Consider the following 143,028-nt stretch of genomic DNA (forward strand, 5'->3'; position numbering starts at 1 on the left):
GGCTAATCACTGAAGCATACAGGGAAAGGAGCCATTGCATAAGAGACTCAGACCGGCTGGATTCAGCCTACTCTGAAAAGAGGTTATTTCAGCATTAAGGACCCTGTGGAGAGGGTGGGCTGTGAGTCAGTGGGGTGAGGTTGCCTCCTACAACATGGCACGCTCCTTAAGCCATCAGGCACGGGGAGGGACGCCTAATTGAACATGATAAAGTGTAAAGTTAATTACCCCTCTCGCCTGTCAATGATACCCCCATGAGATAGGGGGCTGGCCTCAGGCACAGCTGCTCGTGTGTCCGTGTGTGTGTGTGTATATGAAAGAGAAGGGGTGACAAGACAAAAGCCAAGGGATCCCATGAGAGTTGTGCAGTGGATGATGGCAACAATCGGCTTTTAAAGATACCTCTGTCCCTCTGGTACAGCACTACTTAACACGTCTGTCCCACTAAGAGTTTGGCATACACATGCACACAGAGAACAGAGCACAGCTGACCTTTTAGACACAGTTGGTAGTGTTAAACCAGTCATATGGCTGATATATTATGTCTCGTGTGGAAAATTCACATATTTTAGTTCAACACGTATCAACACCTGAACTTTGTGTTCCAGTTTTCATTAACTATTTCATGTGTTTTGCAGGTCTGCACATATGCGTTGAACTTTTAAAGACTAGACATCAATATGTGAAATGTGTGTGTCTTATTAGTGATGTGCTCACATCAGTTAATGTTAATATCAGCATGTGGTGTGTTTAGGTGTTGGAGCTGCCAGCATGGCCAAACTCACCTTCATGGTAGGCGGAGTGGTCGAGGAATACAACGCAGCAAAGGAGTTGCTCACCTGCATGGGAGCAAATGTTATTTACTGCGGACAGGTCGGCACTGGACAGGTAATAAGGAATGTCTAAACTTAATGACTGCATAAATACAAACAGCATTTCACACAGGGACATAGATTTGATGCCTCAACCAATACTTCTAAGACACTATGGCCAAAATTATAGGACACCAAGGCAAAAAATTATCAATGGAAAAGTGTGGACATTTGAAAGTCTGGTCTTTTTCCGTATATATGTTTACAATAGCTTTCAAAATTTGAGCAGATAACTATATAGTGAGGTTTGTAAGTTTCTACTCATGTTGTGCTTTTTGCCAGAATATGTAGTTATCAGTACATATAATATTTGCCGGAGTATATTGGAGACTGTTTAGAACCTCCAATTAAAACTCTTTAAATAATAGCTCTTCCAAAAAGTTTTGCAACCCACTGGCTTTGGTTCATTTTTCAGAAGTCAAACACAACTTAAATCAACTTCTAATTTCATGTTTCATAAATCCCAAACAAACCTTACCTGAAAAACTTAACGAGATTCAGATTTCCAATTGTGTTTCACATTTCAGGACCATGGACAGCACACAGTGTTTACTCCAGATTTCTGATGTTGCTTTAAAGGAAAACAAAACAAACAAACAAACAAACAAACAAACAAAAACACCAGCAACAAAACTTCTATCAACTTTATAAACAGAATAAATGTAGGCTAGAATGCACACATAAGAAATCATGATAACTCCTATAATTATAGAAGTATCAGTTGTTTCTGCTGCATGTAGCATCATCTTGCTTACAGTATTGTTACAAATAATCTTTGTAATAATATTGTAACATGCTGGACTATGCAATTTTGAAATACCGTGCTGTAATTCTTTCTTACATATTGATGGGTGGAAAATGCCCTTAAACAATTGTACCTAATTTGACCAGAACCTTTCTCAACACAAATTTCCACTGTTTAGTCAATCTGACCCCATAAATGCTGCAGCATTAATAAAATAGTTTTATAAGAACATGACTTCTTCCATATTATTACAATTCCTCCAGTAATTTATTTTCATAATGATTTATCCAAAGGATCTAATGTATGTATATTCCCTATGTCATCTTAGATGAGTGGACCAGTCCTGATGAAACTCTGCATAAACATTTCCTAAGATGTTGTGTCTATATGGCATATACAAATATTTTATACAAATCCCACAATTATATATATTTGTTCATTTGACAGCTCAATTGAGCACCAAATGGCCACCTTACAACTGTGTTGTTCATGTTTAGTGTCTACATACTAAAGTTTCTTTACTTGCACATTCTACATTCGTTATACTACATATTTTCACAATCAGTGCAATTTTTTTAAATCTTCCTGGTGATGCTAAGCAGCCTCTGATTATGAATATAGTTATCGAAATAAGCCACTATACAAACAATTAGTCAAGAAAAAGTCCTGCAAAGCAATGTGGGCTTAAGAAGATGACTGGGTGAGCATCATCAGGTCATGAGACACTTTATGAAGTGACAGTAATTGTTTATTGACCTAATACCAAAGCAAAGCCCCATGCATATCAATGGGATTTGCATGTTTTACCGAAATGAAGTCTGTGGCTTGGGAAACCCACCAAAATAAAGTCTACTCAAACTTCAAATTAACACTGAATCAGTCTATTATGGAAATACATTTTTTGTTTACATGTTAAAAGGTAATTTGCTATATTGGCTAAATTGGGCTAGAAGTCCAGATTGTTGGGCCTCATTTATAATTGGATAATTCACTTAAAAACTGTTTTGTAGATAGAGGTGGGCTACTTCAGAATTTCTTCATTAGCTACATGTATGGAGATTATTCCAAGTGTGGCGCATCCATTTGGAAGCTGTTGTTGGATCTAGGAGCTGTCATTGCAAGTGAAACAGACCGTCTTTAAACTGCAAATCCTACAGAGAGATGGCAAGAACAATAGAAGTGAGAAACTCAACAGCTTGATGCATTCTGAGGGGAAAAAACAACATGCTAGTAACCTTGGCAGCATAGGAAGCTCTGGACATCCGCTGAGGACAATAGTGCTGGTTTGTGGCAGGATCCTTTCCATGGTTGAGAGGGAAAAAAATCCTTCAGGACCAAATCATTATTATTATTATCCTAGTTATCAACCATAACAAAAGAAATGCCAGATTGGATTTGACCAAAAAAACATCTAAAATGATATAATACGTTGCATTTTCTTAAAAATAAGTCTTAAAATAATTGAAATGATCCCATTACTTCAAAGATGACCATTAAAAATGTAGCATTTAAGCATTAGTGGCCATTGAAGTGTTTCACTCGTCTATTCCAGAGTCAGATTATCTGAGATTTACTGTTGTGTGTTATATTTTGTTTTGCAGACTTCATCATTTACATAATAATTCCTTTATAAAAATCTTTCTTTCACACCCTTATAGGCAGCTAAAATCTGCAACAATATGCTGCTTGCGATTGGGATGATTGGGACCGCGGAGACCATGAACCTTGGTATCAGGTACTGTAAGCAAATGCTCTGCTAAAAGATAAAATAATAAGGAAGTGTATGATCAGTGGATTCATTTACATGGGAATGATTAGTGTAGAGATAGCTGTCTGTGGGTAGCACTAACACAGCTGTACATAGGTGTACAGGGATTTAGTACATCCAGATCCAGATTTCCTTATTGTTGTTGATGAATTTGCAAAAACGAAAGAACAAGTACAGTGAAATTACAAGGACATATTTTGAGGTTACTACCTTTTAGCCACACATTAACGCTGCTATTATTGCTGTTAGATATAGTTGTCACAGTAAGGTCAATTACTACGCCAGCGATGTAGCTGTAACTGTAATTTACTACTACAATACAGGTTTAGAAACGTGTGTGTGTGTGTGTGTGTGTGTGTGTGTGTGTGTGTGTGTGTGTGTGTGTGTGTGTGTGTGTGTGTGTGTGTGTGTGTGTGTGTGTGTGTGTGTGTGTGTGTGTGTGTGTGTGTGTAGTTTATGGGAGTGTGAAGGGGTCAGCCCTGCCCCAAGTCAGAGCCGCCTCTGCTAAAGAGAGATGGATGAGGGGGTGGAGCCACATTGTCTGATTTACATTTGCTGATTGAGCTCTCACCAGAATCCTGCCACACCTCTGCTACTGAACACCACCTAGAAAACCCATCATTCATGATTCCTCCTCGTGACACAAAGCTTCTTTGGCCAGGAAGCTGAGGATGATGGGAGGTGAAGTCCGGTGGATTGCACTGCAATCTTATAGCACTAGAAATCATGTGAGGACTTAAAATGCACCACAGCACCCATACTTTGTTTTGGTCTGTAGAATTTTTAAGTGCGGCTTGCATACAGGAAGCTTATACATCAGTTTTTATAGATTTTATACTCTTCAGATTTTATATTCTGTTCTATTTATGTATTTTCCTTGTCAATAATGGACTGTTTCTTCTGTTTACTCTCTGGCTATAATGCGATTTTACGGCCTTTACAGTGTAAAATGGTATTTGCATCGAGTTTTCTGCACGGGTGTTCATGAGCGTCCATGAATTCCTCTTTGCACAGTGCAGCTGTGTTAGTGCGACTGATTTATCTGTGCTGAGACAGAGGAGGAAAATTGGCATGAGCAGTCGAACATAAATCCCCTCACTAGGCCTCTGAAATATGGAGGCATTAAGGGAGCAACGCAGATTTACACATTGCCACACTGTCTCTGAAGCACACACACACAGACACACAAATTTACATCCAGATATACTGAAGGCAGCAGTTTTCTACCACTACAACTTCTCACAATTCACATCATTATAATGTATTCCTATAACAAAAATAGGAATACTAACTACCGCATCTCTTCACTTTGACTGTGAATTATCTTCATATCTTTTCAAGACTGACCCATATTCAGTCTTGATTCCATTTTGTGTGTGTGTGTCTGTGTGTGTGTCTGTGTGTGTTTCAGTTTCCCCCTCTTCTTGCTAGCCAATCTCTGGGGCTTTATTAGAGGGCTTGACAAAGACTGTCATCGTTTAGAGGGAGCCCACACCCGTAAATCTCCCATGCTGCATTGCGGCCCAGCCTCTTATGCAGAAAGAACGCTCTCTTTGGTGCATGTGTGCAGACACACACACCGACACAATTCAAGACAAAGGAGGCTAAGCACTCACAGGCAATTTGCAGGAAAACGGCAATAACATTTTATCATGTTGGACTTGGGCCTGATAGAGCTGCCCTTTCTTTTGTGTGTGTGTGTGTGTGTGTGTGTGTGTGTGTGTGTGTGTGTGTGTGTGTGTGTGTGTGTGTGTGTGTGTCTGCCTGCATGTACAGGTAAGGAAACACACACACACACACACACACACACACACACACACACACACACACACACACACACACACACACACACACACACACACACACACAGAGAGTTCTGTTCATGGAGCTAATTTGTTGATCTCAGATGGAAGCTTGGGCCGTCTCCAGCAGAGCGTGACGTTCTCTTAGTGCAAGGAATGGCCACGCATGACAATTATCAGCACACGCACACACTCACACACTCAAACACACTCTCCCATGCAGACCGTTTCTTTCTATGTATTTTCAATTCCTTGCTTTTAGCTTTTGCTTCCCATCCATATTTGCTTTACATTCTTTATTTTATTATTTTAATCCATTTTTTTCTTTCTTTTTTTTGGGGGGGGGGGGGCTGCTGTAATATTTGAAAGCAGCCAAGCAGTCAGTAAAAGAAGGATGAAAAGCTGCAGAGAGTATCATAGAGCAGTGGAGAGGAGCAGCAGTGATTTTAATGATACATATGAAGATAAGAGTAGAGACGACTGGCCCATGTGACGCTCATATGACACTTTTACAGTTCACCTTGCAAACCTGTGTGTCTGCGCCCATTCATGCGTACAAATACGCAGTTGCCGATGCCCAAGTAGGAGCATACATATTTGCTCCTTTGTTCTTTTTATGGGGAGGACAACAGGCAAATCAGAGTTTATAACAAGACCCTTTTAGCAGAGAGACAGAAATAGGTTCACCACAACATACATGAGCACAAACACATCGTTCCCTTCCTCTCTCTATAGTTGAGATGAATCGTGAGCATATGTTCAGATGAAGATTAAACTCGCGTGATAAACGCGCTTGTTGCCTCTATAAATGGAATAGTAAGTGCTTGTGTGTGTGTGTGTGTGTGTATGTGCTCGTTAGCTCTTTAATGATATATTAAATGGGGAAGAGGCTGGGCTTCCTCTCTTGTGGCATCTGATGAGATCGAGAAGCTAATCATAATGAAAGAGACGGTTAATATCAGTGCTGCAAATGAACTCCACCTGCTAGAGCTCCCAGGACATAAACACCCTCCCCTCTCGTTTGAATCTTCAGCACCATCTCTCTTACTGTTTTTTTTTTTTCTTAATTTTATTTTATTTTTATCTGCACCAGCATTACACAGCAACACCGTTCATGTCTGATTATCCATGTCAATCTTGTTAAAGCGTGACATGTCCTCTTCTCCACGCAAATTACCGCAGGCGAGGAACAACACCACTGCGTCAGCTAATAACCGCAGCTGAGTATGAGTGTGTGCGAACAGTTTGTCGTGTGTGTCTCTGTGATGGGAGCAAGAGGGGAACTTCATTGATTTATCGTTAACAGAGGACAACAGCTCCCCGTCAGCGTCTATGGCCGCTATAACAAACGATCTGCGCGCTCGGACGCGCTTTATTGTAGCTCAGCCAGTAACCTTTTCAGCTGCTGACCCAGAACACAGGGAGGGGCTGCTTGCTTGTGTGTGTGTGTGTGTGTGTGGGGGGGGGGGAGGCTTGTGCGATGTCAAACATATGTCCCCATGAGTCCTTAGACAGGAAGGTGTCAGCATGGAAGAGGGAGGAAGGGTAGAGGGGAAGCAGGATGGCAAGGGATGCTTACAGACATAAACTAAGAAAGCTATCATGAGCTAGACTACCATTAAAAAAGAAGAAGAAGAAAAAACCCAGCGCGTGCAGAACCACTCATGCCACACTTCCAAAACTGTTTGTTAAAAAATTAGGGAGTCTGAGCGGACACATAAGAGATGAAGGGGAGAGGAAAGGGGGAGGGCGAGACATGGAGAGAGTGTAAATGCAATTCCTTTTCTTAATTAGTTAGTAGACAGCTAATAAAACTGCAGCAGTAATGGCAGAATGAGAGCCAGGTGGAGAGAGGGAAGGAGGGAGGGTGCTGGCCTTAAAGACCTATGATAGTTTAATAGTCATATTGAGAGCAGAATAGAGTTACAGGCCTGTAAGTAACAGTAAACTGAGGCAGCCAGGACTTGATGTGGTCAGCTTTATACTGGCCTTAAAACCATTAATATGGCATGTTGAACGGTCGACACAGACGCCGTCGTTACACCCTCCCTGCTCGGTTTCACTCATTGCTTCTGTCTGTCTACCCTCAGTCTCTTTCTTTGTCTCATGTGCCTTTGGTTACTTCTTATCATAGTCCGGAGGTTTGTCCTCTTGCATATGAAAGTAGGTTGCTGCAAAATGGGGCAGCAGAGCTAAGAATGTGCCTCTGTGTGTGACAGCGAGGTTTATGGCTCCCCTGTGCTGCTTAACCACTTCTCCTCCTCCACTTTCTTGAAAGAGGGATGAAGGATAGATGTAGTGGTAAACATCAATACTGCATTAGCCGGCATTACAAAGCCTTCAGCCATTAACACTGAGGAATGGTCACAGTGAGGCATAAGGTTCATTGGGGGTCACTACAATCACCAGGCACCCCCACACCCACCTTTTGCCACATTTCTTATGTCCCACTGGTCCTCTTCAACCCAACTCTGTCCCATTTCCTCCCTATATTTTGCATAACTCCTCTTTCCTTGTTTGTGCCTACCATTTTTTAAAGTTTTCCTCTCCATGTCATTCTAAGATGCTAAAAGTTTGAAAGTAAAGTAATTTTCTGACTTTTTTTTGTCTGAAACATGTTGTAATAGTAGTATGATATTTTAGGTTTCTTTAAAACCACCATATTTGGTGTTATTTGGGCTATTAAATCAAATCAAATCACTTTTATTGTCACATCACATGTGCAGGTACATTGGTACAGCACATGCGAGTGAAATTCTTGTGTGCGAGCTTCACAAGCAACAGAGTTGTGCAAAATACAATAACATAAACAGGCAAAATATATACGAATGGCTAAATCTGAAACTAATAAATATATGTACAATATATAATAGTATATGCAAAAAAATTTTTAATTATTATTAACAGCTAGAATTGTTAAAACTGTAATTTAGTTGCAATGTAATTTAGTGTTGTACACCTTCAGACAAATAAAACTATTTCACATGTGTCAAAGACAGAACTTATTTAACTCTATTTTCTTCTTTTTGCAGACTGGGTTTGGATCCCAAGCTGTTGGCAAAAATCCTAAATATGTCCTCAGGTCGTTGCTGGTCCAGCGACACGTACAACCCTGTCCCTGGAGTAATGGAGGGAGTTCCCTCTGCCAACAACTACCAGGGCGGCTTTGGAACCACACTAATGGCAAAGGTACTAAGCTTGTGTTCTGGTTGTATTATTTGTGATTCTTAATGTCTGATGTGTTTAATAATCAGTTCATCTTATCAATACATAAACTGATAATGAAAGTGTTCTGAAATCCAAGAATCTGTATAGAGAATTCTTGGGTTTTTGGGTACAGTGGGGACGAAGAATCCCCCTTTTAACAGGAAGAGAATTGTCAAGAATATTTTTTTTAAATCCAGTATGTGCTCATCATCTAATGAGGCAGACATTTCTTCATATCCTACACACTAAAATAAAGATGTTTCTGAAAACCGGTTTTCTTGAGCTGTTCATAGGATCTGTTTGCACCTGTCACTTTTTCTGACTGCTTGTCCCTCTCTTCTCATGTCTGTGCTTAAAGGATCTTGGTTTGGCGCAAAACACTGCCACCAACACCAAGACACCTGTCCCTCTGGGTTCCCTCGCTCACCAGATCTACCGAGTCATGTGCTCTCGCGGCTACGCTAATAAGGATTTCTCATCCGTGTTCCAGTTTCTGCGTGAGGAGGACGGACAATGAATGCAAGGGGAGCACACTGACTCTGCTGTTACAATACACAAACACACATAAACACACACCAGAGCTGCACACACCCCTGTGCCCCTTATCCCAGTATGCTCAGGAGATGCTAAGGCCTTGCAGTCGAGCACAGACCTGCTACCCAGTTTTCATACCATTTCGACCCATGTCCCCTCATTACATTAGCTAAATCATATTTTCACTTTATCCTCCTCTGTCTATATGAAGGAAATCATAAAACTGACTCCGATTAGGCTTACATGTAACAGTGAAAAGTATATGTGGTTTTCAGGGTAATAAGTAATAACTGAATTAATGTAAAAGCATGATTATGTTCTTTTTGGTTTTGTTTTGTGGGGATTTGTGCTGTTTGACTGTTACCCTATTACCCAAGTTACCTCAGCCTGTTTATATTAAACTATAAAGGTAAAAAAAAATGGTATAGATTCACATAATAATTGAAATTTAATTGAAGAGCATGAAGAGGTTACTTCATACTTACAATACCCACATACCAGCACTACGTTTAAGGTTACAAAAATAAGCCACTCTTTTTTGTTCAAAGTTTACTGAGTTTGTTACTTTTTTGTTTTTTTGACATTTTATTTCTCCTTTCATTATTCAGTACTGCATTTAATTCATTTTTGTTTTACCTCATGAGTTCACTAAAGTTGCAGTAAATCTTCTGTGGTACACCATTCAAGTATTTCCTCACTTTATCGACCAGTTTTGCTCTACTATTCTGTGAGATAAATATCTGGTTATTTTTGCACCATGTGCATCGCAGTGCGATGTGCTGGGCTGTTTTGATACAGTCACAGAATCTCTTTAATGTTACTGCTTTTCTCTATCTGCTTATTGAGCCAATGAAGTATTATTTTTTTGACCAGTGCTGTTAAAACGTTTTCTAATCACTGCAAAATGTTCTGTCAAGCACCTTCTTCAGTCCATATTTCTCCTCTCTCTCCCTCTATGCGTGTATGACAATCTGTGTAAAGTCAGAGAGGAATGATTCATCCTGCTCTGTGCATAATTCATATTGTTGTGTAGCACTGAAGAGGAATCTGAATGGACTGCCATTTTTTTGTAGTAAAATTCATTATAAGTCTACAGTTTGTCTTTGCACTGTGAAACAGATCCAGTCACACTGTAGCCTAAAATAAAAGCTGTTCCATGTATTCAGTGTTTGTATTTTCTTGTAACATCATTTTTATTTTTATTTTTGTTTTATTAAACTAGATCAAAGCTCAAATGGCTAGCTTCATTTTGAGATGACTGACATGCACAAACTATGAAAATAGGCATTCCTGTTATTATTTTATTGAATATAGCATTTTTACACTAAGAAAGAAGCTCAGATGTAATATTACCTGATAACCAGAGATACTCTTAAAATTCTTGACTGTCCCACTAACTCTAGTCCATTTACCATGTTAGTTCTTATATTGGGGTTTTCTGCTCTACTAAAGCACTCAAAGCTGAAGACCAGCTTGAAACTCAATATCTGCTCCAGTCTGGAGCAGCCAGGGCTAACTCTTGACTCTAATTCTCAGGCCCCATCTTATCTTAATGACCTTGTAGTACCATATCACCCAATTAGAGCACTTCGCTCTCGCACTGCAGGCTTACTTGTTGTTCCTAGAGTATTTAAAAGTAGAATGGGAAGCAGAGCCTTCAGTTTTCAGGCCCCTCTTCTATGGAACCAGCTTCCAGTTTGAATTCAGGAGACAGACACTATCTCTACTTTTAAGATTAGGCCTAAAATTTTCCTTTTTGCTAAAGTATAGTTAGGGCTGGACCAGGTGACCCTGAATCCTCCCTTAGTTATGCTGCAATAGATGTAGGCTGCCGGGGGATTCCCATGATGCAATGAGTTTTTCCTTTCCAGTCACCTTTCTAACTCACTATGTGTTCATAGACCTCTCTGCATTGAATTGTACCTGTTATTAATCTCTGTCTCTCTTTTCCTTCTCTTACCCCAACCAGTCGTGGCAGATGGCCCTGAGCCTGGTTCTGCCGGAGGTTTCTTCCTGTTAAAAGGGAGATTTTCCTTCCCATTGTCGCCAAAGTGCTTGCTCATAGGGGGTCATATGATTGTTGGGTTTTTCTCTCTATGTATTATTGTAGGGTCTACCTTGCCTTGAGGCAAGTGATTTGGCGCTGTACTGTAGCAGGAACTACCACAGTGGCAGTTTTGAGTACTTTAGAAAGTGTCTACATGTCCGTCAGCACACTATATCACAGGTATGCAGGTATGATGTTGACATAAAAATGAGAGAGTTTGAAGATGGGTGTGGTGTGAGTTGGCTCAACTTGTTGGCTCAGGTCTTCTTATTTATGCTAGTATTCCTTATGACATCATACACAGCCTGTCAGTGTTTCAAGGAAAGGGTTAACTCGGACTTGTTTTTTCTCTCAACCTGTAAATGGGGTCTCTTCTTGGAGGTCATATGTTGTATACATCCTAAAGCCTTCTAGCGCACACTTGCATTCATTTAAAAAAAAAAAAAAAAAAGGAACAAAGATTATGTAACAGAAAAAAACCGTATCATCAACCTTCTGGTTTCATGTCTTAGATCCTGTTTCACTAGTTTTATACCTCTTAATGTTGGAAAATCAGCATATGATCCTGTCATCCTTCTCCTCAGTGGGTTGTTGTTGCATTATTCCTTCAAAATCTCTTCAACAGGCACTCGTATAACGCTTATAGCCAGCCGGGGAGAAATAGCAGCACTAATCTCAGAATGATGCCCTTATTTCCATCATTACAATGAAATGGGAGGAAAAAAACAAGTGTGGTTTTGTTTTATTTCTCCCTCTCTTTTTTTTAGGGTTGATGTTTCTTCAACGTTTTATGGAGCTGCTGTTGTCTAAGTGGCAGCCGCAACTCTAGCAGACTGTGGCGAGCCGTTGGTGGCAGGAGTTGTGTTGTGGGCTTGTGACTCACTCTGTTATTGTTCCTTGGGAAGTTATGCACTTGCTTCGGCTGCGTGCTTTGAAGATTAACTTCATCTGATTGTAATAGAGTTGAGGTGCTCAGAGCTTTAGGTTAAGAATCCCTTGTTATCTCTTCTATTTTTCAGGGTCTTTTCTCCATCAGGATTTTGCACCTTGGCCTCTGCAGACAATAGGATCTGGTCTTCCTGAGGTCTCCCTTAAGCAGAGCTACGCCTCTGGCTTGGCCTGCTGAATTAGGCAGCTTAGCTGATTCATATTTGGGTGTTTTAATTCGCCTGTGTTTTATAGCAGGCTGCTGAGCCGGCGGTTTCCTCATTAAAGGACACATGAAAGCAGGCAGTAAAGGAGCCGTGGTGAGACCGGCCTGTGCTGACGTCTGAAGGGGACGCGAACGACTGAGGGACCGACCAAGTCTCGAGCCAGCCGGTCTGAGCCGGAGGGCCTCACCCTCTCGGCTGGGCAGCCAGTGGTGGGACACTAGACACACCACACAGACTGTCTCAACACCAGCATACAACACTAAAGTGTCAGCAAGAGTTCAGCGTTTGATGCATAGGTTTTGACTGTACAAATATGTCAGTCTTACAACACCAAAGTGATTTATTTTGGAGGGGTTATTCTACAAGGAAACCTAAATCAACCTGAGCTAAACTAATTTAGAAATTAAAGTTGTGCATATTATACACAGATAATTAATTTTTGCCTCGCTCTATCACTCTAGTATCTGCTTCTGGTTAATTTCCCACCTGGTTAATCCCCCCCCCCCCCCTCTGCCATTTGGAGATTAAAACAGCCTCGGCACTGAGAGTTGCGGCTGTGATAAATACCTGAGGCAACAGCGTTCATTATTTCCCCATTATAACGGCGGGTGGATCCTCTCTGCTGTTTAACGACTTGCTCTTTAAGGAAGTAAGAGTGGTGGGGTCATGGGGCAGGGAAGGAGGGGCGAGGCTAAGCACCCCGTGATTCATATCAAACGCACGTTAAGTGGCATGCGGCTAAATTAGTGGCTGAAATCTAGCAGGTATTACAGCTCGCCCAGTGGTGTGTAACAAGCCAGCCACTGTCTCGCTGCGTAGTAATGTGGTCTTGATATCTTTTACATGAACCCACCAATAATATTCAGGCCATTTAGCCCTGGTTCATATCCACACCCACAGCGTCTGCACATCAACTCGACACCCACACGTCTTCTTCCTGTTTTGTAGACATCATTCCCCCATTTTGAGTCACTGACTCCGTTTAGGTTCATTAGTGAAGATAATTCCATTTCAGACAGCGGGTCAGCACATTACATGTCTTGTCGACAGCAAGGCGCATAACAACAACTAATTATAACTGTGAAGTCCTCATTAGAATATTTATGGGGGTGTAATGGCTTGGAGTGAAACATGGACCCACTACCTGGTTAAAAGGTTGGATCGCAGCAACGTGAGTAAATACCTAAAGGCAAGCAGGCCATTTAAAATATGGCCCTGCTTACCTTGTGAACTTGTTCTCTACTGTTCCCTCCCACTACTTCTGCCATTGCAGTTCATATCTTCTAATTAATCTAATCAGTTTCCCCAAATTTTTTAACAACACCCCTGGCTTTCTTTAGCATGATAGATTCATACTCATATAGATTCATAAAGCCAAACATACCTGGCTTTCTTTTTCTACCTTTTCCTCCTCTTACACTGTATACTTCCTTTCTCACATTACCTCCCACACACCCTCTGTCACCTGTGAATAACGACAACATACACGCGCTATTCATCACATCCTACTGCACATGCTCAGTAGCTCTTCATTATATTAATTACTCTCATTGGAAGAGTGATCATCAACCCCGTCAGAATCCATCACGCCGGTTCCCACAGAGGCCCGGGCCCGGTAAATAATCACTAGTGTCGGTAAAAGGGCTCTGGCCCTGCCAGTCCCGTCGGACCCACCACGGTGGGCCCCCAAAACCCAGGGGGGGTGCAGCTCCCACCGAGCTCCATTCATCTCTGCCACCAACTAGGGGAGAAAGTACCAACAACACCTGATCCAGAAGTGCTGCTTCAGACTCGTTATTGGATAAGAGTTGCTGAGAGTGGTGTAAAGGCACTCTTATCCAGACTTAGCAATCAGAGAGGGAAAATAAGGGTAATAAGGGTCTGAAAGACTAAGAAAATATGGAATCCCACCAAATTTATTAACTTTAAAAAATGAACCATGGACCGTTAAACAGACAGCACATTCACACCAGACATGCACAGTGTAGTTCATCAAGCTGTGCAATAAAAACTTTCTGATTTCCATTTTCAGTTTCATCAATACTAAGTATTCCACAGTCAGCTGTTAGTGCAAGGTTCATAAAGACACGGATGAGTGAGTTTGGTGTGGAAGAACTTGACTGGCCTGCACAAAGTCCTGGCCTCAACCTTTGGAATAAAACTGTGAGCCACTAAATATTCCTCAGGCAACTGTTAGTCGTATTATAACAAAGTGGAAGGAATTGGGAATAACAACAACTCAGCAATGAAGTAGTAATCCACATAAAATCCCTGAGCAGATGCTGAGGTGCATAGCTCTCAGAGGTTTTCAACTTTTTGCAGAGTCAATCACTACAGACCTCCAGACTTCATGTGGCCTTCAGATTAGCTCAAGAGCAGTGCACAGAGAACTTCATGGAATGGGTTTCCATGGCTGAGCAGCTGCATCCAATCCTTACATCACCAAGCGCACTGCAACGCATCAGATACAGTGATGTAAAGCATGGCTCCACAGGGCTCTAGAACAGTAGAGACGTGTTCTCTGGAGTGATGAATCATGCTTCTCCGTCTGTAGAAATCGGCAGGATCAGTGTGTGTAACCCTAGATGGCCTTTATTTTGAAAAGACTACAGGAATTATATGAAGTTATGGCCTGAAGTGCCCCTGACTGGGTTGTGTTTTAGGGGTTAGTTTGATGCATAATTCATAAAAAATAATAACTGTTTAGGAGCCATGAGTAAGTAACGTTTTTCTTTGTGCTATTTAAATTTGAAGGAATAGATCTGTAATTTTTTTCTTTTGTTTTATTTCCCACTAACCCCACTGACTGCATGTGGTTAGACTGCGGGACAATGCCAGAGTACCCGGAGAGAACCCACCCAAACACGGGAAGAACATGCAAAGGCCACACAGAAAAGCAACATTGGTAACCAGCAGGGTTAGGTTAAATGGCGATTCCAAATTGCCAATAGATGTGAGTGAGAGTGTGAATGGTTGTCTTTCTCTCTGTGCTCACCCTGTAACAGATTGGCAACCTGTCCAGGGTTTACACTGCCTCATACCCTATGGTAGCTGGGATAGGGTCCAGCCTTTTTTACTGGTCACTGGGGTCCAGGTGCAACACCTTAAATAATAATAAGAGAAAAAAATTCTGGCCCTCAATAATTTCTAGTTCTGGTCATGTGTGGCACTACAGACAATCACAGTTTATAGCAGTATGCTAATCTGATTTTGTCAATGTCACTGCAGTGCAGCGATGCAAAATAGGCAATAAACTTTACATGTGTGTAGCTGAGGTCAAAATGACTGCTGAGTATGAACCTAGGTATGATGGAACCCCACTTTATATCCACTGTAACACTTTTTGTTGTTGTTGTTTTTAACTTATGAAGTAGCTATATTTTTGAAGGTGGATGTACACTGGGAACTCACTGGTTGGTGTGATCCCTCCATGACAATGTCTTTAGTTAAAATCTGTGTGGAGCTTGTATTTATGCAGTGTACTCCCAAATCAATGAAACACAAAATGCAACACAACAAAACATTTGCACTGGGACTCAGGCATAAATTGGCAACAGCTGCAGGACCTGAAATGCTGGCCAAAAGTGTTTGGAACATACTCTAAATATACCATAACCAGTCTTGTAAGATTTACACTTATTGTCCTGAGCATAGCAACTTTCTGATGGCCTCATCTTGCTCCGTTTAAAGCTCTCTTCATGGCCAATTGGCCAGAAACCTCATTCTCATCTCTTGCTAATTGAATGGAGAAAGAATGAGAGAGAGAGAGAGAGGCAGAGAAGGGGGGGGGGGGGGGGGATAGAGGAAGGACTGATGTGATAAGGGACGAGGAAGAGGAGAGAAAACAAGTAGTGGTGTAGCATGCAAGGCCTCATTGATTAGGTGGTGAGCGGTGCAATGTTTCTCTCCTGACACTTACACGCATTAAAGCTACATAAACACCCATAATTGGTTCGTTTAGAGCAGAGTGGAGGGAAACAGTCCACACATACACACGAGCACAGCCATCTACTGTCTGTATGTGTGTGAGGAATACAGAGAGAAAGGAGGAGCAAAATTAAATGCTTATGAAAAAAAAAAACTTGCCGTGTGGTTTGTATGGTTAAAAGATGCCTGAAAATATTTCTGCGTGTCTCATAAGTCCCAGTGCTGCGCAAAGTAGGAATGATAAAACCATCCTTAGAGATTTGGGATGACAATAACACTCACTTCAGGGAGATGAAGAAATGGGAGGGACGCTGCTGACTGTGACAAATTAGCTCTCAAATATTGAGGTAGCCGATTGGCTGTGCCCGTCAGGAGGGAGAGATACGGTTGGCTGGCTGAGTTGATGGATAGTTATTATGTCATTCTAATAAAAGAAGATGCAACTTAGGGGCTTTTCAGTTCAATGATAGTTGTGGTAGGCTGTTCGGCCCTGTCATACGGGATCCTGGGAGTATCGGTGCTCATCTATGCTCATCATCTCATCTTGTGCAGCTCTAAAATGAGAAAGCAAAAGAAAACTGCAGAAAAGTGAGGGGACAACAAGAAATTAGATGCAAAAAGCAAGTGCATGTGTGCATTCTGCCGCGCTGCGGTATGTGAGCTTATGAGTTCTTGATAACAGTGTGTGTGTGAGAGAGGCAATATTCAGGGTGTTCTCTGAGTCCCGTAGCACCACATCCATCAGGTCATAAGACCCCCTGACAGAGTGTAACTAGCACCCTCCTATTCCCACCCCAGAGGGCCATGTCAGTGACTGAATGGAGTGCTCCCTGGATGTGGAATGATGGGATTCCTCAGTCTTGCCTGTCATCTCTAATCCACCACTCTCACCCACACAGCTGAATCTTCTCCCTCGTTCTTTCGCTTGCTCATGTTGTGCGCTTGCTCAAATGTTCGCTGAACCCTCGTTCTCCATCTCCACGCAAGGTAGGGCCACAAATAAATTTGCATTCACTGCCAATTCAGATGCTGCATCAACATCGCTGAATCTACATAGCGTTGACACATCCAGGTGCTAAGTCACCATTATGTCTCCCTCCAAGGCGCGGACACACTCGTGCAGGCAGGTCACAGTGGCCCCAGAGCACTGGACTGTGCTAAGCAGGTAAATATAGCGAGGACAAGCTTTATTAGAATAGAAAAGGCTCTCTTACTGTCAGGGGGAACACGGCCAATTGGAACGTATCTTTACCTCAATGTCCACCATCAACAGCCAACCTCATCTGTTCTAAAATAATTTCTACATCTGGGTTTCGCCTTTTCTTTACTGCACCTGAAAGAAGAACTTTATCATTATATAATTCCGTTTGGGTGTTTTAAATTCTGTCTCCCGTGCATCCTCTATGATTGACTGCAATCTCTGTTCATTAAAAAAAAGCATGTGTGACATGTCTCTCTAATGTAACGGCCCAGCAGATTACCACATTACCTCCAAATCAATAACCTCAAAGGCGAAAAATAAGGCTGATTTCATGTCACCTCTACATGAACACACAAACATACACTCTATGCATTTGCACATTCAGGTTCATTTTGCTGTTAGAATTTATTGATAGAGGTAGAAAAAGTAGAAATAGAAAGGTGATGACAGTAAGGTGGAGACTGTGTACAATTGCCTGGCCCTGTCACTGCTAACAGAGCGTGCAAACAAAGATCCATCCATTCTGGATCCTCCAAAGCTCATTGATCCCACCAGCGTCAAGACGGAGTAAGGACTCCTCTCCCTTTCGCATCACTCCGTACTCAGTCTGTTACTGGGATCAATATTGATTATCATCCATAAACTGCCTGTTTTTGATCATGTGCTTCCATGTAGAGCTGCTCCAGTTTAGCCAAAAGAGTTTGTGAATGTTTGAGGAAACAAACAAGAAGAGAAAATGTCCAGAGTGACTTTTTATTTTTTTATTTTTTTAATATTTGTGACCTAAAGGAGAAGTGGGAAATACAGGATATGAAAGGAAATGAAAGAATAGAAGGAAGATAGTAAGATGTGGAGGATGTGATGCAAGGTTAGACTTTTTGAATGCAAAATCAGGCTCTAATCACATGTATATTTTCTCTCCACATAGATCTGAACTGGTCATTAGCTGGCTGCCACACATTTGCCACTAAAGACAGGTACATACAAGCATCGGGATCAAGAGTCCATCTCCTTTCTGCCCTCTTTTATCCCACACTCCCACCTCACATCTTTGGCTTCATCCCGTCAATCATACCTCTCAGATAGCCCCATGATTACAATCGACACTCAAATGATGGAAGTGAATAAAACTCATTACTGACAGTCAGCGTGAGTCATGGGCGGCCATTAAAAGTTGCGTCTGGCCTGCAGCCGTCCATTCCTCAGCTTTGCTTTATGATAGGAGACCTGGTTGGGTTCCCGTCGCCTTTCTGCGCCAATCTCCATCAATCCGCAGCACCTCTGCAGAAACCCCTCTTTCTTCATATTTAATGCACCTTGCGTTGCCAGGCATCGACTCTTTTTCGTCCCAGTGGGAGAGCTTTAGCTGTGGGGTTTTGCGAGAGATGTCACAGGGATTGGTGTCTGGGTTTCCAAATGTGGTTTTGCTATAATAAAACAAATGAGCTACTAGGTCTACTTTTTTATGTACAATTAAAGTCCCATTGCCAACCTCTGGAAAGCGAGACCAATTATTTCCTGCGCTACAGAAATAATGGCTGGACAAGAGAAACCCCTGGACCTTTACATACTTCTCAGCTGTTAAGCCATTAGACTGCTGCTGTCCATACTGTCCAGCTGACGATGCTAACCACTACCTAAACAAGTCTTTACCTAATGTAAGCTAAGCCAGAGCTGTGAGCCATCCACTGGAGACCTCCTCCAAACCAGTTGTGTCCTCATAAACGAAGTGCAGTGAGAGAGCGAGAGTAGTGTTTACAGAAACAAAGGAGCGGCTCACCTCTGATCTGCCCTGCAATAGGGGGTGGGGGAAAAAAAGAGAGAGAATGAGAGACAAGGATGCAGAGAGAGAAACAGAAGAATGGAGACGCCAGGGGTTACATGATTGCAGAACAAACTCATAAAAGTTCCATTAACCCGTGAGGAGTTAAAGAGGCCCTGTTTTCATTCAGCAGACAGCCGTCACAAACAGAGCATCACCATAAACCTTCCTTCCTTACCTCCATCTTTTTCTTGATCTTCAGAGCCTGTACTCACACTTTGTCTCATTCCCCTCCTTTCTTCCCCTCCTTTCCCACATATTTGTTCCTCTTTTTACAAATATTTTACCCATCTGTCCTTTCGCCTTCACAGTGAATAACAGACAAAAACAAAAAAAGACGAAATCTTTACAATGAGGAATCCCAGTCTATTTCCATCTCCCTTCCTCCCACACAGATGACCAAAACAAGATTCCCTTGTTAAGTCCGTTCCCTGCTTAATCTGGGTTCCTGGTCTGTGAGTCACAACCTGAGGACGCCACAGGTCTATCTGTCAGCGTCAGTCTGTCTGTCTTATTAAACCACTTTGCCATTCATTCACTAACAGTTTTCATTTTGATCTGACCGCTTCAAAGAGGCGCTCACATCCAAATATGCCAGACGGGAGATCAACCGTGCACGCTGTTTAGTTATTAGAAAAATCTGAACACAGAACACATTTTGATAAATTAAGTTGTGATCTGTGTTGCCATCTTCGCTAATGAGTTGAGATCTTCCAAAGGGATTACTGTAAAGATGGCGCTGCCTTTTTGGTGTTTCCAGTGCTAAATAAAGAACACATTTTTAATTCTAACCAACCCAAACATAGACCTCTGTATGCTCAGGTTCCCCTGGTCAGACTTCCTTTTCTGAACAGTGTAGCCATTGTAAAGATTTAACTGAAAAGGAGAGGAGCTGATTCATCAGGAATCCACTGTGTTTTATCACTATATATGGAAAGAGTAATGACTGTAAGATGATCACTCTAGCAACAGCGCATCAGTTTAAGTGAAGTAATTCTAACAATAAGTCTTTGTTTTTGTAATTGCATGATAGATTGTAGATTGTAGATTTATGTGTAGATTCAATTGCATTGAATCTACACATAAATGTTAGAGTATTTTGGGAAACATTTTTTCCATGATTTTTTTTTAAACTTTAAATATAATAATATGTGGAACCAATCAAGATGATATTTGCCCAATTTTGCAAACATGCAGTGTTAAAGCCATTGCACGGGCCTGTTTTAATCCCAATGCCCAACAATTTAAAACACCGAATGCTCAAACAGCTAACCCCACCTCTACATTGTCAGTCACCAAAGTTTAATAGTTTTAGGGAGGCCTGCTCCCAGCCAAACAGTGTGAGTGTTCTTTGAAATGCTCCATTAAGGCACTAAGCACAGGCTCTTAGCTCCTCTTCTGATACCCTCACTATCTGGTACCACCATCTCCCCTGCTCTCTTTCCCATGGTGTAACCTTACCTCCCAAACTGATCTTGCTCTAATGGACACACACTTGCATACAGCCTGCTTCTCCAGCTTCTTTAGTAGGCTATGACTAGTTTTATCTATCTATCTATCTATCTATCTATCTATCTATCTATCTATCTATCTATCTATCTATCTATCTATCTATCTATCTATCTATCTATCTATCTATCTATCTATCTATCTATCTATCTATCTATCTATCTATCTATCTATCTATCTATCTATCTATCTATCTATCTATCTATCTATCTATCTATCTAATATAGGTTTTCACAGTCAGTGGCAATTTTGTGGACAGCTACACTCTATGGACAAAAAGCATGGACCACCTACAGGAGAAACTCAGCCATAGAAGCCTATCCAATGAAGCTACAGACTCACAGTTTTTATGCTGATGTTAATGCTTGAGGAGGTTTATAACTCAGCAGTGTTGGAGTCTCAGCACTCAGCAACCCCACTCTGAGTTGCTGTGGTTCTTAAATGCTTCCACTTTGCAATAATGTCACTTACAGGTGATTATGAAGGGAAGAAATTTCACAAACTGGCTTGTTGCAGTTGTGGCATCCTGCATGGCTAGGTGCTTGATTTTATACACATGAGGCAAACAGACCGAAAACACCTGAATTCATTGATTAAGAGGAGTCACAAAGTATTTTTGTCCATACGGTGTAGCTAAATAGCAAACCTAATGTTAGTGTAAAAAGCTGGTTGGTTGGTCTGTCTTCAGATTAAGTTTTGATTTTGCGCTGTCTCATTTTACAACAAATATAAAAAAGAAATCTTATAATAATGTCTCCTAAATATCCATTTGATGGCTGTATGTTAAAAGAGTGAAGTCTGCCCAGTAATTTTATCATTATTTTGATGTCATTACACTTGAGTCTATAGCCTGCAGCACTTTCAGAAGCGAACCTTTTTAAGTTGAGTTGACATCAGCAAACCACAGGTCAGCAGCAGCAGTGAGAGGACAGCACGACTCAGCACTTCACAGTCAGTGTAGGTTTGGGGTTTTCGTGTGTTGAGTCAGAAGGTCAGAGGATTGGGAGATGGCGACGTGGACAGAAGGGGAAGCCCAGATTTCCCAATCACCCCCCCCCCCCCCCCCCCCCCCCACCCATGAGAGACCCAGTAGACTGGGTGTGACGGTCATGGGACAGGGGCATAATGAGGATACATCACTGCAGCAATGAGATACTCTATCACAGGCACACACACCAAGTGACAGGCACTCACAAGCAGGCACACTGTGTACCTACTGCGCAACAGCATCCATGGAGGCCAACATCACACTGATATATATTGTTCTTATTATGCACAAAACATCAAATGATCCTCAGCTGCACAACATTCCCACTGTAAGAGACTAAGTTAACCATTTTGAGTGATCCAAGCCCAGTGCGACTGTGGGAACACTCTTTCCCTTTATCCCTGTCACTGGAGTTGGTTCGTTTCTCTGGGAAAGAGGGGGAACAACTTTTCCTGTCGCCTTTAGTCACCGCCACTGCCGAGCAGTAAAGCAGCCAGCGTGCAGTAAAATAATGCGAGGTGCGGAGAGAGTTGGACTGATGTGCAAAGCTATTGGCTGCCGAGAGGCTCGTAAAATAATAACACTCCATCGTAAAACAAAGTGCTTATTAAATCATTTTAAACAATATCGCACAATGCGGTGCACTCTGTGAGCGGCTCCACAAAACACAAAGATCTCATGGGGAAAGAAGCCGAACAATCAAAAGAAATTTAATAAGCTGATAATCATCGTCACAGTGGGGCTCCTGGGAGACCCTAGTGCTTCTACCAGCACCATCAATAAAATTACACTTGGCCATTATGTGGCTATTACTTGGACTTGAAGAGAGAATTGTAATCTGCATCAGAGGAGTTGTGGAGTAGGTCTTCAGTATTTTCTGCATTTCTAACTAGGCCTGTGGTGTAAAGAAAGACAAACACACAAACACACAAAAACACTCCAGGTCATGAGTGTGTGTACAACAAGTTTATTATTATTATTACCTGTTTATGAACAGGTCGTATATTCGATTTTTATGTCTGAAGAAAATACACCTTTCTCTGCACAGTTGGCCCATAAACACGTAGACAAATACAGCAATTTTTTTCCACCATCAGTGCATAGGAAGTGTTATTAAAAAAGTAAGGAGTCATGATTTCTGTCAGCAAAAAAAAGGATTTTCTTATGGATCAGTGCAGGAGGACACTAGACTACACATGACAGGATGTAAACTGGGTGCAGCCTGGGAAAACAAACCGTGCTGAGTACACTTATCAAGATGGGACGGCACCTTTGTAACAGAATTATTTCAAGGCAGAGTGCTTTTCCTGGCTTTTCCTTCCTTTTTTATCATTGCACAACTCTATCAAACATTTATTGTGCCCTCCAAAGGCAAAAACTTTTGATTTGATAAAAATCTCTCATATTACGTTAGTATAAAGTACACAAATGCCTCAGTTTATATGGCTGCCAGCAATTCTGTAAAGAGAGCAGATTCAGTCTTTTCCATTAAGTATCCAAATCACTACAAGACAGGAATAAGAGCAGATGATCTACTGGTTACGTCAGTAGTTCAGATTTCCCTACGGGGCTGAATTCTAAAATGAATCAATCACCGCTGATAGAAAGTAAAACCAAATAAAGTTGGATATTTGGATGATTTTGGATGATGTTGTGCTGCTGCTGCCTTCATTACAGCTACTGAATGTAAAACAGTATTTTTTGTGGGCTTTATTTATTTAAATTTCCTGCTCTCGTGCATGCTCTCTCTGTCCTCATATTTACTGTTTGTGCTCTGGTCAGCATTGAAATTCAGACATCTTCTTTTTCCCACTTTTCTCTTATAAAGACTTTTCTGTTCCTCTATCAAAACACTAACCATGTCCACTCATGTCTACAATCAAGGGTAAATCTGTTTTCCTTGTGAAATTTATTGCAGCAGTAACATCAGTCTCTGCTGCTTTGTCTCAATTGATGCAGAGTAAAGAAAGAGAAAGCACAATTCATTTTTGTGCCTGGATCGGACTGGACTGCCTGTGGAGTGAATTATAAATATCGCCAGGTTGTGTTCTGAAGAAACAAACATAAAGGGTGGAAAAACAATTCACTTAGCTAACACAACCAAACCACTGAGCGTATCGTACAACACCTGCATACTCTTTGTTACTGTACCTTGTACATTGTATATATACAAAACAGTTTTCTTATATAGACTGCAATACTTCATGTTTTTTGTCCAAACAGTTCTGCCACATGTAATCAACTCTAGCTTCTCCACATCTTGAAAAATGTAATAGCCTGAATCCTGCAGATAATTTTTCTTTTCATTGAGATTAAATGCAAAACTACTGAATGGGTGCAGCTTATGTGAACGGCAACAAGCCAAAATTCAAACCTTTTGACAATCTGCATTTTAAGTAAGTAAAATCTAGTCCTATAGCACATTTAAAACCAAAGTCCTTTACACAAAAGTAAAATGGAACAGGTTCTTTAAAGAAATAATGACGCTGCACACATTCACAGTTTTAATTTGAAATAACCCAACTGTAGCCAGCCCTCCAATCACAGTTCTCGAAAACAACAGTTTCCAACAGTTTGACTGGAGAGGTAAGTCCTCAGCTTAGGTTTGGAAACAGTCACACTTGATCCTTGTCTGAGGTCATTTGGGAGGTTATTCCAGAGCTTTAGTGCAACAACAGCAAAGGCGCAAACTTTTTTTGAAATAAGCGGAGTGATTGAGAAGCAGACCTTAATGATCTTCAGAGGGTATGGATGGAGCATATCTACCACATATGCAGATGCAAAACCCCTTTAAGACTAAACACAAACAGTGTCACTTTAACCAGATCCTCTAATCCAAATCCACAGGGAGGCAGTGAAAAACTGCTAACGCTAGAGTAATGTGGGCTTTCTTTTTTTGTCCTGGTCAGTAATCTGGCTGCAGCATTTTGGACTAATTTGAAATAGGCAGGAGATGACTAGCCAACTGTGGTATACAGCACGTTCCAAAAGTATTTAGATATATCAGAGGCATGCATAACCCTTTCCAGAACCTTAATTTTTATTTATTTATTGTTTTTCATCTGGAGATTGTTCTGAGCTGGAAGTCACTGCTGTTAACCACTTAATCTATTTGTCTATGAAATTTCAAATTTGTGTCAAAGATTATCCCACTGTTCTTAACTTGTGTTTTAATTAAAGGAGTTAAAAAGTCCATGTTATCCTTTAACCTTTAGTGGAAGGCCAAACAACATGACCTCTGGTTTGGACTCATTTAACTGTAAGAAACTGCAGGAAGTCCAGTTTTTATGACCAAAATGCACTCATTGAGCCTTCTTATGGAACAGTGATTTCCACGATTCAAGGGTATATACAGTTGTAAATCAGCTGTAGTGACGTTTTTTAAATGGACAGTCAAAGGCATCCTTGTATCTTCCATCCCAGTCTGAAACCCTTCCAGAACCAGAAGCTCTAATGATGATAAAAATGAAACATGGATCCCAATATTGTTACCTCTAAGAGACTGAGTTCACCACAACAGCTGTTTAATAGAAGATGACAAACCTGTACCCACTCTAAACCTTTTTTATACTCTATGCAGTGGATAATGAAACCTTTCAGCAACATATTTACAATTTACCTCACCAATCGTTGTCATCAGGCTTGTCTTCCCAGTACTTCTGCCTCAGGGATAGATTGCTGCACTCAAAACTTACAGTAGACTTCTTACTGTAGTTTTGCTTCTTATTTTCACCATATGCCTGTTCAGTACCTCGTGGACACTATTCATCCAATCATGTGCAATGTAATGTCATAATCAGTGACTATCCCTTAGACACTCAGAGCTGTAGATCAGATGGAGAAAAAGATGATGGCTCAGTTATTTTGTTTTAGTCCTTAAATTTAGCATTTGTTTGTGTGTGTGTTTTGCAAGAGGGCATATTTTATGTACAGAATTGGTTAGAAGACACACGTTTGTTGTCACCATCTTTAACATGCTGCATGGGTCAGCATTGTTATATCATTATGTTTCTTGTCATTGCACACAGAAGATTACAGGCTAGCAGGATCCGTGCTTTTCTTGAAGAGTTGGGCTTTTCGGTGGGTTTTCCCAGTGCATACAACTATAACATCCTCGTTTCACTAACATTACACACTTAGGCTGACACCTCTTTGGACAGCATATTTAAAATGACAGTGAAAAGCTATAAGTAAATATAAAGTAAACGCTTTGACTCAACTTCATATAGTATGTCTGAACGAAAAAGTAGAAGAGAGGTCACGTGACCATAAAACTGCTTGTCAATCAATTGTCCAATTGTTTTTAAACCTCTGAAAATGCGAGGCTGTGCATAAAAATTGCTGTAATTTCTAAACGGTTATGCCAGATTTTCTGTTTTGTTAAAAAAACAAAACCTTTGAGTCTTGACTTAAGACTGGAAGTTTGCGCTTCAATCACATTTTGGTTGTGTGATTTTAAATCCACTGCTAAAACAAATTGCATCTTTATCGACCACAATGGACCTAAGTGTAAGTTTTGGTAACTCTTGAGTATTTAACACAACATGCCTTTGTTTAAATTTCGCCATATAGATGAAACCCTGGAAGGTTAACAAATAATGTTTGATATGTGCTGCAAAGTTTGGTGTCAGTAATTTAAAACACTGTTTGTTCTGTGCTGAATCCGAATATAATCCCTTTTCTGTTTGGATGACGTGTAACAGTAGGTCATTTTCAGATGCAGCCTATGTATATTTTTTATTCCTTTTGCACTGAATATAGCCTAAACCTGTTGTGTAGAAGCCTCTGATAACATTTAGCAACTATAATTGCCGTTATATTTTGTCTCCCCTGTGGTAGATGGGTCTGCTGGTTGGTACTTTTCAGTTACAAAGTTGATCCGGCTTGCAACACAATAAGAAGCCTGCAAAAGATTTTCCTTGTTGTTTGAATTAATTGAACCGGTTTCCAAGATCTGCTTAGTACTCGCGATGTTTTGGGCCCAAACGAAAGACTTTCAGTTATCATATATTTAAGGAAGTAGACATTTACAAGGGATAATAAGAGTTTTTGTTATCTCTTGAGTCGTTAAGGCTGTAAACTTGTGTTGAGTTGTGCTCTGAGCCACAATTCTTTCCAAATTATGACATTGAGCTCTGTATTGCTTCAAAGAACCACTCTTCAAAACCAACCCAGTTTATCTGGATTGCTCAGGGGACAGATTCTATCTTGGGTTTGCGCAGACGCCCTGAGAAACGATGTAGCCGCCACTTAATTTGAACAGCTAACGATAAAGATTTAAGTGCATCTTTTGATAGCCTGGATGCGTCATGCTCTGTCTTGCTTGCTCTTCTTTGTCACATAAACACGCAACAGCCGTCACATTTTCTTGCTGCACATAGCTGTCTCCGGTGCACCGTAAATAATGTTGATAAAGACGCCTCCGAAAATGACTTTCACGCGTCCCCCGATTGATTTAACGTGACCTCCGTTTTCCAAATGATATTGGAAGCCTATTTAAACAGATGAAGGCTCAAATTGTCTTGCTTGTATGCGCATTAATCTCTCATTCATCATCATTACTTGGTGATTGGTCCTTCTACGCCTCCGCCAGCCTCTTGCGTTACGACAGGGGTCTGTAAATTAGGATGTAATCCAATTTAAACAGCGGTAACAGCAGCCACAGCTCCTTTTTTTTTTTTTTTTTTTAATTTGCTGTCGGTGGACAGCTGCACTACACCGCCCCTATCAAAATGCTTTGTGTTGGTTGTGGGAGCTGGGGAGACCTGTGCCAATTCGCACTAATAGGATCTTATAAGGCTGATGTAATTGCTGTTATGTGCGCAATCTACGAGCCCATCATATCTTGAAGCTCAGTCACACGAAATATTCCAGCGATTAAATGGCATGTTGATGCCGGATTAGGCCACTGAGGATTCAGCCGTATAGTTTCCCCGGCAAAGAGATGGGAGCCCATATGTGTGGCTGGGTAAATGTGGTTGTAATTTGCCTCACTTTAATGCGTCGTTTTGGCACAGTGTGACTCGAGGTTTAGATGGCCGTGTAGTGCTGCTGCTCCTGTTGAAAGTCAGCTCCAAATTTCCCAGACTGTTAAAAAAAGAGAAAAGAACCCACCATGAAACCATTTCCCCTTTCCTTTTAAAGAGACTACACCTTCTGAATATTCCGTTAGTCCGCCCCGTTCATCTTTATTTTTATGGTGCGATTTTATTATGCACAAACTAAAGCAATTTTCTTGCGTGACCCGCGTCCCCATCAGGCTTAAAGACACCGGCTGATAGTTTACATAAATCTGCCTTGTGGTTTCGCCTCGACCCGGGAGGCTTAAACGGTGTATTATTCCAAACATATGCATTTTAATCAGCTCGGTCACACTTACAAGAACTCCAGTTAATAAGGCCATCAATCAAACGCGTGAGGGAGCAGGGTGGGTTGGGGGGGCGGGGTTGGACTCAAGGGTGCCGTTTTTGTGGGTGCAGTAGAGTTTGATTAGAACGAGTCTAATAAAAACAAAAACAAAAAACACTGTACCTAAAATCATATTTGGTAACTAAATTGTTCTTCTTGGTGTCTGGCTTCACTGGCAGGAATCTTCATATTTCATATATTTCAAATTCCAAAATCTTCATATTTCGGAATAATCAGAATAAAGGCTCGAGGAATGTCACCTAAATTTGAAGCATTTTTAAAAAAATAAAATAAAGAAAATCTTCATGTTCGATTATGTAAGCACGCAATTGGCCAGTTTTTCGTTTGTTGTTGTTGTTGTTTGTTTTTTTTACTTCGAGGCCCAATTGAAATACCACACACTTTCTCGCCCATCACTGCAATGACTTCTAATCCACGACCTAAAACTCCCTTTAAAGGGTGATTTGTGTGTCTCTCCGCGGGCCGCAGCACTTAGCCAATCCTATTACGCTCCAAAAACTCTTTTAATTTGCTCGGGCCCGGTCAAATGCGGCCAATTAAGATCCCGCTGATTGTTGGCGCTCCTCTCCGAATGATCGATCTCTTTGCATTTCCAATATCTGCAGACACCTAATTCTGTCGCGTCTATTAAGTGGTCGCAGAAAAAAATATGAGTGGCGTTAACGGAGCCCGGGGACCACTTAACTGTCACGGTCAATCTAACGGTCCCATCAGGAAATAGGAGGGGGCGCACTCTGGTGTTTTGACAGCTACCACTTGAGAACAAAATTAGTGTTATTATTGAGGCGGTAGGACTGGCGGACCTGAACCAATTGTGAATGGAGAAGATCCTCAATACGCTTGAAGCTGAACGAAACCAAACCAAAGAAGATGACCGGGAGAAAAGCAAAAACAACAACAACAACAAAAATTTTCTTGAATCAGTTTTATTCTATTGCCGTGAGTTTAAAGTGACATATTGGTTATTGGCTATTTAAATGGATCCGAAATACGCGTATAGATCACTCCGCACGCCTTCGATGCTTTGACAGTATTTATTTGCAAATTAAACGATAAGGACAACCCAGTCATAACACAAAAAAACAAAAACAAACAAACAAAAAAAATAGCGAACCAAAAATAAAGTTTTATAATAAAATAATAATAATAGTAAAACAACGAAGAAAAAAAATCAGTCACACATTATTCCGTATTCCCACACAAATGCTAAACTGGTGTAACAGTGCAAAGCGAAAAACGGTTTTAAAGAAGGCCCGTGGGCATTATTTAATCACACTGTCTCTTTTACGGTCATGGGAGAAAACAGAGAAAGAAAGAGTGTTGGGTGGCCTTAAAAATGCTCATTTCTTTTTTTTTCTTTTTTGATTGTCCTCTCTCCATCCTCTTTCTGATCTTTCTCTCCCCTCCCCTCTTCAGATCGTGCCGGCTGTGGTAATCCGTTCCCTCGGCGCCTTGTTACCTTTTGCCTGAAACCTTCCTGGCATTATCATTAATTCAACACTCAAAATTCACCCGGTCTTACATATACATCACTTAATAATTTTACTAGCATCTGCACATTTCGGCCCGGGCCGTCGAGAGGGCCCCGGTGTGGAGAGCTAGCTATAATGAGACGGCCGCAGTCTTTTAACAAATCCCCTTGTTAAAAAAGAGAGATGGAAAGCATCATTCTCGCGTAACTAACAATACGTGTAGGCTGATTTTTGGACGCATAAAATAATGATCAAGACCTTAACGTCATCAATCACGGAGATTTAAACGTTTCTCTGGACCACCCCGCTTATCTCTCCCCGTCTCTCTCTCTCATAGCAGTCACAATAATCTTGTAGAAATCAAATCTGAATTTCTGTCTACGCAGTCTTATTTCAGCCCAATGTCCCCGGATCTTCGATGGGATTATTATATTTCAATAACAGCAGGTCTTTTGCGCGTCTTATAGCTGGAGAGCTTTCTCTTCTCCCCAAGTATAAACTGGCTTTCACTGTTTATATACTGGCTACCCCACCCCTCATGCTGTTTCAGTCCTGATCATATAATACGTTAGGGTTAAAAAGCTTGTGGTTAAAGGCTTATGTGGAGCAAGAGTTATTTTTTATCTGGTCAGAGGCACTTCTTCCCTCTGGTCCAGTGTCACAGATGAGGATTTGCTGAGCACTGAAGGCGTGAAAGTGACAAACGCGTCAGTCCTGCTTGTTGGGGAGCAAGCGAAGTCCGAGCCGGAAGGCCTGGTTGAGATGGCGTTGGACTGACTGGAGTGACACGCCAAGCAGGAGCACGGAGTTCCTCCGGGACCTAGGCCGTGAGTGGGACCTGAGTACAAGGAAGGGTGTCTGAAGGCGCACAGGAGCTCGGGCCTCTGGTAGGGATGAGACAGCATCCGGAAACTATCGAGAGAGCGCAGGGGGGTTGAGAAAGGGGCGGCTGCAGGAGCTGAGCCAGCCCCGACGCCCAGGTGAGAGTAGTAGGGCAGCGGCAGGTGCGATGGAAAGGGGTAGGGCAGGTTCCCCGTGGCAGCCGCATGGCTCATCATGTAGGTGTAGAAGGCCGGATCGGCGGGGTGAGGCCAAGTCATGGCCAGACGCTGCCGTTTGTCTTTCATCCTGCGGTTCTGAAACCACACCTGTGAAGGAGACACAGCGGATCAAATATTAACCACAATCCCCCCCGTGACCTGAAACAACACAAGCACATGCGTAGATAATGTTTGGCTTTTTTACTCATGACAATATTTGGATTTGGGTTGGAGAAACTTGTTACTGTAATTTATTTATTTATTTATTGTGGACTGCGTGACATTTGACTAGCATCCAATCAAAAAATACCAACCCAAGTAAATAAATAAATATGACCTGTGGCTACATAACGCGGTGCCTGCTTCTTAATCTTTTTTTTTTTTTTTTTGCTTTGTTTCCTGTATGGACTAATTTGATTTTACTCTATGAGATTATTTTCCATGAGATTATTTCTATCCATACACAAATAAACCACTGGCAGTCATTTACGTAAGCCTGACCATTTTGCACTCGACGTGGATTTGATATACATCAACACAAGCTCACAGAGTACGTATTGATGGTCAAGAGGCCTAATTCAGTCCCACTTCCCTGAGATGAAATCTTACTTTGATGGTGGTTTCGGGTAGATTTAAAGCGGCCGCAAGTTCGCATCTCCGCGGCCTGGACACATAGTTTTCCCGGTAAAACTCCTTCTCCAGGCGTGCTATCTGCTCTCGCGTGAATGCTGTTCGGTACCGGCGAATCTGATCTGCTGCGTAAGACAGAGAGCCCTGACCTGGGACATTCTTACTCGGCTCAGTACCGCACTCGTTCGGGTGGCTTGGAGAATCCCCATTTCGACCTGAACCAAAAACAGAGAATAAGCATATTTTAATTACAATCAGGTGTAAAACGCACACATTTACAATTTAAACAGGACCCAAAACAAATCGAAACGCTTTATTTATTTCATTCGCTGCCATTTGAAGACTAGCAGGCTAACTCCATTATTTGTTTGACTTTTAGAAAAATAAGAGACATCCTGACTGCTCGCTTAGCTTCTCATTTGGTGTAGTTTTTAAATTAAGATGCAATTTCCACTACTATTATTTTTTTCTAAAGGTATTTTCCACGATATATTGATTTGATATGAACAATAATTTCCCTTGGTTGAAAATAATCAATACTTAAACTGTATTGTTTTCATTCGTTTGTTACTTTACCATTCGTTTAGTCTACTACTCCAAATGTTTCATGTATGAATGTTTATTCATAAAGATTTCACACAGAATGATATTCACAATAAACTGAGCAGTGGGTGCTTGCACCTTCACAGCTGCCAAAACCAATTGACATAATTTTTTCTTGAATCTCCAATTTTTTCCTGGTGAAGTAGCCCATAAGCACATTTGCAGTACGAGTAACTCGTTGTCAAAGTCAGTGAGAGAAATGTCAGGTTACACTGTGGGTGTCACCTCAGCGTTTGCAGCCACACCGATCAGCTGACAGAATAGCTGTATAGCACCGACTGCAGCTGCAGTGTTTGAACCTGAAGCAGACCCTGGATCTGTTTCATTGAGCATAAATATTCGATTTTCTGTTCCACCCTACAGTGCCAATATGTTTATTGCAATAGCATACAATCCAACATGCACCCACACAGCTTACCTTTAGCTGTTGGGTAGTCCATGCTTTCAGGCGTGCAGCTGACATCAATTTCCTCATAGAAGTCCGACTCTGTGTCTGAGCTGCTGCCGTCTTTGTGATGTTGGTCAGCCTGGTGCCTCTCTCCGGAGGTAGACGTGCCAACCAGCCTTGCGTCGGCGCTCATATTTCTCCGTGCGCTATCCTCCGCCGCTAGATCGCTCCTGTCGCGGGAATAGGGTGCAGCTCCTGGACTCAGACAACCTCTGTGGCCCGGCTTGCCTGGTGGTTCTCGCACGGGGCTCCCGATGGCTTCCGACAAATTAGAGCCGCTCTTGCCAAGCTGACCTCCCTCTGCCAGCATCACCATCTCCTCTCTGCTTTCCATCACAAGCACGACTTAAAAGAAAAAACAAAACAAGCAAACCTCGTCTTCGAGGCGAACCGTCAAAACCAAGGAGATGAATCTCAGGTTGGAGGGGTGTGCGCGTGTGTGCGTGCAGCGGGGATGGCGGTGGGTGGGAGATTGCGTCCTAAAAGAGAAGGAGAGGCTTCTGGAAAAAAAAAAGAGGGGATGCAATCCGGTCTGAACCTGAGAGAAGACCGCTTCAGAGTGCCGAGTGGGAGCTCTGGGAGGGATCACCATTTACCCTCTCTCTCCCTCCCTCTCTCTCTTTCTTCAGAGCTGTCATTCTTAATGACCCAGTCTTCACGATGGTCCCCCCTGATGACGACACTCATTGACTGAATCTGTGGGTAAACAGAAGGAGCAACGGCAACGGCGAGATGGGGGTGGGGGATGTCAGAGGGCACAACAAGAGGCAGCAGAAACAAGAAACAGCATATTTAGGATTTACATGGTGATGTATCTGTGGTGTTGGAATATTGAAATATGCATTAAGTCATTATTATTATTATTATTATTATTATTATTATTATTATTATTATTATTATTATTATTAGTAGTAGTAGTAGTAAAATAATGTTTGCTTAAGACTTAGCTTTTTATTGTATTTTATTGTATTACAGTATATTTAAATTACTAATGAGCCATTTTAACGCCAGTTAATATGCTCAAATATTTTGGGTTTTTTTTCTACTTATTAAATAAAGTTCAGCTTTGCTTTTGCTCAAATATAACTAATTAACACAGAGTCATTTCGTAAAACTCATATCAGTCATTTAAGTTACATTATGTATTTACATTTTATTCACCCCTCCCTCCCCCGTCACTTTCCCCTCTCTCTTGTGATTGTTATCATCATCTTAAGTGGAGTCAAGTAAAGTCTCCAAAGGTCAGGTCTTGCGGTCAGGGTTTAGATAAAGGCCGATTAGAGATGAAAAAAGGAAACGTTGAACCGAAACCATTCTCTTTATTCTTTATGCCCAAACAAGTTATGAAATGTGGTACCGTGATTTGCATTGCTAATTTGTATGATCATGTGTGCAAAGCATTTGCTGTTCCAAATGAAAGAAATCCAAACAAAAGCATGACACTGTCATGGGGTTCTTTGGATTCTTATATCGGCAGTGGCCGTTTTTCCAGTTCTCCAGACGTGCAGTGTTTCAGCAAAAAGTCAATGAATGGTGATAATGGGAGCGCAAACCTGCTGCACACAGGGCTTGTAGCTGCTGTTTAGAAGTGGTCACATTTGAACTCTGCCTCTGAGGCGTAAAGACATCTTCACTGCACCAACGTGGCCAAAACATTTATTTAACACAGTTGCAGCAAATAAAGTTTTATTAAAAGCTGGTGTGACTGTTTCTAAACTCCCAGCTATCAAAAATATCAGGCATTCGTGCTATAACTTAAAAACAATTACAGCTTGGGGACAACATTCAAACATCAACGTACCTTCAAGTGCAACATTTTAAAGAGCTGAGGTTGATGACTTCCTTAATCACATTGCTCTTTGAGCACACTGAGCTACTTTATCCAGGTGGTTATAACAGAGGTGCCTCCACACGTGCGATTTTCGAACTGCGAGGCTGAGTATGGCTGCATGTATGTGGATGCATATCGTGTGTCACAGATAGGCGGTGTCATGTGGTCTCACAGAGAGGAGAGGGACATACTGTGGGTTTCCAGCACCCTCCGCTGTCCTTGTGCGCCCTCGCCTGTCCGAAAGTGAGAAAAGGCCCCGAGCAGCAGCCACCCCTCCCCCCGCGACGGATGAGAAGTGAGGGAAATTCCTTTGGCTTTCGCGTCCGACTCTTTCATCTCTTTGGAAAAAAACCCCTCACCTCTCTTCTTTCTTTTTGTTGCTCTATCTATCTATCTATCTATCTATCTATCTATCTATCTATCTATCTATCTATCTATCTATCTATCTATCTATCTATCTATCTATCTATCTATCTATCTATCTATCTATCTATCTATCTATCTATCTATCTATCTATCTATCTATCTATCTAAGATAAGATAAGATAAGATAACCTTTATTAGTCCCACACGTGGGAAATTTGTTTTGTCACAGCAGGAAGTGGACAGTGCAAAAGTTATGACGCAAAAATTAGAATACAATAAGAATAAATACAGTACACAGCTGTACAGAATAGAATAAAATAATATACTATATACAGTAGAATAAAATAGAATAAAAATATACAATAAGATAAAAATAGAATACGAATGCTATATACAACTGAGTAAAAATACAACGATGCCAGAAAAGATTATTGCACTTAGTGTTATTGCACATGTGTGGATGTGTGTGTTTGTTCAGTTAAAGTCTTTGTTGTGGAGTCTGACAGCAGTGGGGAGGAAAGACCTGCGAAATCTCTCCGTCCCACACCGTGGGTGCCGCAGTCTCCCACTGAAGGAGCTGCTCAGTGCTGTCACAGTCTGCTGCATGGGGTGGGAGACGTTGTCCAACAGGGATGACAGCTTAGCCGCCATTCTCCTGTCACTCACCACCTCCACTGGGTCCAGAGGGCATCCTAGAACAGAGCTGGAGGGCATCCTAGAACAGAGCTATCTATCTATCTATCTATCTATCTATCTATCTATCTATCTATCTATCTATCTATCTATCTATCTATCTATCTATCTATCTATCTATCTATCTATCTATCTATCTATCTATCTATCTATCTATCTATCTATCTATCTATCTATCAAAATGACATAATTACGTCCAAGAAATGAAAGAACTTGTTACTTTTGTTTTGAAAAATCATAAACACTGGTCATCGCGCAGTGTTTGTTGGTCAAGCGCCAAGATCCTCGCTCGTTACGTAATGGGTCGCAGATAAAATCTTGTGATCACCCTGAGATAACGCTTCGAAAATGCTTTTGCGCAATGGGTGACCTTGTGCATTTACAGTACATATTGTCTGTGGCTTAGATAGTAAAGGAGAGCGGATTGGTTTGGAGAGCTTGCTGGGTGTGGAACGCGGTTTACTTATTTACATAAAGCAATTTCCATAGCGTGGAACGCAGTTATTATTATTTTTTATTCAATGCACATTTGATCCACATTCTTGTGGCACAAGTGCAGAAAACTGGACTGCAGTGTAGGCGCATCTCCAGTGTCTACTTCTTCAGGGGAAGATCAAAGAGTGGGGAGCGCCCCCCATGGCAGACACTGCAGAATGCGCCCCTTAGTTTTACTAGCCAGCCCAACTTGAACTTGACCATGGAGCCTGCGCAGTCTGCGTGTAATCCAATCCTTGGCCCCGGCGGTGCAGATCTGTCACAATGTTTGCTTTTAGCACAAAATGTGCTTCAGTGCGCGATGAAATTGCGCACGAATTAGTTTGGTGGTTGTTGAGCCAGCCGCTGGCTGAGGCGCACTGCGTTTCACACACAAGGAACCTGGAAGAAAATAACAATTTAGACTCTCCTCACTAAGGTGGCCCCTCCCGTCTCCGTTGCTTCAACTTGGCCTTGAAACAGGATGACGCAGCTACCAGAGAGTTAACTCGTTGACCTTGGAGCGAAACGAGTCCTGATGACTATACAGCTGGAAATCTCTGCTGTAAGAACTTCTTTTATCGCACTTCCCTGCTCCATCCCGCACACCCTACGCTATTACACGAAGGGCTTAGCAAGCCACTGAGATCAGACCTGTATTACCCAATTAAAAGGGGAAACATCACGGGGTATGGCTTACCATTAGTTCAGCAGCAGCAGGGCAACCCACCAGGTGCAAAGCCCCGATATTTCACAAGAGTGCATGCAATTCTTTAGTCTGGTATGTGGGTCCCTGGCATCTTTGAGAAAGGTGATATTTACAAGTCTGCCTGGTTGCAAATGTTTTTTCTTTTTTTCTTTTTTTTTTTTTTTTGCCACAGTGCCGCTGTCATCAGTCCCCACTGCATGCTCATGTGCCTCTGTTTTCTCGCTGCTCTCCACTAATTTTAGCCTCTAATAATGAGCTATTGAGTTATACTGCCGGCAAGATCATCCTATTCACATTTCTGCCCTCAGTTTTCAGGGTTTTTTTTTTTTTAAATTTTTTTTTTAAATTTTTCCCACAACCGCCGTTCAAATAATGATGTGTGGATACAAACGGGCATCCCGTTGATTTGCATGTAATTGAAGGCGTGAGACACATAGGTCCCACAGTGAATAAGCCCAATGTTTTAGGAGTTTTGTAGTTTTACAAATCTCAGTATAAGTTAAGTTGCTGCCTTTACCACACCTGGTTGACTAGAAAAATACCTGCACGGAGACAGCGGGCCTTACGTCAACTCAACTACGTCTGCAATGTTTTTTTGAGTTGTTTGTCTTTAAATTGTCCATCCCGTGGAGTTTTGTTTTGTTTTGTTTTTTAATTAAACTATCCAAGTCTTCATTTTTTCATTAAATTCCAGGTCGTGAACGCCAAACTGTGCAGGCCTTTCCCCTGCAAATGCCTTAAAACCAATGCTACTTTGATAATAATGGTTTTTAAACTATTTTGCAAGTTTCAAAACTCAATAGAAAATTATTAGGAAGATAGGAAAACAGTCCATGCAGAGGTATTTGATTTCTGAAGTAACTAAATGCAACCATTCTATTTCAATCTCCACATTCCGACAACATTTTAAAACGGGCGAGCCATTTCAGTCTCTATCTTTATAACCAGACAAACAAACAAGGAAAAATCACCTTGAGGTTAAGAAAAAGAAAACCCAATCAGTCGTTTTGTCGCGTTTTATTGACAGAGCTGCAGTTTTAATGACATTTACAATTTCGTCTTTGCTTTAGGAGTGCAGAAAGAGCAAAACCTCTGTAACGCAGCTTAACAGGTGCACATATTTAACCTCACTCCATTGCTCAAAATGTATATTTACAGTTAAAAAAATGGTTACGCTACAATTTAGAATGCAGTGTTGCATATTTGGGAGGAATTTTAGCGCTCACAATGCTATTATTGAAAAAGAAAACAAATGCACTGAAAAACCTACTTCGCTAAAAAATATTTTATTTAAATTTTGCAAAAATAATAATAAAAAAATCCCCAAAACACAACAACAATAATAATAATGTGTGGATCAAATTAAAAATGTAACGATGATGCTAGATAAGGAGAAAATGACTTATTGTCGGCCTGATGGCATTTAAAAGCAAATAATACTCGCTGCAATCGGACGGTGGCTTCGGATCAGAAATACAACAGATGTGGAACCGACTGAACATGCAGTGAGAGGCAGCGCAGATCTGTATATTTACGGAGGTTCTCGCATGCCAATAAAGTGATTTCACATGCAGCTTACAGGCTATAGTTTAGCAGGCTGTTAACGCAACGTTTGAGCCCACGGCGAGAGAAACTGAAGCACAGCGAAAAGTTGCAGCAAATGTGTCAGTCAAGAGGGAACATTATTGGGAACACCGTGGGAGTAAGGATTTCCTAGAGAACTGTAGACCTTTAGTTTAGACTGCATGTGTGTCCCCCCCCCCCCCCCCCCCCCCAAAAAAAAAGAAAAAAGAATGAAGTGGGCCAGCTTTCCTTGTTACTTTTATGCAGTCCGTCATAATCACAGTGCAGGCAGTCGTCCAGAAAATATGGAAAAGACAAGTGTGTGACCGCCTTGTGGTTCCCTGCTTTAACCACAAAAACATACTGGCTCTTATGTTTTGACAGCTTTTTTTGACAAAAGCACGTGCGATCAACACCGACATAACATAAATTGGGACATAAAACATGTTTTATGTCCCAATTTATGTTATTAAGGATATAAATTTATAGCTGGGCATAACTTTATATAGACTGCTTTACCAAGGCTTCATGGGCTCAGGCCGCGGATCAAATGCGCTCTTTCTTTCTCTGACTGCATAACTTCAGTGCCAGTATCAGAGCCTTGATAATGACCTCAGAGAAAAGCCTCCAGGCTCTGCTGCCAAATCCCAAAGCGCAGTCTTAGAAACTTTGCAGGATGCTTGAAATAGATCAAGGGGTGCACGTCAAATTTATGCCATTTAAATTCACTTTGATTTAGTGGAACTTACAGATATAAGATTAATCACCGTTTAGTCTTTCATTTTTTATCCCGCTTACGTTTGTGTGTAAATCAGAGAATACAATGCAAATCCGACAAGAATTCAATAGTGAATTGTCTAAGCGTTTAAAAGGTGTTTCTAACGAAGGTTCCTGCCACACGATTTAAGCACAAGCCAGTGGTGAATTGTGCGTCTCCTCGGCGGGCACTGGCCCCCTCCTGTTGTGTGTTCATTGTACTTTGGGATGTCTCGTGTCTGGACTGACCACATGGACGCGCAGACAGCCCCCATGGCTGGTCTTCTTACCAGAGGAGAGTAACATGAACAATTAAAGGACAGAACGGAGATTAAAAACACGATTCCTGATTTTTTTTCAAGAGTCTCTCTGAGACAAGAAACTTAAAAAAAATGGATAGAATACTTTTATTAAATGCAGCTTGATTTAACATGAACAAAGTCCATATGCCACAGTGTGGTTTAACGCAACCGTGTTTTTTGTTGTTGTTTTGATTTTGTTTGTTTTTTGTTTTTTTTTAAAAAAAAGCTTTTCCCGTATCGACGAGAACGCCACGAGGCAGTGTAATCAACAGGCCGGGCCTTGTAGCGAGACTCATAAATATTGTTGCATATTGCTGATGAATGATTTCATTACTTGAGCTTTCTTGTACGATGACTTCAGAACCAACCCCGACCAGCTCGTGTTGAATCCTCTTTACTTCAGCCTTACAATTATTCAAATCCACCGAATGCAATAACTTTTCCATTTGACTACTAAATAAATGTTGCATGTGACGCGGTTTATGGGTCTAAACGGAGATGTATTTGAAAAGGTAGAGCCTATGCAATCCAAATCCATGGAAGGAACAGATTTCCCTTTGATCTAAAAAAAAAAATAGACAGCAGCCTAGTTCTGAATGTCATAATCTTTCACTTTAATAATAAGCGTTACAAACCCACGTTTAATGGCTCATTTGAAAAAACAAAACAAAGAAAAAACTTGGTAACGATAATCTGCTATTTATTTTACATTTTTAGTTACACTCAAAACATTAAGATTAAATCTCTTTGGGTGTTCTCTCTTTTGGATAAATGTGGAACTCATTAAAAAGAAGAGAAAAAAATATCCATCCCAAATACTCTCTCTCCATCTGCATCATATGCCTCTTAAATCAAGCACCTCCCCCCAAAAAGATAAAACATCAAGCACACTTTTTATTTATTTCTATTTTTTTTTAACACAAACTGCTGTCTTAAGCTTCCTTTTGTTTAACAACCTCAGTCCATCCCTTTTTTGTCGCCCGGTGCCAGCAAGTCTACGGTTCACAATATAAAACCAAACTGCCTAAATCCGTGTTTACTGTTTATTAATATCTAGTTTCACTTGATATATTATCGAAGTTAACGATGTGTTGGAATTTACTGTACAGTTGTTCATATTTTAGATAACAAATGTGACGGAACAATTTTTAAAAATTACTGTTCTCATATGAAGTATTTGGCTTGAAGCTAAACAGCTCCATCCATGAGTAGCAGCTTCTCTTTGGGTGTTTAGTTCCCCAGTCTCATAGCAGAAACAGTACACACGGGGACATGTAGGTGACAATTTATGGTGGATTTGGAAAATCTGGTAACAACCACGAGGGAAAATCCACCAGGTCCTACTGCAGTGAATAGACGGAGAGCCACTGGTCATAAACACTAACCAGCAGACCAGACACACACACACACACACACACACACACACACACACACACACACACACACACACACACACACGTTTTCTTTTTCACACATGTCTACCAAAAGAAGAAGAAAAAAAGAGAGAAAGAAACACCCCGAAAAGAATAATAAAACAAAACCCCAGCCCTATCCTTTTTACATTTCCAACGCTGGGATTCAAAGGTATAGGCCTACGTGCCACCCAGAAGAAGAAGTAGAAGAAGGAGCGGGTTCGAACTAGTTCGCAAGAGTAAACAGGGGAGATAACAAAATGACAGTAAAAGTTAATGTCCTCCAATAGCGTTCATTGGGACAGGAATTCTCACCCCCCTTCCGCTCTTTTCAAGAGCTCAGACGGTCTCTTCAAAGCCTGAATAGGCCGAGGGACTGGATGGCTAGACAGCAACATTCAACTTGACCTTGGCCTCCAACCGCGTTTACGTCCTATGCAAAAACACGCACGCACACCATGTCGAGAGCTTTTCTGATTTCTGATTTTGCATACTGTAAACATGTCTGAAGTCAAGTGTATAAAATAATCCCCCACAACACGAGATTATCTCTCATGTCCTCTTTTCTCTTTTTTTAAACTGCTATCGAAATACACAAGTGAACCCTGTCTCCTTTTCAGAACTACACGCATGCGCCTCATTATACGTGTTTATATATATTATATATGTGTTATTTCAATACCTCCAAGTTACTAGGATCAAACTTTTTTTTTTTCATCTTACACGTCCTATCGGATAAAGCGCAAACAGAGGCGTATCAGCGGGAGACAGAAGTACCCTGTTTAATTCCGTGTATAGCGGTGCAATGCACAGATATATCAGACTTTATTTTTACACTAAGAAGGTTCTGTTGTAAAGAGTGTTATAATATTAGAATTTGTACAGCGAGGCAAACAAAGGCAGGTCAGTATGCATGCGTAAAGGCTAAAAGCGTTGCATATGAGTCATATGTAACTGCCTGGGTCACAACGGTTTTCTTTCTTTTTTTAAAAAAAATTGTTGAATACCTTTAAATAATCGACTCTTGTTTGCATATGTGAAAATAAGCATTTCTCCTCTCAAAATGACGAAATTCTATCATTTGGATGCATGAAACCTAAATGAGCGTAAGCACAGATTCATGTAAATTGTACCTTACGTTCTGTTTTGAAATTAATGCACATCATCCATGCTGGTTAAATCAAATATGACAAAAGTCAAACCCCTCGATAGGTGCAGTCACCTTCCCTTCGCCGCATTTTTCTCCATTTAATTATCTGCTGATGTTTACCGTCCTCTTTGCATAGCCCGGTCACGTGACCACATCTGGACCAATAACAGCGCCACATCTGCGCTCTTGTGCGCGTCAGAGTGGCTTTACTCTCCGGGAAGCAGTATCTCCCTTTTTTCAGTCTGAGGGCTTTTTAAAAAAGAGCCATAAGCTTCAATGTTGGATGCCGTGCTATGACAACGTCACTGCTCCTCCGTCCTCGCTGGGTCGACCCGTCGGTGATGTTCCTCTACGACAACGGCGGCGGTTCCGATGAAGTGAGCAAGAACATGGAGGGTTTTGCTGGTGGCAACTTTGCTGCGAACCAGTGCAGGAATCTGATGGCGCACCCCGCATCCCTGGCACCAAGCACGGCGTACTCGTCCAGCGACGTGCATACCTCCGGGATGGGCGAGCCTGTGAAACAGTGCAGCCCCTGCTCTGCAGCTCAGAATTCGTCCAGCGCGTCCCTGCCGTACGGGTACTTCGGTTACCCGTGCAGAATGTCGCATCACAGCAGCATAAAGTCGTGTGGAGCGCAGCCCCCCTCCGCGTATGGGGAGAAATACATGGACACGTCCGCCTCAGGCGACGATTTCGCCTCCCGGGCAAAGGAATTTGCTTTTTATCCAACGTATCCCTCTGGCCCGTACCAACCTGTCCCCAGTTACCTGGACGTCCCAGTAGTGCCAACTATCAGCGCGTCTTCAGAGGCCAGACACGAGTCTCTTCTGCCTATGGAGAGCTACCAACCGTGGACTCTCGCTTCCAACGGCTGGAACAGCCAGGTCTACTGCGCCAAGGAGCAGCCTCAGCCCGGACACATGTGGAAATCCTCCATACCAGGTAGGCATGTGCCTTACACAGAATCCATCCTTTACAGGAAGCAGCTTTTTGACAATTTAAGTCCGATAGTACACACAGCAAATCCAGTATGTATGGTGCAGTAGTACATGGCGTGTTGATAAAATCTCCCTCACTGTGGGAAGAACATCTCAAATGTATGACAAAACAAATGTAAGCGACAATACAGCAAAGGGCGTTAAAACGACTAGATTAATATGAGGACGCTTTAAAATGCGCTAAGTTGCGTTTTCCTTTGAGAAAATTACACAAATACATTTTTCTATTGTTTTATCAATCACTTATCATTAAAGAGTCAAGCCTGTCCAGTTGGTTTGAGGATTTCTCATTTTCATCAATAACCTCAAACATCATGAAATATTTTATTTTATTTAAAAAAAAGGTTGAAAGTGTGTCACTCAACTATTTACATTTTCTTTTTTTCTTTTTTTTTCGTGGGAGGGAAATTTTATTCTGAGAGTAAGTTTAGAGGCAGATTATCACATGTTCTTTTGTCTCTCTCTCTCTGTATTTTTTTTCCTTCTCAGACGCAGTGTCTCACGCCGGGGGAGACTCCGGGTCTTATCGACGTGGAAGAAAGAAGCGCGTGCCATACACCAAGGTGCAACTGAAGGAACTCGAGCGCGAGTACGCCGCCAATAAATTTATCACAAAGGACAAAAGGAGGAGGATATCCGCTCAGACCAACCTGTCCGAGCGACAGGTCACGATATGGTTTCAAAACAGACGCGTAAAGGAGAAGAAAATCGTCAACAAGCTGAAAACTATCAGCTAGTTTCTTTTTCTTTTTTCTCTTTTTCTCTTTTTTCTTTTTACACATTTTTTGATTTTTAGATGACGGACAAAATCTATGGGAAATTAAAACACACACACACACACACACACACACACACACACACACACACACACACACACACACACACACACACACACACACACACACACACACACACACACACACACGGATTAGGGCAAGCAGCTCCTTCATGACCGATTATGATTCATATGTATGTAGGCAAATGTTTTCCCGGAGCTCCCCAGACAAACTTTCCGGACCCACCTCTTCCTGCTACTTGTTGTTAAATATTGTTCAGAGACTCAAGTGGGAGAAAAGAGAAAATGTATAGCTGCAGTAGGCGTGACTTCTTCTTCTTCTTGTTAATATTATTATTATTTTCTTTTGGCATGCTCACTCTCAAAGTGACCTCAGGTGTGTGCGCCACCGAGCTACACCTTTATCTAGACTACAACTTTTTAACGAGAGTGATAAATGGAAGATTCACAGGAAGTGACGGTGTGACAAATTTGGACCTTGTGGGATGTTAAATATTAATCAATCCCGGCTTCTTCTTCTTCTTGTTTTTTTTTTTTTTAAAAACCTACCCACATGTTTAACTTGTATGAAGTATAGTTTTATCATATGAATCCGTGCTCTCATGCATATTCAGTCCATGGTGCAATTCTTATTATCATGCTTAGATAATCGTCATATGATATGACTGATGTGTGTTCATGTCAATCATAGCTTTTATAATGTGTGTGCGTATTCTTGTGTTTGTAAATAAGTGTAAAAGTAAATTCCGGCGTGATATCCAGGTTGTGTGTGAGTCCCAATATGTCGGCGTTAAAGTCCGTCCCAATAAAATATGGACTTGGTTGAATTTTATCTAAGTTTGTATCCTTTGAGTTTATTTGAGTGATTATAGCTCAATTTAATATAAACATTATTTTTCCTTTAAACGTATTTACCTTACGTAAGAACAAAAAAAGGCGAATTTTCCTTTTTTACGAAATAGGAATTTAAAATACGATGAAGGCCCGCAGATTTGCTGTAGAGACGCACAGCCAGCTTTTACAGTTATACTATCTCGTAGTGGCTTTGCTGGGTTTGAGGTGAACTTTATCCAGAAATGCTATATACAAATTATATTTAGAAAGTCAAATATTTGAACTGTGCTGTAGACTCCCGTTTGGCTGTGGGATTAGAGGAAATAAATCAGTTGAGGCTGGTCTGTGCTGAAATATAAGCTTACATCGCCATCTAGTGACGACTGTGGAAAATACTGTAGTGGTCAGGACATCCCATTCAAAGCTTAGAGGCCTGAATAATAATAATAATAATAATAATAATAATAATAATAATAATAATAATAATAATAATAATAATAATAATAATAATAATAATAATAATAATAATAATAATGAACTTAGTCAGTAGCCCTAGTGTTTTAGCCTTGACTTTGACCACGCGGGAGAATAAACATACGCAGGAGGAACAAGTGGAACCACAATTTACTTTTTATTGAAGACATATTAAACTTTGCGATATGTCCGAAGTGCTCACACGGACTCACTGCACACTGGAAGCTATTGATTTAATATTTAATATTGATTTAATATTAAAGTTTTTTTCTGTGTGTTAAAGTCAAAGTTAAGCGTTTGTGAAAGAGCGCCGAGATTGTGTGTTTTTTTAAACTAAAATCAAAGCAAACAAAAATGTATATTAATATTTATATAATTTGCAAAAAGCCCAAATATTTTCCGGATTGATGAATCAGAAAGTTTCTTTTGGCAAAGTATTCACCTTCGTTGGTCTTTGTTGAAAATGTGAGAGAACAAAAAAACAGTGAACACTTATGAGAATCCCCGTATCTGTTTGATTATGCTTTGTTGTTTTAAGTAGGCTTACATTGAAACTCCCTTTAAAAGGTCTAAGAGAATGCCTTAGAAATTTCGACCTATACCCAACGACTGGATTGCAGAGTTTATTCAGAGGGTTACGTGTTTGGTGTCTTCCCGACAGCACTGTTTCGCACGGAACTGTTTCATTTCAAAACAATGAAAAATAAAAACATGGAAATAAATAACATATTTAATGTGTGCTTAGATTTATTTTCCTAAATAAAATGTGAATTAAAAAGGTCAGAATTTCTAGGTATGGTGTAAATGTTATCGTGTACATTGTGTCTGTCTGTTAAATTGTTATCCTTAAATACTTTCTTGAGAGACTACGTAGAGTTGCGTACTAATCGCATTACCAGATAGTTGCCAGTCGTGAAATCGCAGACATCGCTATAGCCACTGGGTTAACCTTAAGGTTTAATAAAAAATAATAAATTAAATATTTAAATGTTGTTATATATATATATATATATATATATATATATATATATATATATATATATATATATATATATATATATATAGAGAGAGAGAGAGAGAGAGAGAGAGATAGATATAGATATATAGATATATAGATATATAGATAGATAGATAGTTAGATAGATAATTATTATTAATTTAAACATCTTATTTCATCTTATCATGTTTTTATCACCTAATGACGAGGACAGTGTTGTTAATTTATTATTATTATTATTATTACTTACTTACTTACTTACTTACTTACTTACTTACTTACTTACTTACTTACTTATTTACTTACTATATAGTTTATTCATTAGCATAATCAATATCCTCTTTGTTGTTTGGTTATAGCCAAAACCCCAGTCGCTTAGTCTGACTAAAAATTTCAGCCTTATTTGTGTAGGTCTAATATCTACTTTATGTTCCTTTTTTGTTTGCTGTTCTTAGGCTTTGAACAGATTTTGATCAGCGAGTTTAATTTACCATTCATACGGTATTTACTTTCGTTTGCGCGTTAAAAACCCACCTTAGTAGGATGAAAACAAACATTTGCTATGGGTTGCATAAAGTAAGTCAACAGTGGGCCGGACTATGAACCGTTTTTAAATGCTCTGTAGTGCCATATCTTGTGCTCCTATCACGCACATGCCCAGCTGGCTGATCAGGACAAACACCAGAGCCATGTGAGACAGCAGTCAGAGAGCAGGAAATGTGATGTTACGTCTCTGCCACGTTTTCTGACGTCGGCGCGGCGGGGCGCGCACGTGTTAAACAAGCACATAGATGTGGAGAAAAGTTTGATGTCTGACTCCAGAACGCGCCTCTGCTCCCGAAAAACACGCACAGGAAAGCGTTGAAGAGGCGGAAGCTGCGGAGCGGAAGTTACTTGTGGCATTACCTAAGTGTAAGTTTATTGGCTACGAGGAAGTAGAGCGTGTTGCTATTGGCTTAGTGAAAACCAAAACAAACACGAAAGTCCCGCCTGCAGCTTGAGAAACAACGTGAGAGTCCAAAGCTCAAAGCACAATGCTCCGCCTACCCCTCTCTCCTCGCGAGAGCTATCTTTGATTGGACCGTGGCTAGAAAACTCTGGAGGCTGGACCGCACTGTGTTCAAAAATTGAATTCTGCTGCCACACTAAGGATAAAGAGTGTATTACAGCTTGTTTTAGAGAATAAAAAGGTTTCAATTAGCATGTTGTAGAATGTCAAATAAACTAGAGAATGAGTTTTGAAAGCGCAGAAATTTCAACGCGTTTCTATTTTACTATCAGCTTTTAATTTACACAGTGGAAGGTAATGATAAAACAAAAACAAAACAAGCAATGGACAAAAGTCACTGTTAGTGTTTTCTTTAAATAAAAAATGCGTCCTATGAAATAACACTGGACAATTTGACATGCTTAGATTGTAGAAACTGTGTTGTACACGATGCACAACATCACTCCACGCGCTGTCAGCCGTGAATGAGCTCTGCATTCAGGGCCGGCTCTTTGCGTTGCTCTTTACATTGACCTTCGCTGTCTCTGAGCATAATGGAGGACAGGCCTGCAACCTTCACTTAGCCTGCAGTGCAGCTTTCAAGCTTGATAGCGTGATTTTGGAAGATAATCTTGTAATACAGCACAAAGACCCCAAGCGGACATAAGCTTACCCAAGACCGTGACAGCGGGCCAATAGAAGCACTTGACCGAGATTATATGAAAGCCTCCTCCATGCCCCAGTCGGCGCCTCAGTCTTTATAGACAGAGCGGGTTTCCTGTCCGGATATCAGATCATCTCATTTGGTTTCATGTATAAATGCCCCAAAATGTACTGTCTTCATTCACGAAGGGTATACAGACTAGATTTAAGAAGGATGTACCGGCAAGGATGCGTCAGTCAAAGCTAGCCACTCGTTTGTAGGTTTGCGAACACCCCCAGCACAAAATTGTTCATTTTAAATGGTGGTCAACAATAACAAAGATCATTATACATAATATGTCGAATCAATTGTGTGATCAGTTGATCTGTGATAACTTGAATTCTTATTATGTGGGCAAGTCGAAAAGACTCCACGGAAACGAAAGAAATACATCTGTTGTTGTTTTTTAGAACCTGCTGTCCTTCTCATATATAAATAGCAAATTCACTGAATCATCTTACCTGATTTAGAAGATTCATTTATAATAAGTGAAGCAAATTGTGGGAGTTTCACATTTGTTTGTGAATCCACGTAAAGAAAAAAAAAACAATTAAAATCCACTTGACAGTTTAAAGTATAATCCGTTATTTCACGATGATTTGGTAACCATGAGGGCCATTTATATTTGTGAACGAAAGTAGAATTTTTGAAGTCGCCCATTATTATTTGAGCTTAGATTCAGCAATTAAACAAAAGAAAAAAGAAAGAAAAGAAAAGAAAAAAAAGAAAAAAGAAAAAAGAAAAAAGAAAAAAGAAAAAAAGCAAGAAACTCGGCGTTGCGTCCGCAAGATGTCAACATCTTGAGAAGATCATTTCAGCGCCGAGCAAGCTGAAAAAATATACAACAGAAAAGGAAAATACTGAAGGTTAATGTGGTGTAAAAATGTGACTTTTTAGTAAGAAAGAAAGAAAGAAACGCAGGTCGGGATTTGCGTTATTTGACGCACACTGCGCCTGTTTTAAGACCCCAAACAGATTTTTTCTCTCTCCTCGTTTAAGTAAAACTAAACGTCGCATGGTCGTGTAATTTTATCAAATGTCCTTTCAAAGCGATCGTTTTTTTCATGTTGTGGGAGATCGCAACTAAACACTGGAACTCAACCAAAGATCTGGCGCATGTAGGCTTCTAGTTTTATTTATTAGAGGACTGAAATCCAACTGGTTACCTATAAGAAATAAAATAACTAAGATCTTCTAAGAATACTCACAATTTCTGGGTTTATTTGCCGAACGCTTTTTATGTAAAAAAAAATGAATTTTCTATTTCATTATTCTATTTTGTACTTTGTGAGGAGTTTTATTTTTATTAATGAAGATGAAATCCTTTAATTTCGCTTTACTCGCGTCTTGGTTCTTTCTCGTATTCCTTGTTATTCTTTCAAATGACCTCTTTGTAAATATTCTTTTATTCACCACACCACTTTATGTCCTTTTGTCCAGTCCCGCTCCTCCTGGCGCCTTGTTTCTCATGACACCCTCTGCAGGCTAATCCAGCCTTGTGATTCTCCCCTGACTAGCCGGAGGCGCTCCCGTTGACCGTGGAGTTGGTCAGTTTCGCCTTGGAGCCCTTGTGTGGTCCACCAGGCCTCTCTGTCATCGCCCTCGTTTCTGTCACCTGTGGATAAATCAACAGATGTTCGCTTAATCGGGTTCACGTTTGCTGATATATTCCAGCTCGTTCGTTTGTACGCAACCAAGTGCGAGCTCTGATTGTTTCATGTTTCAGTCTGATGGTTTTATAATCCCCCAGTAAGATGGTGGCGGCTGAGCAAGCCCATGTACAATTCAAGTTCAAAAACACTTTATATATTAATGTAGTGCGATTTTTTAGGACACACAAGCAGACGAATTTGCAGTTTGAAGAACTGCTTTGGCGAAACAGAAATAAAGGAAGCCATGATTAGTCTACTCTAGGCTAATCTGTTGGCTATTTTGGTAGTGCAGTTCCCGGCTGGTTTATGCGCAATAAAGCAAAGTGTTTAGTAAAATTGTGTTTTATTGAAAATATAGGAACACGCTCATTAAAAGGCACAATCAAACACCTGTGTTCTTTTTGTGTTGGTCGACTGTTTGTGTATTTGTTTAGACTAAGGAAGATTTTGAGATGAAGAATCTAGTCAATAGATCCTCTGAGGTGCAGGTGTGGTGGCCTATTTCTCAGCCACAGAATGAAAACAAAAAACAGCCTGTAGTAAAGCTCTGAGCTTTTTCTTTTCCTTGAAGACTGAAACTACAGGAGGTTTCACTGCAGGAGATTGAATACTCCTATTTAGCCCCCTTTACGGCCTACAGGGCCTACCTGACAGGGCGTTAAACTGTACTTTCAGATCCTCCCCACACTTGATTGTTTACTTGTTGTCTGACAAGGTTTTATGACACAAGGATTGGGCAATCTACACGTCGCATTCTCGTCCTGACTACAAAAAAAAGAAAAAAACGGAAAAACAATGCCAAACTATGCCACTATGCCAAACCAAGGACTCTTATTTTGAAGTGTTGCTATTTTATGCACAATTTTCTTTAATTGCGTGTTTGTTCTAAAAAAGCAAATCCAATGTGTGTTTATGCGTGCTGTGTGCGTTAAAGAAAACACAACAAGGAAACTTTAAGGTCATAAAAACGAGTGCCCTTGAGTAAAGTCACTTATTTGTCTGTCTTGGTGTCAAATCTATTGAATAGTCTCGCGTGGTTATGTCTTATACCCCAACCCCCTTTATTATTACTATTATTGTTATTATTATTATCATAAAACTTATCAGCTAGATGCTGACTGTGGATACTAGGCACAAGACAAAGCTGAACTCTAAGGGGTCGCTTTGAGCACGAAGTCACACAAGGAGTGTGTTGTTTTCTCTTCTATTGATAATTTGGATAAAAACCACAGCAGACGGTTAGGGCCCACAACTCTAATAACAGACATACTATTAGCTGCTTGCAATTATAAATTCACGTTATCAGGCAATCTTGCGACTCAAGGCATGAGTGGATGCAAAGGCAATTAAATGGAACTCCATCCGGGGCAAATGGAGCCCTTTGCTCTTTGTGAAGGACCCCCTCTCTCCCCGAACTTGAAGTCGACCGAAGAGACAAAGCTTTGGCTTTGAGAGCTTTTACGCAGCGCCAGACGGCAGTTTTTTTTCTGACCAAAAACAACACACGAAAGGCGGACTGAGGATCCACAGAACGACTTCCTTTAACGAAAGCACATTTGACATAAATCTGGCTCTCAGCTCACTTGTATCAACTGTTTTATGATCACTGTCTTTGTTAAAATTAACAAAAATTGTAATATTTCTAGACATTTCTTAGAGAAATACCGATTTATTCAAAGGAGAACTCTTACCTTAGCTGTGTACAGACACATGTTTCTATGTTGCTGAAATTCCCCAGCTGCTGACTTTGAGTCAGTGTAGGTGGTGACTTCCTATCACGCTTGACCGATTTTGTGGTGTCTGTCTGGCTTGAGGGGAAAGGCGCACAAGAATACTATAGCAGCTATAAAAACCCAGGTCTGTGCAGTGCTGGCTTTGGTTTTCCTGGGCATCCTGTCCTCAATTACAGCTTAAAAGCTTCGGCACAACTCTTAGAATTTGTCTGGATTGACCGAGAGGCGGAGCGTGTGACCGCAAAGACACTCGAGTTGTTTGTGTCCCTGAAATTTATCCACATTAAACTGCCTGTAAGGGTCTGGAACGATTCATATCAGGTTTTTTCCGTTTTTCTTTTTGACACAATCGCTGGGTTCTAGTATTAGTTGGTTCTCGCACAGTATTATTAGTATGTATGATATTTCAAGGTCATGTTTCACATGTGCCATCAAGAGCCCCTCGAATCCCTTATATGCACATTGGGCAGTGGGGGCAGACCAGCCGCGGCGGTCTTAATCCGAGCTCAGGTCTCTCATTCACAGCACATTAGAGTCAAGTTGCAGCCTCTCCAAAACAAGCTCCACGGTGGCCTCAGAGCAGGGAGCCGGGGAATGTGCACTGTGGCGTGTTTCCCCAATTCAAATAGCAGAAATTTATTTCACAGGATTCAACACATTTCTTATCTTGTTTTACTTTAGTTTCTGTGAGGAATAGACTCCATATGACCATATGACAATCTTAACCATTTGGATTATCTACATCCAATACTTAAAAATATTCATAGAGTACATTAGTTGCTAACATGTTCCGAGCTATAATTGTAAAAATACTGACAGCGCTGTTATTTTAAAATAATCCATTAATATGTGTTTAGAAACTATTTTACACGGTGGTGAGATTTACGTAAATGTTTTTCGTTGTTCATCTGAGTAAAAATATCACGGAACTGGTGGAAGTTATTATTTGTCAGTACATAATGATATCTAAATGTCATGTAAATTTCTGGACGCCGTCTTCTTGCTTAACAGTGAACATTTGGATACATATTTGGACCAAAATGCTGCGAGATCGCCATGCGTAAAAGTGGAGCAAGCTTGACTGTTGCAACTTTAAAAGCTGCCAGCAGATGCATAAAATTGTTAACTTGAAGCAAAGCAGAAGAGCGAGGCGAAACCCGTTAAAAATGGAACAATGTTGTTATTCAGCAACAAGCTAATTAAATATGGACATTGAAGCATTCTATATTTAGGCAACAGACTGTACCTTTCAGCTGATGAGTATTTTTCGCAACAATTGATCGCTGTTGCTTGCGGAATAGCTGTCAGTTTCTTCTAATGTTGAGGGTACGTATTAACTATCACAATAATTTCAAGTAAACGTCTTAATATTATTATTTGATAATCCATTAATGGCACAAGGTTTTGTACACACACTGTGTGTTTTATGTCTTGAAGTTAGAAACTGTTCCTCGAGCTACCTATTTTAAAGACGTTTTGAATTTATCCTGTCAAAATTCCAGTTTGGTCTTATAATGGTTCTAAGACAAGGCTGTGGCCAGCTGAAACATTAGCCGCTACTTTGAACATGACCCTGATAACCAAATGCCCACTCAGCCAAATGCTGTGCCATAAAAGCCACCTAATGATGACCACTCAGACATTTCTAAAAGCGGACTTTACAAATAAGCTGTTTTCTTCCTCTGATAATGTGTTGTTCGAGTTATATAGTTCATATTAGATAGTTTGGACAATGTAGTGTTCATGATCCTTCTTTTTTTTTCATTTTGCTATTAAACAAGTCTTCATGCACATTTCCCCCCGAAAGACTGAAAAGTGATTTCAGCATCTGAGGTGTAAATAGACTGCATAAAACTTTGACTGCAACAGGCAGCATCCATTTATGGTTCATCATTCTCCTGACACGGTTGCATGTTAAGGAATTTATTTTTAAGCAAACATGGCGATAAAAGCACCAATGTCAAGCTTTAGGACACACAGCAGTCATGTCTCTTACACTCCTACACGCACACACTCTTTCCTGCAAGCGCACGCGCGACGTGGCGCGCGCTCACACACTATACGCGCACACACTGCACGCACACACAAGTGGGGCCTGAAAATCTGTCAATTTCTGCCGTGTGGTCGGTCACGTGACCTCCTCCTCCGTGGAGTGGATGGAGATGACTCTCCACGTCAGCCTACGTCTCCCAATTTCTGCTTAGCGAACCTGCTTCAAAGAGGCAAGAGGCACGGCGCTTCAGAGCCATGTTCAGGGCGGTTATAGAGGAATCGTAGCCCAGCAGAGAGTTGTAGAAGTGGGTGAATACGATGATGGATTTTGACGAAAGGGTCCCCGTCGGATCGAACATGTATCTGCCCAGCTGCACGTATTATGTGTCGGCGGGCGCTGATTTCTCCGGTCTTCCATCGTTTTTGTCCCAGACCCCGTCCACCCGCCCCATGACATACTCCTACTCCTCTAACCTCCCGCAGGTTCAACCCGTCAGAGAAGTGACATTCAGGGACTATGCAGCCATTGATGCATCCGGTAAATGGCCGCACCGGGGGAACTTGCCTCAGTGCTACCCCAGCGCGGAGGACATGGTACACCGGGACTGCCTGTCAGCTCAATCCGCCGTCGTAGGGGACATGTTCGGTAAAAGCAGCCCAGCAGCCGCCGCTGCCGCATACCACCACCACCACCACCACCACCACCACGCGAGTGCTGGCTCCGCTGCTACCAATTTCTATGGGAATGTGGGCAGAAATGGAGTGCTGCCGCAAGCTTTCGACCAGTTTTACGAGACGGCGTACGGGAACGCGTCGGAGAGCTCCTCCGCGAATGGCTACTCAGGGGACAAAACGGCGACCAAGCCTCCCGGCTCCGTGCAGGAGGAAGCGCCATCGTGCCCGGACAGCGAGTCGAAGGAGCAGCGGGATGAAACGAGCAGCCCGGAGTTGTCTTCCGGCAACAATGAGGAGAAAACCGGCGGCAGTAGTACGTATTAAAGTCAGCGCCTCGGTTATGAGAGAAAGTTTGCAATCTTGCGCGCCGCTGTTAAAAATTTTATATGCTGTTTTATAAGCATATAAGGTTTATAGAGGGCCTGCAGACCCCCCACCCCCTTCCCACCCCCCAACAAAACTTTGTTATAAACTGCAGGATCACGTGTTTGGAGTTGAAATTGGCCGTGAAAGACACCAAGGCGGATATTTTTCTGTAAAACTCCCCGATGTTTACCAATATATATAATATATATATAATATATATAATATATTACCAATATATATATATATATACCCAGTAATGCCCAGCAATGAGTTGCTATACAGATCCGCGTTGATTATATCCACTTATTATGACCGTGCTTGTTTCACGGGTTCTTAGCGTTAAAAAGACCCCTTGCATGTAATTGAGGGTGGTGCCTTTGGTTTAAGGTTTAGCACACACGAGGTCTTATGTTAAAGCTAGCATGGAGCTGCTGTTCCTACTTGTACATTTCCCCTTTATTTGCTCTGTAAAAAACAAAAAACAAACAAACCAAAAAAGCTTTCACGTAAAACTCAATGCAGCAGAGTCTCATTTACCTGCGTCTACCAGAGGCGTCTACTTTAAAGTGAACTTGTTGTTTTCACTTGCTAGTAAAGGTCAAAGCCCAAGTGTATTGTCTAGCGAGCCAGCAGCGAATGGCTTGGTAATCTTTCCAGTGTAATATAATATCAGTATATATGACACTTGAAAGGTTGAAATGGGAAATATGTTATTAATGCTTCATGTTCAGGAAATCCTCTCATGCGTAATCTGGGCGACATCCCACCCGTATAAATCTCTTTCTGTAAAATAGTCACGGCTAATTTGAAGTGTTTAGATTTTCTGTGACGCCTGTATTTCTTCTTCTCCCTCTTCTATTTTTGTGGCTTTCAGGTGGACAGAGGACCCGGAAGAAAAGATGCCCTTATTCCAAATATCAAATCAGAGAACTTGAAAGAGAATTCTTTTTCAGTGTGTACATAAACAAGGAGAAGCGGCTGCAACTGTCTCGGATGCTCAACCTGACCGACCGACAAGTAAAGATCTGGTTTCAGAACCGTCGCATGAAGGAGAAGAAACTAAACAGAGACAGATTACAATATTATACGTCCAATCCTCTGCTTTAGGGGGGTCGGGGAGAAGACGGCCACAGCTCCATTAGTCCTCTGCTTGTGGGACTGGTTACGTTTACAGACTGACTGACTCGCCTGGCTGTGTCTCTCCCCGTGTACATTGTGTACCACATTGGCCGCAGCAGCAGCAGCAGCACTGCTCGATGGTTAATTTCAAGTTCGAGGACAACAGTATCTTGTGATCTGCAATACTCAAACAAAGAGGGAGTACGAACAGAGGGGGTCCGCGGACTTTGATTTCGCTCCTCATTGTCTCACTTTTGAAAATGTAGATTTTTTGACATCGCCAAGACTGTGTTTGCGAAGGCCTTGTTCATAATGTGACCTAAGACGCTTCATTTTCCTTTCGCGCGAGAAAAAAAAAGAAAAGAAAAAAAGACGTAATGAATTGACTGATCTAGTGTATTTTGTATTCAAAAGATCTGATTTTTTTTCTCCTGTTTTTCAAATCAGAAAACTTGTGGATTTAGGCTGATGGTGAATATCTTGCCAACCGAATCTATATTGGTGTGACCAAATAATGAATCCGACGGATGACAATGATGTGGGTTTTTTCTTGTTTTGTGTGCTTATTTATTTTGTAGCCTCTCGTTTACCATCTTACTTTGATGCCACGGCTATCCAAGCTAAAATCGGTTAATACACGCTGACTACTGGGATCCCATGTTGTAGTCTGAGCTGACCTCAAAACGAGCTTTTGTCGTATTTTCTGTGCCCTGCAAACCAAGGATTAGCATACTAATTTTGTATTTTGCGTATCTTTCAATTTCCAAATCAATTCTAAGATGTCTCTTTTGATTTTATCAATCCAGTATTAATAATCCAGGTCGATGGGTCCGTGTGGATTTGCACTGAGGTACACGCCCCGAGATGTTCACAACAGGTAACCTTACGCGGTGGGCCCCTTCGTTTTAAACAAGATTTTCAGTTCACGATTCTTGAATCTTGACAATTGTCGTTTAAATAAAACAGAAAAAAAGAAGAGAAAAAGAAAAATGAAGATTAAAAAGATTAATTTTTAATCTTAATTTTTACCGTCAGGGCGAGGCTGGCCAGGATGATCACACTGAATTTAACTGCTTGGTCTGCCCGAAATATTGTATCATTATATTTCCAAATAATAAAAAGTGGAATATTACCGAAAATCAACTTGACTTGTATTTTGTCAGTGACTTTGCTTTTTCAATGTGTGTGTGTATGTATATATGTATATATATATATATATGTATGTATATATGTATATATCTCACACTTACAGCGCAATCACAGTGAGCTACCTACAGGTATGAAACAAAACAACGGAAACAATGACTTTCAGTGAATTTAAAGGCTGAAATACGAAATATTAACCAAACAGTCGCACTCTCTACCACACTACTGCAGATTAAACTCCTCCTGTGTGAATGAAGCAAAATCAATAAATCATTAAATAAATACCCAACAATTCAGAGTCTTTGCCAGCTGTGTGCTTAGATAGGTAACACAAATATACAAATATAAAAACAATAATAAACCTGAATCGATACTTAAATTATGTTTGTGCTGCTGTGCTCTCCAAACATTTTTCAGTCTCCCTTGCTGTATTTTGAGTTATATAACATATTTTGCAATTCTTGCATTCCATCTAAAGGAAATCATTGTTACTGAATCTTTGCAGATAGCTTATAGGTCACCTTTTATCTGTCACAGTCATATTTATTGTTGCCAGCATATTGCACCATACTTTATTCTCGAATCTTTTCTCTCTGCTTGTGTCTGTCCGTGTGCGCAAACTGTCATTTTGCTGATTGGCTTTGGGAACCCTCTCCAACTGGAGTCTCCTTTGGCGAGGGTCGCCATATTTGCTGTTGTTATCGCTGTGTTTATGGGAGCTAGCCGCAGCGCATTGGCGTTCATATATGACAGTCAAAAGGGCCATAAACTCAGGGAGAGAGGCTGAAGTTTATGGTTGCCTCTCGCTGCCATAGTCCGGCCTTGCCTTGCGCATCCTTTACTGCGCGCTGGAATTCCGTCCCTAATTACGGGACATCCTCCCCGTTGCCGCATCAACGCGGCCATAAAAGCTGTCTGAGAGTCTGGAGCATTTGTACAATTGGAGTGCAGTGCAATAAACCGTCTGAGACCCAAGGTTATTAACTGTGTTACCAAGGAGGCGACAGCAACGACAGGCAGAGGACGGATAGGAAAAGCTTCTGCTCGCTCGCTGCACCGGCTTCATTTGAGAGGCTTTTCCCTGTAGCGTGGTTTATCCACTTCAAATCATTCCTGAGGAAAAGGCTGCACTTGGGATTGGACTCTCCTACCACCGGGCGGCGCTATTGGGACCAATGTCACGGCCCTGGATCTTTTGATCTCCAAACTCACCTTAAAAGCAAACAGGTAAAAGTCGCCCGGGAAGCCTGGACCTTGAATAGTTTTGCTCTGCACTAAAAAAAACCCAATTGTTCATTGCTTGAATTCTTGCCTTGCATGCAAGCCCTGTTAGTCCGAGATAAGAGCCTCTTTTTTTTTTAGTTTAGTTTCCACATTTTTCCTCTGGTGCCCAAAGGCTTACGCGCTAGAGAAAGTCTTCCTGGGGGCCCTAATAAGGCAGCACATCTGTGCCAAGGCTTCATGCTGCATGTGCTATTCATTTTGCTGGGCTAGAGCTTTTTAATGGTTGGAGTGTAGCATAGCCGCCTTGTACCTGGAGAGATCTGCAACCCCTCCCAAGTCTAACCACAAATGTTTTGTATTTCGGGAAACTCTGCCTTAATTATTAGACAAAGGTGGACACAGCTCGTACGTTAATGACACAAACTAGGCAGTGGGTGCTGGAAGGAAAACAAACGGTTTTATTTTTCACATACTAATGCAGCTCATCTTAAATCACAGTAGTCGCCTCTGTGATCATTCTTCTCCGTGCTCTTCCTCTTAAAGGAATCCATTAAAATCATTTGACGTCGTTCCAAAACACACAATTCCCTGTCTACGTGCCAAAGCTGTGATTAAAAAGGTCGATTTGATTGCGATAGGGCAGCAATCGCGTCTCCTTTTCCTTCCTGTAACAGACACTATAGGGCTGAGGTTTGAGGCTATTCTGTATCAGTCCAAGTGGCGAGTGGCTATTCTAAACCCTAATGCGTGTGGACCCAGTCTCTTTCTCTCTCTCTCTCTCTCTCTCTCTCTCTCCTTTGTCTCTCGTGAAAAATAAATGCTTCCGCTTGGACGTAATAAAACGCCGCGTTATTGTTCATAACTGCACTCGGGACGAACATGATACGATTCAAACGGCCTCTTCGGCCACGATTATATGGGCCTGATCAAAGCCAGTGGTCAGACTAAACTGTGTTCAGGATATAATAGCCGGGCAGCTGTGAAAATGAAGATTTAATAGCTACAATTAATAACTGCAACACAACGGTATCGATAGGCCCCCATGCCACTACAACATCATGAAGTGTGCGGGCCAAAACACTTTAATACCAGGCACACATAATTAATTGAGGTATTTGGTTTCCCTGTTGGCTCATGTGTCCCACGTGCAACAGGCCACTGTGGGGACAAGCGCACATGATTTTAAACCTATTGTTGTTCGTTTAGCTGTGTCACTGGGCTAACAGTGTTGTGGTTCATTTTATGTTTTGGGGGAAATTTTACAAACGGACACAAACGCTCCGGCCGCTCACGGCCTTTATTCTGAAATCTCAAAACGCCTTTTAAAAAAATACAATTCCATAATAGATCATTTTCTTCTCAAATTGGCCATTGCATTATATTCTCATGCGCATAAATAACCCGCATCCAGCCTCAGTCATTTAAGTAATTTGAAGTATGCTCGCACTGAGCAGCAGCGATTGACAAACGTCCGCCGTGACTCGGTAAAACTCCAAGTCAGTGTACATATAAATGACAGAAAACCTAAATGGGCTCAATTTATGAATAACTCCCGAATTTCCTCTTTTTTTTTCTTTCTTTCTTTCTTTCTCTCTGTTTTTTTATTTTTTTGCAAAACAAACTGGGGGGGTGTAAGGGCCACCTGGGCCTGGTAATGGCAAAGCTGGCCAAGATTAACTTCAACCTGGAGACAGAGCAATGGAGTGCACATGGCCAAGGACACGACAAGATGGAAGGAGAGTTTTATTGTGGACCTTATTGCCCCAAATTGGACAAACTGGATGGCTTGTGAATGTGGAAGCTTTATGTCGGCTTTACTGTGGCGCAAAGGGACTTTTCCCTCACAACAACGTGATCAATATTTTGGCAGATTAACGAATGTAAATTTGCGTATTGAAGTCCGCTTTGAGGTTTTTTTTTTGAATGTTTGTAAGAAAGGAATCCAAACAGCGTAGTGCTGCATGGTGATATCATTTGTAGCGTTTGAGCAAAAGCACACGCAGGCTTGACCTTTTTACATGTTGCCCGTAATGATTGCTTGGATACAATTAAATACATTCTATATTTTGCGTTTTTGGAAAAAAAAAAACAGACAAAGAGCATAGTTATTGCGTTGTCTAATTTGAAATTGATAGATTGAAAAAACATGTGTTCATGTTCTTAGTGTAAAATTTAAAATTATATGGACACAGGATTTATATAAAATTAAGTGCCTTCAGAGGCTTTGTTGGATGGAAAGTAGAATGACAGGGAATTTTAGAAATTTGGTTTTTAAATGATTTAATTATTTTAATTATTTTTCTATGTATTTGTGCATTCTTCAGTTGCGTTCAGACCCATCGACAATGTGTTTTCTTTGTCACGCAGCACTGCTTTGTTAATCTTCGCGAATTTTCCAAGAATTTAATATTTGCCCAAACTCTCAAGTGAAAAGTGATTTTGCTACAAACATGTACAAAGTGACTTAGAACAGTACAACTAAACGATCCGGACTAAAATGAAAATATGAACTTTTCAGAGGCATTATCTTCCGCATGTTTGATAGCAATCACTATATCTGTAGGCAACAATATTCCAAACACTTCTGTTTTTATTGCAGAGGAGCTCAGACTTGCTTTGGGCTGCAGGATGGACAACATAAAACAAGACATTTTGCCAAAGGCGCATTCTCCCTACAGTCAAAAAGACTTTATTACCGTTAAGCTTTGTCTTGTGTCTTTGTTGATGGGTTTCAGAAGGCTCACACGTTTTAAATTGATCTGACACCTTAAAGCCACACCGGCTTAAAGCGAAATTGTATAATAAATTGTATTATTTGCTTATATTTTCCCACTTACATCACTTTTATCGTTCAGGGGCTTGGCAGGTTATACATATAGTACGTCCTACTGTCCTGTATAGCTAAGCGTTGTGCTAACATTTGATTTGCATTGCATTTGTTGGAAAGTGGAAGTCAGTGCTTCAGGCCTTTGTGTACTTGTGCAATGGAAATAATGCTTCCAAAGCTTTTCTAAAGAACACATGCACGAATTACACAATTCAAAGACAGATGTTTTAAAACTTCTGAATCGTGTTGCACCTCGTCACTTCAAGGTAGCGCATAAGGAGAGGTGAGGCACTGATTGCTGTGCTGTCTTCTTTCTCTGCCTCAGCTCCAAGATGGATATCGTTACGTAGCCCCAGAGTGGGAGGGACTGCCCATCTTCCAGCTTTTCCATTGGTTTCACAGTCTGCTCGGCGGAGAGGGGGTGCCTCTAATCATATCCAGCATGTTTTGCACAAGAAATGTCAGCCAGAAAGGGCTACCTTCTCTCTTCGCCAAAATACACCACAATAATGTCATGTTCGGACAGCCCGTCAGGAAATGCGTTTCTAGTGGATTCTCTGATCAGTGGCCGCAATGAGAGCGGCGGAGGTCACTACACCGGGAGCGCACTGTGCGTGCCTCACAGCACTGCCACAGAAGTGCCTTACGGACTACACAACTATGGATACTTCCCAGGTATGGGTAAGCGGAGCGAGGTGGGTCCACAAAACGTGGTTTCCGCCTCGGGCGCTTACATGTCCACCATGGAAATGTGGATGGACGCACAGAGGTCATGTCGGATGGACCAAGATCACCCGGTAGGTCCTCAGGTCGCGCCCTGCTCGTTCCCGCAAAATATAAAGGAAGAGAGCACCTACTGCCTGTACGAGCAGGCGAAGTGTCCTAAAGCCTCCACCGCAGAAGATCTCACATATTCAAGGTTAACTGGAGCCGGCCAAGGGTCGAGTTCTTGTACAGTTACCGATGGCGGCGGCGGGGGCTCAGTGCCTGTGCCGGGCTACTTCCGCTTGTCTCAGACGCACGCACATTCTCATAAACTTTACAACTCCAGCGGCCCCCAGTCGAACCCTTCCCATTCCCATTTTGGCCTACACCCCACTGCTCCAGCTCGCTTCCACACACCTCCAACCTCGACTTCTGCTCCAGCCACGGCACAGGAGGGGAGGAACACCGAGGGGCCCGTGTCCTCGGGAAACGCAGACCTGCAGCCTCACGCTGCGACTGGGACCGAGGAGGCACGCGACTCCTCGGATGGAGACGCCTCGTCAGCTGAAGAAACAGAGGAGAACCACAAAGAGAGAGCAGTACAGTCTAATAAAGGTAATGTCACGGTTCGTCTGCGCACTTTTGTTTTGTTAGCGTTCAGTTAGAGTGGGGCTTTTTAATGACACCTGTCAAGTTTTATTTTACTGGTCAGGGTGAGGTGACAGTGAAGACACAGGTCTGTAAACACTGCTTTTGCATATCTCGTTGTTTCTTATGCTATAAAGACAAGATTCTGCGGGAGGAACGCCCTTAAATAAGCGTGCATTTTTTCATGAATAGACAGAAATTGTACTGCGTAAAATTAAAAGAGAGAAGCAGTGATTATGAAGGCAAATTTAATTTTGCCTGATTATACAAACCTACAGAGTGACATGAAACTCTTTATTGTCGTTAAACAAGCACAACAAATTTAATAATACAAACCTACAGAGTAATATGAAATGAAGTACTTATTATACGATGCACGTTAAATACCTGCAGCTTTATCCAGTGTTGTTTTTTTGTTGTTGGCTGCTGCATAAAAAAGGGCCTAAATTTATTATTTAGGCTTTTATGTTTTTCCAGTGCTATAACGTTTCTGTAATTTGCATCCATCTATGATAGCAGCATAATGTTTGTGTCCCTGTTTACGATTGGCGGAAAATTTTGCATATGTTGCTATAACGTCAACTGCAAGTCTGATGAATCTAACAAAGAAACTATACTTTCCGCATCAAACACACACACACACACACACACACACACACACACACACACACACACACACACACACACACACACACACACACACACACACACACACACACACACACACACACACACACACACAGAGTAATCCTTTCATTTCGTACTTATAATCAGAAACATTTATGACTTGGTTTATAACACTCTTATACTCTGTTAATATGCAGCTAATGTTAAGTCTGTTTTACTCTCCACGTGTTTTATTATAAGGTCACTCATTATCTATTTAGATAATGTCAAGTTTTCAAATGCAGTTCATCAGTAAACTCTTACATCCACATTTTAACACGTCATAAAACATTTATTAAATGCACTGCTTACCAAATATAGGGAATTTAAGGTAAAGTGTTGCCTGTTGTTTTAATATGAGCGCAATGCAAACATATAGATTTAAAAAAAAACTATGCTCTTTGTCTGCCTTTCTCTCTTACACACAGTGGAGTTTCTCATGTTTACAGTGCGTAAACCCGTTTATTTACCATTTTCTTTAGGAGACACAAAAAGTGAAAGCACGGCCAACTGGCTGACAGCAAAAAGCGGCCGTAAGAAACGTTGTCCATACACCAAGCACCAGACACTAGAGCTGGAGAAGGAATTCCTCTTCAACATGTACCTGACCCGAGAGCGCCGCCTAGAGATCAGTAAAAGCGTCCACCTGACGGACAGACAGGTCAAAATCTGGTTCCAGAACCGCAGGATGAAGCTGAAGAAAATGACGAGGGAAAACAGGATCCGGGAACTCACCTCCAACTATGGATTTTCGTGATGAACGAGAGAATCACGATGACACAGGAGAAGTAAAATAAAATGTAAAAACAAGATATATACACAGCAAAATCTCCAGTGTTAAATTAACACTGGAGAGTGTCTATATGGGTCCACACCTCTGAGTGTTAAATACAACACTGTTGAGTGTTAAATTAACACTTTTGACAGTGTTATATGTTTAAAAGTAACCTAGTCAGTTTTGAAGATTAACAATGGCTAACACTGAGCAGTGCTGATTTTCTAACACTGGAATATTTCTAACATTTTGAGTTATTTTCCAAACATATAACACTGTCAAAAGTGTTAATTTAACACTCAACGGTGTTGTATTTAACACTCAGAGGTGTGGACCCATATAGACACTCTCCAGTGTTAATTTAACACTGGAGATTTTGCTGTGTAGGTGAAATAAATTACATTCACCACCCCACACCTCCTTGTCCACACAAAGACTCGTTTTACCGTGGGGTGCAGCGTCCTTTAATTTCCAAACACGCTTAATGTCAACGAAACGTCCTCTGTGAGCTACTGAGAAAAAGGAAAAAAGGATCATCTGAATGTTTTTGACTCTGTTTTTACCCCTGATTGTGTTTTTCTTTTTTATATTTTCTTTTTATATTGTTGATCCGACACCTCCGTCGTATGTTTGGGTAGTGTCCTCAGTGCAGTTAAATCAGTGCAGTGAACACCCCCCCCCCCCCCCCCCCCCCACACACACACACACGCACGCATACATGCACACACACATGGACCTGCGCCCTGGAAAGTGACGGGGCAAATCATCTTATTCATCTAAATTTTTAGAAATAATTTTGAAAAAATATTTAATTTTCAAACTGCATGATAAGAAGTTTTTATTTTATATATTTTTATTTTTTCGAAGCAAATTTAAACCAATCTGGAATATAATGCCCTTATATAACCAGGGAGAAATGACAAAGAAAATCCTTCACCCTGTGACCATTAAATGTAGTACTATAAGTCTAAACTATGTATGAGCTGAATGTATAAATTGGAACTCCGTTCGCGTTGAGGGCGTTTACACGAAAACAGTTTGCAAAGTGAAGGAGGAATGTTCCTTTTTGTATATTTCTGTGTACATATGACAATGTGTTTTTTGTGTAATGCTTAATAAATTATCAGCTCGCACTGAACCGAAGCCGTTTGAATTTTTTCTGTGTTCGTGTATGTTTTTCTATAGAAGGAGACAGGGACAGAGAGAGGCTGGAGGGGGAAATAAGCCTTTAAAATGTAAAGTTCAAAAATAACAGAGGCTCCTACACTTGATATTCCTTCTTTATTAATTTTTTTCGAGTGTGTGTGTGTGTTTGTAGCAGCTGAGCAACAAACTGTTTCTAAGCACTACTGCACTGGCCATCGGAAATAATTAAGATATTAGGCTATAAGCCGTCTAGCTGCATACCCAGCCGGCTATTGTAGAGTTTTATGACTGGCTGGTATATGAGCTTTCTCCCTCTCCTCTAAGAGCTGCTTCAGTCGTGAGAGAGTCTTTCGGACGGAGAGGAGGCCCGGCTCACAGCTAGAAAACTGAACTATGCAAACACACTGTGGATAAAACACGATTTCTGCTCAAGTCTGGGAATAACTGGGATTAACGCGAGGATCGCGGTAAGTTCATTCATTGCTGTAAATTTGTCCATTTTGCGCCTTGTTGCAGCGGGTTCACTGGAGTGCATACAGCCCATCAAACACTGTTGTGGCTTTCTCAGTACATTTTTTTGAACACATGATGACCGAAACGACGACCACGGTGCATTATGAACTGGCTGGCTGTGCTTTCTCTCGAGGCCCGGATCGACTGTCGAGTGGTTTAGGTAGTTTCATGTTGTTGGGGTCCATTTCTAACTCTGCAACATGAAACTGTCTTAATTGCCCCAGTTACATACATCGAAACCGAAAGTGAAGCAAATCTGGGTGATAAAGAGGGTGAGATTTTCTTTTTTTAAAAGTGGGGAGCGGTGTGTTGGTGACACGTTACAAACCTTCCTATGTGGAAATCAGGGAGGGGTGGCTGGCTGTTGTGTACAAGCTCAACCTGTCTTCCGTAGTGCTTTCTTTGGAGTCCTCCACTTGCTTTGCTTTCCTTCTTCTTTCTTTCTCTTGCTAGAATACGTCTGAATGGGAACGTGTGCTGAATATCAACGTGATCAAAGCTGAGTTGCATTATACATTGTGGACTTGGGATTAAGGGTAAAGCCGTGAGTGTTTTTCGTGAGTAGTAGTGACGCAGACACGCCAGACAAGGCCTCGGTTACGACCACTGCAGTGGAGGGGAAGGGGAAGGTGAATGGGGCAACAGCGACCTCCGTGGGCAATGAGACCGGATGCTTCCACTGCGCAATAGTGGCTCAGACAAAAGGAGGGGAAGGGCTTTATGGTGATATTTAGATCCGCCAGACAGGCTGTTATCTGCAGAGGCAAAAGAAGTGAATAGCCCCTGCGGTAAACTGAGTGAAAAAACACCCTGATTTAGGTTTACAGCCTTAGAGCCATTGGCATAGTGCCGTCTTTTCCTGCTCTGAAGGTGTTTGTCTATTCGAACTTTTAGTGCACAAATAGGCGCACAGCCGCTCCTTTCCCCCTTCGGCTTGTTTGATGTCTAGCCAAATATTGTGCAAGTACCAGCGAAGTGATAGCCCGCATCTAGAAAGCAAATTATGGACACCTTGTGCATTCTTTTGTGTTCCTCTTTTAGATGCATCAGCAGAGAGCAGATAATTTCTACGTGTTGAATTGCCTGTGGCCTTGTGGGGGAGTTGGCCAAGCTCTCACTTTATTTGCGGGTAATAAAAAAAAAAAAACGGGCATGCAGTATGTGAAAACTCAAGGTTGCTACTTTGAAACCTGCAGTAGTTAAATTCGCAGATTTAGGATTTACTGGACACGACAAGCTTAGGCTTACAGCACCATGTTTTTAAAAACACAAATAAATTCTGTGTTAAGCTCTATATGGGAAAAAACCTGAAAATACAGCATATTAAATGTATCCTGGTGCAGGACATTCCCCGCGCCATTTCTTTTTAAAAGGGGGAAACCACAAACACCACATTGCATTTATTCTTAGCTGCATATAAGAGTAAAGTTACACCGACGCCCTGGCACCTAGCTGGTATTACAGATAATTTGTTGATGGTAGTGATGATACAGGCGTATACTAAGTGATAACGGCGGTGTAAATAATAAACGGGTTAGAATGGGGCTCTGGTATTTTTTAAAATAATAATTACATATATTATTTATTAGTTAACCACTTCTATAATTTCTAAAGTTTTGGCCAGCGTGTTTGAATCCAGCGGATTATTTCAAATTAGCAAAAAAATATGCATTTAATTTATTTTTATTTTCGCTGTTCTTCTTAAAAACCAAACACACACACACACACACACACACACACACACACACACACACACACACACACACACACACACACACACACACACACACACACACACACACACACACACACTGCTTCACGGCACGATATGTTTATATTTGTCAAGAAACAAATATATATATTATTTATATATTATTAAATTAATATATTATTAAATTCTATTACAGCGTAACTGATAAATCCACTAAAAATGCTCAAATAAGAAACCCTGTTATTATTCTTTTAAAAAAATGTAATTTACAAAAAAAAAAATTGAAAAACAAAACATTCTTTCAATTCTCCAGAAATAACGACACGTTTATTGATGTAGTTTTACATAGTTAATTTAACACTATAGCTTTGTTGAGAAAAAATACTCAAACTCCTGCAGAAGCGTTCATTTCATGGAAACTTCGTGTATTGTAATGAGGTTAATTAGGCGCCAGAGACTTAGTTCCAGCGTGTACAGTGACCTGACGTAGGCAGGAAGCTTGATTGTGGTAGAAAAATAACCCTACACGAGAATTCTCCATGTAGCCTGCGCTTAAGGTTTAACTCACATAGGAATACAACGTTTACAGTTTTTTCTGATTGCTTAAGCACATTTTTTGTAACTATTGGCTAATTTTGCAAAACTCTTCACACAAATAAGAAAACCTGTCACCCAATCATCAAAACATTGTAGTTCTCTTGCAAAAGCAAACACAGCTAGATTAACTCTTCACACCTTCGTAAAAATGGTGTTTCCGTATCAAACAGTACACACAAGCCATCATCTACTAAGCACACAATGCGCCAACTGCACACTGATGGTATGAATACAAAACACATCTGGCTTTTGCTTTCTCTGCGCACAAGGTAGGCTATGTCAGTTTGAGCTCATACTTCTGTCATAGATCCATAAGCATAGAGGGATCCAAACTTCAAGTACTGGTGTTTATTCAAACACATCAAAACAAACACAAGTGTTTATTTCCAAGTATAGGATTATTTGCAATCGCCATAATGACTATATGGGTTACTTGGTCTGCAGTGAACATGCTTCCTCTGCCCCAGCATCTGGTCATCTAGCAATTCTGTAAAGTAACAATTTCAGTATTTTTACATCAATGGTATTGGTGTATTTCTCATTGGCATATGGCAGTGCTACAAATCTTTGTGCGAAGTGACTGTACTAACCGATTCTCATTTCAAGATGTCCTTATGGTACTTGCTACAGTGTAGCGGCTTGAGTTAGGCTGGACCCGTTGGCCAGCTACCCTCAGGGTCATTCCACGGTTGATGACATGGTCCACTATTGTAACTCTGATGTCATCAGCAATTCTATTTCTTACTCTTCCTACCCTTCCTCTCCCCCTTCCTCGTCTTCCTCTTGCTCCTCCTTGTCCTTGTCGTCCTCTTCATCCTACTTCTTCACCTCCACGTCCTCTTCCTCGGCCTCCTCTACTTCTCACTCTTTCTGCTCCCTCCATTGTACTCCGCACACACAGCTTACCTGTATTATAGTGCTTAGGCTGATTGCAAAGTGAACTAATTATCTAAAAAAGTTTTCACATGTGAAAGTGTGCCAGACAGTTGGCAAATTAGTGTTAATGATAGCCATACATGTGTATACTTTTGCTAGGAGTGTGTTGGAAATTTGGTAATTGAGTGTTGTGCAGTGAATTGTGCCTACAGTTTTGCAAAGTGTGTGTTACAAAATTGCAAACTGAGTGCAAAGCAGTTTTTGTGCTTTTAGTTTTGCAAACTCAGTGAGTGGTTTTGCTATAAGTCTGAATAGTTTTAGAGATTGTGCTACAGGAATCACAGTTAGGGTTTAAGCATTCAGAAAAAACTGTAACTGAAAACTACTCAGCCTCATAATAGACTTAAGTATGTTTCATTATTGGCTAGCTTTTTGCGCCTATGATATGTATTTAATGCTTTAAGCTGTAGCAAAGAAAAACCTGCAGAGGAAAGCGTATGGCCTGTGAGGGGAGAAAAACTGTTATAAAGTGTTATAAAAAACGATTCATAATTCACTAGATAGTCTTATTCAGATCATTGAGCTGCAAAGTTTCTGTGATGTGGTGCTGTTTAAAATGCGTTTTGGTGAGCAGCGATCGTAGGGTGCTTACGTGTCCTATAAAATGTCTCGTAAAAGAAGGCTTCCAAATACATTTTGTATCGTTTTGGATAACCGAGAGGGGATTGGAACGGCAGCAAGTGCCAATAAGAAGGAGCCCGGTGTCATTTATTTTATTCATTCATATTTTTCATCTCGCATAGTGGTTCCTGCTCAAATCTTGATAATTCTTAAAAAGTCGAAGTTGTTATAGGAGAGAGGGTGAGTATTTAATGACCGTAGGGATTGATTTATCCTTTATTGTTCAGCCTTATGATCACGTGTGTCTGCTACCCAATGGCATGGCAGCCTGTCTCCCCATTACTTTCCCACTGTAGTTCTCCGTGGAGCGAAGTTGCTACTTGATTTCTCCACATTGTTATTTTGTGAGGCTGGGTTTACTGCGTGTGTATGTGTGTGTGTGTGGTGTGTGTGCGCGTCTCGCTTTTGCATGCATCCGCTGTATGACTGTGTACATGTGAAAGTGTAATTTTTCTGCCATGTCGACATCTGGAACGCTCACTAGTTACTACGTCGATTCCCTCATTCTCCCCGAGAGCGAGGAGCTCTCTGTGCCGAGGTACACCTCCGGTCCTGGGCTCCAGCACGCCAGGCAGCATGCCTCCATCAGCGACCACAGCGAGGTCGGGACTTGCACCTTCCCATCCAAGCCCCAGGTATTCGGGCCGTCTTGGAGCCACGTCCCGGCTCAGTTTCCAGCCACCGTCTCCTCTGTGTATCATCCCCACTACGGGCATCCCCAAGGCCCAGTAGGTGGAGATACAGATGGCCGGTATCAATCCTGGCTTCTGGAGCCCATGTCCGGTTCCCTGCCGTTGACCGGATTACCGACGACCCATCACTACGGGATCAAACCGGAGGGACTGGGGGCGCGGGCTGAAGGAGGGCTGCCCGGATCCCACACGGCTCTGCTGCTCTCTGAATACGCCAATGGCACCGTGGCGTCAGCATCACCCGTGGAAAAGGACGAACTCTCCGTCCAGGCAGGGGATTTGAGCGGAGAGGGGGAAGAGAAACCGGGCCTGGATCCAAGTAAGTCAAAGCAGAGTCTTTTATGTCATTTGCACAACATGAAGCTGTGAGGATTGGGGTGCCTTATGGGGGTGCGCGTCCTAACAGATGCCATTCTGAACGTGCCATTTCCTTATGGGGGGCTGTTAATAGCCCAGCTCACATTGCTGTATTAGATAACCTCTTGCAGCCTTTAAAGTGAGCGTGAGCAGCGAGGGAGGCAGAAGGGACAAAACATGGACGGGGAGCTGTAGAGCTGTGGATATAGCAGAATTTAGAGGCGCACATCCGCTTTTACGCTTTTACTTTATTTGTATTTTATATATATATATATATATATATATATATATATATATATATATATATATATATATATATATATATATATATATATATATATATATATTTGGTTAGTCAGAAGTTCAGGACCTCACACCAGTGTCGCACCCCACTCTTTTCAGATAACCCAGTGTCCAACTGGCTCCACGCGAGTGCCACAAGAAAAAAGCGCTGTCCGTACACCAAGCACCAGATCCTGGAGCTGGAGAAAGAGTTCCTCTTTAACACCTACCTGACCAGAGACCGTAGGTACGAGGTGGCGAGGCTGCTAAACCTCACCGAAAGACAGGTTAAAATTTGGTTTCAGAACCGCAGGATGAAGATGAAGAAGTTCAATAAAGACGGCGCACCGAAAGACGAGTGACTGAACCTTAGACAAAAGCAGCATTAGACTGATAGCGAGCTTGATGTGTAAGAGCTCTTAACTCTGCTGGACCCTGTTTTTAAACAACATTGTCATATTGTTCTTAATAACAGCTATAGGGTTATTTGTCTTGTAAAAAACAAACAAACAAACAAACAAAAAAACAGCATGTTGGGCTTTAGTTTTTTGCAACTACCATTATATTGCACAGTTTTAACAGTGCACCCTCGTTTTTTTTTTAACTTGTTCTTTTCTCGTGCTGCTTTGAATTAATACCTCGTTAAAGTGTATTAGTTGGCCTTGCCCCTGTGCTTGTTTGTGTACGACTGTTTCTAGCTCTCTGTGTTCCGGATTGTAGCTATATTTGTTGTCTGTCTCAGAGCCAACTGAGCGTATAGTTTGTAAAAAAAAAAAGTATTTTATTGTTGTTTCTCTCTTACTATTAGGATAAGCCTTTGACTGAATTTGAATCTAACGTTAGAAACTGTAGGGAAAAACAGAGTAAAATAGGCGCATAAATACAAGGAACCTCCTGAGAACTCTTACGAAATTTCAGTATATATATGATAGGCTAGAAGTTGTATTACATAACATGATTGACTACCTATGTCTTTCAACTACCTACATACCTACATTGACCTTTGTTTTGCAGTGGTGGATTGTAATAGATTTGTTTGCATTACTGGATTCGTGTGACTGAATTTCAGGGAGTCATTTTCAAAGAGCGTAATATTTGTTAGTGAGTGCAAATGGAAGAAAACACTGTAGGCTAGCTACTCATTTTTAATACCTCGCGGTCGTGCTGACCGTCTGACTTTTGGTTCACAAATGTAATTTGTACTTTATTTATTGAATAAAACAAATTATATCTGCGACTACAAGTATCTTACATTCATATCTCACTGCACCCCCACGCCAGTCTGCATTTCATGCTTTCATAATATTTGAAATTCTGAATTCTTGGTACGCAAAAACAAACAAACAAAAAAGCCTGAGCTGGCGCTGGTTTGCGCTGCCAAAAGTTATGACACGTGAAAATACAGAAACAAAAAATAGAGTAATGATAATCAGTTATATTTGGATGATTGCATACTTAGTGAAAATGAGCTTTTTGTTTGCTTAAATATTTTTAATTTGTAAAAAGCAAAAAAACAAAAAACAATCCCCCCCCACCCAAAAAAAAAGAGTGTGTACCCACACACACACCAGTGAAACCTAACACACCTAGAACACTGTGTGTGTGTGTGTGTGTGTGTGTGTGTGTGTGTTGGGGACATAGCTGCATCTTGGCAGAGGATGTTGTTAGCTGTATACAGCCATAAAAGACAATTACCGCTATAACCTTTTATGGGGTGCAAAGCGCTGCGAGGCGAGAGGACACAAAACAAAAAAGACACCGTGGGCTTCGACTGCTGAAGCCCAAAATAATACAGCCGATGTGTTTCTCCTCAGCTCAGATTTGACAAGGGCGCTTAGGCTAATCTGTCATGAGCCATCACAATTTACAAGAAGAGGAAAAACCCCGCATCTTTTTAAATGTATTTTGGAAATTTAGGAATTTGTTTAAACACACACACACACACACACACACACACACACACACACACACACACACACACACACACACACACACACACACACACACACACACACACACACACACACACACACACATTTTGAGGTCAAACTGTCCAACTGGCTTTGGAGTAATGGTGTAGGTCTAGTTTAAAATATGGCCCCTTCATTTTAGTGTTAAGACTGGTTCAAGTCTCTGCATGCTGGAGAAAATATTTGACACAAAGAGACCAGCAAATCCGATCTGAGCTACAGTTGCATGGTGTCCTGATCGATCAAAGACAGGAGGAGCAGGTAATTCAGCTTTCATTAAGGGGCTGTACAGAAACTATCGATTATGCTGCTTGGAGGCTAAGTCGTCCTTTAGTCCACAACTGGAGTGCTGTTGTGACGCGTTGGGGGGGGGGGGGGGACGACGACGCAGATGGACCCAAACTTCAAAGACTCGGCCAGAGACAGTGCAATAAAACGCCTGGTCTGCTATACTGTCTGGCATTCCAGTTTTAATGGCTTTATGGCCGTCCAGACACAATTAGGCCGCTTCCAGAATGGCACCCATTTGTTTTTTTCTTCTCTTTCTGTGAGACTGCGGTCTGGACAAAAGGCCCGAGCGGAAATGATCAGTTTTATTGGATTCTCCTCGACGGGGACGCGCAGGACTCACGGTCATTTGGAGGGATCCTTTGTTTCTACCTGGGAACCTTCCGCCCCTTGCTCCTTTGCCGGGCCTTCCTAAAGGAAAAGGTAGCAATAAAGTGAACAGCAGACACAGCAGTGAGACTTGTGTCTATAAACACGAGTATGTTGCAACACCGGAGCATTTCTCTAAATCATACCCAACATAAACGAAACGTCACCTCCGTGACATCCTCCTTTCCTTAATCTGCTGCATTCTATCGGATTCAGCATTAAAATAACAACGCCTGCGCAGTGCTGCCTCCCCAACGCTGCAATCCCCACGAATCACCAGAGGGTGGCGACACTGTTCTACATCACCCCTCTGCTTTTTGTAACACCCCCTCCCTAATGAGCCTGCACTGGGAACAAACTGTAGCAACATTTTAAGAGTCCAGAGGAATAATTTCACACCTTTTTACAGTCTCAGTGTAGAAGCTGCTTCATGAACCTGCAGCTCTGCGGGGAGGAATGAAAAAGCCTGTGGCTGCTGGATTACTGCTTGCACACCCAAGTAGTCGCTGTGTTCACTCTTGTCGTCCTGTTGTCGTATTTAAAGGTAAACGCCTTAAATTAAATAATTAGTTTAACAGCAAGACTTTGCTAAAATCTGCATCCTCCCGCTCAATTGTTCATTAATTATTTCAAAAATGCATATGTTTAAAATAAGATATAATATGTGATTTTTTCCACACGGAATAATTAAGTTTACAATCCGTATTATTATTATTATTATTATTATTATTATTATTATTATTATTACTTAAAATATTACTAAAAATAACAAAACTATTACCTTAAAACAATATTAGTTAATAATTACATTATGATATTAGTAAAGTTAAATAATTAAAAACGTAATATTACTAATACTACTACTGATCATTATTATAGACGGTAATCGTAATTATTTAAGGTAAAGTAGTGAAATCTAAATATTTTCAATTTAGTATTATTAATATTTTTTCAAGCATGATTTGTGGTAATTTATTGCCCATTTATGGTAACAATATAATCTAATTTTACCAACAATAACAAAACAACAGCAACAACAACGATAATAATAATAATAACCGGTTATATTGCACGGATAGACAAATATAATGAAAACTAACTTGTGAAAATATGTTTTAATGGCACGAGCCATTTTGTAAGATCAAAAGAAAATATACAGATGTTTTTATGTGGTAGATAATCAAAAACTATTTCTATAAGTATACTATACTTTTAGAAATATTTCTTTAAGTACTACTAGATAGATAGATAGATAGATAGATAGATAGATAGATAGATAGATAGATAGATAGATAGATAGATTCACTGAGGTACTTGAAATAGGAAGCAGAAAGCTTATAAAATGATGATTAGTGATGATATGGCGAAACAAACCCATGAGAATTAAATTCAGCCAGTTACCCTCGGCTTATCGGGACCGTGTGAATTTCTTGCATGTGTGTTTATATCTGTGTGCGTGTTTATGTGTCTGAAGTGTTAATCCTACTCCGCAGTCCTGTGCCATAATAAAACCACGTCTCTGCTGATTGGACGAGAGCGACCAGGCCGGGGTCACATGGGTGAGTTCTTTGGTCAGAGTAAAAATGGGGTTTGGTGTAAATCTAGGGTGTATTGCTGTCATCTATCACACTACCTCGTAAAAACGACACTGAGGATTCTGGGCCAACAAATCAGAGAGAAAAAAATATGAGTTCTTATTATGTGGATGGTCTTCTTAGCAAATCTACGACGGGCAGTTCCCTGTTCCCAAACGTGGAACGAGCTTCTTGCGGCATCGGACCCCGTGGGGACGACCATAGCTCTACTCGGACTGCTGCGGCCATTGCATTTGCGCCATCCCTCTCTGGAGTTTACAGCGTTAATAATACAGTGTACCAGAGCCATACTGTGTTTACCTGCGGCTATGGCCAGGGGCAGGACGCACACTCGTCAAACTGCAGCCCGTTTGACCAGAGCCGCCTGTTCAGCGACAGCTGCTGTCACCCTGGGACTGAACCCCTAACCTCGTCGCCGGACAAACAACACCGGATGTACCCCTGGATGCGAGTATCAGGTATGTGCTGTTTCAAAGCCCCCGGGTCAGTGCGCTTACAAAACATTGTGATACTTAGACTAGTGGTTCAATTAATTTCGTGAAGCCATTGGTGTTGCATGGAAAGAATCGTAAAACTTTTATTGCGCAACTAATGAGTTCTGCAGCCATAAATTCATTTGGCCAGCGCTTGTGTGTGTTCAGTACGCAGAGACCTTGCCGCTGGGGGTTTTCTCTGCACTCCTATTACTCTTACAGCCTCTTCTCCCCTTTGTGGTTGTAAAAAAAAGACCGGCCTGTTGTGTAAATCAGCTCTCCTGCACTCTGCAGCCCCTTTCTAATTGGTTCTGCATTGCAGAGGCTCTGGTATTTTCAGAAACCTGGATCAATATGCGCCACTACTGGCCGCTACACGGGGAAGTCAGATGAAAATGAAACATAGTAATATTTTTTGAAGTGGGAGCTGTAAGTAGTTTCTTCGGTGTGTAGAGCCTGGCTGGCTTTTAATTGGAAAGGCATGCAGAGTATCAAAGGAGGCATGAACCAAACACCCCAGCAGGGCCACTTTAAATTGTTGCAAAGATGCTTTAAAAAAAAAGTTGTGTTAGCGAATGCGTGTGTGCAGGTGGTAATTGAGTAATTACAGGCTGCAATTAAATATGCACTTACAAATGAATTATAGACATTTAAATCTGCTGGTTTTTATTGTAAGATCCAATTTTAAGTACACTTTAATTAAAAAAATACAAATACAGTCCCACATTACAATAACGTTATTTCTGTTCACGCATCTCATCTTCCACAGATCCAAATCGAAAGCGAGGACGGCAGACCTACTCCCGACACCAGACGCTGGAGCTGGAGAAGGAGTTCCACTTTAACCGCTACCTGACCCGCAGACGCAGGATCGAGATAGCCCATGCCCTCTGCCTCTCAGAGAGACAGATCAAAATCTGGTTTCAGAACCGCAGGATGAAGTGGAAGAAGGACCACAAGGACGAGCCGAGCAACGAGGAACAGCACCGTGATAGTCAGGCACCGTCGGAAGGCAGGGAACCCAAAAGTGAAGAGACCCAAAGCGGCCGTGTTGACTCAGGAACAACTGAAAAGTAACAGAAGAGACGGACAGAAAATCAAACTAAAGAAATATAATGTGTTAAATATTGTGTTGGTATGCATCGAATATAACTTCTGACATAACATTTAGGCACTAAGTCTTATTAATCTTTTGACAGTAATCCACATTAAAACATTACACTGCTCTTCTGGATTTCATATTTAAACCAGCACTAAAAATGCTTCACGTGACAAATACTAACTACCTACCCTAACTAGCCTGTATTTTTATATCCTCCGCATATATCCCATAGGAGTACTACAAATATGGCACATTTTGGACTACAGAAAACTACTACTGAGTTAACATTCCTTCAGCAAAAAACGACCTAGTATTTACCTTATAATTTTCAAAAACTGACACGGAAATGTAAACACGAACTGAGCTGGTGATTTAATTGATGGTTTCCTGTTTTCTACCATACAATTGATGTGCCTTATTTTGAACCGGTAAAGGCAAATGTTTTATTTGACTGATTTTGATAAAAGAATTCCTGAGTTTCTTCTTCTCCCTCCCCCCTTTTAATTAACATGGATTTTAATCCGCCTGCTAGGGGTGAGGATTTAACTATCGACGCAAATATTTGTTTAGTTTTGCATGTAACCTACCTCAGATTCCTCACCCGCTCACTATACCGTCAGCGATTGTGCCGTAGGCTACTGTGGATATCTAGCTTTACAGATTAGTCTTTTAAATACATGTACCGTTATCCAGCTGGCAATATCCATCATTTTATAATCAGAGAAATATTCCAGTACAGTGAGCAAATGCTGCTGGCTTTCAATCAAAGTCTGCTAGGCTTGTAGTCTGTCCTGTAAATGAAGTGAACGCGCAATCATTTAATAAAAATGATTTTACCCTCTCTATTTGGTTTCATTCCATATTTACCGTGTTATTAAAAATATCCATCCAAGAAAAGGATTGTAATCGCGCCCTGGGTCGAGTAATATTGTGTTCACAGTTACCATTATGTGACCTTCAGTGTGACCAGTATTGGGTTGCATGTAATGAGACATGTTACAGTCCATAATGGGGGTTAGGTAAACAGTGAAGTTGGGGAATGTGAGCTATGAGGATGCGAGATGGGACAGGCTGCAGATGAAGGGAAATTACTGTTGAACTCTGCTTTCCCTCCTCGCTGGGTAAGATGGCGCCTGACGCTGACCTGCCCTCCTCCCTCCCTCCTTTTTCTGTCTCTTTCTCTCCCCTCGTCCCTCTCCCTCCAGCTCTGGGCCATAAATCCGTTGTTGTTTATGAAAATTTACAACATAGCCATACAAGTTTACGACGCGGCCCGGGTTCCTATTGGCCGCAGCTTGTCACGTGGCGGGGGGGCATGAACATGAACTTTTTTTTTCGCCCCGTTTTTTTTATATTTAATTTTCAATTGCGGGATAGAGGAGCCTTTCATTTAACGGTCTCGGACTTCCACGGGAACCTTTTCACAGTCGACCTTCGACATTTTACCATCTCTCACATCTGCTTTTGGGGATTTTTTTAAGGGGTCGGGGGTGAGATGTTAGGCAGAACCTCGACGAGCAAGGAGCTTATAGTAAGACATGCCTGGATCATTTGGGTGCCTAGGTAACGGAAAAATGAGACGAAGGAACCGACCCCCATGGAGAAACAAGTAAGGGGTCTCAGCCGGGAGACTTTTCTCTGTCACTGCACCTGCCCACTCCCTCCAGTCACCCCCCCTGTGTTTACATGCAGAGACCTTCTCAAGGTAAGGCAGCTTACGCTCGTCAGCCAGTGCATGTGGTTGACAATGTACTTATTTGCATCTTCTTAAAGCAAGCAACTTACTTTATGGTTTCTCCTGCTTTGATTTTGGTTAGAGACTGAAATCTTGGAAAGAAATGGTTTCGTGTTACACTTGATCTTCATCAGGATTCCCATCACTGATGCTTCGTGTTAAATCTGATTTATCAGATTTACAAGCTCTTATTTGATGATGATAATTATTATCGTTACTAATATTTTAACATGGTTATTCATTTTTGCAGTGATCTTAGTGTTGTTGTAGGCTGTCTGGATTGTATTTGTTGTTGGATTTAAATGGGGGTGTGCTTTCGGGTGGGTGGATGATGGGCAAAGTAAGCGCTCTTTGACGCCCTCCTGTGGAGGCAGTGGGGCTATCGCGCTTGCAGCTCGTCGTGGTTTGTTTTGTTTTTTTTGCTGCAAATGAGAAAGGTCGACATCTGTGCATCCACGTGTTTTATTCTATTGCCTTGTATGTGTGCATGTAGGCCTCAGCGTGATGTGCATGGAATTAATGAACAGGATGACAACCACTAAACGTTATTAAACTTAAAAATGCTTTTTTAAATGATCAGATATTTTAATTGCAAAATGTTTCTTTGCATAGATGCTCTTGTTAGCGGTATTCCCGAAAGTAAAATCAGAGAGTCATGTATGTTGCTAGACTGCAATTAATATTTAATAAAATGCATCGATGCAAAAAAAGCATGCAATGTATCCCCCAATCAGTTCTAACAGGGTGATTTAAATGCATCAAATGCAGTGATAAATCTCCCTGTTGTAAGTCATTTCTGCATAAAGAGTATGATTTTACTTTCCTTTCGATTTTTTTTTTTTTTGCTTGAACTACCGTAATTTCTTGGGGTAACACGTGGATTATAGGCCACGAAAAAGAAAGTGATTTTAAATGTTTTCTCAAAAGCTACTACGAGTGCGTGTGTGTGTCTGCAAAGTCGGATAGCACCGCCCCCTCCCTTCACCAGTGACCATCGTACCCCCTTCACCCCTCTCTCAACCCGACAAGTCAGACACCAGCGCGCACTCACTCCGTTGCTCTCCTTTCTTTTCGATGCCTGTGTTTTAGTTCCTGGGTGTGTCCCTGGCTCAACTCAGAGAAGTAATTTTCGTGGGAACTTTGTTGCCATTGGCCAACCATAAATCAGCTGTTGTTGCTCGACTGTTTAACCAACACAAACTCCGCGCATAGCGCTCCTCTCCTTGTGGGCCCACACTGGGTGTGTAGGAGCCCGGTATTCACCCTTCCTAAAGTCGTGCCTTCTGGGTGTGTGTGTTAACGCACTCTCTCTCCCACACACATACCTGGGACTGAATAAATCCATCTCACTGTTCCTGTCAATCCTAACACAGGAATGGGCTTGTGCTGGTCAAACGCTCTGCTCCGGGGAAACGGCATGTGGAGGAAACCTTAGGACAAGTCACTGCCTTTGAGAGGCGAAGGTGCCATAAAAATTCCACAGGGAGTAAAACAAACGGGAAGCGCCTGACTGCGCCATGCCTGCTACGCTTCTTTTAAAATTTGTGATTTCCTTCGTGAATTAATTTGAAAGAAAGTCCAAAGCTGACGAACCGTTTTCAAATGGTGAATCGGCTGGGGTTTATTAAGCAATGATACATAACTGCTGGAGGGAATAGCTTCTAACATATCTAAAAATAACATTATTGTTTATTATCAATAATATTTTTGACGGTTTAACTGATCGATTGCAGAGTTGTGTTGAGAAATTGTTTTGGGAATTTTTTTAATGATCACAGTGGCACAAATGACGAGAAAATCTCAAGATCGCCTTTTCTCTGTCATCGTAAATACGTATGTGCTTTTTGTATTAACCCCTAAAAATATAAATATGCAGTTCAGCTTTCACCACACTCGCAAAATAATGTTAAAGTTTGATTGAGTATTCTACATTTCGAGGACTTAAAAAGCATCAAATTCACTCCTAAGCAGCAAATCCTTTCACCGTGTCATTTTTGCAATAAAGTCTATTTTTTCCACCCCTCCACTAATTTCATTAAATTCAAAAGTCATACTTAGCAAAGCCCCGGGCTTTGTAGTTTCTCATGTTATAAAAAAAGAAGAAATAATCTATCTTTAGCTTATATGTAAACAAATAAAAACACGAGAAACTGCAGCTTGGCATGATTGACTGTTTAAAGGTCAATATAGCAGAGGAGTCGCCGTTAAATAAGAGCAAAATAACATCGGGTTTGGCGCAAAAGGATTGTAATAGCTATCATCTGAGCATCTGTTCCATGGAGGCCCATAGTTATATATTTTAACCTGCTTATAAACGACATTCGTGTGTTCATATAAAGCCCATATTTATAGTTATTAATTTTTCAAAGTGGCGTAAAAATCAGGCCTCGGATAGCACATTCTGTGGCTTTATTCGATAAAGTGATGTTTAGCTTTTATTCTTCCCCCAAACATTTATTCATTAGTCTTTTTTTTTGCTCTTGAAGTCGTTCAAATATTTCACGATAGGGCTATATCATATGAGAGAAAACGCAGCTCTGTTGCGAATGGGCTTTTATTCTATTAAGTGCGCAGACTGTTTACACTCATAGCCCATCATAACATGCATAACGGATTCTGATCGAATTATTTCTGTACACTATCACCGCCGAGATTGCACTCTCAGCATGTCACTTGTTGTATTGTTCAGGAGCTTTTTTTTTTTTTTTTTTTTTTTGCCGCAATGGTCGTTAACCTCCGAATGACCCCGTGTGCAGCCCACGCCTCGGAAAGCGCCGCAGACACGCAGTGCAACTGTTGAACCAGAGGATGGCGCACCACGACAATCCAAAACACCCAAAGCCCCGGCTCAGAGTTTGCCCTAGCCACGAGCGCAGGGAAAGCGCGCACCCTTTATATCCCACCCAGTATTTCCTGCGTGCACGAGTTTACCTCTGGAGGTCACCGAGCAGGATTTACGACTGGTCAACAAAAGCACGTGATTCTTCGCCATACCCCATATTTGGGTGCCTACGTAAGAGAGAATCAAGTCCATGTCCCACTCATTTCCATAATTCATCATAAATTGTGCAAGGGTGCTATAGGACGCGCTAAAGCATAAGAGCCACAAATCAAGAACACAGGTTATGCTATTTTACCTCTAAAAATAACCATAAAAAACAAGAGCAATACCTACAACAAGCAAACGGTGGAACTGTCAACAAATGAGCTCCTATTTTGTGAACTCATTCTGCGGTCGCTATCCCAATGGCGCGGACTTCCAGTTACATAATTATGGAGACCACAGTACGGCAAACGAGCAATATAGAGACTCAACAGCCATGCATTCCAGCAGGTATGGCTACGGCTACAACGGGATGGACCTAACAGTCGGCCGGACCAGTACCGGACACTTTGTGGGAAGCGAGCGGACACCGGGCTACTCCCCGAGTCACTCAGCGGCGACAACACCCGCGGTGGAGCCTGTCAGGTACAACCAGTCCGCAAACAGCACCGGGAACTCGTCTCTATCGCCTCCACCTGACTCTCTACCGTGCTCCTCGGTCGCCAGCTCGTCCCCAGTGACCGAGACACAGTCTCAGCACAGAGCTGTGAAAAACTCCATAACGACCCCGTGCTCAACCCCGTGCTCAAACTCGAATGGAGCCACGCTGCTGCTCAGCCGGGACTGTGTGTCCAAAGCTTCCCCTCTGGAGGAAGAGAAGCCCGCGGGAAGTGCACCGACAACTCCTCAAAATGTAACCGACTCAACACAGCCTCAGATATACCCGTGGATGAGAAAACTACACATAAGTCACGGTAAACTGCTTTGTTTAATGACTTCGTACTGATTTTGATCTTTTGCAAAAAACAAAAAGCTGTTGTCTGACTGTTTGTTTAAAAGAAAGACAGAAAGAAAGAAAGAAAAGGGACGTGGTATCATCTTATTTAGGACATTTTATGAGCACAAGCCAAATTTTGGCCATTCTGGCGTTAAAGTGATAGAAAGAGCACAAATAAACGTAGTTTTGGAAAAGGGGCATGTGGCGCTATGTGCACCTCTCACCTGTTTGGTTTATATTTGGTTAGCTAGACTATCAGGTACGGGATAGTGTAGCAACAGATGCGAGGTTAGACTAGTTAAATGTATCTGACCCTTTTCTACACTTGATATTTACTAAATGTGCGTTTTAAAATGGCTTTAAATAAAAAGAGGATACTTCAAATATTTTTTGCTATTAACCCTCTTTCTATGGACTCAGTAGTAAAAGTGTGTGGTACCTTGTTACTTGTAAGTTTTAACCATTCAAGCTCTACAAGGTGCCAGTCGTGTGGCAGCGATTAAGACATTCATACCTATAATATTACCAAACACAGTATTGTAAAATTGAAAGAAACGTGTTCAGGAAAGTTGGCGCAAAAGTAAAATTATTATTTAATTCTTCTGCGTCTGATCTGTTTTCTCTTTTTGTGTGTGTGTACAAGATTTGTCTGGGCCAGAGGGGAAGCGGGCCAGAACTGCATACACTCGGTACCAGACCCTCGAGCTGGAGAAGGAGTTCCACTTCAACCGGTACCTGACCCGCAGGCGGAGGATCGAGATAGCCCATGCCCTCTGCCTCTCAGAGAGACAGATCAAAATCTGGTTTCAGAACCGAAGGATGAAGTGGAAGAAGGACAACAAACTGAAAAGCATGAGCATGGCGGCTGCAGGCGGAGGAGCCTATAGGCCCTGATTTTTACACCTTTTAATCCTGAAAAAAAGAGCACTTCAAAAAACAAACAAAAAAACAAAACAAAGATTGTCATATCAACTTCTCCTCCTATTCCAAAAAAGCGCAGAGACTTAGCGGGCTGTGTGAGAGAAGGGACAGAGGAGTGGGTCACCCTATCTATAAACCTTCTTTATGTCCAACAATATAATTTCATTTTTATCCCTACCGTGGTTATGCTTATGTGAGTAAAATGCATTATGTACAGTTCTGTCTAGATTTAGAAAATGAAAAAAAGAGACATGAAAATAAATGTTTGCTTAAATTATTTCTTGTTCAGACGGAAAAAAAAGTTAAATAAATAAAAGCTTCCCGCCTAGCGCAAATAAATCCATATTTTCTGTGTGATGCACTCAACAATAACAGCTTAATAAGTAGAAGGTTCAGGTTGAGCTACATTTGTGTTTGACCTTTCTTTTCTCTGTATGTACTGTATATGTATGTATTTATTTGTTTGGTGTATTGTACCGAGTTGTCAGATAACTTGCTTCCAAAAGTAGAACCAGCAGTAAAAGCCTTGTGTGGTTATTGTATGTGTTGTGAACACACGTGGACAAAGGTGCCGACTCACCCTTGTATGTACATTAGCTGTGCCTTGTATCTTACTTTTCTTTTCTTTTCTTTTCTTTTCTTTTCTTTTCTTTTCTTTTCTTTTCTTTTCTTTTCTTTTCTTTTCTTTTCTTTTCTTTTCTTTTCTTTTCTTTTCTTTTCTTTTCTTTTTTTTTTGCAGGAGCTGCTTTTATTCTCCTTCTTTCCTTATTATTTTATTATTATATTTTTTTTCTTTTTGCGTTCTTCATCTGGGCGCAATATCCGAGTAAAAGCGTGTTTTAGCTGTTTTTAGGGTCCCACCGTAAATCTTATCGCAATGTGTATTATCTCCATCGTGATAAGCTTTTTTTTTTTTGTAAATGTTTTTCAAAAGACTGGAAGTCAAACTATAGTATGATAATAATAATGATGTTCATGATGACGACGATGATGGCCAGAATAATAAACTTTGTACTGGAATGGCAACACCTCACTGAGTGTACGTTTTTGTCAAATCTTTCAGATTCAGGGCTGCTGTTTTATGGCGGAGAAGATTTGGGGAGTTTTGCTGGTTGATCTAAAAATCTTAAAGCCACTTGTATGAGCTCTCAGGAAAAAACCAAGCTGGCAAAGTTTCCTCAAATCTCTTTGAATTCAACAGGTCCTCTCGTATTAAAGCATCCAGTTTTACTCACCTTGCTCAGGCGCTGGGGTCCTTAACTGACTTCAGGGGCCGTGGGTCCCCTCTTTGCGCACAGACTCCCGAGCTATTCCCAGAGAATTAGCTCGACTTTTCTTGCTGTAAACTTTATTAGGGCCGTTTCTGGTTCTCTGACATTTGGGTGCTAAATGAATGGGGGGTTTGTCTATGAATTCGATCGTAAAAATCATCCGGAGAGCGGCCAGATAGGCTCACTGGCCATAAACGGTCACGTGGTAGCCATTAAAGTAAGTTTTATGGTTTTGGGGAGTTGACAGTATATTGCACATAACATATAATCGCACTGACGGCGAGGCTTCGTCTGACTCTCTCTTTGCAGGCTGTAAGTGTTACTTGACCGGTACAGACCAGCTCTATTGCTCAGTCTTGCCTCAGTATGGACCGGACGTTCTCCAGGATGGGGACCGCGTCTGTGGGTAAGTTTCACCAGACTAGACGGTAGCTTGAGAACAGCCAGTCTGTGTTAAACAGCCTTATTATTGTATTCGCTCCCTCTATTCGTCCCTATTAGTCCATTACACTAATTTGTCAGTTGTGGAGTGCTGAATACTGGTCTCGGCAGATGTTGCGCAGGGTTGGGTCCAGCTCATGGCTATTTAATTGCTTCCTTCCCTGTGTAACTTGTTTCCCTCCATCTGTGGTGTAACTCATAATCCATTTTTACATCTTGGATAATTATCTGTGTCCATTTCCACCCCCACAAACTTCAACTTGTTGTCGTTTTATTACATTGGAGAAGTCACAGAGCGTGCGCCAGAAAGTTTCCAGGGGGCTCGTGGAGCGTGTAGATTTCCTTGATAAAGTTAAGGGTTAATGCAGGCCTACAGATTTACAGCTCGCTTGATTGGATTCTGTATGTGCTGATGACTTCTGAAACTTGTGGGTCCATCGCTAAAACAAAAGTTGCAGTTGTTATGCTGAGCGCTGCATGCGCGCCACATGTTGGCACGGTATTTGGCTTTAGGGCAGGCTGTAAACTGTCAAGTAAACACAACAAGGGAAGAAACAACAGCAGGGACACGTTTAAAAGGAATTCCGTTTTGTGTCAACCAAGTTGGTTGAAAAGTTCAGATGACCTCTTAAAAGTCACTCTCGCTTTGTGGTGATCTTTTGTCCGAGCAGAGTCGGGGCCAAACGGGTCACTAGTGGACACAGATTCACAGAAACATGATCTGAAAATGAAAGTGTAAACTGTATATTGTTGTTTTTTTTTTCATTTAATTCATTTTTTTCCTATCCCGCACTACAGGATGTGTTACTGCGCCTTCTCTTCGTTGAAACTTCCGGTGCAAATACGCACGAAATCGAATAAAACTGAAAATATTTTGATTTTATAAGTCTTATCATGTTTTGCCAGCCAAAAAACTTGCTGAATGTCTGAATGAACTTTGGTGAATTTGTTGATTCAGCGGGTTTTCAAAGGTCATGCTGTCCGCCAGTCTGAATAATTTAAATATCAAAGTTTCTCTGTTTTTGTGCAGATGCCTTCATCATGTTTTTTATTCATCGGTGAGTTCTGAACCTTATGACACGAAAACAAATATTTATATCGTCAAATGACTTCAAATCGTTTATACTTTAGTATATGTTCACCAATGCTGGTAGGTATTTAAAATCTTGGCACCTTTAAAAAGTGTCTTGAATTGCTTAAATCGTTTTGATTTCTTCTCATCATTATCATCAAGAAATCCAAAAATTCGGCATTTGCATTTTGTTCTCCCAATCCTTGAAGCAGTGCTTTGCGAGTTTTTTGCACGCGTGTGTAAAGTAAACGCCAGCCTAACAGAAACACAAATTTATACTTTTTCCAGTTTGATTTGAGACATATTGAAAATAAAGCAGGACGGGGTGGAGGAAGGCTGTTTGGAAATTAAAATCCTTGCCAATATTTCAAAAGGAGATACTTCGACAGGGCCCCATGTGCGGCATACTGCCAGGCAGAGAAAGAGAGAGAGAGAGAGAAAGAGGGGAGCGCAGCAGGTTCATCTGGAGGTCAGCCACAGCACCAAGATAAATCTGCATCCTCTCTGAGCCACCAGCAGAGCTCGCTTTAGGCCAAGTTCACTGTCACCCTGCTGCATAGAGAGAGAGGAAAAAAACCCACAGTGGCACATCCGCGGTAGCGCGCACACGCACACACTCACGTTAATGACACGTTTGCTTGGCGTTGCCTATAAGCATAATGCGTAAAAATGAAATTACCAAAGGATGGAGAGCCTGTGGTAATATCCTGCACGAGAGGAAAAGACTGCGCAAGAATAGTGGGAGGAAAACTTGCAGTGTTGCCTTCAACAAAGACTTTTGGCTGCTGTGGTTGCTCTAACACTAATGAGTGATTTGCATATTTTACGGCCCTATTAGTCTTGAGTGGGAGCCCGCCGGATTTATCTTACGTCTTTGGGAACATCACAAAGCTACAATTGCATTTTAGATCTTGTGATGGCATCTTTGCTGCTTATAAATTTTTTTGACAATGATCATTGTGATGGCATGAAATGTAGACATTGTTAAAATCAGCTTTTTCGTTTCAAACGGTATGGAGTGATGCGCGGGGGCGGGGGCGGGGGGGTATCTCACTGGGCTGGGGCTGATGAGAGCGAGATAGCTGCAGAAGAGGAGGAAAAATTGGGGTCAAAAGTTTACGCGCTGAACAACTCTCCGTCATCTGTTCACTCGGAGCCTGATGCCAGCCTTATAATAGCGATCTTGACTCTCCACACAAAAGACAGAATAGCTTTGCATTACATATGTTGCATGGTGCACTCCAGGTGAACCCTGGATGCGCAGTGACCTCGCGTTTGAAACCGGGGGAGGAGACCCCCCACCCGTCCCCAGCAACAAGATTGAGTGGTTGGCGTTTTATTAGGGCGGCTGATTGGTGAATTTCCTTTGAATAAATTGCATTTGATATGTTTGGGGACGAGGGCAAAATTAGCATTTTGAGGATTGATACTCTCGACCCGGTCACAGGGTAATGCGAAGGCCCTCGGCCCCCAACATGAGCCCCCGGATCCCTTAAAAAACATTTAGCTCCACTCTTCCTGATCAACTGAATAGAAGCCTTTAAAAAAACTGAAATGGCACAGATGTTGCGCCTCATAAATAGACCGGCTTATATAGATATATAGTATCAATATATTGTAGTTTTGAGTGGTTTTTTTCATAAGGTCTACTTAGTGGCATTCAATGAAATAACGCTATTTTAAGCAAGTTCAAATAGTGAACGGTTTGTGAAAGTTGTAAGGGCACAATGGGAACGCGACAATTGACAAGAATAATAACATATAACAATAAATGTCGATTTTTTAATTTAAAAAATACATTAAGGTCTTGCTTCTTCCTTTAATCTTAATACTGATTATACACAGTCAGCAATAATTGCAGAGAAAAAGGTTAAATAAATAAATAAATCAATTACATGAGCATAAAATCAGTGTAAAAAACAATTCTTCTTAAAAGAACTAACAAAATCTGAATGTATCACCATTTTCGTTTTCTCTGGAACCTCTTTTTAACACGTTAAAAAGAGGGGGAAAAGAAGATAAACATTTGAAGGCACAAATATTTAAAAATGAATTAAAATTCATCAGTGGAAAATCTACACAATTGCAGGCCTGCGTATTCTGACTGGTAGAAAATCAACACATTACGCTTATGTGTCGCTTATCTACTTAAAAAAAAATCTGCGCCTTGCAAAGGATAGGAGCGTTTAAATGTCCAAAAACAATTGGATGAGCTCCGTTCCACATTTCTTTGATTCAAAGTCTTTTTTTAATAATTTCATTGAAAACTAAAAAGTCATTAATGACGGACAGACAGCGAATTCGTTCGCATTAAAAACACAAACAACATATGCTGATTGTACACACGTTTTATTCTCATAAATGACAACATGCACTGAACTTTAAAAAAAAATGTCTTCAGTTTGTTTTATGCAAATATCTACACTCAGTGTTAGACATTGGTTATCTGTATATTCCTTGCTGCTGTGGCTCTCCTTGAAATGCATGTCTAATAAATTAACCTTTAAAAATGTAATTGCTTGAACATTTTTTGCTGCAGTGAGTCCGTGGATTATATTTCTTGGCTTTCAGGTTCTGAAATTCTACTCCCAACTGCAAACCCCCCTTCACGCAGAGGAATAAGGAATATGTAGTTGCTCGTTTAGCCATTAATCCTCCAATAGTTTAAGCTCTGATTAAGTCTAATCAAAATTAGCAACGGTAGACAGAGGTTAGTGACTGTTCCTTGCATTTTGGAAAACCAATTCTTTCTTTTTTGGACGCTATGCACACGGCACACTGTGCTTAAGGATATATTTTATTATGAGCGTTTACCCATATCCAAATGTTTCCATAAAGGCAAAAATGTGTTTTTTTGCCCGAATCTGTATCCCATCGTGCACGTAGAAATGATTTTTTTACTCCATCGTCATTTAGAGCTCCATATAGACAAGAAACCTTGTGAGAGCCATCTGCAATCTGTCACCATTGTCACGGCACTTCTCTGATAATCTAAATTTACAGTAAACTGTCAGCAAAGATGTCTATTGGTCAAATAGGCCTTCAGTTCCGTGAATATGCTCTGAAAGCATCCTGCCCTTGTACAAAGCTTATTTTGTCCGAGAATAAAATTAAGGAAAGATTTCTGAAACAGAATGGAGTTTAAATGCAAAATTATGTGTACAATGTAAGTCAGTATCACGTAATCCAAATACTGTCCATTAGTCTACTGTCCACTGAATACTTTGACACTATACAGTAGCAGGACCTTACAATATATGTATGTATGTATGTATGTATGCATGCATGTATGTATGCATGCATGCATGTATGTATGCATGCATGTATGTATGTATGTATGCATGCATGTATGTATGTATGTATGTATGTATGTATGTATGTATGTATGTGTATATATATATATATATATATATATATATATATATATATATATATATATATATATATATATATATATAAGCTCTCAAAACTTTGATTCACTTTAATATGCAAAAAGGCTTTCATAGAGTAATATAAAAATACATATAGCAACAAGTAGAATGAACTGTCCATCAGAAGTCGTTTTTCACACAAGAATAACTTACAGTAAGTGGATAATAGCCGATCTGACCTGGCCCATATTTATACAAGGTATATATATATATATATATATATATATATGTATATAATAGAATGGTAGTGGACTGTAAATTTAGATATCATGTGAAGTCGTCTTACCCGTTGACATTATGTTGACATATTGCCTCTCAGGTGGTCTCTTGGCCATAAGGATACAGTGGATCTTTGGCGTAAAGTACAGCAGCTGCCATTTACAATGAGTTAGGTGCAGGAGAGCCTGTGAGATTCATAAAGTAGCAGCTTTGCCTTGCAGCAACAGTGTGCTAACAAGAAAAGAATGGCAATTTGTTTCGAGAGAGAAAAAAGGCCTTCGAGTTTTCAGTCCTCGGCAAGAGCATATCCAAAATCTAGAAGTTTAGTTATTGAGAAAAGCTGAGAAAAAAAGTCCTAAAAGAAAGTAAAACATATACTACTTCAGTCGATCTGCAGTTGATCTCTTTAGTTTTGAGGTCCCTCTTTTAAATGCAAACTTCTATCTTCTGATCTATGTCATGCAATGCAGTAGTAGTTGGACGTGTGAGCTTCTTAAATAGCTCTAGGTAATTTTACACATTTAAAACTCTTTTGGGGGACCATCCTGGGCGCTGACCCGCGCTAAGTGCTCCCCCCACCCCAACTACCCAAAGCTGAACAGAGCCCGCAAAACTGAAGTCCAAGTCCGGGGTGAACCCCGGGTCACTGCGTCTAACAGATATGAAAATGTCGCCTCTTTGGAAAAAGGGCACGCCTTGTTGTTTAACAAAGACTGTCAATGGGCAAGATTAATCAGAAACAAAATGGAAACGGTGTCACTATGGGGTCAGGCAGAAGTTATCTCTGTTTAGGGGAGCGAATAGAATAGAGGGGGGACGAGAGAGAGAGAGAGAGAGAGAGAGAAAGAAGAACATAAAGAAAATGGGGGAGAAAAGAAAGCTTAAAATATTTCCGAAAATTTGGCCTCTGGTTTCTCCATGCAGAGGCCTTGTTGATGTGGACAGCGTGGATCAGCTTTATGAAGAGCTGCTGCATCTTCAAGAAACACAGATAAAGTGTGGAAGTCACCTCGGACGTGGAGAGGAAACTGGGCCTGGACGTGATGGCTGCCGGCGAGATGAACGGTCAGAGACTTTTATATCATCTAACATGCAGTCAGGAAAAAAACAAGAAATTATACTTTACGTTCTATGATTCCAGATCGTGTGGTTGTTGTTATTATTATTATTATTATTATTATTATTATTATTATTATTATTATTATTATTATTATTATAGCTTTCTTAGTAATACTGGGCACACTGGACTTTTCTTTACCTGTTACTGTTACAACGCGGGACTGCACTGAAATCTGTGCAAACTGCTCCTTATAACGGTTTTAAATACTTCCAAATTTATTCAGAATTAGAGAAAAATGCTCAGATATAAGTCATTTTTGTTGTGCAGACTAGTTGGAGCTGGCAGGTCTTACTGTACGTGGAGGTTTAAAATCACAATGTTTTATTTTGGCATCTGGCTGTAATGCAAGACAGGTGCCTTCACGTGTTTGTCCGCTGTTTGGACGAGCTTTTCCCTGACATGTAACGCGCAGAGGCTGTTAAGCCACAGAATGCGTGCAATTAACACTTACCAAGTTTGCAACGTGATATTATCAAACAAACAGACCAGGAATAGCTTCAGATCATTGCCATGTGCTGGCAAATAAGGGGAAAGGTGCAATTTCGAGTTTTTAATGCAACAGCACTTGCCAAAGGAGGTGTCGTGCATTTATACACATTTGTGCAACTTGAGCAGCCCGTGCTTTTTTTTTTTTTTTTTAATTTGCAGCTTATGTGTGATCTTCTAGGTTTTTATAGACAAGCAAGCTTTATGCGCAGGCTTTGATGCTCGCATAGAAGCGGCTCGTCAGTGCTGGGTGTAAAGCTTCTGCATTCACCGTGCCTTTGTCAGTAATTTGAAGGCTGTTATATTACACAACACTACAGTTTGCATTGCTGTGCTGGCCTTCTTTTCTTTTCTTTTTTTTAACCCCCACTGCAGTTTCTCTTTATTAGGATGCAACAGATTAAAACTCCAACAACCTCTTTCCCTGTTTGTTGGAAATGGCGTTTTGTTTACGAAAAAAACCTTAAGGGTTTGAATTTCATATCCACTTTCTGTTTCAGGGGAGGCGGATTGTTTTAAACGCAGGAAGCCTCGCCCGCATAAGTTTGGTCCCGTGCAGTAAACAAGTTAGTTGATTGGTTTTGCTTTATATACCGTGATTTAATAAGGAAAACACTAACGTAAGCCAGTCCAAGCAGTGTTAGTGGTACCAGTGCCATGCTTTCCATTGGTTCCTGTTTACATGATGCCCACAGGACACGCCGTGATTGGTGGCTCTTCACACGTGACCAGGCAACTTTGTACATTTGACAGGGAGTAGGAGGGTTTTGTGGAGATCAGAAAAACGACAGCGCGATAAAAATTAGTATTGTTGCACTTCACAAATTAATGACCATGAGTTCCTACTTGATAAACTCCAACTATATCGAGCCTTCCTTTCCTCCATGCGACGAATATCAGCAGAGCGGATACATCCCTAACCCCGGTGATTATTACGAGCGGCCAAAAGATACGGGTTTCCCCCATCACGAAGAGCCATCCTATCCGAGGTCAAACTACACAGAATCGGGATACGATTACGGTAACGTCCCCGCCACCGGACTCGACGATTTCAACGATGGGCATCACGCGCAACCGCAACCGGTTCCACAGACCCACGGTCCTCGCCTCACGGCGGCCCCAGACGGTGGCGCAAACGCCAGCAAAGACTGCAGCCTCGCCACTGAAGTCTATCCCGGCGTAGCGAAGGGCAAGGAGCCGGTGGTCTATCCTTGGATGAAAAAGGTCCACGTTAGCAGCGGTGAGTTATCATCACGGTTAAATAACTGAACCACTGAGAAACAACCACTGGAACACACGCAAGCCTATTGAGGCAACACTAGTAGCAGCCCTTACAACAGCAATTTACGACTATCGAGCAGCAGGGTCGGTAATTAAGGACCCTCGTAAATTTTATTGCCTGTGTTCGTCTGTCGGGGCCATGTGCCTTTGTTGCTTTTTAACCCAAACTACCTCCACCACTGGAGCCGAGCCAAAGTAATATTCAGCCCCGCTGTTTTTGTTAATCATTTCCTAAGCTTGATCTGTCCCTGGATGCGAGTACTTGTGCACTCGGCATCTCCACATTAAGGTCATGTCCGTAAACTGAAACAAGACAGAGTGTAGAACAAGCGACTGCAAATTTCCACCAAACCCACAAATTCTTGCACGATTTTCGAAGCTAGAATGTGTCCAGTGGCGGATTTAAGGGTTTTGGAGTAAACGCAATCAACCTGCATGTAACACCTGCTTGCCTCCCTGTCTATGGCTTCCCCCCCCCCCCCTCCCAGTCAATGCCAGTTACAATGGAGGAGTGCCCAAGAGGTCCCGCACTGCCTACACCCGCCAGCAGGCTTTGGAGCTGGAGAAGGAGTTCCACTTCAACCGGTACCTGACCCGGCGCAGGCGGGTGGAGATTGCTCACACCATGTGCCTGTCCGAGCGCCAGGTCAAGATCTGGTTCCAGAACCGGAGGATGAAATGGAAAAAGGAGCACAAGCTTCCCAACACTAAGATTCGATCCTCAAGCTCGGCCTCAGCTTCAGCCTCGGGGGCCCAGCAGCAGCAGCAGCAGATCAAAACAGGCCAGCAGCTTGTCCCCACGCCGTGCACCGCAGGTCTATAGTGCATGAACGAACCCCCCATCCCTGAAAACCCCAATCCAGACTGAGATGGCAAATAACACAAGTGGAATTTGATGGACCGATTCTCAGTATTTTACACACACACATGGTGTTATCTCTTTCACCTTGCCTCTGCTATTGGGCCCCTGTCACGTCCTTTGTGCCCTTACCCCTCTCTCCGGTCGTCCTCGCCCTCATCATATAAGCTTGAAATTCACCTTTAATTGCCACGGTGGCAACTGAAGTGTTTATATATTTGTTTATTATTATGAAAGAAGGATAATGCACATCAAACTTGGATGAAATGTATAATTGCAGTTAAAAGTGAGTGAGGTAAAAAAGTAAGTTTGACCTCATTTTTTCTTTTCAATGTTCTCTTTGATATTTCCTTTTCTTTTCTTTATTGTTGCTCATGGAAAAGTTTTAATATACTTGAAAGATATTTAGCGAGACTCTATAGATGCCAGTTAGAAAACCACACGGCATTTTATTTCTCAATTTTTTAATTTTTAATTTTTTTTGAGGCATGGCATCAGTCAGAGTATAGCAGTGTAGTATGTGTGTGTTCGAGTGGGTTGGTTTACTGTTGAATGTAGTCCAGGTGACTTTCACATCTAATGTACATAGACAAATCACAATGATGGCACAATAAGAAAAGCGTTTCGTCAAAGTAAGTTTATGTTTGTTGGTGTCATATGGTCTAGTTTTATTTGTGCTATAGTGCGTCCATGTTGTGCTGTGTTCTAAACTGTGAATATTTGTATATGTTGTCTCAGTAATGGCCGTTGTGATGTAGGCTAGTTTAGAATAAATCTGTCCTTGTGAAATAAATGTGTGCTTCACTTATAAGGCTGACATGGCTTCGGATGTTTTGTCACCGCAAATACGGATTTCACTTTCACGACATTCAAGGTGCCATTTTTTAAAAAACTGATTCTCATTTGTTCATTTATATTTTTGTTTATATTTTTTTTGCAGAAATTAAAACTTTGAACTCACATTGTTTATTTTGGTTTACATTGAATTTCTATTCGGTGTGTGGACTATTGCGCTCTGAAGCTTTTGGTAAGAAATCCAGCCATTTGAGATGCGTACTTAAAGTGGTCACATTGTGTTGCAGTCCCGAACAATTTGCCTTGCAACATGTTGGCAACATTGTGGCTGCGTTTTCTTGCACTTTTTAACACTTTGCCAGAGTAGAAAGAAAATATTTGCGATAAATGTTTTTTACAGAAATGTTTCATTTGATAGTATCGCGCACCTCCGTTTTAATACATTCACGGTTGATCCGAAAAGATATTTTCACATTACCAATGCGCAAAATCGCTTTAGAGTGAAACCTAAGAAATGCAATGCCATGCACAAACTTTGACAAAGTGAAGGCATGTCTTATGTCTTTTTGTTACTCCTGAGTGTTCTGAACGCCGTGCGCGTTTTCGTGGATTAGGCTGAGCTGTGACAGAGTATATCAGGCAGGTATCAGCTGATAGCTCCAAAGCTTTATAGGCTGTACTGACACGGGAATCAGACCAAACCCAAACTGTTAAATGTATCCGGCAACACATATTGTTCTTACTTGCCATTACGCGCTGTGCACCAGAGTGTGAGTGTTGGTCACTACCTGCTACATCCAAACAATAGAGAGTTCAGCTGGGGGACACGGCCGGCACTGGCCAATCACCGGCTTAGAGCACTTCTTCTGACCCTTGACCTTTCGACACACACAATGTTAAGACCATATATCAGCACCGAGAACTCCAAGAGCTTTTTCTTCTCATTTACGGGATACCCAAAGAGGGCGCGGAAACAAAAACTGTGATTGTAAGTGTGAATCGGAGGCATGAGACAGCTCTCCTGCAAATAATAACTGAAACGTGCCTGTCAGTGGACGAAGAAAGGGAGCAGATATGAGCAGAAACGGATAGATGTTATTTAGTATGCTGGCACTGATGGTTTTAGCCCACTGATTATGCCACTAACTGCACACAGGATGGGTCTGCAATGAAATAAATGCAAAATTGATTGGAGTGTTTTTCTTTTTTAATCCTCAGAGTGAGAAATAGATAGTTGTACATTTTCGTGTATGCATTGCTTATTGAATGTTACCACAATTAAAAAAAAAATGTGTTGTATGTTGCCGCAGACATCCTGAAGCTCCCCATTACTGTGCAGCAGTTGCTTCAGATATGGAAACTGTGCAGGAGATGACGCTGAGGCTGATTGGCACCAATTTTGCGCAGACTCCAAGAAGTCCAATTCTGCATAAATTACAGATTTCAAGTCATTTGAGTCGCGAATAGAGGTCACTTCCAATGTACTGAAATTTTAATTCGCCCGTTCACGTGACTCGCTGAATAATGAATGCCCCGGGGTCAGAAATAGATGTGAAATTCTGACTTATTTTCATTTGAAGTGATCCGCAGGGTGCGAGTCAGATCTCTTCTCCTCTGACAAAACTCTGTCCGCTGGACACAGACCGGCATGACTTGTGAGTAGACATGGTTGCTTCTTATTTTATTTTATTTATTTATTTTTTAGCTTTGCAGTGATATCACAATTTTGCATACAATATCCCGGAAGTGCAGTTTGCGCCATGATCTTTTTGTGCATGTCACTGCATATTCCAATGCAAACAAACCTTTCCTGTTAATATCGCGTTTTGCTCTCTATGGTCCTCAAATCAATTCTAAAATCGGATCCATATAAATTTGTATTGTTTGGAAAATATACATATATACGCCTTTGGCATACAGGGTTGCCATAGCTCAGGTATTCGAGCAGACGGGCTACTAATCGTAGTGTTAGAAGTTCGATCTCCCGACCCCTCCACACGTGCCGAGGTGTCCTTAGGCAAGACACCTAATCCCAAACTGCTTCCAGTTGAAGGCTAGCACCGTGCATTGGAGCTTAGGTGCCAAATTGCAAAGACAATGAAAAGCGCTTAGTTTACCAAGTGCTACGTAAGTGTAGACTATTTAGCCTGCTTACTGGACCTCCTATGGACAACAAGAACAAGAGCATTACGATGGTCACATTCAGTCTAAACTTTGCTTTTAAATACTGAACACAAATCTGTTTTAAAATAAGTAATACACATATAAGTGCAGAGGTAAAATCTACTGCGTGTGTTTCTGTGTCTCTCTGTGTGTGTGGCAACTGAGACGCTTCTATGCAATACGATTTTAATGAACCAAAATAAACAGTCAGTATTTATGTTGGCAACGTTCAGCTCCAAATAACTGCATGCACTAAACCACGCATCCCAATAAAAATAAATAAAAGTAAAATAATATTAATAGCAATCTGGAATGATGATAGCAATTATTAAACAGCGTTATGATTATATTGCTTTAAACCCTTAAGTGTAAGAAATAAATGGACAGTTCAGTGAGAGTGAACACAATAGTATTATTATTATTATTATTATTATTATTATTATTATTATTATTGTTGTTGTGGACATAAGGCTATTTCCAAAATTTACTTGCAACTAAAGCTTGCTGGGTCATTTCCAATAAAAAAAAAAGCCAGGAGTCTGTTCAACATGTAAATTAAAATATCTTTATTACAACAATCTCATGCAAAAACATGTCAGTCGTCCTAATCCGCCACAGTGTTGGTGTGGGCTCATCAGAGGTGGCTCCCCTCAGCTTCAGGCGTTGAATTTTGCTTTAGCCTTGATGTTGGGCTGTGTAAACCTCGCAGAAAGAGTTATCTTGGTCTGAGAGTGTCGGTAACCCAAGCCTGGCTGTTAAGAGCTCCCAGTGTCAACATTGTGGGAAGATATGGACCGCCGTCTGGCTAATATCCAGAGGTCTCTGCCTCTAACTCCTCTTCGCTGACAGTGATAAGGAGCCTTGATTTGTGTAAATACCTCTGATACAGTTGTTTAATGCGAAAACAGCCCGAGATTTAAAACATAATCAATCAGCTACTTTTGGCTCAAGGAGAAAGTTTTAACTGCTTTATTATGCTTTGTTTTCTTCTGCTGCTTCTTCTTCTCCGGAACTAAATGCAAATCTGGAAAGTAGTAGGTTAGGGGAAAAAAAGTGAAATCAGTAGGCTACCAGCTGAGGACTTTTGATTTCCAACTTCTCCTTGTTTTTGAACTCCAAATAACTTTCCACTCAAGACTCCATGCCTCTGTCCTGGGTCAGGGAAAAGTTCAGGTGCGATGGCAAAAGCTGGCGTAGGGGTTGTCTTCCAGAGCAGGGCCGTGTCAAGCCATAAATCCGCTGACAGCTTCAAATCTACAGAAGACATTAAACAAAATTAGCATTTGCTTTAACAAAGGAAAGAGAGCCCATCTCTTCACATTCATGCTTCCAAAGCCTAAAGTGCAAATTTAGCCTTCTTTCTCTTAACTCTTATCCTTATTTTTCTTTTAAAAAATAAATGTTAAATGTGAGGAAGGTGAGCTAATAAGAGGGGCTCTTCCTCTGCTCCTGCCTTTTAAAAGTTTACCGCTCAAGTTGTAGTTTGAGAGGACAAAAGCTGATGTGGGAGTGGGGATGCTTTCTATGTCCGCCCCAAATGATTAATAGTTGTAGTGGAATTTTTTCCACGCCCGCTGCTGCTTCAGTGTTGACGGAAAACAAGCGCCAAACGGTGCCGTGAAGTACAAAAGCTCTTCCAGGCTGGGATTTTTGGCAGTACCTGGAATGTTTGAAGGCGGATGTATTTCACGGTGGTACACTATTTATATAGAAACTGCTTCATATCAAGGCAGACATGGTGGAATGATAATTTTAAAAAATCCCCCCACAACCCTTAACCTTTGCGCCAGCTTGTAATTTCAACCATCACTCAGCTGTTCATAGGAAACGCGTAAGTGCATGTAGGTCTAATGGGGGTCCATGTACTGATCAGCGGGGTCGAGCAGCCGCGCTTTGGTCACCTCAGCTCCGCTTTCCGCTCTCTGCTGACTGACAGGCAGCCCTCACATCCACCAAGACGCTCAGCCTCCTTCATGTAGGACAGGTAAACGTGTAACGTGTTTGTATTTGTGCAGACTTTGCTGATGGAGGACCAGAGGCTGACTAAGTGGTGCCAAAGCACGAGTCTGACAATTAGGACTTGGGGGGCGATATTGAGTTGAGTTTTCTGCAAGGCTCCTCTCAAACCTGACTGTGTTGTTACAGAGAAGGAAAAAAAGCACATTCACTGCCAGCGAGGAGTAATTATTATTCCACTCTTAAATTATTTTTAGTAAGGTGTGTGTGTTAGAAGTGGGGGTGCCATCCCCATACATAACGCGAATTATTACTCCGCAAAACACTCTCGTTACAGTGTGGCTCGGGGCTGCTGTGCACTCGAAGCTCAGCATAATACGGCAGGATTAGCTCTTTCAGCTGCTAACAGGCACCAAATATATGGCACTTTAAAACTGACAGAACAGTCTTTACCCCTGAATGGGCGACACGTGGAAAAAAAAAGAAGCTGCTTGCCCTGCGAGAGGCTTGCTCCTCTGCCAGATACATTGCAGTGTCACATACCCCTCTTTTTTCTCCCTCCAAACTGATCCGTTTCTCCTCGGGGGCAATGACTGCCTCCATTAATGATTCACGGGCTCAAATAAAAGGGATTTAAGTTGACGTTGCGTCACGTGAGCGCGGCGCATAATACTGCGCGGTGTTATGGCACTGGGAAGAAAACCGGAGCCCCGGTCTGGCCATATGATGCAGATTATATGCGGGTTACCCCCACTTTCCGCGAGGGGAGTCCTGGCTTTGTAGTTTGTTTATCCAGGGAGGAAAAAAGAAAGTAGAGGCAGTCTGAGAGAAAGAGGATTCCGGGTTTGTGGATGTATTCTGCTGTCACGGACGGATATGTTTTTCCACGCGGACGGAGTCAGAGCTCGAGCTTTGGGAGGATGGATTTTATTTTGAGGTATTTCCGCTGATTGTTCATTACTGTCGTGAGTTATTGCTGCGCGAGGCAGAGGTCAGTAACAAAGGGTCCAGGGCTTCTTCTTTTTTTTATTTGCAGGGAGATCAAATTGACACATATCAAGAAGCTTCATTTATGTATTAATATCTCAGTTATCACAGCTAACAGAGCGAAGCAAATACCTTAGACCAGAGCGATTTATACAGATTGTATGCATAACCATTTAAGGATTTGTCTGGGTCATTAAGGTTGAGACATTGTTCCAGTTTATGCTTGTTTGCCCAACGCTGTGATAAATGCAGCTTAAATTTCAGTCCAAAACTTTAAACAGAAGCGCGAAAAAAAAAGGGGGGGGGGGGGGGGGGAGATTTCAGTATTAATTGCTGCTTTAACAGCGTGAGCTATACCATTTGGATTAAGAGGCCTGTGTTAATAAAGCAGCCATTTAAATATCGGCTTCCAAGCAAAAGCTAAATAAATAAATAATAATAGTCAAAGCGCTCGGCACCTCTGTAAAACAAAACATCTCGTTGCTTTACGTTTTTGTGCGTAAATCATACATCAAAATGAGATCCGTGAAAGAAAGAAAAAAGTATAGGAAAGCGGTGGGGTTGTGTCGCTCCGCCAGGGAAACGAGGATATAATGGAAGACGGAGTGCCATCCAGGACCGGGCGGCCGCTCTGAGGTCACGGCGCTCCTGCTTGATTTATGGGCGCGGGGACTTGGGGAAGATGGTGCGCCAGAGCTAATGACTATTCGATCCATTTGTGGAGAAATTGCTTGCCGGCCAGCAGGGAAACAACAAATGCGTTATTTGCATATAGGCCAATTTTTATGTTATTATGATTTTGTGCTGATAACCAGCCGTTTGTGGCTGTAACGCTGTTTGTCCACGAAGAATATCAGAATTTGGCCTTTTACTTTCTGTTTTCTATTTTGTGTATTTGTTTTTCATAGACTGACGTTGTCTGTGTGTAAGTCTGTGTTTTTATGTTAAAATGAATTAAAATTGACTGCTTCCTTTAAACTGTAAAGATATCTTTACTTGACTAAAAATAGTTTGTTTAAAAAAAACCAAAAAAAAAACCGTCTCATTGGATCTTGCAGTTTAATCAAATAATCCCAAATAAAAGATGACTTAATTTCATTTGTTCTTTTTTATTTATTTATTTTTAAAGATTTATGTTTGACTTTAATTTTTTAAGTCATGACGCGCGGGCCTAAACAACGCACGCATAACAACAATTGCCTTATTATTTATAATTACATTCGATCTTAACAGTATATTGGAGCCCTGGATTTAAAATAAAACCCACACTAATTTAATTTACAAAATCGTTGAAATGTTGGATCATTCTCCGAGAAAATGTTAATATTTGTTCTACTCCTCGTTGCAGAATTCCAGCTTAGTAAATTCTGGCCAACGCACGGTCTCCCAGACACCTTGAACTGCCTTCGGTAAGTCCATATATCTTTATTGATTTGTGTTATGAATGCTTGATGGTGATATCCTTATTCAATTTCTAATAAGCACCACACACGCCCACCGAAGCACTCGCAGGGATAGAGAAGCAGCCTATGGCTTGTACATTTCCTTGTAGCAGCAATATGACCAGCCCGAGAGCAATAATTCCTTCTCTTCCACTTGTCTTTGTGGTGCAATTTGTCACTATAAAAGTGACGAGAGGAATCGCAGCTCTTGGAGCGGTGCCTTACTCATTTCAAAAACCACTTTCTGTGAAAGCCATCTGCTTCTAGCTGCCACAGTTTACAGAACTGAAGTTTTTGAAAATATTTTTTTCTTTTATCAAAATTCCTTTCTTTCTTTTTCCTCTTTTCTTTTTCCTTCCCACATTTTGCGCCTTATTATGTCCGGCAGTATACGAGCCCCGCTGACTTTTAACCCTCTCCTCAGGGCCACATTAAAGAGAAAGTCGAATCAGCATTTTAGCACAACACAAAGAAGTAAATAATTATACAGACTGGCTACTTTTGGTTGGGGGGGCAAAAAAAGCGCAGTTAGCTTAAAAAACCCTCACATGTGAATTTTTGGGTCCCACTCAACCTCCCACGCCGTCCGTGTGTTCTACAGTTTCTAATTGTGTCACTGAATTTTGTCCCAGAGCCTGAAACCAGCAGAGAAGCTGCAGCTCTGGACGTGTTTACAGCCCGGGGAAGCTGAGAGGACATAAATCTACTTTTCTCAGGCTTTCTTTTTGGCTGCAAAAGACAGCATTAATATGCTGAGGGATTCCCCCTGCTGCCGCTCTCTTCTCCCCTGGTCCTCGCTGCATGTCCTCCACTTTGCCTTTTGGTGATGAAACTTGTGCCCATTTTTCACACCATGCTACTGGAGGGGGTTGATATAAATCGAATACAGCTTTGATCAGCCATGCTTTCATAAATCTCAGCTATTTGAAAGCACAACTATATGTACAGATATTTGTGTGTGCGTGTGTGAGAGCGTCTCGGCGTGTGCGCAGTATTTCGGTGTATTTCGGTATTTATTTTATTCTCGTGTTAAAAAGCCATAAAGGGCGTACCTGGCGCAGAAAATGAAAACGCACTGTTGTCTCCTTTTTTTCGCCAAAATGTGCAGAAATGCGGGTTAATGATTAAGCCGTGGATAGAAGCCCTTTATGTCCCATGGAAATGGAAATGCAGCATGGTCGGGGCCTGATTATTCCTTTGTATTCCAGCTCTCTCTCTCTCTCCCCCCCCATCTCATTCACTGGGTTCATAATTCCACTGCAGGCCACGGAGTACATAATAACAGAAAAGATTTAAAACACTTTAGGGAAGGACTGTGCTATTTTTGTAGCGATATAAATATATATATATGTATATATTTTTTCTTCTAGACGCACTACCTCATTTGGTTGGGGGAGGAGGAGAGGCAACCACTTGATTTGAACAGGCTTTCCAAGGCGCTACTTCATTTGCATAATTTTTCTTGTCTATGGTGACGCTCTGGTTCGGGGCAGTTCACTGGTGACTGCATGGTACTAGTGAAGGATCACATACACCAGCATAGCCTTGGCCGACTTTAATATTGCTATGAAGCCCTGGTCATAGCTCTATAGCAGGACGATACATTCAATCTTGGGGCCAGATAAGTCTTATCTCGTTGACCCGACAGCTCACGCCTGCTTTCGTAATCTCGGTTTACCCGTCCACGTCGAGTAGGAAAAAAGGAAAAGAGGAAAAAAAGGGGGCTTCTCTTGGCTCTTCCTTTTTTTTTTTTTTTTTTTGTTGTTGTGGCTGCTAATGCTCGGTGTATGGCAGGGCGCAGTCTGCTACCGCTGCTTCACCCAGTCAGCCCTGTCTTTAAACTTTTCTCTGGATTACTGCTTTGATCGATTTCGTCGCTGAATGAGAAAATATTGCTTGGTGCTCTGCATTCGTCGTAAGAGGATAAGGTAAGCAGGCCAGGAATAGGCTCCCTCGGTTGTAAATGGCTGAGTTTGTATGTCGCGCGGTGATTTATCACCGTATGACTTAGATCTCGGTTCAGGAAGAGTTCACACACACACACACAGTCAGGCGGCCGGATTTCTCCAGCGTGGAGCGGAGGGGCTGCGCAGAGAGCTCAAGTCTGTCTTTTGTCTCTCTTTTCTCTGCCGTTTATGACTATCGCAATGGTTCGCCTGGAGATACACACCACAGAGCTTCGTGGTATCTTTTCCCGGTCATCACGAGTGCAGACACGGTGAAGACACGTCCTTTCAGTCTGCGGTTTAACAGCGCTGAGGGCATTTTGAAACTGATTTGCTTTTTGTTATTGTATGCAGAACGGCACAGGCCAGAATTGCTCGACATTTACATTTTCCGTGTGCTCATTTTATGATGATGCATCGCATAGTTATGTGTCTGCTTCGGGGCTATGGATTATGAAACATGCAAGAGGGCTTCCTTTTTGTTTTAAACCCTGTTTTTAAATCATCTTTATTGCCCGGGTAACTTTTGCTATCAGACATAAAACAACCCGACTCATCAGTTAAAATCTCAACTGTGTTAAATGCAATATATATATATATATATATATATATATATATATATATATATATATATATATATATATATATATATATATATATATATATATATATATATATATATATATATAATTTAATGTATTTATTTGCTTTATTCAAACGATGTATAATGGCTAAATCTATAGAATCTACAGAGTAGACAGCAAATGCGAAAATGAATGGGAATATTTTATTTCTACTGAAAATCATTAGCTTTATAATAATAATAATAATAATAATAATAATAATAATAATAATAATAATAATAGCTGTTCAATCCACTGTCTCATTGTTAATGTCCCATTAATGTCCCATTATAAAAAGATTTCCCCCAAAAGAGCAGTGATGTTTGTCTATCATAGTTTATAGTCTCTCCCCGAGGTTACCTACATGAATTATGGTGCTCCAGCAGCAGCCTCTAGCTGTACCATCCCCGGGTTTCTGTCTGCTTAATACTTGCTTTGTTAGGGCTTGGCTGCTCACCGGGCCGCTCATTCCGAGCGGGCAGTCCCGGCTCACTGACCCCCCCGCCCTCATATATCACCGCGACCGGCCGCCGCTCAGACAGCGACAGCAGCCATTATTATGGGCCTACTATGGAACAAAGTTCAAACCATGGGCATGGAGATGCACGGACGCCGGCCGGTTTTTCAGGTTTCCTCTGGGCCTTTACAGTTTTTCTACTATTATGAGGAAACGTAGAAAAAAAAAAAAAAAGGGGGGGGGGGGGATAAAAAAAAGAGACAGACTATGTGGCAAGCTCAGGGATATTTTATTCTCTTAAAAATTATGAATTTTTTCTAAAAGTAAAAAATAAAAGGTTGAAGGTTTGTGGATCCGACGGTATGTTTTTCACTCGCTATACAGGAAATTAGATACACCGTTGACAGCCCTGTTGGTAGAATAACAGTGTAAAAGAAATATTATTTTCCTGTGTGGTAACCCTCTAACAAGCTATTTCCACAGCGCATTTCTCCATAAGGCCTACTCTAACTATATTCTGCTTCACTGTTAGTTAGAATCAAATATTTTAAAACGCCACCCGTCGTCTTTTCGCGTTTCTAAATGATTTGACAGTCTGAAATGCTTTTAAAATGGTTTTATGTTCGCCACAGATGGTAATACAAGGTTAGTGCGTGCCTCTGTGCCCCGTGTAAGCCATAAGGTAAACGGTAATAGTCCACAGAATTGTTGGCCCTATCTTGCCTCCATAGTCTCCTGTGTCAGGGCTGCATTGAAAAGTAAGATGGATCGCCACCATTTCTTCTCCTCACAGTGCTTCTTGTAACCCTAGGTTCACCCAAGGAGGCCATTGGCGGAGAGGCGTCACGTGACCACGGGGTGCCAATGTTATTCTACAAGGGTGTCAAGACCCTGTCAGTTTCTGAAATAAATATTGGGAAACGGCGAGATGCAAAAGGCAACCTACTACGACAGCTCCGCAATTTACAGTGGCTACCCATATCAAAGCGCAAATGGCTTCAGTTATGATGCCAATCAGGTCCAATATCCCCGGGCCTCTCATGTGGAAAGTGAGTACCATCGACCTGCCTGCTCCCTGCAGTCTCCTGACGGCTCCGTGGCTTTGCAAAAGCCCGGGGAGATGGCGGAGAGCTGCGACAGGACCACAGCCATTCAGGCGGCGCAGTCCAAGGTTCATCCCGAAAGCAATCAACCGCAGGTGCCGGTATCAGGCCCACCCCCTCCCTCACAGTCCCCCGGTGCTATCAGCCAAAACACAAGCAACGGATCCAACCAACCAGTCAGTGCCAAGAACGACTCCCCGACCTCTACCGCTCGCAGCAAGCAGATCTTCCCCTGGATGAAGGAATCCCGTCAGAACACCAAGCAGAAACCCACCAGTAGCTCCAGTTCAGGTACTCACTGCATTAACATGACTGCTCCTCTAATATCCACACTCTTTGTTGGTCTGCAACCAGAAAGTTGCTCAAGTTTGGTTTAGAGAGGATGCAATGCACAAGGGGGTGAGCAGGTAAGGGCTTACGAGGAAAGGGGGGTGGGCCCACAACAGAACAATACTTCCCCTGGGAAGGTCACAATGGTGTGTTTTCTGCATCGGGGACAGGAAGTTGTTAAATGTTTTAAATCATTAATAATCAGTGTGTCATTGAATTACATTGCTATTGCTGTAATGTATAATTACCATAATCCCACACATACCCTTTACTATTACATTTATTTATTCTACACTGCAGTTGTAGTGAAGTGCAGTGTAAACTGACAGACTGGCTACACTGCATCCTGGTCAAAATCTGTAAGGATTGTTACAAATTATTTGCGCAATATGACGTTTTAGACTGCGGAAAAACTGTATGCCACATTAACAGTAGATATCACCATTTGTTGTCTCTTTTGCCCTGCAGCTGACCTGTCCCTACTGTAAACACACCTCTCCTCTGATCTCATAATGGTCCTGGACAGACAACAAATACACACAACAGTTGTTTCAGTTTGTCCTGCTGTTTTGATTAGCGAAAAACTCTGTGGGTCAGTGTGCATGTGTGGGAGATGGTCCGTATTTACTTAGAGGAAAGCTAAACATTTCGAAATGCACATCTTCCCACGAACTTCTTATTTTGTAAATTCAGTGGCTATATGCTTTAATTTCGGTGTGCAGGTTATAGTGCACTAATAGAAGCAAAGGCGCGTGGCTCATGAGTATCAGGAGAGGTGTTTTTTTTGTGTGTTTTTTAACAAGTCCCAACCCTTTACGCACGTTCATGCACGCAAGGTAGAACCTGCTGTTTTGGCGCCAGGGAAATTCGGGGTCAGGGGTTCTGAGTTTAGCTCTGGGTAGTCAACTCTTCTTCCTTTCTGTAAAAATAAATGGGTAATAATCTAATGACATTCCAGGATCTTACCAAGTGCAATCGCTGAACTGCAAGGCAGTGTGGCGCTTTTCATTAAGTTTAGTTATTTCAAGTGCACCAAAGGTTTTTTTTAATTTGTTTTCAGCATCACATAGCCGATTTATGGAAACCCTTGATGCACGTTCAAGGTTTATAAGAACGGCAAATCTTATTATTGAGATCTCATTGTCAAGATGAAGACACTGTAGTGGTTTGAAGAGTCTTATTTTTACTTCCATAACGAAGAGTTAATTTCAGAATTGCTTTCAAAGACCTTTTGCGAGCTGGAGGATTTTCTTAATAAATTAAGCAGCAGTCTTCAGTTAATGCGTAATGTTCATAACATGAAGACTTCTTAACAGCGTAGTTAAGAAGTCTTCATGACGTATACAACATATAAAAGCCCAGGCTTTATGAACAACTTTGGAAAGTCCTTTACATTTTACGCATATACTAATTCCAGAAACTTCTTTGTTCACTGGACAACTCAGGCCGGATCGGGTGGATCAGGGCTCTGTTTTTTTTATTTTTTAGTTAAAATGCAAAGCAGACTGGTTTCAGCCTGAATTGTGCTTGGTAGGGTGCGTTAATGAGTTCGAAGAACGCCCAGTATTTATCATGAAAATTATTCATACGCACCTGTTACTCACGTAGGAAAGATGCATAGTGCTTGACACATACGTTACAGTTAGGATCTTGCATGACCTAAACTAAGTGGCCTTTTGACAATCAAGTCGTCAAAAAAGTAAAACTAAACCGATCCGGTAATAATCGTGTGATTCTAAGGCATTACGTCAAATCCACGTGATCACTTATTTCTCATCCATAACATAACACAATGGACCAGATTATGTCATCCTGCATTGCTATTACTTTAGATTTGGGCGAAAGTCAGTGATAGTTATTAAATGTTGGCCGCCTGCCATAACAGTAAGTAGACTAGCACCTTGCAATTCTGCAGCCAAGATCCAGCCTCTTAAGCTTATCAGTGAGGGCAAGGCGAACTGTTTTATATACACCCTGAGGAATACATAATGCTTGTGTTTGCATTATGTGTGAGCTACCCTGCAACTGTGGGGGGAAATTAGGGTCAAGATGTTTTAGTAGTAAACCTGAGGTTACCTGATTCCATATCAGATACTGAGCCATTATTGTCCAGTTGCACTTTTATTTTTGGAAGTCTGTGAAGCTGTGCATGTAACTAGCTGGCTCATGGAGCCTTGATGATAACTCCTGTGATTTGCCATAGGGGAATGGGTTTATTAGAAATATTGAGATGTTTGGAACATACGCACATACGCACGTTATTAGTGTTAGTGATCATTATGATACATATTTAAGTGGGCAAACTTATTTAGTAAACTCCCCAGTCAACACCACCGCCCCCTTCTGATCGCAGAGTTTGCTAACAGCTATGTGTTGTCACATGATGTCGCCTTCACTCTCCTGTCTTTGCCTCTGTACCTCTCTCTGTATAACGAATTACTGACTGACATCCTCTCCTTCATCCTGACAGTGGAGAGTTGCCCCGGAGACAAAAGCCCTCCGGGGTCAGCAGCATCAAAGAGGGCCCGGACAGCTTACACTAGCGCTCAGCTTGTGGAATTGGAGAAGGAGTTCCACTTTAACCGGTACCTCTGCAGACCCCGGAGGGTAGAGATGGCGAACCTGCTCAACCTCACAGAGAGACAGATCAAAATCTGGTTCCAGAACCGCAGGATGAAATACAAGAAGGATCAGAAAGGCGTCGGAATGATGCCTTCTCCCGGTGGACAGTCCCCGCGCAGTCCCGTGGGCCCAGCTTCTGGTGCTGGCGGTGTGGGAGGCGGATACCTCAACTCTATGCATTCTCTCGTAAACAGTGTTCCATATGAATCCCAGTCGCCGAATTCTTACAGTAAACCTCATCAAAACGCATACGGTATGCCTACGTCATACCCCCCTCCTTTAAACAACTCCCTCAACAACTGCCCGCCCTCCCAGAAGAGGTATCCCGGGAACGACTCTGCCACGCCCGAGTATGACGCGCATCCCCTCCAAGGCAATGGCAGTTACGGGACGCACATGCAAGGCAGCCCTGTTTATGTCGGCGGAGGTTACATCGACTCAATGCCTAGTTCTGGGGCCTCTGTTTTCGGTCTGGCCCACCTTACGCACCCACCGTCCGCAAACATGGAGTATAATGGAGCAATCACAATGGGTAACAGTCAGCATCACGGAGTGTGTGATCCAACACCGACGTACACAGACCTAACGCCGCACTACTCTCAGGGAAGAATCCAGGAAGCGCCCAAACTGACGCATCTGTAGCAGTGGCGCTGCCTGGATCACTCCGCCCATTGTCTTATCCACCTCCAGACATATTACTGCTTTGTTTATGCGCCTCCTCACGGCTCCCACAATCTCTCTACTTTTGTTTATGTTCCCTATAGTTTTTTCCCCTTTTTAATTTTTTTGGTGTGTGAAGTAGCGTAGGAAAAATAATCACGACTTGCTTGAATTTGCTCGTGTCATTGTCTCACAGAGACCTTTATCTGGGCTGTACGCGGGAGGGGAGGGAGGGGGGCGCAGTATATGCATAGACTTATTTAATCTTTTTTAAATGTTTTCTAATCAAAAACTCAAACAGGGTATTATGAACACATGTTATCAATTTTCAATGTGAATTTGTCCGTCCTCTTATTTATCCGCAATTGAAGAATTATGTTTCTCTCTCTCTCTCTCTCTCTTTTTTTTTTTTGTTGCATTTTGCATTTTGTTGCACTTATGTGTAAGCGTCCTTCAAGAGCCACGAGTTGGAATTAAGAGGGAAAATACGTTTTCAAAAGCAAGGGTCATAAGCTTACAGGCAACCCCTCCCCCTTGCTTGTGTTTTGTTCCATTTTTTGGACTTTCTAATGTTATTTATTTTGTTTGGTGTGAAAGATGAAAGAGTCCTTTAGTATTATTTGACACCCCCTCCATCTTTGTGTGGGTAGAAGGTTGGTGGAAAATTTGCGTCTCGGCCCTTTTTCAGCCCATACATGTTAGTCTGTATTAGCTCCTCAGCAGCAGAAAACCCATGTTCCTGTTAGAGGCTATGTTTCCATTTTTTTCTTCTTCGAAGGAGGTGTTTTATTTTTCTCAGCGAATGTAAAAGTCAATCAGTCATGCAATAAGGGTGGAAAAGAAGGACATATTACGTTAGCTGTTTCTTTATTGAAGTAATAAGAAACAAACTTTTTTTTCGATGTCATACATTCCATGCTGCTCCAGTTAGAACAAATAAATAAAAGAATTGAAATATACCGAAAGCATAGCCTTCGATTTTAATTTAGACTTGGCAGAAGCATTGCACACAATCACAAATCACGAAGTGGACTAAAAAGTATAAATACACATCTTTAGGTTTCTCTGCAATAAAATGGAGGTGAAAATAAATCTAATCAGTTTCCAAATATATAGTCAGGCAAATAGACGTAAAAGAAAAGAAACAAAAATGTTTTAACAATAATAAATCATAGAGTAGCCTATCACACATATAAAGTGGCAATATATTTCTATTTTTTCATACAACATAACGTGGAATATTGGCCATAAATATTATCCAATAACATGCAGGCAAATATTGGCAGATATAGTAAAAATGCGTAATAAACGATGCATTCTTTTTTGTTTTATTTTATTTTATTTTATTTTATTTTCCTCCCCTTCACTTGATTCGAGGTGAAGAAAACTCCAGGGTGGCCCTCTCCCCTCCTCTCATCTGCGTGGGCACATCCATAATAATAAAAATGTCACCGGGGCCCTTCTGGAGAATCTGCAAGAAGACAACAAGCTAAATGAGAAATCGTTTAAAAAATAATCCGCTGATATTTTCAGTCAGTCAAATGCGGTCAGAGAGGATATAGTCTGAACTAGAATCATAACGCGGCTTATTGGTCTCATTATTCTACAGATTTGCAGATGCCAGAGTGGTAAAGCCAGCTCGGTACGAAGCAGCTCCGTTGTGAAGATGGCTACAACAAAAGGAATTATCAATTTAAAAGGTTTTTTTTTTCAAAGACAGGACATTATATTCTTTTTTTTTACTTTTATAAAATTAAAAAGGTGCTACAAGAATTATTGTTAGTATTATCATTTTAATATCGGTCCTAGAATTTTTGCAGGCATTTTCAGTATTTATAAATTTCCAGTATACAACAGAGACACAGCTGGAGCTAAAAGACTACACTTTGGGTGTGCAATTAACTAAATGTGGACAGTGTATACATCATTATGTTTAACATGCTCCTTTTATTTCGAAACAAATGTTTACAAGCCTACTTTTTTCTACACTTGCTACATTATTTGCTCTCTTTAATTTTGCACTAAATAATAATAATAATAATTATTATTATTATAATTTCAGGCCAAACTGATTGATTTAAGTGGGCATGAACATTACTGGCCCTGACATATGGCTAGCAGGCAAAACTAGAACAATTGAACCATGGTGTGTCACTGCAAAAAAAAAAAAAGCTGATGGATTGAGTATTTCTGCATCCAACACAGCCACACACACAGAGACATCCACGCACACGCGTGCACGCGCTTTAACAACAAGGCAAAGATTTAACCCATAGGTAGCACGCTGATATAGTTTTAAGTGAAAGAGAAGACTTGGGCATCTTACATCCGTGGGAAAGTGGTTCTAAATCAGTCCTGCTATAAAGATAAGTGTGTAGGACAGGCTGGGGTCCACTAAAATGCAGCCACCCACTCCTTTTCTTTCACACAAAGCCTGTGCGTAATTCCCCCGAAAAAAGTCATCCGTCTTTGCTCCTAGCAACTCCGTCCGTCACCCCGCTTTCTCAGATGCTACTTAAACGAAAAGTGAATGTAGTTTAAAACGCATTGAGAATTCAAAGATAAAAGCCAGGTGAACACGCTGCTTCGCCCTACTCACCGCTGGCGCGTTACCGCCTCCTCATAAAAAAGGAAATGGTGGCATCTCGTGTAGCTGGATTCGTATTTATCTTTAAAAATATCCCTCCAGCGACAGCTAGACTATGTCTGTGAACAGAAACTGGTTCTAATCTGAGGGGCCAGTGTTTCTCACCGGCTTCCTGCCTGCATTTGATCCGGCAGAGAGTTAGAAGCCTTAAATGTGTTGTGAGGGCACCGAGCTGTCAGACCTTTTGGCGAGTAAGATTGATCGCGCGCAGGCTTCCAGGACTCTTTGTTTGGTATATAAGCAACAAACTGAGAGAAGCCTACCACTTCTCTTCTTCCATCTCCTACTCACCGAGCCACTTTTTTAAAAATGAAAATACGGTATGTGCTGCCTAACGAAAAAAATATCTCAAACATGGTTTTCACAGATTATTCTGGAAGAGGCATGAAACCAAACACGGCGGGGAAGGGCAATTCAATAACATTTCCATCCGCATAATAACGCTGCAAATGGATTCGTTGTAAGTGGTCGATTGTAACTGTGTTTGCTTCATTGCAATTTCAGGTAGAAATGATAATGGGAATACAATGAGAGGCTTTCTCAGCACTGTAACCAGTGCCCTTCCAGTAAATCCAGGCTTAGCCTGTGGAGTGGCTTCCTGCTTAATATGAAAAAGGAACCGTTTCAAAGATGTGCAAAGGCAGTAATTATGGTAGATTTTAGTTATCGAAAATTGTGACCAACACCAACAATGATAATAAAAGAAAAAGCTCCTGTGGGTTTACTATAATATTTGTTAGTAGCTGCACGTACACGGGCGTTCATGACCTCGTTATAATACCTTTTTGTGGAATAAACGAAACTGCCATGTGCCTTAATATCATATCTGTCAAGTCAGCATAAAAAGCCTATAATAGTAATAATAATAATCATAATAATAACAAAAATAACACTGTTTGCGAGCGCATATGCATAACACATGCCTGTGTGTCCCTGCGCAAATTTCTGCACAATAGCTGTAAATGTTCAACCACTGTTATGGGTTGGTGAAATGGTCTGAACGTGCCATGTCTGTCAGTATTAACTTTATGGATGGGCCTTTTTATTGCAGCACATGCCAGCGGATGCACTGCATATGTCATTATTATGAAACCTTTAAAGAATCACATTCATCCTGGTGTCCAAACTCACCTCACAGTGAACAGACTTCATTGTTGTGGTTTGTTTCTGTCGAGAAATCTCAAAATCAGTTTTGAGCGTTTCATTTTTTTTTCCACCTCTGAAGGCTGACTCTTGATTGTATGAATAGCTGGGCTACTGGCGTGAAGTGTGTGTGTGTGTGTGTGTGTGTGTGTGTGTGTGTGTGTGTGTGTGTGTGTGTGTGTGTGTGTGCGGTGTGTGGTGGGGGCGTTCTCCACTGACATCCTCAAACAATACGAGAAAGACGAGAAAGAGGAGTGCACGAATCCGCGCACGCAGGCTGTGCTCTTTCCCTGTAATAGTGAGCGCGTCAGCCATTCTTAAAAAACACATTTTGTAGCTTAGTGGAGTGGACTGCAGGGCGAGAGGAGGATAAACTCAGCAGACAAAGATGTAAATATAAACAGTCGTCCCCCCCAGCTGAGCGAGGCGTTCTTCACCAGAGTTTTGGATCAATCAGGCAGACAGTGGCTTCTTTTGATTAAACCCCAAATTGTCATTGGGCAGAGGTAATCATGTGACAGGCAATTCGGTCCAATTTCAACCTTGTCTCCATGAATTCAATAGTTTAATAGCAGCTCGGTCCCCATACGGCCGTAATCAGTGAAATAGAAAAAAAACACCACAAGGAGATTTTTTTGATGATTTTTTTAATTTTTCGTCATCACTGAGCTGCAATATTTTTTAAGAAATACGCGTGCAAACTTTCCTCGGCTCTCAGGGAGAGGAGATGAATTACGAATTCGAGCGAGAGAGCGGTTTTATCAATAGTCAGCCGTCGCTTGCTGAGTGCCTGACATCTTTCCCCCCTGTCGCTGATTCATTTCAAAGTTCATCAATCAAGAGCTCGACGCTTTCACGCCCGACACTGATTCCTCCTCCCTTTGAGCAGACCATTCCCAGCCTCAACCCGGGCAGCCATCCGCGGCATGGCCGGCCTAGACACAGCCCCGACGGATGTAGCCCGCTGCCTACCGCCTCCTTACCCCCGGAGTACCCATGGATGCGGGAGAAGAAAGCCTCCAAGAGGAACCACCTGCCGACTTCCACTGCTACTACCATCTCCAACGGACCCGTGTGCTTCTCTCCGAAAGGTGGGTTATTTCAAAGCAGAAAGAGCTGCTGTGATCTATCTTCACTCTCTGGTGCTAAATTGAAGACCTGCAAAGGCCCTTCCTCAAAACAACAAATAGGCTTTAAGTCGGTTCATTGTGGCAGATTTATGGTTGTTGCTTTGCAGTTATTGTGTGTGAAGCAATAAAAGGAAGCGAAAAAAAGTTTGGGTAAAGTTTGGTGATGTAAGATGATTTATTCCCCTAGCCGAGGCAGAGTTTTGATGTGTGACAGTAATGAAGAGTGATGGAGTGCCTTTGCCGAGGAGGGCAGCTGGAGCATTCATTAGTATCCCACACCAGCCTGGACCTCACTGCTTCTAAAGTGCACTGAGTTTAGTTCACGCTCACGCTGAGCCTTATTTTATCTATAAAACAATCTGATGAAGATCTTTACAGAGCGACGATTTTTTTAGGGGGGTGGTGAACGCTGTATAAGTTTGGTTCAGTATAGCTCCAGCGGCCATTTTGCTGCAGCGTGCTGTGAGCCACTCTCTGGTGGACTGTGATAGCCATAACGTTAGATTTATGAGCAGCAGGGTTATGTAACTGCTGGGTCCTGCGTTTTTAATCCCATGCTACTGTGCCGCTTATTTTCTAGGCTCGCCTGAGATCGTGGAGAGCGGTGGGGGAGGAGGGGGCTCCCGTCGGCTGAGAACAGCGTACACTAACACACAGCTTCTGGAGCTGGAGAAGGAGTTCCACTTCAACAAGTATCTGTGCCGGCCCAGGAGGGTGGAAATAGCGGCCCTGCTGGACCTGACCGAGAGGCAGGTTAAAGTCTGGTTCCAAAACCGACGCATGAAGCACAAGCGGCAGACCCAGAGCAAGGAGAACCACAACGGGGACGGCAAGGGGCTGAGCGCCGAGGACGGCATTCACAGCGAGGAAGAGGACGAGGCCCCCCAGTACGAGCAGAGCGGGGCCCTACTGGAAAGAGATACCTGCTCCTTTCAAAACAACACACAGCAGCTCCACAATGGAGAGTCGATGAGCTTTGCTGCTGCGCCGCTGAACAGCAATGACAAAAATCTGAAACATTTTCCCAACCCGTCACCCACTGTTCCGGGCTGCATGTCAACAATGGGCCCCGGCTCGGCATCTGGCCCGGACAATGGCGACAGTCCCCCGGCCCTGGATGTTTCTTTACACGATTTTCAACCTTTCTCCTCGGATTCCTGCCTGCAGCTCTCCGATGCAGCCTCGCCGAGCTTGTCAGAGTCTCTGGACAGCCCCGTGGACATTTCTACGGACAGTTTCTATTTTTTCTCGGAGTCTCTAACTACAATCGACTTGCAGCATCTGAACTATTAACTAGAATCAATCAAATAACCCTTTTCCCTTCTTTCTTTCGGGACAATAAATATCAGGCTACAACAACATTAACCCCGATGTTATTTGTATATTCGGCACATTTATTCTGTTGATATTTGACTTGACGATTAATACAAGGTAAGGATGAGATTAAATCACTGAAGCAGCTTAAACGTGGCTTGTAATTACCATAACAACTTGTTCTCTTGGAATGGAAATTATGAGTGTTTGTGAATAATTATACAATATTAGGCCTATGGAACCTGGTCCTTTTTATTTTTGTATAGCTTCCAATGTCTTGGATATTTTTGTTAGAATACAATTAACTTGCTACAATCTTCTTTTTTCTGGTGTTTGAGTGATTTATTATCCATTTTCCAGACTTTCCTTTTTTTCTTTTTCTTTTTGCTTGAATTATTCATGTAGAAAAATATACAAAATAAAAATAATTTTTAAGAAGTAGGACATGGAGAGATAGAGACGTTATGCAAATTTAACAACAGGTTGGCAATGAATATAAATAGGCTAGACTTCGAAGTGTCGTTGAAGGCACACACGGTGTAATTTTTTTCCCCTAGGACTAAAATTTCTTTGAAAAGTTTGCCGAACCATAAAAAAATTAAATCAGTTTCCTGAAATCTTAAAACTTTGGAGGTTACACTTTTTATTAAGTCAAATGACGTATAATTGTACACAAACTGAAAAGAAAAACACTGAAAAATTGCAGCATTTCTTTAAATCTTTTGGATAATTCGCATTTACACTTAAACATAAAAAGATGGTTTTACACTGTTTGATTAAGCACCAACACGGATTTTTTTTATTTTCTCCTTCAAACTATTTTGCAGAGAGAGAGAGTGGGAGAGGGGGGAAAAGCAGCAAATATGGCAACACGAATCTAGGCATGACAGAGCTCTTAACATTGTATGCATGTTGCAGGCAAATACGCGAGCCATGTTTGCCTTCAGGAGCTCATAAATCACTCCGTGGCATGAATGAGACGGACATTAAGGAGACCAATTGTGGCGTAATGTGCACAAATAAAACCCCACTTACATTTTCATATGGGACTCCCCAATTCCTGGGCTAAAAGGGGCTGATTCTCTGCATGCGTTTGGTAATAATTCATTTTTATAGCTTGTTTAAACACGGCTCTGGCTCGGCGACAGCAGCAGCGGTAGCAGCCTGCTCAGGTTATGAGTCGCACACTTTCCCTCGTGTGTTAAAAGTAGACTAAACTCAAAACAGACTACTCGTGGACTAAATGCGATTCATCAGATAAATAATTACCAGTAAGAGCCTGCTTGCTGCATTGAACAGAGTCGGCCATCACGGCATACTTTATTAAGAAAGTATCTGTACTTTGGGGGGGATTTTACAATCACTTTTGCACTTGTTTTAAAGGGCTTATAAAGTGTCTTGTTGTGCTGTATTGCACCTGATTTCACTTTGGGAAACACTTATGAGCTCAACTAAAAAAAAAGTTATAGTCCACTTAAACAGGTTTATCTGCAACATGCTTAAAAAGAAAGAAGGAAAGAAGGGAAAGCCGCATAGGCAGCCTGCCTGCACGGATCGATCCAGAAACTCATCTACACGCGCGACATTCAGAGGCTCCAACGTTTATCGAATAATCTGGAAGCCATAAGCAGCTCATTGACTGGCTGGACATTAGTCTTACTGAGCAAGTGGTCTGTGTTTGAGTTTAAGGAGGAGGAGAGGAGGGGATGTATGGGTAAAAGCGGGGGCAGATCTTGCACTCCTGCACTCTGACTAACCACAGGGCCAGTTTAACCAAATCATTCCAAGAGAGCGCGCCTTGTCTGCGCACATGCGTTCACACACAAAGAGCCAAGAAAGCTCCGAGGCCTGGCGAAGTTTCCATAATCAGGCAAGGCAAGATCCACTGCGCCCACTCACTACTTTTTCACAGGCAGCTGGGAAGACGGAGGAAAGGGAGGGGAGTGATGGGTGGAGGGTATTGACCCTACTCCCCCCTCCCTCCAACTGGTGGGAAGTTTGCACCTCTTATCTTTTAAACACTTTGAAGTATCATCGTTATGCGATTACCGGTATGCATTTCTATTTCATTTGCCATACTAGTGGTAGAAGCATCCGCATCATTTACTTGTGTTAAAATTCACAATATCAGACTACAGTCAAATTCTTAACTAGAACAACTTCAGTGAATGAACACCTCCAAAAAAGTAATTATGTGGTATTGCTGCATAACATCTCACATTATTGCACGATCCTTATTATTAACAACGAGTAAGCATCATCTGAATGATGTGCTTGTCCACGTGGGGCGCCTTTACACACTGTTGTATTATTTAATTAAAAGTGAGGCGTAAACAGTGGGCTCTAGTAGTCCCCTCTGACATGTAGTGGAGTCAAAGCAGCGCAAAGAATTGTAAATAATTGATACAGTGACAAAAACACCAGCTGTCTTTGATCCATAACCACCGCTGCGTAAAGTGTTCCCTGGAATGTATAGCGATGAAATATCTCCAAGAATACGATCATATATTTTCTCCAGAGGTTAAAAACATTTGGAGATTTCGAGTGCATGACCACATGCGACCTTTGGGGGCGCTCATCCCTCCGTGTGAGCCTCTCTCACTCGCTCCCTCCCTCCCTTCTTCCCGCTTCATTCCTTTTGCTTCCTCAGTGAGAGGTTGGGCATCTGCTGCCGCTGCCGCCAGTCTCCCACGCACAAGCTCTACCCCTTCTCAACGCCGCTTGTCGTGGGCATTAATTTCGCCAACAGCTTTATTTGATGAACTTAACAGGATAATCAGCCTACACTTGCACCTCGGGCTATGTGGATGCATTAGCTCCACGACTGGCCTGGCGTTATGAGATCATTTGATCACTATACATGCATAATGAATACATGTGGGAGTGAAATCAGGGTGGATAGCAGACCCTATGACCGGAGCAGAGGGTGGAAAGAAATTAATACCACATCATCTTAATGTTCTATGTGTTGTCTTGTCGCTTCATCACCTGTGACCTCCCGGCAAAGCGAGCAGTCATATACGTCTAATGCGACCTTGATGGGGAAACAAAGTTGTGCAAAATAAAAAGGCGGTCTGTGACGGGAGATACGTTTTCTGTCTTTTGCTTCCCTTCACCGTCACTCTGTAACAATATTTTTCTCAATGTTCACGCATGAAGTGAAACATTTCGCAAGGGAATGTGACATTAATAGCCCACAGATAGCCCGTGGCAGTGACACGCACCCATCCATCCACCCATCCATCCAACTAGAAGATAATGACACCGTTATACACATGAAATCGTAACTGTTATGCGCACGTGTCACCACACACACACACACACACACACACACACACACACACACACACACACACACACACACACACACACACACACCTATTCTCGTCTCTGTTCCAAAAATACCTACCTGAGGTCAGAGTGCTAGGTCGTCCTCATGGCGAGGGTGCAGAGGGACAAACGTTAATCTCCCTCTGTGGTCGTGGAAGAGCGCACAGTGGAGCTTAGAAGAAACAGTTTTAACAGTGGCCCCGCTCTTCATGCGACCCCGAAGCTGTCCACCGCTGTCTGCCTCGCAGCTCATTGTTTGCTCGGCCAATACATTAGTGGCGACGCGCGTCACCTTGATCGACGAGTGCTTGGAATTTAAATAGCCCCTCAAACACCAATCTGTCACCAGCTAAAGGGATAAGGACAAGTACCTCACTGGCTGACCCGGGCCCACGTGACAGAACCCGTTCATTGATATCGGCCCGTGCGACCCCCTCCCTTCTCTGATAAGACCTAGTATAGGTAAAGATTGGCACGGTCACTCGGGGTAAGAGGGGAGAAAGGAAGACATCAGGGGGTTGTCTGTGCAGAGGACGGTCCCTCGTTCCGGTTAGAAAAAATGCTACAATGAGCAGTTTCTTAGACTACACGGTGATGAGCGGGGAAGGTGGCTCATGCACTGTTAGGGCTTTTCACTCGGACCACGGGATTACAACTTTCCAGTCGTGCGGGGCCACTGTTAACAACTGTGGGGTGGATGACCATTTCATGGTGAGCAGAGCTTCTCCTGACTGCGTCTCTCACCAGACGGGGTCGTACCAATCTAATGCCAGCTCTCTAAGTCTCCCCTATGGGGCCCACCCGGCCTGCAGCTCTAACTATGGACCCCAAAGTTTCTGCACTACATATAACCACCATGCCCTCGCCCAGGAAGTAGACACCGCAGCTGCGTTCCCTCAGTGCGGCCCACTGATGTACTCTGGTAACATTTCCTCCTCCATGGTTTCTCAGCATCGCCATGGTTACAGTGCCGCCCCCCTGGGTCAACTGCAGTATAGCCACACTGCCTACAGCGGCGGGCACGAGCAAGCGCCCCCTTATCCAGGGTGTTCAAATCCGCTGTCACCTCTGCATGCAGCTCATCTGGAGGCTTGCTGTTCACCTCTGTCTGAGGGCGCATCGTCTGCACAGACTTTTGACTGGATGAAAGTTAAGAGGAATCCACCAAAAACAGGTTGGTGCCAAGTAGCCTATAGTGGGTGAAAGTGCGGATGCACAAAAATGCTGTCTTATAAATGATCCAAAATCTTTAAACTGGGAAGTTTTTCAAAAAATAAAATAAGCACACGAAACACTAATATATGAACTTAACTTTTAATGTAGTACTTTAGATCCTTTCACTTTAACGTAATCCACCTGTGTGATAACACATGTGTTGTATAATATTTGAATCTCTTCTAAGGCCCTTGTTGGATGTTTTTTCGAGTAGCTAATGCTATTTGGCTCGTACCTAAAAGTTGAGCCTTGTTGCACAGACACAGTATAGTCTCAAGGCATATGTGTACTCTGATCAGAGAAGAAAAAAACCCTCTTCTTCAGAGTTACAGTGATTTGTTTTCCTCTTTGCAGGGAGGTCTGGTGAGTATGGCTATGCTGGTCAGCCGAATACGGTCCGGACCAACTTCACAACCAAACAGCTGACGGAACTAGAGAAGGAATTCCACTTCAACAAGTACCTGACCCGGGCGCGCCGTGTAGAAATTGCAGCCGCGCTGCAACTCAATGAGACTCAGGTGAAAATTTGGTTCCAGAACCGGAGGATGAAGCAAAAAAAGCGAGAGAAAGAAGGGCTGCTGCCAGCCAAACTTACATCCTCGGACAGCAGTCAGGAGAAAATGGACGATGCAGCATCCGAGAAATCTATCTCAGCTCCATCTACTCCTTCTCCCACATCCTCCACTGTGTCTTCCACGGGGCCTGATCCTTTCGCCTCCAACTGAGGGTCAAGTGACCCCTTTACTTCTATGGGTCAAGGCGGCCTGTGTATACCAAATTCCATACAAGTGTATCAAAGGCAAAAATTTGTTAATGGATGACAGTTGTGCCCATACATGATGTGAACAATGCACTATTGGGGAACTCACGGACCACTTCTGGACCATATTCGTTTTATATTGTGTGTTGTGTTTGCAAGATCTATAGCCTTGCCGCCCTGTGCATTGGTTAAATTCTGTCCATTCGCTTTTGAAATTGCAATTCGCCAAAATTATGCTGTGCAAGGGACACTCAGCGCCGTCTTTAAGTCTGCCTCTGAAGAGGCAAGTGTCACAAATCTGCACTCACAAATACCTCAGATTTGCCAAACTTGTGCACCTCAGCCAGTCTGATTGCACCGGATGCCATCAATTAGGCATCACACAATCAACGAGATAACCTCGGTTATCAAATCGTTAATGAGTACACTGTTCCAGTAGCCACTTAAACACTGTCTCTTCTGTGTTTCAGGTCTGTGTGTGTCAACTGTTTGTCTGTTGCGTGAGGTTTGCATGATGCGTAATGCTTTCATGTATTATTGAGGAGCTGAGTTTTATCAGTTGCAGAATCAGTCATTTTATGGCTTTGTACGTTTGAAGCTTTAACCTGCTAGCTGTTAAATCGAGTGAAGCACACAACTGTTTGGTCCAGAGAGACGTTTACGGGTCAATCATGTGTATTAAAGTGCGTTTACCTCTAAAGTTTTTTTCCTATGTGTCATTTCTAAGGGGGAGAGTGTGCTGCAGACTTTCGATTCGTTGTCATATCAAATGCTAGGGTTAAAATTTTCCTAAACCCAGCAGACAGAAAAGCAAACCTATGTTCATTTCCAACCCCTGAGAAGCTGCACGCGTCTGCTTGACTCAACCCCAAAGTCTCTAAATGTATGCAGCCATGCGCGCCACTGTCCCCGGGGTAAAGATTTACTGGCATAAGAAAGGCATGTTTATCCAGGGCAAAGATGAGAGCGAGGACGTCAGCGTCATCTGTGATGACAACCTTATCGAGCACTTGGCGTATTGAAGGGACAAAAAGAAACTATTGATTAAAACATCGAGGTTAGGGTATTGACAAGCATGGTGCCCCCGCTGGTCCTGTCACCCCCCCCCCCCCCCCCCCCCCCCCCCACCACCACCACCACAAGTTACACGGCGGTGTCATCATCCCCACCTGATGACAAGCCGAACTGTGACAACTTGCAGCATCGCATGTCATAATTGTGTGTGCACAACACTGCTTTGACCAGAGTATTTATATTTCAAGCTTATGTCAGCTGTCAGAGGAAGAGAGAGACAGGCTCATCTTATTTAAAAATATGCTATTTGGTCATTTGAGTTTTAATCTGATATCGATTATGTTGCTTTGGAAAATAAACTCACGCTATGAGTGCAATAAACGACCCGTGCAATGATGCATTTTAAGTGGGAGCAAAACTGGATGCATTTTTTTTTAAACTGCTCTATTCAAGCTAACCTATATCCCCATTTTCAAACTAAAAGAGGGTTCTTTTGGTTCTTTTGTTGTTTTAATTCCTGGTGTGCACGATGCGAGGCCATCGTACCATAAAAGGGCAAAGAAGCGCCAAAAGAGCCATGATTAATGAGCAACATTCTCCTTTACCTTCGGATCCACCTGCGGGAGCTGCTATATTTGAGCTGCGAGGACCTGCTGAGGCAGCAGCGCAGACTACTCTGTCCAATTCAGCCCTAACAAACACGGAGAAGGAGCGTAAGTTATGTGGACAATCTGTCTTTTATTCGTCTATTTATTGTCGGCAGGCGGTGCGTCGCGTTTTCCTACAGAGGACAAAGGATGTTTTGTGTAAAACCTAACAAGGTTATTTTGGTAACTACAGGTACCCTCATTTTGCTTTTCGAGAAGTTGTTTCGGTATAAATAATCCGTACACAGACTTGTTGCTCGGGGCCTGCTTTGGAGACCAGTGTAATCGAGAACAGAAGGGCTGGAGGGAAAATGTCGAACCTCTGGAAATATTCATTTTATTTTTATTATCAAAAAAAAAAAATAGATTTACCAAAACCGCATACAAGCGTTCAGTATTCATTTAAATGAACGCTAATGACAGCCCCCCCCCCCCCACCCCCCTTTCCAGGATTTTAACTGGAGATCGCAAAGAAACATATAACACTAAATTAAAAAGTAGTTAGTTACAGTGCCTTATTATGCGCGCAATTCTGCTTTTTTGTTAAATGGCTTAAGCGAACACATTTTTAAAAATAAATATTTTATTATTGATACTGAGAAGGTTTAGAGGAAAAGGTCGAATCACTAAACAAATAATATTTCTGATCTACTATTTATAAGATAGAAATACACATTTCAATTGCAATTTATGAAACACCAAAACTTGTAACGGACTTTAGATTAATGTATTATTTACCTTAAATTAATTTTCTTTCTTTATTCACTATGTGTTCCAAAATATTACGAATGTACGGAGGGTTTTAATAAGTATGTCTAATGTCGTTTAGTTGCCGTTTTTAAAAGCTATCTTACTCAGATTTTCCACGGTGATTCTTTACGTTTGACCTCCATTTATTTTACCTAAAAATATTTTTGTTTTGGGTGAAAAGTGTGACTTTAGTGCTAAAATTAGTTTATGTTGTAAGTTAATGGTGAAGAAACTTTACTTTTTATATACTTTTTGTCTTACGCAATTTACCTCCATGTCGTCACTGAAAGAAAAGTATCTATGTTAAAGCAGACCTTTAAATCCCTTCAAGGACCCTTGGGTGTCCCTGGACCCCAGTTTTTAGGTTCTCTGAAGCTCCCTATACGACCCCGTGCGCTCTAGAAGCCATGCAGAGTGGGGGGAAACACTGGAAAAAAAGGGTCAATCCTCGGTCACGGTTTGACTTTTGTTGTCACAGCACCACCCAAAGCTAAACAACAGTTTACTGGGTAAACAAGCACCTTAACAATGCATTCACAGTTCAACTACGACGGCCTGTTTGACCAAAACACTTTCAGACTCCGTGTTAAACTGTTAAAAAAATGACCTCAGCGCAGTGAGATAGAGCGATTTCACTGGTCCGACCGTCAGAATCCAGCACTGCGCGGCTGATGTTTCCCATTAAGGACCTGAGATAAACACGTGGACGATGACAGATGTTTAACTCAAACCATTAGGGCTTTGGTGCGGATGACTAAAGGTTTAAAGCTTATGACTTAACAAACTGATGCAGGAATTGGATTCCTATTCCTATTAAGTGACTGAAACAGACGTCTTGTATGCGACCAAGCATATTTGTGCCAGTATACTGAGTTAATTACAGCATTTTTTTTTTTTTAGCTTTTCAAATAACAGTAGAAACAAAAATAAGTTTGAATTTCAACTGAAATATCTGGCGTGTCTTCCTAACTACATAAACGCAAATTTTAAATTTATTTTTGTGAAAACTGCGAAGCAAACAAAAAATAAATAAGTAAATAAATAAAAATAAATGTAAACGAATACGAAGAGGCACTTGGGAAATACTATCATTGCAAAACATAATCCACCAATTGTGAAAAAGATTAACTTATTTTATAATTAAATTAAACCATAACATTTAAAAAAGAGATAGAATAATAGAATAATAAAATGTTATTAATATCAGCTCAAACATTCACCAATATTTAAATTTAAAGTGAATTTGGAAAACAATGAAGAAGCCCTCCAAAGTCTACATAAGCAAGAAATGATAAACTTCTAAAGCAAACTGCATGACAACAATAATAATAAAGTGTCTACGTTTTTATTCAGTTTCAAATCAAAGTAAAATTAATTATTTTACTATATTTTAACCGAATTAAAATATTTGAAAGATATTTTTCTATTTTATTTTGAAATATGCATTTTTTCTGTTTTGTTTACGTTTTCTTCTCTCACTAACAATAACTGTATTAATGGCCTTCTAATGCAGCATATTGAGAGCGATTCTTAATTAGTGATTAGTGTGTATTTTAGACTGTTTCGGCAACCAATTAAACACTTCGGATTTTTTAAAAATGTTTTACATTTTTACACTGTAAATAAATTATGAAACAGACCATTTCTAAAAGGTGATTTAGTTTAAAGGCTCAAGTACACTGCCTGGTGGTGACTGACAAATACTTTTGAAATACTTGTTGAAGCTTTCACTTTACATTATATTGTTGCATAAAAAATAATTTGTGGCGGTGTCTTTCCTCCTGCATGATTTATGAGAGCCAAAAGAGAAGCAGTTGATGAAAAAAGACCCACAGGCTACAAACCTGAGAACAAACAAATCTGTACGTCTATACACACATCCGCCTGGAAACACAGTACCGCATATAAGAAATCTAAATGTGACAGTTTGAAAGCATTAAGGAATGATTTTGCACGTGCAAGCACATACGCGCACACACACACACACACACACACACACACACACACACACACACACACACACACACACACACACACACACACACACACACACATATGCAAACACAAACGAAAGATGGAAATATAATAGTCTTAGTCTTAAAAGACTATTAATTTATGATAAACCTGATAAAATCGGGAAAATAGAGGGATGGGGTTTCAAAATAAGCACACTATAGAAAGTTCAAAATCTGGGTCATTACACCATCCATTGCAAATTTTAATTGGACACTGATATAAAAATTTGTTGCTCAAAACCTTTGTAATTAAGTTCCATTCCTCCAGTGTGTCAGAGAAACTGCTGAGTAGCCTATGCAAATACAAGGTGAAGGCAGATAACTGCAGAAATTATTGTCATGTCCTCACACTCTGCAAAGTTCATTTCATCTTCACATTTTTACAATGTGTGTGTGTGTGTGTGTGTGTGTGTGTGTGTGTGTGTGTGTGTGTGTGTGTGTGTGTGTGTGTGTGTGTGTGTGTGCGTATATGTGTGTGAGTGAGAGTGGGTGCATGTGGTTGTGCACCTGCATGCACACATCAAATACATTATAGAATCAGGAAATTAAAAAGAGTAAACATCAGCTAGGCATTGCAAACAATGATGCGGGGATATGACCACAAACAGTAATATTCTTTTCAAGGTCAGTGAAGATGATTGCAGAGCTTTACATATGAATGAAATAAGCAGACTGTGCTATTACATATTCAAGCAAGTTTGTCGAGTTTGTTTATGGTCAGCTGTGGATAAACACACAAACACACACACAGGGCACAACAGAGTAAAAAACAAATGAAGCAGAGAGCCTCTCTCAGACATAAAGTGTTGGAAACCCAGAGAGACTGAGAGACAGAGAGACAGAAGTCACTTATCAGGGTAGTCGAGGTATTGGCACGTCTGCGCTCATTGACCACTCCCCTGGTGTGATTGGCAGCCAAAATGAATTCCTCCATCGACAGATGTGCATTACCATGTGCCGATAAAGGGACGGAGCCGATGGAGGGATTGACAGAATGATGGTGGAAGAGAAGGAGGGGAACAAGAAGAGAGGTGACATCATGTGGTTAGTAACAGTCTGTCATGCCAGGCATGTTAGACCATGGTCGCTAGGGTAGTTTAGGGAAGGCAGAATGTGTATTGTAATGATTAGAGGTAGGAAAAGTAGAGGTTACATGAGTAACAAAGGCTGGGTAAAGTGGTGCACAGCCACATCTTGACAACAGAACTCACCTCAAAGAGATGTCTGCAGTTTTCGCTGAGCCCCTTTTGTTTGATGAAGCACTCCTACTTCAAGTGCCAAATGGAGTTATACAAAGAGATGTGAAAATAGAAGAGCACAGCTAGGATACTTCAGCAGGTCTGAGGCCCACAGGAGGAGTGAGGACTAGCTAGTAGTCTAGAGACAGTGGTCCATCCATCACACAAGTCCTGACCCCAGGTTGACCTCAGCATGGCAGCCAATGAGGCACCCCCAAACCCCCTAAAGAAAGCCCCCCACCACACATACGCACACACTTATCTAGACACACACACACACATTCAGACACACACACAAAAATAGGAGATCGGGTGTCACTGAGGAGCCTTGATGCTCTTTGTGTTGGCCATCATCTCTTCCCAGAATCCTTTGTTTTAAACATGACTAATGTGAGTACCAACACCTGACAGACAGGCTGTTCATCCTGTCTGTCTCTCCCTCTTTCTCTCTCGCACTCCCCTTTGAAAGGGAGTGTGAACACACACACACACACACACACACACACACACACACACACACACACACACACACACACACACACACACACACACACACACACACACACACACTTCAGATCAAACAGGAATAACCACAGAGAAACATTCTGGCTGAAAACTGTCAGTTACAGTAGCTGTGTGTCTTACAAATAAGAGACTTGGCTCAAGGACAGTCATGCCGAATGTACAAAATATTAGGTCCTTTAAAAATTAAGTACAGAGGTTTATTTAGTCTACAGAATAGTTGAAAATCAGTCATGCACATCAGTCATGCACACTTGATGTCAAAGGTCAGATAAACTGTGCTGCTGCCACCATCTGATCACACCGTGTGCTGTCACACATGGGTTTATTTTTGTCACAAAATTTGGGGTATTGATGTCTGAAATGGCTAGATGAAACCTGCAAAAAGTGAAAATCTTTCTGTTTGCTAATAACAGGATCATGCACTGCTTCAACCCAGTGATTCTGACCAGTAATTCGTCATTGCTTTGTGAGTCAGTCAGGTAAAAATGGGGAGCAGATATGAAAATGATGTGGACTGTTGGGTTTTTTGCAGTCCTGTTGTTGCAAGAATTTGTGGTTGAAAGCAGATGGATTGGCTGGTAAATCATGGTCTGTGTGTTTGCCATGCCAGAACTGGAAACTCCAGCCTTACAATTTCTCAGGCTTCAGCCTGAAACCAGTGAGCAATCACTGTGTTGCCTGTAGTCATGTTCAAATTAAAAGAGAGGACATTCCTGTGGTCTTCATATTATGGCTGTAAAAGCATACTTGGAATTCTTCAGGAATACTTTGAATGAACACAAGCGTTGTAATCTTGTGGGCATCTGGTGAGTCTTGAATGGGAAAAGCATAGGCTGCATATCAAAGATGAACGTAGCTTTCGGGTCTGAAAAATCAAGCCGATGGAGATGTCTTAAACTTGGATTTTATTTAATGTCCATTAGGAGGCGATTCTTCTGGTTTCAGAAAGAAGTATTATTCTGTAAAAGACTATATGACCCTCAGCTCTCCTGAGCCATGCACTGGAAAGTTCAACATACCCACAGGATTCAAGGTTCAAGGTTCCTACGACAACTGAGGAAGTTCAGGGTCTCTCCAAAGATCCTCAGGATTTTCTATACAGGCGCTGTGGAGAGCATCCTCACACAGAACATGATATCGTGGTTTGGGAACAGCTGTGTGAAGGACCAAAAAGCTCTCCAGAGAGTGATCCGTACAGCAGAACACTGCTGCAGGATTGCTCTCCCCCCGCTTCAGGACACCTACACCAGGAGATGCCGGACTAGAGCAGCGCAGATACTGAAGGACCCGTCCCATCCTGGCAACAAACTGTTCCAACTTCTGCAATCTGGTAGAAGGTTCCGCATCATCCGGGCAAGGACAGAGAGACTCAAGAGGAGATTCTATCCCCAAGCCATCCGGGCCCTAAACAAACACACACACCCGCCCTCTCACATCATCTATAATTGACTGAGACAGGACTCTTACAGACACTCTAAACCAAGGCACAATGTACATTCCAAATTCCTTTAATTTTAAATATGTTTATATTGTCTATCCTGTAAAATAGTCAGATGTCTATTCATATTAATGTACAGAATTCACCTGCTTGCTGCTACTACTGCACATTCACCATTCACCCAATGTATATACTATATACATTGCACATGTCGAGGAGCGTGTCAGGCTACATTTCACTGTGTGTTATACTTGTATAACTATGCATGTGACAAATAAAGAACCTTGAACCTTGAACCTTGAAAATGTACATATATATAGACCATGGAGAGCCATAGACCACGAGTTCTCACACTAGTCATCTTCAAAATCTTTTGATGTCATACAATTAAAGGATGATTGTGACACTACTCTGCTGACAAAATCTGTCCACAGATAGAGAGACATGTTAACACCTGCCAAATAGTCAAAGCTGCCTTTGTGGTGGATCCCACTACAGTTGGTCTGACTGCATTTTGCCATAATGCCAAAGCATTTCAGTAAGGTTGAGGTCTGGACTTTGACTGTACCTTTGAAACACCTTAACTTTTGTTTTCTTCAGTAATTCTGTTGATTTGCTGCTGTGCTCAGGATCATAGTCCTTTTGCACAACCCAATTTGGACCCAAGTTTAGCTCTCAGATAGATAGCCTCACATTTGACTCTAGAATATCACAAATGCTACTCTAGCATAAAGATGGATTCATGCTCGACACGATAACGACAAGGTACCCTGCAAAACAAGCCCAGATCATCACCCCTCAACCACAGGTCTAGACAGTTTGTATGAGATGTTTGTGCAAATATGCTAAGTTTGGTTTTCTACAATTGTGGCACTGTGTGTTATGGTCAAACATCCCTACTTTGATCTTGTGTTCAAAGGACATTCTTCGTCTTGAGGTTTCTTTAGATGCAGTTTTGCAAACCTAAGCCATGCTGCCATGTTTTTTTGAGTGAGAAGGTTTTTTTTACAATTTCTCTGAGAACTGCAGTCTTACATTGGCGTGAAGTTTTTGGGACATCCACTCCTGAGAGGACTGATGACAATCTTGAAACATTTTCCACTCTTTCTCACTGCAGAATGACCAATCATTTTGGAATTGATTGAAAATGATCCTATAACTGTTAGGATCTAAAGTCATTGCTGATGCATTTTCTTTTTGGTATTGTACAAACATACATCTAAATACTCCAGACCAGCAAACTGCCAAAACCTCTGCTTTCATGGAGGCGGTCATACTTGTTGATCAGTTATCAAGTGCATTTGATTAGCAGCACCTGGCTGCTAATTACACTCTCAATTTCTAAAAATAAAAATAAGTGAGGGTGCACTTAGTTTTTTTACAAGACTGCGCAGAGACCTTTTTCCCATGACAGAACCTGCCAAACTAGACTGTAAAACTGATTGCTTGGAAGTTGTTTTTTTGTTTGCTATTTTTTTCATTATGGCAGACTCCAAAAACTGAAATGATATGTGAGTTTTACTATAACTACTTTAGAACCTGCTCTTCATTTTGGTGTCAACTATATGCATGAAGGTATACATTTAAAGTTCAGTCACTGCATTGTGTCCACTGTATGGTGACAAAATCTGCCCACACAGAAAAAGATAAACATCTGCCGAAGACACATTTTGCAATAATGATATTCTGAAATAAGATGAAAACAAGAAAATAATTCAGCCAAAATTTCATGTCTGGCAAAACGTTTTCTATACTTACTGTGATCAGGCGACACCACATTCTTTTAGAATTTCTAAACCTAGAAAAATGGAATTACTTTTACTACTTATTATTCTCATACTTTTAATATTATGTAAAGTCCAATCAAGTGTAAGACCACAAGGTAGGCTATGTGAAATTATTAGGCCTATTTGCTCAGCTCAATCACCCAAACATGTATTTTAAATGCATTTTCTTTGTACATGTTGTGCGTACCCATGCCTTTTGTTATGCATCTTATAGTTTTCCTACTGAGCCAAAGAGTTACTGTAAGGTTAACAGAGCCAAAATATAATCCCATAATCTAAACTGCATGGCCAGCAGCACTTGTCAATAAGCAAGTAGAGCCTGAGCCAGGCCTTTGATATTAAGGTCTTTGAGCCTTTGGTTTCATGAATAAGTAGACAGATGAAGTAGCAAATGCTGAAACGGCCTCAAGCAGGTAATTGCTAACATATCAAAGCAAAAAAACACAGAGCTATAGTCATAGTTTTCACAAACAGATATGAACACACACAGCTTCAAGGCACAAGACAAGTTTCAACACCGCTGTGTCAGCAACTGTCGGGATGTTTGAGCTCACCTGACACCATTCTACCTGAAAACCACCTGTCAGTCTTGCCCACAGGAAGCCCAATCGCAGTCATGTACACTGTGATAGAAGACCATTGGTAACACAATATGAGGAAGATTAGGGAACCATTTGTGCGTTAACTGACACAAATTAGAGTATTCAGCTTCTTTGACAGTTACTGATATAAGTTACTAGATCAGGTCACACCAAAGACATTTTTCAGCATGCTTTGACCCAGCTGTTGGAGTTTTTTAGATTTCTCCTCTTACATTTTTTAAGGGGAAATCACCATATTTTGATATTTTTGAGCCAGACAAGACCCTCAAAGATGAGTTGATCCCAACTACACGACAGCGTTAGTGTGCTGTTTTGAAGCCAGAAAGAGACACAGCAGTAAAGCAAGCATTGGTGTTAAAATAGGCAGCAGCAATACAGAAGATTGTTATTGTGAAGATGTTTAAGTGACAGATGTGAGGCATAGGGTAACTCTGAGCCTCTAGTATGTACACACCCTGAAGCGCATAACACTGTGGGAGTTGAAGAGCAGGATTGAAACTGAGCACTGATAGACTTGTCCCCTTCAGGCAAAGAGCAATTTACATTTCAGACTTCCAACTGTAAGCTTAGTGAGACAAATTAATGTTCAGTTAAATCTCTAACACACTGTGTGTAAGCACAGAGTACTTGCTTTGCTTTTTCTTTACAACACTTTTGGTGTTGAGATGTTGACAGCAGAAGTGGGCAGCCTCCCTTTTTCGTATTCCAGGTTCAAGACCTTCCTGGCTTATCTGATGTAACTGCTTACTGTATATAGTTTGTCATGAGTAACCCATTTTCAAGCATACCCAGTGTTTTTGGCAATGGAACCACTTTGAGCATTTCCATATCCAGTTGTGGTATAATGTGGACTGTACATTGCACAGACTGGTAAAAGTGCTTTTCAGTTTTCTATGTCATTTACAGTAAATTGGGCGCAAACAAGTGGCTATATACAAATGAATCATTGCATTGATTCACTTGTAATTTTGTCTATTTTTGCTATTAGGTTTTATTTTAAAAGAAACAGCAACTCACTGCTCTGCAATAAACCAAACATAAATCTAAAATATTAAAAGATAATTGAATTAAAAAACTCCTTACAGTGCCAATAACACAAATACAGATGAGAGGTAGAGTTCAGGGGTTTGATTCAGCTGAAGTAAAGCCTAGCAAACCTGGGCATTTTTACATAGAATCTATAGAGATTTGCTCACTTTTGGGACCAGCCACAAGTGGCCATTAGAGGAACTGCGGTTTCTAGCATTTCCTCTTTGGCATTTTTTTCTTTTTTTAGAGAATGCCTTGGGGTTAGCAACAAGTTATTCTGATGACATTTGTTGTCAATGTCATCTCATACAATTAAGTTATCAGGTAATCCATTTATTGGCGATTTGCCCTTTGATGCACAAAAATTGTCTTTACTACCCTTGCTTTCTGTGGTGTCATGTGGCCCACACAACATACTTGATGTGAATTCTTCAGTCCTGACAATTAGTTTAATAGATACATAGGAGTGCTTTGATGACCCAGACATACCTGTTGGCCATGAACTCCCTTTGGAAGCTCCTACAAACTGTCATCACTTGATCCGATCTTAATTTATGCTTAAGGGTAAAGTCTGTCAATAGGATATACCTGATCAAAGCACACCAGATTTGCTTTCCTGCTTTCACTCTGTTTGTTAAAGAAAATGATGCAGAAAATCATTTGCCCTTAGTTTCAGTGTTTATAATTCCTTGGTGCATGTGTTGTAAGTGCCAAGTACTGTAGTTCCTACTTCAAAAATCCCCTGAATCTGTAGTATTTGTTTATTTTTAACAGAAGCCCAGAAACTTAGCTATACAATTTCACATTGTTAATATTAAAACTGGAAAAATAAACGTTACAGTTGAAGATTTGTATATATAATTCAACAAGTCATTAGTCTTTTGAGAGTTGTCGAGTTTAAGATACTGTACACTCTTAGGTGAATAACTGAAGCAGGAACAGAGTAAGCTGAACAGACATTAGCTGATTAAGAATTAAAAAGTGAAAACTCATCAGACACCCAAATGCTTTGTGTATATTGAGCTAATAAGACTGCAACATCCAACACCCCAAGCTTACCTGCAGACAGCTGGACAGTCATCCTCGTCAACCCCCCGCTCTTCTTCCCCCGTGCTCGTTATCATTTGAGCTCCGCAGAGACTCTTCTAATGACAGCACTTGTCTATAATGTCGTTGTCACAGCTCGTGTACGTGTGTGTGTTACCCTGTGTGTGTGTTTGTTTACATTTGTGCACTCAAACTAGTGCATGTTTGCCCTGTAATGACAGCGGCTGTCTATAATGCCTGGTCCTGGCAGGGATCATTTGGTCCTCCGTCTCTCCCACGTCCGCTGTCCGGTGTCACCGATGTCCGGGTGGACGATGATGTGATCTTTAGTCCCCTCTGCGATCTATAGACTGGCATTTGGCTCAGAGAGCGTCCCCCGGCCCTGACATGCATGCTAAAGCTTGCAGCCGTTTTGCCGATATCCCCAGCCCCCAACCCTGCCCGCCTAACCTTCCACAGACAGGAAGTTAACACCAGCCAGGGCAATATTAGATACTGGAGTGGCAGTTTGTTACTAAAGTTTGAGCATTTAAGTATAAAATGTAAGTGATTTCAGTTGCATGTCATGGAAATGCCTTTTCATCTTTAAGTTTTAATGAAGCTGATAGCATTAAAGTGATTTGCTTAATTATTGAGATTTTCTGCTTACAGTCAATAAACTGTTTCCCACAACAATGCAGGTTTGCTGCACCTGATGAGGCTGTGACCTTAAAGACTGCTTGTGTAAAGGAATCAAAGTCTGTGATGGTAGCATATCTGTAAATGTTAACTGGATATGCTAACATGTAGATGCTTGTTCTTGGCCTGATAAGTCAATCTGAGGTTGGGGAATAGTGTTACCACAGTAGACAGCCCATCAAAATACTGTCAGTTTGTTCTGAAATTAAAATTATGGTGTTCATTTGTTGATAGAACCACCCCCAACACTAGACGGTACAGCCTACATGGCAGAATGCTATCGCACGCTAAATTAGCATTAGCATGCAGTATTTGTGTGGTATTTTTTCATTTACTTTGAGACAGGAGCAACAACAGGAAGCTCCTTCTTATACTTTTATTACTGCAAATAAAACTATAAAACCATTTCTTGTTAGTTTTGAAAGAAAAAAATTATGATGAATAACAATACAGGGAGTGCAGAATTATTAGGCAAGTTGTATTTTTGAGGAATAATTTTATTATTGAACAACAACCATGTTCTCAACGAAACCAAAATACTCATTAATATCAAAGCTGAATGTTTTTGGAAGTAGTTTTTAGTTTGGTTTTAGTTTTAGCTATTTTAGGGGGATATCTGTGTGTGCAGGTGACTCTTACTGTGCATAATTATTAGGCAACTTAACAAAAAACAAATATATACCCATTTCAATTATTTATTTTTACCAGTGACACCAATATAACATCTCCACATTCACAAATATACATTTCTGACATTCAAAAACAAAACAAAAACAAATCAGCGACCAATATAGCCACCTTTCTTTGCAAGGACACTCAAAAGCCTGCCATCCATGGATTCTGTCAGTGTTTTGATCTGTTCACCATCAACATTGCGTGCAGCAGCAACCACAGCCTCCCAGACACTGTTCAGAGAGGTGTACTGTTTTCCCTCCTTGTAAATCTCACATTTGGTGATGGACCACAGGTTCTCAATGGGGTTCAGATCAGGTGAACGAGGTGGCCATGTCATTAGTTTTTCTTCTTTTATACCCTTTCTTGCCAGCCACGCTGTGGAGTACTTGGACGCGTGTGATGGAGCATTGTCCTGCATAAAAATCATGTTTTTCTTGAAGGATGCAGACTTCTTCCTGTACCACTGCTTGAAGAAGGAGTCTTCCAGAAACTGGCAGTAGGACTGGGAGTTGAGCTTGACTCCATCCTCAACCCGAAAAGGCCCCATAAGCTCATCTTTGATGATACCAGCCCAAACCAGTACTCCACCTCCACCTTGCTGGCATCTGAGTCGGACTGGAGCTCTCTGCCCTTTACCAATCCAGCCACGGGCCCATCCATCTGGCCCATCAAGACTCACTCTCATTTCATCAGTCCATAAAACCTTAGAAAAACCAGTCTTGAGATATTTCTTGGCCCAGTCTTGACGTTTCAGCTTGTGTGTCTTGTTCAGTGGTGGTCATCTTTCAGCCTTTCTTACCTTGGCCATGTCTCTGAGTATTGCACACCTTGTGCTTTTGGGGACTCCAGTGATGTTGCAGCTCTGAAATATGGCCAAACTGGTGGCAAGTGGCATCTTGGCAGCTGCACGCTTGACTTTTCTCAGTTCATGGGCAGTTATTTTGCGCCTTAGTTTTTCCACATGCTTCTTGCGACCCTGTTGACTATTTTGAATGAAACACTTGATTGTTCGATGATCACGCTTCAGAAGCTTTGCAATTTTGAGACTGCTGCATCCCTCTGCAAGATATCTCACTGTTTTTGACTTTTCTGAGCCTGTCAAGTCCTTCTTTTGACCCGTTTTGCCAAAGGAAAGGAAGTTGCCTAATAATTCTGCACACCTGATATAGGGTGTTGATGTCATTAGACCACACCCCTTCTCATCACAGAGATGCACATCACCTAATATGCTTAATTGGTAGTAGGCTTTCGAGCCTATACAGCTTGGAGTAAGACAACATGCATGAAGAGGATGATGTGGACAAAATACTCATTTGCCTAATAATTCTGCACTCCCTGTAGAAGGTACAGTGGCTTTCTTTGACAAAATGACGCCAGGCATAGTACAAATTGCACAAAGTAGGGGTGCAAATGTCCAAACTTATCAGTAAGATTATCCCAGTGTTTCACTTTCTGCCAGTGCAAGAGGCTGCTAGGGTCTGAGAGGTAGTCTGTTCTTACCAATCAATTTTCTTCAGTCCCCGCTTGGTTTTGTTGTAGCAGCTTTAACCTAGAAGTGTAATTACATTAGTTACAAACATCTCATGTCATCCCATCTCACTGAGATCAGCTCTACCACAATACCTCTGCCAGATTGTACATTGTGTCTCAATTCAAATACTTGTACTGTTAGTAGATGTAATTGGTGACCCCTCCCCGTTACATTGCATAGCTAAGATGGTGACCATTAAGAGTTAGTTGTATTCCACAATTTTGACCATTATGGGTACCTCATCCAAATAATTAGAGCAAAAGTATAACATTTCAGACAAAATAGTTGATTGTCACTAACCATAACCTTTGATAATTGCCTGCTTCTCTTGACTCAACTAGTTCTCTTTCTTTTACAGCTCAGCCTGCTCCCACTCGAGTCGTACGCCAAGCAGACAAGAGGCAAAGGAGTCACATCGAAGCCAAGTCAGGCACAGGATAGCCAGCTCCCACTAATCTGATGTGGTTACAGATCTTTCTGAAGTTTGCAAATTTCTAATGGCAACTACAGCCACCTTACTGCCTCCCTTTTAAGAACTCTATCAGTTGTAGTCCCCGCAACAAGACAGTATGACTATGTCCTAGCCTCTTATTGTTTGCTATTTGGCACGCTGATTAATTCACAATCAGCCTTTCCTTTATCTTTTGTCATCTTCTCCAAATTTACATCAAATTGCACCCAGGTTTACTTAAAGTCTCCCATAAAAGATTTGTGAAGCGTAACAGAACATCTCTGTAGAGTTTCATGAGATATCATCCATATCCAGGTTAAATCTGCCATAAAAATACATACTTGATATGTAAAAAGCGAGTAAAATAGGATTAAATGGACAAAGTTTGCAGTCATTTAACATTTCATTGATTATGTTGTATACTGTGTGTTTAACCATAAAAATGATCCCAATTAACTTATTGTATAGGCACGTTTGTTCTGTTTATGTGTCTGCACATTCACCTAAAATAAAGGTTTTTTGTTCCTCTGTGTGTGTTTGTTCTGGCTGGAGTGCAGTCCTGAGGGATTGGTTGTGTCCACCTCTGTATCGATGCCATCACACTCTCATCTGCATACCTGACAGCACAGACCTTTCTTTCATCTGCCTCTTTGCTTACTCCAGTGCAACCTTTTAAAGCCATTTTCCATTTCCTCATGACTTGCATGTTTTCTTTATTCAGATTTTTTGTTGTCCTGTTGAACTTTTTTTTTTTTTTTTTTTACTGTGCCTTCTCACCCTCTTGTTGTCTTTTTTGTTTCGGGTCAATACTGTGCGTGCTGGGGATTCAGCAGTTGCAGTTTCTAGATAAACACCCTGTTAGCAGGATTATCCCTGTTGTCCTAACAATGTAAACCCAGGATTAGACCTATCTCCAGGGATACATGCACGCATGCTTGTGTGTTTGATTCAGCTTGCCAGCTACAAAAGGCCTCCTGTCAGAATGCATAAGGTATTAGTAGTTGTTGCACTGAAGAATTTTATCATTTTGAAAAGGTCGCAGTGGCTCTGATATTGTTATGAACTGGAGTGCTTTGAGGTGGCTGCTTTGTGACAAGGCAAATAAAACATAAATAAAATCAGACTACTGATTTATGAAAGAAACCACCAAGTGACTAAAAATAATAAAAAAATCAACACGACCACTTGAGCTCAATGATAAATGTATGTTTTTAGCATTTTTTTTTTTTAATTATTACGATAAACATGAATGTATTTTGGCTGAAACTGCGCATTCACATAGTCCCACATGCCACTATTCTGTTTATTTTTGTATTTGTCAACACTGAGCAAGTCTTAAACCATGTATTGGGTGCTCAGTGTTGAGCACCCAATACATGGTTTAAGACTTGAGGCTGAGCACACTGCTTTGTTGTATCATATCTTGATAACCAAAACCACACATAGTGGTTTAATGGATTGTTAAATACCAGATTTTGTTTTGGCCAGGTGCAGAAACTTCCTCCTTTTGTGGTTTGTGTGAAATTTCCAGGCAACAGACATCCAAGGAAGTCACTGCTCCTTACCAAAACCTCGATTAGACGCACCCAGAGAGTAGAAACACATTTCATATTTAGAGGCAACCCGCTACCAGTGAAACCCCAGTTCAATAAACAGCTGTACTTTGTTTGCAGGTTAATCCTGTGTTTCTTCCTGTGTAATTCCCATAACGTATTTTATAACTGCCTGTCTTTACTTGTTTATGCTGTATTTTATCCCTATGTCCACTAATGGTGAATGGGTAAATGATAACCAAACTGTTAGTGAAAGACTGGAGGAAGCGCTGAAAACAAATGAAGGCAAGGAAGCAAGTAAAGGGATTGTTAAGAAAGCAGGGTGAGTGCTGTGGTGGAGATGAGGAGGTGCAAGGTCAAAGGTCAGCTCCCCTAGTGATATCTCCTGTGCCAGAGAGGCAGTCACGACCCGGTCAGCAGAGGTTCAGGTGTCAGGGAGACGACTGACTGACAAGGCCAAGCGGGACCTCTCTACAGTCCATCCTGATTGGGCCTTTTATCCTTCCTTCCCTCCCTCTCCCCGTCGCTCCGCACCATGACCCATCTTTCCCTTCGTTCAGACGCTACCCTCTTCACTCTCTCTACTCACTCTCTACCCACAGAACCCTAGCCTGTCATTCTCTCATCTTTCCCCCTTCCTTCTCCCCCACTCACCTTCTTTTTCACCCCTTTAGCTAAACATTACCGCAGATTTTCACTCAGCAGGCCAGGCTGACTGGGGCAGCTCTCTGTGGGACTGCATTTGTCTTCAGTTCACCGACATGCATTCACATTCAGACACACATGCAGTCACTGCATATACAATGTTTGCACAGAGGTTTGCACAGGCAGACGTACACGTAGGAAATGATACACAGTTTTAAAGAAGTAAAACAAATGAGCTCCCACAAATACGGCTCTTGCACACGTGGAATGCCCAAGAAGTTAAAATTGTATAATTAAAGTTAAGATAATCAGGAAATGTAATTGCACTATTCACTATGTCACTATTGCTTGTATTTACATTCACATATTTTTTTACAGTAATTTTGTGCTGTTGGACAGTAAAACCTTTGTTTTGTGAAGTTTAAATATAGAGCGCTCATTTCCTTCTTCTGATGCACCCATCAAATTTTATATACAGGCCTCAGTGAGCTGGGATTTGAGCTACCATTTCAACTGTTCACAACTACTTCCTAATTACAGCAAACGACCAAGATTAAACACTACATATCAAAAAAAAAAAACTAAAAACAGGTGATAAATTAAAGGAAAAGCCAATATGAAACACCTCACCAAGATCTGTAACGACTGATTCTCTAAAATCTGGATCTTTACCAGAAGGAAGGAACGTCAGTCTTCTTGAAATATCCCCCCATTGGATGTTTTGATGATGTTAGTAGACGACTCTGCCTACCTCAGACCAAAGTCTCCTGTTAACACTCAGTTTGGCTTGTGGTAAGCTATATAGTACGATTCACATCATTTTCATACTTTTTAAATTATTCAGTGATCCCTCACACTTTAAGGACGGGGAACACTTCCATCAAGATAAAAATGCTTCATGATCAGATAAAAGTGATCACTCAGAACAACTTTGTATTGATTGGAGTGACCCTTTCCGCTAAAGGGATAAGTGGATCCAATCCATGTCAGCAAAATGCGCCCCATAGCATTAAAAAACTGCTGGATACCCTCACTGTAGAGGTCAAGAGTTCAGGTTTTTCCTTTATATGATATAGCGTGTCATAACTGTGGATACTTAAAAGTTATTGACTCCTTCTGACCTGTATTCCAGCCAGAGATGATAGATTATCTGCAACTGACCGCAGGTCTCTGTAATGGTTTCATGTCATCGGCTTCTGGTGATGGACGAACAAACTGCAGCTATTACTTACTGACAAAGAAACTATGATGCCTATTGTTGTCGCACACTGGGAAAGATCATTTATTCAGAGATTGCTTGTGGCAAAATTCTACTCAATAGAACCATCACTATTTAAAGGACAATTTTAGTCTTTGCTAATGGGCCAGCATAAAGTAGATATCACTGTTCTTTCAGTTGTATGATTAGTCCCAGTGTCATGATAGGGAAGTCTGTTTTAATCAAGGACATTTTCATTTATTAAATTATTTAGTTACTTATTTGAGTCAATGAACACCATTACTTTTCCTGTGCCCATTTCAGGGCATAATACAAAGTACAACACTGCAGATCCTAAAACCCAGACACCAGACACGAGCATCAGTGCTGATCAATACGGGTAGTATAGTTTGGTTTTTTTTTTAAATAAGATCAAGGAAACTATGGTGTATGTAAGGGAAAACTTATTGTAAGTTAAGTTAAATTTGGCAACTATTTTGTATATTTTTAGTTTATTTTTTAGGAAAATATCTTCAATACAGTTTTATTTACCTGCATGAAAATGTTCCTTTTTGATAAAGTATATAGTTAGAGCTGGATCAGGTGACTTTGAACCTTCCCTTAGTTACACTGCAATGCTCCTGGGGCCTTCCCAGGATGTACTGAGTGTTTCTTCTTTCTTCTTTCATTCACTGTGTGTTTATGCACCACTTTGCATTTAATCTTCTATTATTAATCTCTGGCTCTCTTCCACAGCATGGTTTTGTCCTGTCTTCCTCCCCTCACCCCCAACTAATCACGACAGATAGCTGCCCATTCCTGAGCCTGGTTCTGCCAGAGTTCTGGTTCTGGTTCTTCCTGCCAAAAGGGAGTTTTTCCTTTCCGCTTGCTCATAGGGCATCATTTTAAATCATTCAGTGATCCCTGAAAGAACAAGGTTAATTTTAGGCAGTCATTTCTGATTGTTGGAGTTTTCTCTGTGTTATTGTAGGGCCTTTACCTTCAGGTGCAGCATCATCTAATATCTAATTCAAAGTGCCATTGGAAATGATTCTTGGTATTAAGTAAGTTCCTAAAGGATTGAATTCGCATATTGAAATTACAATATTGTGGCTGTGTGTTACTTAGAGCCTTTTGAGTTGACTGCAGAATCTATTTGCTGTTAATGGCTGTTAATGACATTAATATGCCAGCAGCTCTATTAAGAGATCATCTTGTTGCAACAATTTTTAACGAAAGGTATGCAATGTCAATCAAGTGATTCAGCAAGCCTCATTAAAGCAAATAATGTATCTCATCTTTTAACTAAAGCCTGTGATGATGGGTTCTGAAACATAGCTGAAAGATTTCTCTCCAACTTTCTCATGACTTCTGGTGTGGGAACAGGAGTTTATATTGATAACCATTTCACGTCTGCAGAGCTTCACCCTGAGGGTATGAACAAGGTTCTCATCACTCTCTTACCATCTCATCATCGTGGTGACTGGCACGCCGGAGGCCAAGAGACAACTTGACATAAGCACTGGCAGGTATGCGCACACAGACGTACACTCTGGCAGGTGCGGGCTGCAGGAAGGGCTGCCAGTCGTTTCTTCATTGTTGCTTTTCATTAACTTGTCTAATGCAATCAAAGACTGTCAGCAAGAGTGAAAGAAGGAAAGAGAAAGAGAAGACGAGAAGAGAGAAAGAGAGATCGCTTACTTCTTTCCACAGATATGACTGCCTAAAATTAAACTCGTTCTTTCTTTCTGATAACACTGCATCCTGCCTTTGGTTGCTCTTCAACGTCCTCAGGCGTTTTTGCTCAGACAGATGCATCACATACACACAAATATAGAGGTGAGAAATGCTCACGGCAGCATACATGCTATAGTGTCAGCTCATCATAGCATAAGCACACACCTGTAAAGAAAAAGAAGTGTTTTTGAAAAGCAACATTTTTAGCAATGCATTCAGGACTTTTAGTGAAATGCCACAGCTTAATGAAATTAGGACACAAAACATTTACCTCCCTGCATAAACCCGTGGCATATTCCTTTGCTTTTGGGCGGTGCGTCACTCTGTTAAAGGTTAAAGGGAAGATATTTTAATCAGGGACTCTTTACACAACAGCAGCTCAATAAGGTCAACTAGTGTCACAACATTCAGCTTGGTGTGAGGAATGTGTGTAAATACAAGTGTGTGTGTGTGTGGTTGCTTTTCTTTTCTTTCTTTTGCTTGTGGAGTCTTTCCAAATAAGGTCTTTTCAGCCCTTTGGTGCAATCTTTCTTGTTCTATGCATTTTCCCATAAAAATACCATCACTAAATAACTCTAACAAACACACACACACACACACATATGCACTCTGAGTCACATGTAAAGCGCTGGTGTCTGATGGGGTGATCCGCCGGCCAATCGGCCGTATTGATTATTGGGCCAGGGAGGCTGGTGGAGCGGCAGCAGTAATTAGGGCTTTTTGGTGTGGATTAGCTGAAAGAAAAGGTCACCCACTCAACATCAGTGGCAGGACCACAACCAGAGAGAGAGGGAGGGGTGGACAGACGAAGGGGACTGTCCCCAAATGTGATGACCATGATTGACAGGGCCATGTACCTACAGATGCAGAGATAGGCTGACAGGCTCATCTAAATTTGGTCATTTTTTCTCTGTCCTTTTGATTTGTGGTGAAAACACTGTTAAAACTGAAGTAATACAAGAGATATGGGGATACAGTACTATTGAGAGTTATACAAAATATCTATAAATAGTATTAATTATAATAATCTCTCTTACAAATTTAATCAGGTTGTTTTCTACAGCAAATAAAGTTCAACCAGTCGGTGTGTATGGACTTTGGGTTTTAAAGAGTTTGGGTTATATTTGCATTGCAAAAAAGCATAGTTCATGTATAAATGGGTGTGGATGGTTGAATGTGGTATGTTGTATCAAGCGCTTTGCTTACTTAAGTAGAGTAGAAAAACCAGTCCATTCACCATTTACCAATTACCACTCTTTGGAAGAGCAGCACTTTACAACAGGCCACAATGTTTGCAAGATAATTTAGCTAAAAAGCACCAAACACCAAAAATACGAGTTAGAACTCCAGTTCAGTGACTCAAATTAGCTATGAAGGCCAGCAGATAGCTTCCTGCCAGAGTGACCCAAGTTGGCACACCTGGGTCAATGCAAACCTGCAGTACAAGTGTGTGATAGAAGACGTTACTTGGAAAAGTAATGCGTGCAGATGAACTGAATGAACTTTCCAACAAGTCACTTTTTATCTATAGCTCAAAATCACAAAAAAACAAATTCACCTTCAAGGGTTTTGCAATTTGTACATTTAAATCTTAAGAGAAGAAATTTCACATAGAAAGCCTGACAACGCTAATGAATTGTGTTACATAGTTAATCCCTGAATAGAGTAATTCTTTACATTACTTCTGTGTTACTCACTGCATGAACTGTCACATAATTACCAGTTAACAATATAAACTTTAGGCTGCAGTCCCACACACTGACACTAATCCCTATTGTAATGAGGACACACACATAATCTTTGCCTTGTTGTTTAAGCCTTAATACGAAGTTGCCAGCAAAATTAGTAAAAAATAAATAAAAAGCCTAAAAGGCACTTTACATGAAGATTTTGTGGCCACATGTATGGGTGGAAATGGAATCTACAGTGGTAAAGGCCTGACTCTGTGTTGTGTTTTGCAGTTGGGAATTCTGCTGTGGGCACTTTACTGTAAGACTCTTGTCCGGAGAGCATGACAACTCTTTAGAAGTTGTAGACTGCACTACCATTTCCCCCTCCTTGCCTTCTCTACTCACTATGCAGCAAATTAAAGAACAATATAATGAAATTAATGACATAATTGTTTGCTTAGTAAATGCAATGTGATGACTGAATTGCGTCCGGTAATACGTTGCATTACCAACTTACAATGTAGCATTACTTTGGAACACATTACATCCCCCACTGGTGCAGAATCCATAACTTTCAAATCCAGTTTAAATTATGGAAGAGAACTGATCGTATAAGAGACATAAACTATGCACTGATATGGAAAAAAATATTAATCAGGTGCATGAACGCAGCTTTAAATGTTGCTCAAATTGAACCATATAGGTGCAGCTTTACGTGTTTTACAAGTAGCAAAGCTTCTTTCTGTTATCTGTGTCTTTAAGACATGCAAGTTGACTTCTCAGTGGTATGGCAGGTCTAAGTGCATCTAAGGAGGTCACGAACCTCTGAGGGTGTGACCTGGACAAACAGGGCTGAGGAGCTGTAACAGCACATGGAATGTCTCTTTTGTTTTTGCTTAGTTTCAGTTTTTGGTAAAAAGGAGGTAAATTTCTCCTGCTGCAGTTGCAGGTAGGAGCGCAGAAAATGAAACAACACAACCCCCCCCCCCCCCCCCCCCCCCCCCCAAACTTCTTGGCAAAGAATGAAGAAGGGTTTATATAAGAAACATTACACGATAACAGTAAAACCTGTAAAAGCTCAAGAACAGCTCTGTGTTGCTATTTTCATATGCACTGTCTCTTTTCTCTTTGTGATTATCAGCTTTCTGACTGGGTGTAATTTATTATAAAGAACACATTAAACAAAATGTTTTCAGTGTTTTTATCCACATCTACTAGTCTGCTTTTTTAACGTGCTTGCCCCATTATATATGTTCACTGGTACAATGAAGAATCAATTGTTCCTTAAAGGAAAAAAAAAGCTGCTCTGCTCGATGGCATTTTCTGGGTGTCAGCTCCCCTTCTTCTGCTCCACAGCAGCTCAGTGTGAAGCAGCAGCAGCAGCTGTGGTAGATTTAGGAGCTCTGGTTTTGTGCAAAGCTGCAGCACCCCTAGTGGTGGAAACACAGAACAGGTGCTACATTTCTGCAAAACCAACCAGACAGAAGGAGACAACTGCTGACTGAGGGAATTTGTGTTGATAAGTACTGCATTGCATTGCAAGCCTACGTGACTTTTCTGTCTGTCTCATCACACAAAAATATGTGTGTCTTCCTGAGTGTGTGTGCAATGCTGGAGAAAACTCTGTGACACTTTGATATCTGTGCACAGGCTGTTTGTGTTTGACCTTTTTTTCATATATATGAAACAGCGTGCTTGATCTGTAAATGTCAGCGGAGAGCCAGCGGAAGATCTGAAGATGTGTTTTGTTGTGTGACAATAAAGGACACACATAACTGACAGGCAGGAAGCAAACACATGAGGGGCAACAAACCTTGAATTCTATCAGGGTCTAACACAGGCTGCCTTTGTCTTTGAAGTGGATTTGAAGACAGTGAATGTAGCAGATATCTGCCTGTATCTGATGTCGAAATCTGCAAAATCTTTCTGCTAGTGCGGTGTTTTGCTGCAAAATATTATATCTGTGAGCTCACACAACACTGACTATTAAAAATATAATCTCGGATCACAGATGATGATTAAGACTTCATAGAAATGTTGTTTCCACGACAAAGGTATGCAGCCCTGACCTTGTCTGACTGGGTTTAAAAA

The 143,028-nt window shown here is 41.4% G+C and overlaps 12 protein-coding genes across 16 annotated transcripts in view; 11 read left to right on the top strand and 1 right to left on the bottom strand.

Annotated features, from left to right (window-relative positions):
* Positions 1-10,104, top strand: part of hibadha (3-hydroxyisobutyrate dehydrogenase a) — a 22,254-nt gene extending 12,150 nt beyond the window's left edge. Inside the window, exons 5-8 of the mRNA XM_080863169.1 lie at positions 755-888; positions 3,276-3,352; positions 8,220-8,376; positions 8,753-10,104. Coding sequence (XP_080719295.1) covers positions 755-888; positions 3,276-3,352; positions 8,220-8,376; positions 8,753-8,911 — 527 coding nt within the window. The 3' untranslated portion in view covers positions 8,912-10,104. The remainder of the gene's footprint in view (positions 1-754; positions 889-3,275; positions 3,353-8,219; positions 8,377-8,752) is intronic.
* An 18,821-nt stretch (positions 10,105-28,925) lies between these two features.
* On the bottom strand, positions 28,926-32,662 carry evx1 (even-skipped homeobox 1). The gene is made up of 3 exons (XM_080863324.1): positions 32,169-32,662; positions 31,127-31,362; positions 28,926-30,625 (listed from the first exon to the last, which is right to left on the bottom strand). Exons 1-3 carry the CDS (start codon positions 32,530-32,532, stop codon positions 30,098-30,100), a joined length of 1,128 nt encoding a protein of 375 aa, XP_080719450.1. The 5' UTR covers positions 32,533-32,662; the 3' UTR covers positions 28,926-30,097.
* Positions 32,663-38,079: 5,417 nt separating this feature from the next.
* On the top strand, positions 38,080-43,380 carry hoxa13a (homeobox A13a). Its single transcript, XM_080862806.1, has 2 exons — positions 38,080-42,399; positions 42,945-43,380. The coding sequence occupies exons 1-2, from the start codon at positions 41,748-41,750 to the stop codon at positions 43,190-43,192; spliced, it is 900 nt and encodes a 299-aa protein (XP_080718932.1). The 5' UTR covers positions 38,080-41,747; the 3' UTR covers positions 43,193-43,380.
* Positions 43,381-52,752: 9,372 nt separating this feature from the next.
* On the top strand, positions 52,753-56,072 carry hoxa11a (homeobox A11a). Its single transcript, XM_080862379.1, has 2 exons — positions 52,753-53,612; positions 54,540-56,072. The coding sequence occupies exons 1-2, from the start codon at positions 52,943-52,945 to the stop codon at positions 54,770-54,772; spliced, it is 903 nt and encodes a 300-aa protein (XP_080718505.1). The 5' UTR covers positions 52,753-52,942; the 3' UTR covers positions 54,773-56,072.
* A 788-nt stretch (positions 56,073-56,860) lies between these two features.
* LOC308384548 (homeobox protein Hox-A10-like) lies at positions 56,861-63,932 on the top strand. Its single transcript, XM_080863074.1, has 3 exons — positions 56,861-57,157; positions 60,307-61,301; positions 62,483-63,932. The coding sequence occupies exons 2-3, from the start codon at positions 60,440-60,442 to the stop codon at positions 62,755-62,757; spliced, it is 1,137 nt and encodes a 378-aa protein (XP_080719200.1). The 5' UTR covers positions 56,861-57,157; positions 60,307-60,439; the 3' UTR covers positions 62,758-63,932.
* Positions 63,933-64,647: 715 nt separating this feature from the next.
* hoxa9a (homeobox A9a) lies at positions 64,648-70,867 on the top strand. Its single transcript, XM_080864081.1, has 2 exons — positions 64,648-69,310; positions 69,751-70,867. The coding sequence occupies exons 1-2, from the start codon at positions 68,758-68,760 to the stop codon at positions 69,990-69,992; spliced, it is 795 nt and encodes a 264-aa protein (XP_080720207.1). The 5' UTR covers positions 64,648-68,757; the 3' UTR covers positions 69,993-70,867.
* Positions 70,868-71,242: 375 nt separating this feature from the next.
* Positions 71,243-90,984, top strand: LOC308385256 (homeobox protein Hox-A7-like). Of its 2 annotated transcripts, none has more exons than XM_080864083.1 (6): positions 71,243-72,801; positions 73,751-74,310; positions 75,095-77,132; positions 83,485-83,581; positions 89,263-89,403; positions 90,848-90,984. In XM_080864083.1, the coding sequence occupies exons 2-3, from the start codon at positions 73,944-73,946 to the stop codon at positions 75,400-75,402; spliced, it is 675 nt and encodes a 224-aa protein (XP_080720209.1). In that variant the 5' UTR covers positions 71,243-72,801; positions 73,751-73,943; the 3' UTR covers positions 75,403-77,132; positions 83,485-83,581; positions 89,263-89,403; positions 90,848-90,984. The 2 variants fall into 2 exon arrangements, with proteins under 2 accessions (XP_080720209.1, XP_080720208.1); XM_080864082.1 differs by having other exon boundaries at positions 90,845-90,982.
* On the top strand, positions 78,488-83,131 carry hoxa5a (homeobox A5a). The gene is made up of 2 exons (XM_080864080.1): positions 78,488-80,960; positions 81,627-83,131. The coding sequence occupies exons 1-2, from the start codon at positions 80,366-80,368 to the stop codon at positions 81,875-81,877; spliced, it is 846 nt and encodes a 281-aa protein (XP_080720206.1). The 5' UTR covers positions 78,488-80,365; the 3' UTR covers positions 81,878-83,131.
* hoxa4a (homeobox A4a) lies at positions 90,779-92,048 on the top strand (the record flags this gene model as incomplete). Its single annotated transcript, XM_080862342.1, has 2 exons — positions 90,779-91,184; positions 91,714-92,048. 2 exons carry the CDS (start codon positions 90,779-90,781, stop codon positions 92,046-92,048), a joined length of 741 nt encoding a protein of 246 aa, XP_080718468.1.
* An 11-nt stretch (positions 92,049-92,059) lies between these two features.
* On the top strand, positions 92,060-108,133 carry hoxa3a (homeobox A3a). 4 transcript variants are annotated; one of them, XM_080864075.1, is made up of 4 exons: positions 92,060-94,534; positions 99,334-99,394; positions 103,265-103,847; positions 106,357-108,133. In XM_080864075.1, the coding sequence occupies exons 3-4, from the start codon at positions 103,382-103,384 to the stop codon at positions 107,148-107,150; spliced, it is 1,260 nt and encodes a 419-aa protein (XP_080720201.1). In that variant the 5' UTR covers positions 92,060-94,534; positions 99,334-99,394; positions 103,265-103,381; the 3' UTR covers positions 107,151-108,133. The 4 variants fall into 4 exon arrangements, with proteins under 4 accessions (XP_080720201.1, XP_080720200.1, XP_080720202.1 ...); XM_080864074.1 differs by lacking the exon at positions 92,060-94,534 and adding an exon at positions 97,043-97,935; XM_080864076.1 differs by lacking the exons at positions 92,060-94,534; positions 99,334-99,394 and adding an exon at positions 99,486-101,355.
* A 3,540-nt stretch (positions 108,134-111,673) lies between these two features.
* On the top strand, positions 111,674-113,518 carry LOC308385252 (homeobox protein Hox-A2a). Its single transcript, XM_080864078.1, has 2 exons — positions 111,674-112,049; positions 112,669-113,518. Exons 1-2 carry the CDS (start codon positions 111,686-111,688, stop codon positions 113,379-113,381), a joined length of 1,077 nt encoding a protein of 358 aa, XP_080720204.1. The 5' UTR covers positions 111,674-111,685; the 3' UTR covers positions 113,382-113,518.
* Positions 113,519-116,811: 3,293 nt separating this feature from the next.
* Positions 116,812-119,407, top strand: hoxa1a (homeobox A1a). The gene is made up of 2 exons (XM_080864079.1): positions 116,812-117,906; positions 118,302-119,407. The coding sequence occupies exons 1-2, from the start codon at positions 117,300-117,302 to the stop codon at positions 118,670-118,672; spliced, it is 978 nt and encodes a 325-aa protein (XP_080720205.1). The 5' UTR covers positions 116,812-117,299; the 3' UTR covers positions 118,673-119,407.
* The last annotated feature ends 23,621 nt before the right edge of the window (positions 119,408-143,028 follow it).

Source organism: Rhamphochromis sp. 'chilingali' (assembly GCF_963969265.1).
Source record: "Rhamphochromis sp. 'chilingali' genome assembly, chromosome: 17".
Lineage (NCBI taxonomy): Eukaryota > Metazoa > Chordata > Actinopteri > Cichliformes > Cichlidae > Rhamphochromis > Rhamphochromis sp. 'chilingali'.

Excerpts from the sequence above, each read along its gene's own strand:
- evx1 (XM_080863324.1), bottom strand. The coding sequence starts at position 32,532 with ATGGAAAGCAGAGAGGAGATGGTGATGCTGGCAGAGGGAGGTCAGCTT. Across the intron at positions 31,363-32,168 it reads GGACTACCCAACAGCTAAAG|GTCGAAATGGGGATTCTCCA; the intron begins GTAAGCTGTGTG and ends TTTTTGGTTCAG. Across the intron at positions 30,626-31,126 it reads TACCCGAAACCACCATCAAA|GTGTGGTTTCAGAACCGCAG; the intron begins GTAAGATTTCAT and ends TCTCCTTCACAG.
- hoxa13a (XM_080862806.1), top strand. The coding sequence starts at position 41,748 with ATGACAACGTCACTGCTCCTCCGTCCTCGCTGGGTCGACCCGTCGGTG. Across the intron at positions 42,400-42,944 it reads GTGGAAATCCTCCATACCAG|ACGCAGTGTCTCACGCCGGG; the intron begins GTAGGCATGTGC and ends TTTCCTTCTCAG.
- hoxa11a (XM_080862379.1), top strand. The coding sequence starts at position 52,943 with ATGATGGATTTTGACGAAAGGGTCCCCGTCGGATCGAACATGTATCTG. Across the intron at positions 53,613-54,539 it reads GGAGAAAACCGGCGGCAGTA|GTGGACAGAGGACCCGGAAG; the intron begins GTACGTATTAAA and ends TGTGGCTTTCAG.
- LOC308384548 (XM_080863074.1), top strand. The coding sequence starts at position 60,440 with ATGTCAGCCAGAAAGGGCTACCTTCTCTCTTCGCCAAAATACACCACA. Across the intron at positions 61,302-62,482 it reads AGCAGTACAGTCTAATAAAG|GAGACACAAAAAGTGAAAGC; the intron begins GTAATGTCACGG and ends CATTTTCTTTAG.
- hoxa9a (XM_080864081.1), top strand. The coding sequence starts at position 68,758 with ATGTCGACATCTGGAACGCTCACTAGTTACTACGTCGATTCCCTCATT. Across the intron at positions 69,311-69,750 it reads GAAACCGGGCCTGGATCCAA|ATAACCCAGTGTCCAACTGG; the intron begins GTAAGTCAAAGC and ends CACTCTTTTCAG.
- LOC308385256 (XM_080864083.1), top strand. The coding sequence starts at position 73,944 with ATGAGTTCTTATTATGTGGATGGTCTTCTTAGCAAATCTACGACGGGC. Across the intron at positions 74,311-75,094 it reads CCCCTGGATGCGAGTATCAG|ATCCAAATCGAAAGCGAGGA; the intron begins GTATGTGCTGTT and ends CATCTTCCACAG.
- hoxa5a (XM_080864080.1), top strand. The coding sequence starts at position 80,366 with ATGAGCTCCTATTTTGTGAACTCATTCTGCGGTCGCTATCCCAATGGC. Across the intron at positions 80,961-81,626 it reads AAAACTACACATAAGTCACG|ATTTGTCTGGGCCAGAGGGG; the intron begins GTAAACTGCTTT and ends TGTGTGTACAAG.
- hoxa3a (XM_080864075.1), top strand. The coding sequence starts at position 103,382 with ATGCAAAAGGCAACCTACTACGACAGCTCCGCAATTTACAGTGGCTAC. Across the intron at positions 103,848-106,356 it reads CACCAGTAGCTCCAGTTCAG|TGGAGAGTTGCCCCGGAGAC; the intron begins GTACTCACTGCA and ends TCATCCTGACAG.
- LOC308385252 (XM_080864078.1), top strand. The coding sequence starts at position 111,686 with ATGAATTACGAATTCGAGCGAGAGAGCGGTTTTATCAATAGTCAGCCG. Across the intron at positions 112,050-112,668 it reads CGTGTGCTTCTCTCCGAAAG|GCTCGCCTGAGATCGTGGAG; the intron begins GTGGGTTATTTC and ends CTTATTTTCTAG.
- hoxa1a (XM_080864079.1), top strand. The coding sequence starts at position 117,300 with ATGAGCAGTTTCTTAGACTACACGGTGATGAGCGGGGAAGGTGGCTCA. Across the intron at positions 117,907-118,301 it reads GAGGAATCCACCAAAAACAG|GGAGGTCTGGTGAGTATGGC; the intron begins GTTGGTGCCAAG and ends TCCTCTTTGCAG.